Below are 113,808 nucleotides of genomic sequence, written 5' to 3' on the forward strand. Positions count from 1 at the left end.
GTCCACTGTATCCATGATCTCCTGCATTTCTCTGGAAAGCTCAGAGTAACTCTCCTTTAGCTCATCTTGTTGCTGCCTCAGGTCCACCGCTGCCTGCATCAGCTCAGTGGCCTGGTGGCTGCAGTGGCTCCGCAGCTGCTCCACGTCCGACAACAGCACCTCCATGCTTTTCATCAGCTGCTCCAGCCGGTCAGTAGTTACCTCAAACCCGGATGTGTCCGGAGTCCCGACCTGGGAGTTGTCTGGAGCCTGAGCCTCAGGCTCTGGGTCTGGCTTTGAGTCTGACTCCATTCTCCTATTGTAGCAGCTCTCTGATCCTCAGACTTCAGTAAAACAGATATCTGGAAGAAAGGGGAATCATTTAGCTGGTAGCCACTGATTATAAAAGGTCAAAGGGTAGAAAGAATGTAAATATTGAGAGGAAAGGCTGAAAATGTCAAAGATGCAGAGCCGCTCCAACACCTTTCGTCTCTCTCAGCTGGTAATGACTCTAAGCTCCTTGCAGGGGTTGAAAAATGCACTCCTGACTAATCTCCTCTGCTTGTGCACCTGCGTGTACAGCGTGTGTGTGTGTGTATGTGTGTCCAGGTGCCCTTTCACTGACATGTGCTGTCCTGTAATCCATTTAGAGCAGCTATCCTGAGCAATACCCTCCCCAGCCCAGACCATTGCTGGCTCGGGTTGAGCGGCAGGCGGGACATCAGATTACGTGGTTCTTCCCTCCTCCCAGCCTATTCACTGCCACGGCCGTCTGAGCAGACAGATTAACCCATCCTCGTGAACTCATACATGGGCCTTGACACTCACATGCTCACACTCATACGCATAATTTAATCTCTTTTCTGTCTCCCTTTCCCTCAGGTATTGATCTAATAATGCACTTCTCACTGTGTGTTTGGGCCAAACTCTTGTGAATGTGTTGAGGAGCTATTATGAGGACACAGCTGATGCATCACAAACCTACGTAGAGAAAAAATCAACCAAATCACCATTATTAAAGTTGTCACGTGTGTGTAGCTTTCATTCGACTATCTTCTATCAATAGCTTACACATGTAGTTTGAAGGTAAATTAAATAGTCCACTAAATCAAAAATGTAGCGCAGACAACGGTCATATACAATGCAGAATGAGTTTTAGATAGAAGATTGTGAGATGATGCCCTCTGATGGCTCATATGGTAAAATATGCTCCACCAGGAAAAAAAACTAGAGCTGCATATCATCAAGCAACATGTGGGAAGTTAAGCAGTATTTCAAGACAGAAATGTCCTCAGCTGTCAAACTAAAAAAGAAAAAGTAGTATTTGATAGAAAATGATGATTGATGAGTAGTTTATCCAACGATGTTTAGAAAATGTGTGAAATGTGTTAATTGAGATTTTATTTACAATAAAGTTAGTTTAAGTTTGTGAGTTCACAAGCAATCAAACTTACATATTACATAGTCAATTACACCTAGTTAGATATATTTTTACATTTGACGTTTTTGGATATGATATGTTTTACAATTACATACATACAGTATATATGTTATCCTGGCTAAGCTGCCTGAATTTGAGAAAACTATACTGCTGTTTATTAAGGAATATTGCTATAAATAACTGATGTTTGATTACTTTTTGTAGACGATGGAAATCATGACATTTCATATAAAGACACAGCATTAATGTACATATTCTCTAACATGTTTGACAACAGCATTTCATTTTCACAACACTTTTCCTTCAGTCACCTCATAGAATAACACAGTAAAATGAGAAAATACACCACAGTGATGGCATGTTTAAAGCATGTCAAAGAGCCAGCAGAAGCACCGACTCTTTAAATGGCAGCAAAGATAAGGAGTCGAAATGATGACCTCACCACCTTCAGTCTCTTATCAAAACTAACCAACTTGCTGTAGGGAGGCCAGCGTCAAGGGAAGACTGCACTCTTTCTGAGAACGTGGTGGTGTAAACATTAGCTGTATCAGAAGGGCAGTAAGGAGTTAGTTTTGGATCATTAACCATAAAACCTCCGAGAACAGATCATAAACATTATATTATTGTAAAAGAGAAAATATGTAGACCTGAGACACACAGCAGAGCTAAGTGCTAGTTCAAAAGACAATGCAAGAACAAGAATACAGCTGTTTTGTTGCACCTTAGATCAATACAAAGACACCATGGTAAGCAGAGGAGCTTATAACAATAACTTCAGCAACAAAAAATATGGCCAGGAATCTCTGATCTCTTGGGTATCAGCATCTAAGCTTTAGCTCTGCAAAACGGATTGAAATAACAATGAATGAGAATGGCAGGAGGATCAAAATCCAAAAGATACATTAAAGAAAAAAACGCAAATATTTGGATTTAGTAATGTTGTGTTAGACCTACTATTGAACAAAAACGCAGATTTTATATTCGAATATAATTACGTATAAGCATTAAGTGAGAAAATGAACTCTTACTTGTTTCTGTGGTTATTTACTGAGAGCATCCAGGATGTTTCAACACACATGCTGAAAATGAACTAGATTGTGTGTGCAGCATGCATCTGTCCAGAACACGGCAGCTCTGCCCACCTCATCATGACGATGGTCATGGTGCTGCTATTTTAGGCTGAACACTGAATGCTGCTTATCAGCAATTTATACTTTCTAGTTTTAGTAGTGGTTTAGTGGTGTGACGGGTGACATCTGTATAATTCCTGCAGCCCAAAGGCATCTTTAGACTTTCTGATGAACTTAATCCAACGAATAATGCTGTCACTATTTTCACTATTTTCTACATGTTTTTTGACAGGAGTTTGTAGAATTATTTCTGCGAAGACACAAAAAATGGATTGAATTGGATATTAAATACTCTTTTGTGTGATCACACCTCGCTCACTCATGGTGAAATAAACTTTGTTGTGTCTCTGCCAGGCGTTATAGCCTCTCATTGTGAAAGTCACGTTCAAACATTGGTAAAAAAAAAAAAAAGATCCTTTTGGTTTTATATTCTGCTGCTGATTTTGGAGTTTTTACAATGTTCGTCTCAGACATCAAACACACACTTTGACTAACCGGGGCCAGAGGCTGCAAATTAACTTCAGGTAGATGTCCTATATACATTACAGTTGTTTTTCTTATGTCTAACAGAACTGCCCTGGTCATATTGTTGGATTCAGATTTTATTTGATGTTTAATGTTTAATACCCCCCCCCCCTTTTTTTTTTTTTTTTTACCTTTTCTCAATTTTATCCTTAGTCTTGATTTGCAGTCTTGTATGTTTTATGTCTGTCCAACTATTGCCTTTGCTTTTATTGTCCTGTGTAGACAGGGCGCTCATGCAAAATAGAGTGAACTGCTCTAATTAACCATCCTGTTTGAATAAAGTTTGAATGGATGAATATAAAAAACAGGCACATTCGTGTCTTTTTCCTTGGATCGGTCTGTTTATTAGAACAGAAATTGTTGAATGAATTGGCTGTAGGTTGTAAAACTATTGTGTGACATAAACATCTATTGAAGCAAAAATGTCTTATGAAATAAATGTGTGGATTAAATCAAATTTCACACACGAGTCCTAAATATGAGTCAGTATTATATAGAGTGCCAACATGCTCTGTTAAGATGAACAGCGCTGGAAGTGTCTGGGACATCATGGCTACACCTAGATTCCTGTTGCTTTCTACATCCAAGCAGATAGATACAAAGATCTATTGTCATGTAAAAGACACATTACTAAAAGTTAGATTGTTTTAATGTTTTAACTTCAGATTGAACAATTCTATGTCCCCAACGGGATCAAAAGGACACTGATAAAGATTTTTACACCACTGTTTTGGTATTAATTAAGTGTGAAGTAGAAAATGCATGAAGCAAAACTTTTGTATCTCTTTAATGTCTCCACATGGGGGCAGTGTTGTAATTCTAAGTGTTCTTGAGGAGGATGTTTTCTTCCTACATGTATTATGTGTATTGTCTGCCTCCACTCTTGCATGTGTGTGTTTTATTTGCTCCTCTGTGTGAATGTGAGTATGTCATGCGTAGGTGTTTGCTAAAGCTTGGAGTTGCAGGTGTGTGCTTGGAAATTCTACAAGAAGTGAGACTTAACGTCTCAGTGAGCCCCAACACATGTGACCATTTAAGTGCCAACATGTGTATTCATGTGTGTGTTTCTATGTATGTGAGTGCTGTGTGGGGGTTCAGGCGTATGGATTATTTCGCCCTTGGTCGTATTCAGGGAAGCCAGCCAAGCGTGAGGCTGAGAGGAGAAAGGGGGCATTGTTGTGGTCCAGATGAGTGTCATAGGTGCCTCAGAAAATAGATTCACTCATGGGGGTTTAACAGAAACACACTTGCAACAACCGCCTGACCCCTCAGACTATGACCATGCCTGAACCCCTTTTACAATAATGAAGGGATTAAATGTATCAATTCTCATGGTCTGGGATCTGTATGTGGCTTATGTTGGACTGTAACTGATTGGCGGTACAGTACGGATTACCAAGGAAGTGTTGGTGGTGAATAGAAAAGAAAATGCATGAAAAGTGTATTTAGTCTGGTCTAAAATAAAACTACATGACTAAAAGGGGAAATTCCTGGAGGTTATTATTGTTGACTTGAAGCAGCAGGTGGTTGAGATTTATCAAATCAAGGTAGCACAGATAGTATCGGGCAGTCATCAGTTCAGGTTTCTAAACCACAGCACTTTCTGGCACTAATACCATCCTACTTTGTGGGGGAAAAACTCAGTTGTCTGGAATTGGTAAAAACAAACTATGAATTACTTATAAATAACTTTTGTCTCTGTCCCTGTCCTGTCTGTATCCTTATCTCTGTCTTTCTTTGTCTCACACACACAATCTCCCCCCAGACATCTGGTTTGTCTCTGCAGAACGCTTTCAGACAACCCACCATCATCACTGGTCAAAGCTAAAGAAAAAGTGCATGGCAGTGTTTCCCCTCTATGATTTACTCACAACTAAATGAGAGCATAAAAAGGCTCTCTGTCACTGAAAGAATGGGAGAATTATGGGCCAGTGGCTCTCATGCTGCCGAGGCCCTCTGGACCCTTGGGGGACCAGGGGCTTGCCACAATGTCTTTACCCTCAGAACTATTACACTATTTATGGACTCTCCTGGGTGTGCATGGGCCTGTGATTTATGGCCCTCCATCTGGTGCAGTGGGGGTATTGTTGTCGATACTTAGGACATGGAGTTAGAGATGGAGTCACTCTGCTGGGACGGTCAAGGGTGGAATCATGGGGATCGGCGTGTGGTTAAAGAGGGTAAATAATACAGTATGTGAGCGGTTTGACTGGGGATCGGGTGTTGGGTAATAAAGTGTGCATTTATGGATGTGAAGTGGTTGAAGCTGTGAAAAGTAAAAGCTGAAGACACAGAAATGCTTGAAAAGATATATAGGAACTCCATACGGAAGTGACCCCTTAAAGCCCTTAGAGGAAAAACATGTGATTTGAGATTTTGGGCCGTAAAAATAAAACTGACATGACTCTCCTTTGAAATACAGTATACATATCTTCACATGTCCATGTCAGACAAAGTGACAGAAGTGACAGAAGTTTGTTGCTTTTCTCACTTTTCTTACAAAAAGGCAATTCAAAGTGCTTTACATAATGCAGTAAAAACATTAAAGCTGCACTAATCTAAATGTTTGTATCATAATTGGATCTAATTACTATGTGCAATGTGAACAGGGTCACTCAGATAACCACAGACCCCTTCAGTTCTATGGAGCGTTTTAGCATCTTTCAGATCATTGCTTTGTTTTTTTTGTTTTGTTTTGTTTCACTGTCGTCTGTCTCATCAGCTTCGCTTTTGGATGTATCTAGCAGCTGTTTCAATTAAAACAGTGAACCCACTGTAGGTTACCTGCCCAGCACCAAACAGCAGTTAGCAACTAGCTGGTGAACATAGTGGAGCAGTTAGCAACTAAAGAGCCAGGATTTTCCCTCAGGAGTTGGTGGAGACCAAAACAGAGCTAAAAGGAGAGTGAATATAAATATTAGTTGCTTGAAACATAATTCCAAACAAAAGCTAATTTTGCTCTGTCTGCTGGATGTGTAAATGGGAAATAGTTTGCTAACGTGTTCGCTATATCAACTTTATATGTCAGTTTTGTGTTTACAGCCTGTTGTGCTGTCCCAAGTGGCCAAATAAATATATATTATTGCAGGTTTAAGTAAACAGATTGAACAGTAAAGTACAAAAGGGTCCTACCTATCCACGTTCCTGACAACACCATGACATGTTGTTTGTATGTGTAGGCCTTTACACACTATCTCATGTCTTGGATCAAGGACCAAGTCTTGCTGGTATTCTCTATCTATTTATATAATGATGAATATGCAATGTGAAGCAATGTGAGAAATGTTTTGTGGATGAAAGTGATGGAACAAAAACAAGTTGTCCTTCAGAAGGGGAAACTTTTTACCTTGGAGATTTGAGAGGTATTTCTATTCAAACTGTCATTTACAGTTTCTTTCAAATGTCAGTCCCTTGAATGGGAGTGACAGTTAAATCTGCCTTTTGAGAAAATGTTGAAAAGCATTGTAGAAAAGCAAGATTTAAAAACTGTGAAAGAAAAACAGCTAAGCTGCGCTCCACCCCAAGCCCCATCTGGATCAGTTTCCTTGAGACATTGCCTTTTTCTGGTAAATGGGTGGGATTTCTGATCCCGTCCCTCCAGGGGAGTACAAGTGCATGAATAGCTAATGTTCCAATGGGACCTCCCCCGCTTTCATTTGATGCCAGAGAATTTCTTCTCCACTGTCAGACAAACAGCAAATGTGAAGTCTACCAAGGTATGTTGGTTCAGAAACCAAATTCTTACAAAACTATTGCTGTCTGAGTCAGACGAGAAGTTAAAATACTTCCCTTCAGATTTATCTGGAAGAACAAGCCCAGATTGTGGAAAATGTGTGATTTATGTTCCTATTGGCACCAGGTGAAAGAAATAAAAAATGACTCATCTTGTTGGTATGGCATCGGTTGTATCGGTTGGATGCTTTAACATAAGTGAAGCCTATAAAACTGTCTCTCACCATGTGACCTCATCACTGTAAAATAATAGCGATCCTGACCGAAGACCTTGGACGATAAGCAGGAGTATCCTTTTCAAATTACAGGGATGTAATTTAAGGTGGAACGCATCAAGTTGACCTTTTCATGACTCGTGTCTATTATGAGTGTCTGATGTGTCCAGAGTGTCTGTCAAGTGAAGCGTTTGTCCCTGTTCGTGATAAGCGATACATATGACATTGATCTGCTCACCTGCCCAGAGCACTGTATTGTTGGGTCTCTGCTGCACCTGATGTGAGGTGCCTGCCAGCGCTGCACTCCCCTAACAGAGCTTTAATTGTTTTATATCCCTTCCACATTCTTGGGCTCGCAGTTTCACCTCAGCACACACACTCAAACACACATGTTCATACACACACAAACGCGCTCTGATTGAAGCAACACTCATCGGACATTATTTTTTCTTTCCGATGAAGTGCTACGCTTGGCTAGCAGTACTAACAAATACAAGCGTGTGGGAATGTGGCCTTCTCAGGAACGACTGGCCCTAAAGTGAAACCACATTTTATCCCGGCAGAGTTGAGGGCAGTATGACAGACACTTACTGTAAGTAAAATTAAAATCCCAGCTCACCTGAATCATACTATAATGCATAGCCTGTGGATGCATTTTATCTCAGATATTGTAACTAAACTGTAATATATTTTTAAATTGACCGTTTGCTCTTTTATTATAGCTGTTCAAAACATTTTTGACTTGTAAGTGAGTCAGTCATCTGGGGGTGTGGAGTTGGAAAGAAGTGAGCTCTGTAGTTTCTGCTTGAGGCAAATGACTTCAGGCTACATTAGCTGCTATTGGCACGACACACCTGAATCTCCAACTGAACTGTCTGCGGTTAAGTTGCATTGTGGGTAATGAAGGCGACAGGTTTTGATAAGAAAGAAGAATGTGTGGAATAAAAAAGACGATATCTCTGCTGCATTGATTTTTTTTGTCCATTGTGAGTCTGACAATGTTAAAGGAGTGCAATGCTAAATCGCTGGAGTACTTGACAAAACAAAGCAATGTCTACTTGCAACCCCTTGTCATCAGTTGCATATGAGTGAAAGGGCTGTGAACAGGTCAAACAGTGAGTGATCTTTTTTGTTGTTTTATTCAAATTATTTTCCCACATCTTAAATAGTCTAGCTAGAAAAAAAAGGTAGAATTACAGAAGAATTACAATGTCTATTCTCATTTCCCACAACTAAACCACACTTACATCAACTGTTTGATAAACCTGCATCAGAGTTGCCATGTTTTTCTTTTTTTTTCTTTTTGGATATTTCCTGCTGCTGCTGCCAGGACCTCATTTATTCTTATTCGGGGCTGGGAAACGGGTTTTAGACACTGGGGAAATCTGGTGGGCCTCTGCTCCTCTCACAGCTAATTAGTGTGTGAACTAATTGCATATCTAACTTTAGCAAAGCGACAGCCTAGTTCCATCTGTCCGCTATCTATATAGTAGGGAGATGGAGTGAAGCCTTCTGGTGACAACCTGGCTCCTTTTAGAATATTCTAGCAAGAACTTTTACCTTGGGACCCTGTCACCGGGTCCAGCCTGTTTTAAATGATCTTTTGTCAGTTGGGCAATACACTAAGGGAGACTGAGACCTTTTGCAATTGACCAGAATCACACATTTGATTTCGCTGAGACTCAACATCAAGTTTCCAAACATGGTGTTGGGTCTTGGAACATGGACAAACGAAATCCTTTGAAACACAAGTCCAGCTGCTCTGGGCATCCATCAGACTGTTATTTGCTCCCTCACCGACCCTTTAATGTAAAATAATTTCTTTGCTCAGAGGTACTGCAGTTCTCAGCTCTAAAATCAGTTGTGATGTTTTGTGCTACCTGCAGATACTCACAGCAATTGCCACTGACTACACTGCATTAGCAAATCTTCAGATTGAAAGATTTCACACACCTTCTCACTTTCGCAGCTTAATAATAATGGCCCTTGTTTAAAAGCTTTAAACAATGCTCCCTTTGTGGCAGACGAAACCAAAGTTTGTCTGAGGTGAGCCAGAGGCTCTTGGGGTTTGATGACCTAGACTTCCCCTGATCACTCTCTCAAGGTTGTGGCTGATGAAGAAAACAGACGCCCATTTCCAACAGACCCCCCACCTGCCACTCACCTTCCTGCGGTTGAGGTTAGGTGGGTGGATCGAGGTACTCCCCTCAGACACAAATATGATATGTAATGCAACCAATATGCAACAGACGACAGGAGAAAGAGAGATGAAGCAAGATTATGAGGAATGGATTTAAAGTCAAGGTTTGTAGGTAGCAGGGGATCAGGTTTCTGGGAAACTGAGCTGCGGGTTGTATGGGGGTGGCTACGGAGGAGATGGAGCACAGTGGGGCTTGACGTCTAACTTACTTGTTAAAGTGAACATGTAAAAGTATCAGTCACAAGATGTTGGTAAAGTGGCACCTGGTTTAGAAATGTGAAATGCTCGCGAAAGCTATAATGTGAGATCAGAGGTCAGGGTGTGGGCTGCTGCTGTAGAGAGTTAACATGTTAACTCTAATGTTCAGTTTGATCAAATGTGAAAGCCCAGCTTGTAGCAAAATAAAGGGTTAACATTATTGTCCCTAAATGTTGTGTTTGTTGTGAGAAAATGAGTCTTGGTCTTGGGCTACACAGATTTTCTCCACTGTTTCTGTGATATATCTACAGCTAAAACTAGTCTTACATAAGTACTCATCTGTCACTTCAAAGAACATTTGCATGAGCAACTTCCCGGGATCATCCTTTCATCATTCCCTTACTTTACCCAGATGACATAATCATCTCTGGACAACTTGACACCAGGTATTGATGTAACGAAAATTATGTTAGAAATAGGAGAAAAGGACCGGGACGCCAGACATGATGGATAGAAATGTTCTCTATTGAAGGTCAAACACTAATGGGATGTGTGGCTCCAGGTGTGTCTTTGCTCCTCTTACACTGATGTGTCTTACATAACAGCACTCGTCACATTTCTTCACAGGGACCTTAAATTTATCATCTAATCTTGTGCCATTATTGGCTGTATATGACGTACATTCAGGCAACATGGTCGTTTCTGACTTTTTTTTAATTACTGGCCCATGAGGAAGGGTGAGGTGTACATAATGGATTTATAAAACATGTTCTAAACGTTATCTGATCACCCTCCTGATACCATAACATTCATTTTGTCATGACATGCAGTTCATGCCGGCGCCTGCCAACCACCTGCTTGTCTGCCCAGCGTCATTATTTTGATCCTTTCACAACTGCTGAGCCAAAAAGAAAAGAGATGTATTGTTAATCAGTGAACTCAGTAGAATAACAACGTGTAAACTTGTGTTTCCCAATGATTTTGTATGAGCTCAATGACAGTGATGACAGACCCACGGTAGTTTCTTCCTGTGCTGATTAGATAGCAACTCTCTGGCTCTCTGTTTCACTGAGTGTGAAACACACACATAGGGGGTCACAGGCACCTGTGAGAACCTTTTTGTAACTCAGATGTTATAATTTACAAATAACGCAAAACAAATGCATACACAGAAGTTATATAATAAGTCCTGTCTGAATACAAATGTAATGCTACTATCTCTGAGGCTCTCATTTGGACAAAAGGACAAAGAGCTCTTTGAATAAGTGTTGTGGAGAGTAAACCAAAATTACAGTGCAAAAATCAAACATTTGTGTTTTAAAAGGATAGAGTAATATAATGCTGATGCATGCTCTTTCTTTTGTTTTTCATTTAACTTCAATTCTACAATATTAGACCCACATGTAAACAGTTACACATTCTTGCATACTGATAATTTACTTTGCTATATCTGTGCTAATGCTAATAAATACATAAGTGTTAATAAATGGATAAATTAATATAATAAGGTATACAGTCATTCATTTGTTGAAAATGTAATCGATGTATCTAATAAATCCTTCCCCATGAGTTTTGTGACTGTTCTCACTGGAAAACAGCAATGAAGCGATCACTTTGTCTAAAATATCGCAGATTTCTCAGTATATTTAACGTCTCACTTGTGGGGTAAACGTACAAAAGCCCCCACTACTTTCCCACCACATTGGCATACATAATGCCAGTGCCACATGGGCAGTGATCAGAGATAGCATTACACAGCCTCTTAGGCATTTCCTGTAGCGTTTCCTGCTTTCTTCATGACTTCATGTGCTAATGTCCATTAATCCTGTCAGACTCTCGACAGCTCTTTCTGTCTCAGGGTCTGATATCACAAAGGCTCTCTCTCTCTCTCTCTCTCTCTCTCTCTCGCTCTCTCTAACACACACAGACACACACACACACACACACACACACACAGTTGTTGCTCTGAACTGAAAGCAGCAGACTGAGGCTCTCAGTATTTCACAGCCGATGTTGGAGATAAGCTCTCTAATGTGTGTAGGTGTGCATGTAAGATCTGCGGTGTATACAGCTCAGCCCTAGGGGAAAAAACTGTCTGGGAAATTGTAAAACTGATGCAAAGCTGCACAAAATCTGTGTCAAAAATGTCTGTAAGAGGGTGCTAATCCAAACGGATGAACTAAGGTTAAAGACAGGGGGTCGTGAGCTAAGCAGTGTTTGAACCTGCAATGCATTTCGTCTGTCTTTTCAAAGGCAGCATTGTGTGTATGTGTCATCTAATCATAACTAGCATGCAAAGTCTCAGTCAAGTCTACAATGATATCTTATTATGGCTACCACCATCTTTCTTTCAGTTACAGCCTTTGTTTGTGAGCCTATTTTTGGCTTCTCATATTGCCCTTTGACACTATAAACACCAGACATCGTTCATCTCTGGCGTGACTCACTTCAACAGCAGTCCGTGCCATGTCTCCTCCTCAGTCTGTCATAGATAAGCTCGCCCTTAGCCACCTCGCCTTACAGTATTACACAAGTCAGCACATATAGTAATCGAAACACGCACACACACGTCTCTCTTTCAAGGTGAAACAGCAGTAGTTGATACTGGGTATGAACTGGGATTTAGATGTTGGTCCAGTTCCGTTTAAACAACATGTTGTGTGTGTTTCTGCATCTTCATCTTCAATAAAACATAACTAATATTCATAAGATCACAATTGGATGTACTCAAGCTTTACACTAATGCTTGCACATTCTTGTATTAGTGATAAAACCAAGGGCTCCTGCTCCAAATGTTTGGCTACTTCATTGCCCACCTGGCAAAATTTCGCACCAGTTTAGATATATGATGTAATGTGTGTTATCATCATACTTCCACTGATAACAACACGAGATGATGTTGATACATAATGCATTGTGACAACATGGAGTCTTGTTCAACAACACACAACATGTAAAGCAAAGCGATTCTCTTCTGCCTTTATGCATGTAGCTAAGAACACAAATAAAAGGTTTAGGACACTTGACACTATAAACAGCAGCTAGTTAGACCAAAGGTAGGCCTAGTTGTAAAAATAGATTTGTATAGTAATAAGGAAACTGGATACAAATGGGTGACTATGGCTGGAAATGATGTGAAAGTAAAAATAGCCCAACAGCTCATGTACGCACATTATCTGACGTGCATAAACATCGTTAAATGCAGGAAATATTTATCTGGAGGTCAGGAAGTCATTTTGTGTATCCCACAGCCCAAGTCATCTGAGATAAATGCCTGTTTTGAACGAGACACAATTTCCTGATTTTGCAGAGTGTCACATGACACAACGGGAAACAAATTTCAGGTATCATCACGTCAGCAAAACAGCAGATGAACCAGATTTATGTACTTTTTAAACTGATATCAACTTCATATATTGCAGTCAAGTCACCACCAGTATAGTGGCAACTGTTTTCAGGCTGCCTTAGGTTCATGACCGTAACCTTCTTACTTGAACTCAAAAGTATTTGGACTATGGGACTTGCCTCTACACGTACAGGGAAAAAACAGTTATTAGCCAACTATAATTTCTGTCCCTGAAAGACCAGACACTGACAAGTTGAGAGGACAGCAATGTTAACAGACAGCTTTTACGGTGTTTGTCTGTTCAGCTGCTACCTGAGGGGAAGTCCTTATCACTTTCAGTAGTTCAACAGTTTCAGTTGACAATGAAGTCATCTTGCTGTGAGAAAGACGATATTGTATGGAAAGGCTCCGAAGCCAAGCCCTATCCCCTGTGGGGCAATCATTTAGGTCTCGACCTGACTAGTGCCAAAGATATTACTCACCAGTCGGCAGAAAGTGCGAGACCTATAAATCACAATGTGCAGGAAGGGTCATTTTTATCAACAATACAGTCCAGGACAAAGTAATATGGTTCTCTTAGACGAAAACACAAGCTGCAAACTGTGGCTAACGTCCCCTTTATTTCAGTATTTCTCAAGAAAATAAGATTACAGCAAAGTGTGGAAGCAAAGTCAGGGATATGCAGAATAGGTATAGGACTGTGCTGCTCATTCCCCATGGGTTCCTCACAGCGACCCAGTTTCCATTCAGTGATCACAGACACGTCCTGCCCTGCACTGTGTTTTTGTGCCCTAATGATAGGTTATTAACACAGAGGAAGGGACTTGAGTTTGGTTTTCCTTTACATTCTGTTTGCATGCGAGGAGGTTGCTGGAATCAATTGCAGGCACAGTAAGTGTCAGTGAAACAAAAAAAGTATTAACAGTCGTCTAAGGTGTAACATTTAAAGCAACAAGATCTCTGCAGAGACACATGTTGAGATGCCTGATATATTAGTGACAACCCATGTTTTTACTATATTTTATCATGCAAGGGAGAGAATTAGCAAGTGCACTATTTCCCAGCAATACTCACAAAGTTACATGGGAGATGCATTATACTGACCCAAATAATTTGATGTGACTGGGGAAGAGGTCAGTAATATAAAACTAAGGAAACTACCTAGAAACAAAGGGGAAATAATGACATAAGCCTCCATTATTCTTTGAGTTTGTATCAAGAAATTACATAAACAGAAAGGAATGTTTCCTAAGAGGTAAAACATGAGAGCTGACATCAGCTAAAACAATGTAACCTCCTGCTACTGTCTGTAAGTCCTACAAGGACCTTCAGACTTCTAATTTCCACACAGGTTGCTGAGATCGCCTCGCGATCACCACCAAATTCATATAAACAGTTCAGCTTAACTCTTTGGGGATTGTTCAGAAAATTGAAGAAAATATGTCTTGCTTGTAGGCTACAGACGTGTTTGTGATTGGCATTTTTAAAGAGGGAATTCCGCTCATACCAGCAGCTTTTAGGGTTTGCAGCGTCATCTTTGTGTTTGGACTTGTTTTTCACTACAGACTAAAGGGTTCTGCTGTCTTTAAGTTAATAATGATGTATGTATGGTAAAATAACACTGTTGTAAAATATTGTACCCAATCAAATTCACCAGACAAAAGAAAATCATTTATATTATTCCATAGATTTAGGATTTTTATTGTATTTCATGTACGGAATATAAGGATAAATGGCAGAACACTACAGTCTCTGCCCCACATTAACAGACATACTGGAGTGAATATTAAATATTGAATATTAAAGACCTCATGATTTTAATCATTGTAATCTTTGTGTGCATTTTCCAGTTCTAGTTGTCATCAGTAGCTTGTCAGTCACCTTTCAAGCACTTTAAATTGCACCAACCTGGTAATGTCTGTAATGACCTAAAACTTGTATTTTTAGCAGTTGCTGCAACTCTGAGGGCAACTTTGGACCACTAGAGGTACCTGAAAGTCAGACTGCAGAATCTCACCTCTCATCAGGTGAGCCGCTGAGCAACGTCATTGACATTTTACCACCGGACAACCGGAGGCGCGGTGTTTGAGCTGGCAAACGTGCCAAGTGGGTCAACGTGACAGCAGTTTAGTGGAGTGTAAAGGAGAACTTTTCGCCGCTTTTAAAGAGGAAGGACCGAAGATTTGCTCATAAAGACGTCTGGAAAGAAAAGCAGTGAGTGGAAATTGTCTAATATCGAGCCCCTTCTCTGTGTGTAATGACTTGGCCCACAGGCATGGTAGAAACACGCGTCCTGGTGTTTTGAACGCGGTGCTGATCCCAGGCCCGCGCAGGTGTGCTCGCTGTGCTGCTCAGGTACGGCGCGTGTGAGCAGCCTGCAGGCCAGACTGCAGTCCTGGATAAAGAGAGATAAACGCTGACGGGTGGAAGATAATGGAGAGATTGATGGTGGAGCAGGTTACATAAGAGGGAGGAGTCATGCAGACCGTGGGTCAGTGAGAAGCACTCTTGATCATGAGATGGCGTGTGTTCAGGGGTGTGTGATGGACAGAAAGAACATGAAGTTCTGCTGTCAGAAGAGTTATGGTCCTGTGATGAGACATGATGAACTCTGGCGGTGACCCTTTTGACACTGATCTTGCTTAACTGCAGCATCATCTTACAAAAGAACTGTCAAGCCAAAGATGTTGTTCTCTGGATACACTAGTATTTCAAAATTGATAGCTTAAAATCAACCAGGATCTGTTTTTATTATTATTATTATTATTATTATACTTTTACTTGGACAGACTTCAGGCTATTATGCAACGGCAGCAGATGGAAGAAGGGGGTGAAACTTTCACACTGAGTCACTGTCGTCTTCATAAGTGATGATTCATGCTGAACATCGCCATAAACACCATGTTACCTTCAGCGTCTATGATTGACAAGGCCCTTTTTCCTCCATGACATCCGCTCCTTCTATTGCATGCTGAATTAAAGAAATAGTTTGACATTTTGGGAAATACATTTATACACTTCTTTGGCAAATATGAGGCGAAGCTGTGTGTGTTTGCTCTGCGTCATCCCTGATCCCAAAGAGGAAGTTAGTTGGCAATTTCCTTCCTCACCGTTGGAGGAGGATGGCAGGTGTTCTTCCCACTTCTAAATCTCGTGAGAATGTAATCTGAGATTGGACGACCTTTGCACCTTCACCCTTCAGAGAGTCACCATGTAACGTTAAACCCAGGACAGACCCTCTCCTCTCATGTCCTTTCAGTAGTTTGGTCAAGATGATTTAGTGTCTTCCGCTTGTCTTGTGGCCCTGGGTTTATATAGCAAGTGACTGTAGGGTTTTCTTTTTAACCACGCTAGCAGCATGGCTCTGGCAATGTTGAGAATTTTTACAGGTATTCACAGGTTTTTAGAGCGTTTTCTGCTGCAGCCGAAAACAACGTCATGAGAGCAGTGAGAGTGAACTAAAACCGTAAAGTTGCAGCCTTGACAGCTAAACAATGAGCTCAAACTGAAAGGTCTACTGTACTCATCTTTGTCACATGGAAACAAACCCGCAGTAGTGACGGCTGGTCAAGTTTATGATGAGCTGCAGCTGTCAAGTAGCTTTCTCACTGTGTCTCCTGATGGATGTTTTTACTGGAGGTCTTTCAGACGGATGGCTCCGCAGGATGTCTTTGGTCTCGCGCTGTATCACGTTTCTTTCCCTTGAAGGTTATCTTAAATCACTCCGCAACCGGCCCTACTTATATTGAGGTCCAGGTGGTGCGCGCGCAAGTGTACAGCACTTGTGTGTTTTATGGCAAAGGTTTACAGGAAAAACAGTAAAAGTGTGTATATTCTGTATGCCTGTGTTTAATGATGATATACCTGCCATCCCGATGTCCAGTGTGACCCAACACTTTTATCTCTGTTCCGCCTAAAGCACTTCCAGATAGCATGTGGAGTTCAAACGCACCGCAGGCAGAAGAGGCCCAGCTGTGCTTCCATAGGAGACATGATGCATATCTGCAGCATATTTGATGTCTGGAGCAGTTACAGTATTGTTTTTGGGAAACTGATACTACAATAACAGATTGAAATAATAGTATGAAATAATGAATGTTAAGTTTATTTTACAAGACAAACCAGAAACAACTTATTTTCTCTATTGTTTCCATATCAGCTGTTATGTTTCAGTTCATGGCAGCCTGAATTGTGGCAGCAATGTCAAGGCAGTTTGATGATGGTATTTGAGAATCTCCATTTTCTAGCGAGGGCTACCTTTTGTTAGTGTTTTGAAATCCTCCCTGATAAACTGTTGGCGTTGAGAGATGTGATATCCCCCTGTTTTCCTAATCTCTGCTCGAGGCTGGAGCTGCCTGCAGGAGGAGGGCAGTGAGTCTTTGTGTGGGGGGTCACGATCTTTCACCTGCTGCTGGCAGTCTTCCCTGCTGGGAGGTCACATGTAGGAGCTGAGGCGTGAAGGAGTCGACAAGAGAGGGGTTAGCAAAGGACGGGAAGAGAGGGGGGAGAGAGAAGAAGATGGCAGAGCAGTTATGTCTGTGCTGTTTTACCTTCAACACTTTGGGAACTTGAGCTGTTTAAGTTTTGCTGCACAAAACGTAAAGCAATGATGACTTTCTGCATATGCACCTGTGGACATACACTCACTGGTCACTTTATAAGACACGTCTGTACAATCTAATGCAATCCAATAGCTCTGCCATTAATACTACTTTTACAGAGCTTATACATTTTCAGCTTTTTTGACACCATCAGAAAATTCATAATTGTACTTTATGCTTATCATTGAGGTCATAGTGGGTGGTGGTGTTTCTAATATTTTGTCCACCCCATTTACATACATTAGGGGGAATAAATATTAGAAACACCTTTCAATATGACACAGTACAGCCCAGCACCACCCAACAACCTAAATAATAATTATAAAGTGAAATTTTCACCATTCTGACAAGCTTCTTAAAAGTTAAATTCTTGGCAGAGCTGTTGTATTGGATGCACTAGATTGTGCATGTGTACTTAATAAAGTGGCCAGTGAGTGTATGTAGGGTTCATAGGTATGAAGTGGAGGCAAAATTGACTGAATATCAACAATGCTGTAATACTAGTAAGACGAGTAGAAATGAGTTGGTCTTGCAGTCCGGAGAAGCCACCACATTATTGCACATCTATCGTCACCTAGTTTTGTCTCAATCAGACAACCATTGGCTTCAGCTGCACAGCTGAGTGACCTTTCCTGCTTGTCATACAGGAAAAGGACGTGAGCTGTTTTAACAAGCATCCAGCTTTAAATTTAGCTTCTTCATAGATACATATGTGTACATATACACTCACTTCACAAAGTCCCTGCATTGTGTGAGGCATGAAAGTTTGCTCTATAGAGGATGTTGTTAACCTTTAGTATGTCTTAAGCCTTAGCACCACCCTCCTATTAAAAGCTTTTCATCTAGAAGCCGTCCAGATAGAAATGTCAGTGTTAAGACAGGTACTGCCGCCTCCATCAGAGAATAAAACACCTGTCATTTCCTCACTACCTGCCGTGAGTGGAGATGCAAACAATACTGCCGATCTGGGCTGTCATGCAAAGCATGGCCTTTCACATGCAAAGCTGCGTGGCAGCCACACAAGGTACAGCCTGGCATCAGGTGAGGTCACGCAGTGTTTCAGCATCATTCTGGCTGCGAATATGTTTTAATGAAAATATTTTCTAGCTAAACACGCACATTTTTGGTCAGTATGCAAGGTGGTTTGTTTGGATAGGTTCTGATCATCTCTCCATGCTGATAAGTTTTAATAATACTTTCCTGTTGCCTTGATGGATGAGCTTGTTCTGCTGTGACTGCTGCATCCTGTTATAATTTCCAGATTTCACGGTTTGTCGTCACTTGTGTGTATGTCTGTGTGCGTGCATGTCAGAGGACAAAAGGTTGATGGATATCGCCATGTGTTTCCTGTTATACTTGGGATGTGTATGTGCATGCACGCACGTTTGTGGTTGCTCGTGTGTCTTTGGGTCCAGCCCATATTTCCGTGGCCCAGACTGGAGCGACAGACTGACATGCAGAGACCTGCTCCCTGCTGCACATGGATATTTTTGGACTGTTGTGTTAATGTGAGACACAGACTGTTGAACTTCCTCCACAAAACCAAATGATTATTTTCCAGGTTTTGGAGGCTGGATTGTCTATTTAGCACCAGGCTGCTAACTTTCTATTCATAGTGGATTACTATATATACAGTACCGCATTATATTAGTGCATGCTGACGGTGACAAAATAACCAGGTGGTTTAACCAACACCTGCAAGCAAATAGTTCACTGCAGTCTTGAGATCAGAGGATGAACGACTCTCCAGAAGTGAAAAAGTGTCAGGACTTGATCTAGATGCCAAACTGCCCCGACCTCCTTACCTTGGGGCTAAATACAGATAACCCATATACTGTGGGGAACCTTGACCTGATCTGTGCAGAGTCCAGACTCACATGTACACACACAGAGAATCATCAAATGAACTTGCATATCCTGAGGTGACCATCCAGAGGCAGGCAGAGGTTTAGTGTTGACAGAGTCAGAGTACTCATCTCTTCTGGATTATTAATTCATCATGAACTAAAGCAAAATGCAGAAGATCAGTGTGCATGTAGACTGAATGTTTTTCGAGGATTTCCATGTATTTCCCATCAGATTTAAGTGTCTTAAAGCATTTCCTGCAGTCGTCATCCTGTTTTGGGATTTTCTTTTTTTTAAAATTCTTTTTAAACTCTGTCTTTGCATCGTGAACCATGTTTTCAAACCTTGTTTCAACCCACTTGATGCTTGTGTTCTTTTTTTACTATGGTCAATATTATTTCTCTAAGTTACATTTTTTTTCAATTACTGTTAGATTTGTTACCGAATTTCCTCTGTAAGATGTGCTTTCATGCATGTACTTCCTGTTAGAGCGGACATAATTATTAATCTAGGCATGTTTATATATTGAAAATCTTTATATAGAAACCAAGACAGCTTTGTGCAGCTTGATGGTGCTTAAAGATGGTAGCATTTAAACTTGATGTCATTTTTTGGCTCAGTGCAAAAATGACTCAGGTCATCTCAGGTTTTTATGTCTGTGCTCGTGTGTGTCTCTGGTTTGAATCAGTGAAAATGGGACATTTGGATTACTGGAGGCACAATGGACCTGAGCTGTCAAAGGAGCCTGTATGAAACCTGCTGATTAGACACATGCCTGTTCCACACTTCATGCACCCTCTTCAGATATGAAATGAAGCGTGTGTGGGCATATTAGTGCAAATGTTCTGTATGTCACAACCCATTCTCTGCATCTGATAACACACTGCTGCCTGTATTCGTTCAGCGGGGAAAAAACATTCCAGCAGACATACCTATAGGCGGTGATTTAAGTGCATGTGTTCTCAAGCTTTTTCTATACTACTAACCACTACTTAAAGTACTTTAGAGATCTGCTGTAAAAACATGTTTCACCTAATTACAAGGTGTGTGAGGAGGAGAGGGAAAGTTTGGCCCACTGACTTGAACACTTGGTACAAATGGTAACCTTAGAAAATATTTTAATGCATGCTTTCAGAATAGCTTTTCATACCCACCTGGTTGAATAAGAGCTGTTCTTAAGAGAAGTAGATTAGTTTAAGTGCTGCTCTGCAAAGATTTATATTTGGATAAATTACAATGCCCAAAGGAAAGATACTGCTAACCACTCAAGCATGTAATACAGAATGTACAAAGCTTGTAATGTCTTTATAGTTGAGTTGTATTTGTGTGTTTTCCAGCATATTCCTCCAATTTTCAGGATTTTTAAAAAAATGTTTTAGCGTCCCAACACCTCTCCGTATTTTAGTATTCTGCCTTCAAAAGGGGAACTTGATGTTAAACGTCAAAATAGTTTTACAGGTCTTGGGGTGCTGAAGATGAGTTTGAAAATGGAAAACAAATCTGGTGTGGAGTTAGACAGAAGTGAACTTACCAGACCTCTGTGGCCCGCTCCTCATCTCTGCTTGAGGCTTGCAGCTTGAGGCTACATTAGCATAAAACATCTGCATCTCAGACCGAACTGTCGGCAGTTGAGTTGCATTGTGGGTAATGTAGGCGCCAAGGAAGACGACTGTGTGGAATAAAAAGACAATATCTCTGGTTCTGCTGCATCAAGTTTGTTTTTTAAACTGTCCATTGTGAGTCTGACAGTGTTATAGGGCTGTGATGCTAAATGGGTGGAGAACTCTTTTAACACCTATTTGTTATACTGAAAGCACATGGTGGTGAATCAGAAAATTTAGATAAAACTGGATGATGCAACGTTCTTAACCAACAGCAACAGCTTGCTTGTTGTATTCCCTGCACCAGCTTTGAACCTGTTCCCTGCAGGTTGTGGCCATGTAAACTAAAGGCTAAAAGGTCAGAGGTCAGGGGCAGGGTGAGACTGAAATACTCCTGCTCTGGAGGCAGCAGGCTAATTCCAGATAGTATGAGAGGAATCCTAATAGTAGTGGCTATATATTGGAGTGCAGGTTGGTCGACACACTCACTTATTGTACCGTGGCTGTAGACGCTCTCACTGCCCACTCTGGGCCTGTAAATGTTATGAAGGGCTGAATGTGGTGCCTTCTCGCCTGCTGTCAGAGCTCCATTGTGCACTCACAGTACAATGGAGAGTTAATTCTTTTTAATGAGGGCATGTAAACATACCTGCTTATCAAGTGGCTGAATGTGGCACTTTGTCCTTTGTGTGTGTGTGTGTGTGTGTGTGTGTGTGTGTACCTTTGTCTGCTTTACTCTGCTGATAGTTCAAGGTTCAATTTATTCATCCATAAACGCGTGGACATTACAGCGCTTCCATTCTAATCAACCAACAATGATTACAGAACATAACAGATAAAAGCCATAGATAAAAACAATATAAAACATATATATTCCACAACTATATACTCATAATATACTACGTGTGTGTTCTTTATATACTATATATTCTTCGGTATTTCATATTTCATATTTCTCCTTTTCATTTTCTGTGGGATGCGAGTGAATCATCTCTCAGTGCACTGTGGGATAGTGGGCGATACGGTACTGCTCAGCAATGTGGAAAAAAAAGGACGATTTTAACTTTATGCAAGTGAGAGTGAAATTGCCTAAAAATTGACGAAGAAAAAGTGATGCCGAGTGAGCCAGGAAGTTTAGTCTTCATCTGCTGTGGATGAATATCTGTGAAGAAGATCATTATTGCAGTTTCTGGGATTCCTCTACCTTCTGTATGTTCTTTGCCTCTGAGATTCTGATAGAATTTGTCTAAGTAAAGTCATTATAATACGATAGCTGTTCTTGTGTGATTCTTCAGCTTTAAGTTCCCAAGGTCCACATTGAGATCTGATCCGCATGGGGCTCATTTTACTCACTTCATCATGTCATCATAGTCCTGTAACGATGTATGATGTTTCCTACGGGGGGGGGGGGGGGGGCAAGAGGAAGAAGGAGAGTGCCAGGATGGGTCAGGGGGTCACCAGCTCACCATAGCCAGAGAAAGTTCCATGACAACGACTGACATTTTTATGCCAGTCTGGCGGATTCCTCGCTAAGTTTATCAGGTTGGTGAACTCTGAAGTGGGAAACTATGTGGACTTGAATGTTGTGGTGGAAAAGAATTTATTGTTTTACTTCATCTGACAATACATGTAGTACCCATTTTCTTCTTTTCAATGTCTTACTCTCACGATGTCATTTAAGCTCTTTCCATTATTCTGTGATTACTATTAAGTATGAAATAATTTATGAGTTCCCCTTGTGTTCCTGTCTTCTAGTGCGGGTCGGTCACTGGTTAATGTCAAACCTGAGATGTCATCAGGTATAAATAAGACAGATTAGAGTCTGATGACTGAAGATGAAACTATGGGAGCAGCAATGGGGATTTTGTTGGGAGATAATGCTTTCTGTTTCATTGACTCATAACTGACAAAAACCGCTGCCAGTGTTTGGTGGTATACAAGCCGCACTAATTATATTTCCCAATAACAAGTGACGCAACATCATTTGCAAAGAAATAACAAGAACATTGGATGCAGTTAGTTTTACCCGATCATTTATAGATGTAACTAAATGATCTTGATTTTCACTTATGGATTTTATGATGATGATTTTTGGAGTACAAGAGAAAAGTAATGTCATTACTTATCCTGGGGATCAATAAGTAATTATAATCATTTTGAAATAACAACACATTGCACTTTACCTTTACTAGTCAAGGAACTGCCATTAGTCATCTATCTGTTGTTTATGGAGCTACTCCTGATACAGTTTGTCATATTCTCTGCACCTTTTCAACAATTTGAATACCAGAATTGAATTCTTACTCCGAGTGGTGTTCCACTTAGGTCTACTGAATAATGAGGCCACCAGAAACTTGTAGGTTGAACCAGAATGTGAATATGTGCCATTGTTGGCCTCTGCGCCTCCCTCCTTCCTCCCAGTGTACTCCCCAAGGCCCCGTATATATGGCTGGCTTCTTTCCTCCCTGATTTTGTTATGTCTAACACCCCCCCACACACACGCACACACACACACACACACACACACACACACACACACACACACACATATATACACAGCACTATTCCTGGCATCCATTCATTTTTATGTACATGTTAAAGCTGCTGCCAAGTGAAAGAGGCGCAGGGCAAGAGAAGAAGAGTGAAAGAGCAGGCGGTCAGGCAGCCTGTTAAGTGCAAACAAAAATAAAAAGCCGTGGTGAGGATGTTGGTAACTAACAAACTTATTTTAGCTTCTGTATTAAAATAGAGACTAACCAGCTGGCCTTATGTCACCAAAAATATCCCAAATAAATTGTATTTTGGGCCTCCAGTTGCAAATCTGTTGCCAGTCTTTTTATTTGCTGACTGGTGTTTTAGAGCGGCAGCCTGTGACTGGTGTGAGCAGCTGTATTTGGATGTCGCCAAGAGCTGTACCAACTCAAACGTCAGACGTGTGACCTGCGGGTCAGACCAACTGTCCATGCAGGAGGGGTGTGTGAAGTGTGCCTTGCTGTGGTCCACCTAGCTCGCATACTTGTACTTCATTTAATTTGTTTCTTAGCAACAGTCAGGTAACCAACAACAGGTCGTCAGCCCCCCCCCCCGAACACAAACACTACTTATACGTTATATTAACATACATCACCCCTGTCCCCTAACGCACCCACCCCCTACTGGACACTTTACCTGGACACTTTACTTTATTCTGGTCACTGCACTATTGTTATTTATCTTATCTTATTTTTATTTTTATTCTTATTCTTATTTTAGCTTTTATATTCTACTTATTTGTTATCAAAACAATAGCACCTTCAGACCACAGCAAATTCCTTGTAATGTATGTTACTTGGCAATAAACAGTTTCTGATTCTGATTCTGATTCTGATAATTATAACCCCAATCTGCAGCTAACCTCAGCTGCTTTATTGCGAGTTTCAGCCCATTGTTGCAACTGCTTTTCAGCAAGAAATCTGTATAAACGGACCTGCTGGTGAACATAGTGGAGCATTTAGCAGCTGAAGAGCCAGAAATTTCCCTCAGGAGTTGGTAGAGACCAAAAACAGACCTAAAGGAGAGTGAATATTGGAATTACACCTGCCAGGTGGCCAGAAACATGACTTCAAATGAATGATAATGTTGCTCAGTAACTGCTGGACGTGTCAGTAGGCAACTGTTTGCTAACAAGTTGGCCATATCAGCTAAAAAGGTGATGATGTGACAATATATGACCAATTCTTTTTAATATTTTCAATAATTAATTAATTTTTATAGCCATGTTTGCTAGCTAGCAGTGCTCTTCTTTCCTGGCTTTTGCTGATGCATTGTTTTTTGGTGCATTTCCACCAGCAACTGTTGCTCATTTGAATTGCATGAAATCATCTGCAAGAACGTTCATTGTGTCGCCTTTCGTGCTCATGAACTTGCCAGCAGAGTGTAAGATGCAAACAAAACAGGGACCCGCTCATCAAAACACGGCTCCGCAGCACCACTGGTGGTCAAAAACTCCACAGGGTACCTGTTAATAATTGAATAAATGAAACCTGGATATAGAACAGAGGAAAATGTTAAGTCTGACCTGTAGAACCATGTCTCACACACACAAACACACACACACACACACACACCTGGCCAGCCTCCAGCTCTTGCCTTAACAGCAGCTCCTAGTTGTCATCTCCATCCCTGTGTTTAGCAGATCTGTCAGCACCCTGCAAGTTCGGCCATGGAGGGACACACTGGTTCTAATAAGGAGAATTCCTCAGAGACAGCGGGACAGGAGAACCCTGTAAAGCAGTTTGTACTGTTGGTGTGTGACTTTGTGCACATGTTAGGATGCCAGCAGGTCCGTGTGGTGATGCTTTTTGAGACATTTTTGCTGAACTTTCCACACTGAGATAGAACAGTACAGCTATAAGCTGTGTCATTGTGCGCTTGTCAATCTGTGTATGTCTAAAGAGACCACAGGGGGTGTACGAGGTGGAGGGGGGGTGTCCACACACTAACGATAGCATAGTCTGAACAGGTCGCAAACATAAAAGTAATTTATTTCACTGACAGAGAAAAGAGAGAACTCCCCCCTCCTTCCTCCAGCTTTCTTTTTCTTCCGTGCCCCCCCCCCAACCCCACTCTCCCACTCAGCAGCTGTTCCTCTCACTTTCCGCCCTCCCTCCACCCCACCCTGCACCCCTGCATGCTCACCCACCTCCCCCACCAGCCCCAGTGTGATGGCTTTGTTTTATTGTTGTGCAGCGTTTGGCAGGGAAACCCCCGTCTGGAGTGGGGCAGGGGTCCGACTCCCTCTAAACGCTGGGGTGTAGCAGTGTGGATGCCCAGATAAGCAGAGGATTAGGAGAGGCGGTTGGACGTTTGGTTTCTAAATGAGCTTTGTGATGTTTTTAAGCTATTAGTTTTGGATGCCCCCACCCACACCCATTTTTTAACCATTTTTCAGATGTGAAACTGGATTGAAAGCACATTTCTGTTGCAGATATAAAACATTTTCAACAATTCTGTGCTTGTATTAAAGTTATACTCCAAAACACTGTCAAAAAGTGTTTAGTGTTGACCTCTTTATTACCCAGACCAGTTTGTTCCTGTGTTAATAGGCTGAAATTGCACCCGTTGCAGCTGACTCGCTGAAGTGCAAGGTGTTGTTTTTCTTTTTCCGTAAATATCAGCTCCAACCCATATTTTTATGGTTTGCTTGGCTCAGAAAAACATGTATCACATGTCAGCTCCACACTCGAGTCCAGAATCTGTCATGTTGCTTCCAAATGGGCCGAAAAATCCCCAGTCAAGGACAGGAAACAAACAGCATTTATTTGCTGTGTTGACAAACGACTGTTTCCTGTGCAGAGGAGAAAATATGTAGAGGGAGCGAAGAATCAGCCAAAAAGTACAGCACCCTCATGAAAACACGAAGGATGTGTGTTTATCCTCTAACCACCAATCAGCATGAATATGGTCCTAACGCAGATAGGAAGAGCCCCGGGGTGTATTTCTGAGCCAGTGTGTTTATTGAGGAAATGTTATGTACACTGCAGTATAGATTATTCTCTCTTTAGACGCTCCGTTGCTCTATTTTTTGTTTCAGCTCATGTAGTAGTCAGTTGTAGGTTATTACTGACATAAAATGTCCTTTTCAGCAGGTCTTTTGCTGAGATTGACAAACTTGTATCTCTTTCTATTCAACGATTTTAGAAAAGCCTGTAAGTAAAGCCACATTTGCTCGCAGGTTAAGTAATGAAACTTGTAGAAGGTGTAAAGTACCTTTAAATAAGTGCTTTTACAACATGTTACTGTGTACCTGGATCTGATTTACGGATATCTGTGGTGGGATGGTTGGGTTTGTGGTTTGAAAATGAAACCACCCTGGTTTCCTGTACCCCTGGTCTGTCCCACCACTGTACTCCTGTGGCTTGCTGGTAGAGAATCGAGAAGATAATGATCTGAGCTGTTTACCCCGTAGGGGCCAGTTTGGGCAGCTCCCGTCCTCATAGGAAATAACTCAGAGTAAATGGCTAAAAGGGACGGCGACATTTTCAGAATTGAAGGCCATTGCATGTCTGTGTGTGTGTTTTTTTTATTAGGAGCTGAGTTGATCCTACAAGATTTATGCAGCATGTGTTGTTGTGTGTATATATGGCTGCATGTGGTCTTTAGCTGCTGTTGTGAGCCGACAGCCTCTGGGCCATGAAGGTTATGAGCTGTCCGGTGGCTTTTTAAAGCCCCCAACTGACTTCCTGTTGTATTAAAGCTGACATGAAACAGACGGGATGTAATGAGCTGTCATCTCCAGCACTTAGCCAAATGTCCAACTGTACCAATAGAACTAACACGCAGCATTTGTGCAAGTTTGCGTGCAGGCGCGTGCAAATTAATGCATGTTTGAATGTGCATCTGTGTGACTTTTTGTGTATGTGTGTGTGTGTGAGGGTGTGCATGAATGGGAATGCAAGAATGTCAGCCTGTGTAACAGGTGGTATCAACTTTTGGAGTTTGTCACTCGGACCCAGAACAAAAGCTGTAGATATCTCTGAATGCTGGCTTGTGCCTGGCTGCTGCCTTGGTCTTTGTGCTGCAGTGCCACACTGTGTGTGTGTGTGTGTGTGTGTGTATGTGTATGTGTATGTGTATGTGTATGTGTGCACGTACATGCATGTAGGCTTGTTGTGTGTGTGTGTGTGTGTGTGTGGTCAGCTATATGGACTGGCCATTGTGCCCATGGCCCTGAGCAGATGTGGTCTGAACAATGAGCTGGGTAAATAAAAGGAAGTGGTGTATAAATAGCCTCTTACGTCTGCATGAGTGGAGTTCTTGTGCTGTGTGTGTGTGTGTGTGTGTGTGTGTGTGATCCTGTTTGATGTGAATGAATTGTACTTTAGGAAGTTGCACTGTATTGAGCACTCCACAGGTGCAGTTTGCTAAACTATCAAACAGTCGTAAATTCCCAGCACAGCAATATTTTGTATGGCTTTGTCTTTGTAACTGGTGTCTCTTTTTTTCAAAGAATGTTTCTTTTGTTGTCAATTATTCTCAGTTGCTCCAAATCTATACTTTCAGATTTTTTATCTCCATCAGTCATTAGTGCGATGTAAAAACTTTACAGTCCTTCATAAGCACCACGGCAGGTCTTTATGAGCAGTGAAGCTCAGTTAGGAACTTCTCTCTAAATCACATCCTGGTGATAAGAGCGCAGGGGAACAATGCTAAAAATAAAGGAGCCTCCTCCCTCTCCCATCTAGCTCTCTCCTTGGCCCTCGTGTATCCAGGCCACATATAGACCAGAGCCATACATTCTCACCAGTGCACATCACACAAATGTACGTCATCTCACATCTCACACATATTTGTAAAACCTTTTGTTTTCTTGCTCGGTCACTTTTTATGACCGACACCGTACACAGCAGTTCCTCATGAAGGCCTGACTGGCCACAGTGTGTGAAAGGAGACATTTCATTTAATTATCACTGTATTGGTGTCAAAGCAATTCAAGTCAAGACAAGCTATATATGCATCCATTAGCGTTGAACTGATTAGTTAATTGACAGAAGATCAATAAACAGTGATTCTGGTAATTCATAGTTTTAAAGTAATCGAACGAGCAAAATTGCCAAATATTATGTGGTCCAGGCCTCTCTCTCATCCTAGATCCTGAGTTCTGTTACAGCTCCATGGGGACGTGTGTGTGTGTGTGTGTGTGTTTGTGTGTGTGTGTGTGTGTGTGTGTGTGTGTGTGTGTGTGTGTCCAAGCTGGGCTTCGAGCGGCTGGGTGTTGTCATTGAAGTCACTGATGGCCTATATTAGCAGCACACTCCAGCTGTAACATAATACAGGCGGTGAACACTGCAGTGAACCTAAAGACAGATAACAACAGAAAGAGAGGGAGGGAGATAAAGAGAGGTAGAGTTACAGTGGGATGAAAAAGATGTCAGCATCTCAGGCTTCATTTATAATTGTGTGGCGTGGGCCTGTGTGATCTTTTTCAAAGATCTTTTCATATGCTGAGTAATGATGCCCCTTAAATGGTTATTTGCAATTAATATAAAGTTCTGTGAAAGAACCAAAGAATCCCGCACACTGTCAATCACATGTACTCACTTTGTTTACAGTGTTTTAAAGGCTGAAATGTCTTAAATAAAGTGATCAACGGTAAGTGGTAACTGCTGACATACGTTCAGCTGTTTAAATGCAGAAAGCCCAACATGATATAGTTCTCCAAGAGTGTCCCAGTTACAGAGTTAAAATGCTCTAATATCTCTGTTCTGTTTACCTCGACATTTTCAACATTCTGGGTTGGAGACTGTGGATGCATTACATATGATCTTCTTTGTTTCTCTAGGGTGTAGAAAGTGCTGTGTCGGCGTGTCTGTGGGTGATGAAGTGTTTATGGGGCCCACCTTCCTCTTGGTCACATCTGGGTCGAGTTTAGACCTGTCACTAACATCTGTATTTACTGTAAACACGAGGGTAGGAACTTTTCCTAGTTCCAGAGCCTTTTAACAACTTTATGTAGATGGACTGAAGACGTATTTCTTGATGTCTAGCTGTTATTACAGCGACATGTGACACATGTAACGTAAGTAACTTAAAGCCTTCAGCTGGCCCACAGTTTGGACTACTGTTTATTCAGTAGCTTGCAATTGAGAGGCTGCAGCAAGACCTGGCCACTGTGTCTATCTATTAACAGATTCTTGAAAAAACAGGTCATGTTGCTAAGCAACTATTAAAAACCTGTTATGCTAATACCTGAAATGAATATCTGTCTGCAGTTTAATCTTTCTCTTTGTCTTCATCTGTAAGACATTTGCTTTAATGGAAACTAGGTGCACATACTCTATTGCCAGTATGCCCAGGCTTTAACGTATGTTATCAATTGTCGTCTGTCAACACAAATTTCCTTTGTAATATTGATTCATTAATAAAAATGTATTCCTCACAAACACTTCAAAGAGTGCCACTAAAAAGCAGGGCAGAGCAACATTTGCTTTAGTTTATACTGGATAAGGTAATGTAATGCATGCAACACCTGCATAGTAACTGTGTGGAAACTTTCAGAAGGAACAGATTACTTGTGAAGTTTGTAATCGGCCTCATCTCCCTCTGTCTTCGGTTTCGAAACGGGTTATTTGCCAGATTTGTGATGTATCATGTCTGCGTCTTTAGTTTGTGCTTAGTTTTAAGTACATGATTTTGTGTGCAAATATTAATTACCCTAAAGGAAGAATTGTACGGCTATTGTGTAAAGTTCACCAAGTGGAGTTTCTCCTCTCAGGGGGACTTTATGTGATCAGCATGGATATTCCTGCCTGTTTTGAATGGCTCAATGAAAATCGGCGAAGCCAAGGTTTAGGGCTTACTCCTAATTTTGGGCTTACTGGTTACAAAACCCACTATTTACTTTATTATGGTTGGGCGAGAGGGTTAGAAAGAGAGAGAGAGAGAGAGAGAGAGAGAGAGACATGATTGGAGGGAAGTGAAGCTTGAGAAAAGAGAAAAATGAAAGGAAGGGACTGGAAAAAGGCAAAATAGGGGAAGCATTACAAGGAGACAGACGGCTGACGCTTGGGTGGGGGGGGTGGCGGGGGGGTTACTGTTCGGGAGAAGAGCGATTTTCTTTTGGTACTGTAAATAATAGCCCCTGCTTGAGTTGGACGGCTTTCACGGCTCCTTTTGTGTGTAGTGACATCTTAGGTTCCCTAAAGAGAGGAGAGGGCCGGAGAGGGCTCGGCTTCCAGGGTTTTCACTGGCATGGGAAAGGCAGAGTATTAGCCCAATATGAATATGAGGGAAAATAAAGCCTCTACAGGTCAAAGGGAACCTGCCAACACGCACTCCTGGCTCTTTATCCCACTCAAACCCACATAAGCAGACATACAGGCCTACACACACACAGTTATACACAGAGCGTGGCGCCACACACACATCAGCACTTCACCCCTGCTTTATCTTAGTCTGAGCAATAATGTGTTTTGGCTCCTACTTCTGTCAACAGCAGCCCAGCGGTTGAGTTGTGGCCTCTTCTCTGTTTCTAACTATAATGTAAAGCTTTTAATCTTAATGCCAAACACATGCACTCACTGAGATGCCCCATTCATATTTATAGCAGTGGAGGTAGTATCGCTTACACTTTTTAAACCACACCAAGAAATATTATTTTAATCTATGTGTGTGTTTCAGAGCTGCCAACATGAAGTAGCGATGACTCATTCAAGAAGTCCCTTTAATGATGGTGATGATGGCAAGGCTTTTCTACATTGAGGACGCTCGTTTGTCAAATATACTGAATATGGTCCATGTTTTTAGATTGCAGTTTTATTGTAGAAAAGCTTAATACAACACGTCTTACATTTCCGGTTGGGAATAACAACCAAAAAAAAGGACTGTGATTGAGGTCTAATTTATCCAAGTCTCCCTCTTCCTCCTCTCCTAACATTGCAGGTGAGGGTGGAGGAAAACAGTCCTGTCAGAATCCGCAGCTGAGTATCTCACCACACCCTGAAACTTTTCGTATTCGCCAAGCCACGTTGGACCCTAACGAGGTATCAGAGAACCAAAGGTCACTTCGAGAGAATAAACGAGCAAGAAATAAATTGTGCTCATTAACATTTCCTGTGCTGTCATTCTGATGCCACCAGGAAATCCCTAGGCGGGGGAGATAAAAGCGTAATGTATGGTGACGCTGGAATGACAAAGCCATTGCACGAGCGTGATTCACCTGCCTGATGATGTCACATCTTGTTTGATTCCTCCCTATGTAAACAAGCAACTGAAGACAGGAAATGGTAGTGGGGAAAGGGTTTCTTCCTGTTGTTAGTTGGGAATGTCCCAAGCTGCTATCCAATTCCACTTTTATTCAGTCGTTTCTGTTTCCTGTTGGAAAAACATCTGTCTGTCAACACTTGATTGACCCCGTGGTATCCACCAGTCGCTATACAGACTAAAATATATCGACCTCTTTTTTTTCCCATTACATACAGCTATTTTATTCTGAATTTCAGGCATTTAAGGACAGGCAACTCCCGTTTATTTGGAACGGGATATGACTGGTTTCCTCTCAGTACTCACACATTTTATTGCAGCTTATGACATCAGAGCAGGCTGGACTTCACCCACTTTCTGTTCAGTTCACACCAAAGAAACCAAACACAAAATCCTCACATTTGAGAAGGATGACCCAGAAAATGTTTGACATTTTTGCTTGAGAAATGACTCAGTTGATTAATGATTAACACAATCAATGCGGATGAATTGTCTGTCGACCAACTGATTGATCGTCTCATCGTGTCAGCTTATATCACCTTAAATTGGCATTGGCATGAATAGCGTTCATATGAGGGTTTTTCATGGTGTCCACAGCTCTGCTAAACCCGTCTACATGCTGTTCCTCTATGGTCTGTAGCCTGACTGTGTATACGTAGATTATTCAGTCACAGAATAAACAAGATATTAAGGAATACCTCAGCCATAAAGTGTTATAACCATCAGATTTAAAGTATCAAACAATCACAGGAAACTGTCAAAAGTCAATTTAGTCGACTTTTCTGTGTTTGACGAGCTACCTGCCACTTCTAGTAAACTCCTCCCATCTTGCAGAATAAAAGCAATGTTAAGAGTGACCAGTTGGCAGCGGGCTAACTGCAGGCTTGTTTTTCCTCAGACATGGCGCTATCGTCTGTCATTGTCTCCCTGTGTTTTAAAGTGCAAGGTGTGGTGTTCGGTTACAAAGGCTCAGCACAATGTTTCTGGGTTTATCCAGGTTAGGATAATAGCGGCGAGTCGCTGACCCACATCGGCCCTGTTTGTATGGTCACTGGTCACTGCTACAGTAGGTCACAGACAGCGAGGCTAAAAATGTTCCTCAAGTTGATTGACATACGCTAAAAGTCACTGCATGCTCTATTGTGTGTGCACGAATCATGTATGCTTTTATGAAGATTTAGGTCATTTTTGTTTTAGAGTTAAGTGCATCTTATGTGGTTTCTTATCAAAGGTCAATGTTTGCCACCGTCTGAGATTGCACAGCACCACGTGCAGCTTTGTTTTCCCTGGAAAAACTTAAGAGCGGTGAAAACATGGAAGTGAGAAAGTGTGTGTGCTGACAGGGCCAGGAGCTGCTTTATCAATCCCAGGAAGCCTTGCTACCGGGAGGCAGGAACAACAGCCACTGGCTCGGAGAAAGGGGACTTTCCTCCATCCTGCTCTGTTAGGATGCAGAACAATGACCAAATTACTCACACACACACACACACACACACACACACACACACACACACACACGCACACAATGACCACTGGCTTGGATATTTTTCTGTGTGTGCTCATACAGACTTGCTCACAGCAGGTTGCACTTTAAGCTCTGAGCTTTGTGATCTCTGCTCCCTGGCTGTTTTTTTTGGGTAGTCTAACCCTTTTACCCTGACCCCGACCTCTTATATCCAAAAAGCTCTGATATAGAAAGTGACCCCGGGGAGTCAAGACCAAGAAAGTGGCATCAAAAAAAGAGAGGCTCTAAACTGCTGCTGTGTGTAATGTGACCCACTTGTCGTGTTTTTTGGGGTTAGACGAGACGGCTCGTCCTTGCGCTGCCCTCTTTTTTCTTTCCTCTTCTGCATCAGCTCATCACTCAGCCACCCACACCCCTCTTCCATTAATCACTATCACCTCACACTAATTCTTGATCACTGTCTCTCCCCTTCTCTGTGGTCTCTCGTCACAGTTTCAGTGACAGTTCCTCTCGCTTTTTCCCAGTATAATATCTGTCACTTGTGTCGCCTGCAGTGCTGGCCGGCCTCCAGTTCTTGTGGCGATCCCACACCGCAGAGTGAGAGAGGAGAGCGAGCAAGGACCCAGTTGGAAAGAGGGAGAGAGACTAGTCTTGCAGCAGTAATTGGTCAGGAAGTGGGCTGCTTGGATGTGCGAGCTCTTCTCTCCCTGTCTCTCCCCCTCCCCTCCCAGTGGGCAGTCAGTTCAGTTGCGTTTTGCTTCCATCTGTTCCCCCCTCTCTCTCTCTCTCTCTCGCTCTTTCCTCTCTCTTTCTCTCTGAACTGACCTCATAGAGGGGTGGACCACGGACCGGGCCGCCTTGACACGAGCCCTACGTACCTCTCTAAGTCAGTCAGCATTTCTAAGACTGTACGTGTGGTGTGAAACCTTTTCAAATGCCTGGACATGGATCTAACCTGTGACAGGATACTGGGATACCAGTGGCTGAGGAAAGGCTAATCGTGGGAATGGTCTCTCTGAGGTGAGTGACAGGTTGTCATTGTCTTTGTGTGGCCAGGACACAGAGCGTTGGCCTCAGTTTTTGATGTGCGAACTGGTTTAATTTACTGTAATTTACATGCTCAGATGTCACCGTGCAGAGTTGGTTTTCCTTCTTAAAAGCCCAGCTCTTTATTTAATCATAATTGCAGAGGTCGATTCCACCAAACCCAGTGTGACCTCCAATTACTCAGTCCAAGGTTTCAATTTAGCGTGGCTCTAATGGCACCTTTGCCCACAGGCACCATGACTACCAGTTTGGGCTGAAGCTTGGGAGTCAAAGGTGGACATGACAATAATAATGCTTTCACCTTTGTGCATCTGAGAGGATGATCAACATGGAGTTTGTAGAACTATTTGTTATGTCTTGTCTTTTGAAGACCCATCTATCCAGTTTTAAGAGATACTGATTTAGCAGTGTTTTCAGTGCAGTTTTAACATTACATTACAATTAGAAACATCCAAAGTCTGAGAAGTATCATGGCTTTAACAGATCTTCACAGGGAAAGTTTGATCACGAACATTGGATACAACAGAAATCAAATGTGTCAGCTTTAATCTGACATAGTTATTTTTTATAGTGAAATTTCAATACAACAACCTCACACTCTTACCTACATGTTTGGGGCGTGTGTGTGTGTGTGTGTGTGTGTATGTGCAGATACACATGTGTTCTCCTTTGTGGTGTGTCCTCATTCTTGGAGCTCTAACTGGAGCACCCAGCTTCTGAGGGACAGAATGGGATGGACTCATTTGTTGTCATGTGTGGCTTTAATCATGAAGATTTATGGCCTGATGGTTTCTGACACTTGTTTGTTGGTTATCTGACTTTAACGGTGGTCATGGTATCTTGTGTGTTGGTTGTATATTAGCTTAGACTTTGTATATTTCTAAGGAGGTCTTTTGTTCACCGTGAATCAGAGGGTTCCAGTATTTCTATGGTTTATGATGAAATCCTTATGATATATTCTTCATACATTCTGGGATAAACTTTCTCTGATATATATTTTAGCTGTTGTTATCCATCGCTGTGTAGTGTTTGGTAATATTTGGAAATATAAGTGTCAGATTTTAGAAATATGTGTGCTATTTTAAATATATTCCTGAATCACTTTTAAATCTATTCTTTTGGCCTCATAAAGACCTTGACAAAAGACCTCATATTTAACAAATTACTATGTATTTAAGAAATACATTATTTTCTCTTAGTATTGTAAATATAATATGAGTACTGTGTATATATTATTTTAGTATGTGTCGTGTTTCCCTAATGGGAGAAAAGTCCCAGGATCTGTTCTGCTGGTCTCCTTTCCTGGAGCTGGACCCTCGTCCTGCATTTTAATCAGAGGCCAAACACAGCTTCCTGCGTATATCCGCCACACATGCTCACATACTCACTCAACACACAATAATTGTGCATGCACACACACACACACACCCACACATACACAAATACATGACCATAAAGAAATGAAGCACAATACTCATCTCAGACCTACTGTATGCAACAGACAATGTGTAACACAAATATCTGTCTAGAATCCCCACACCCAAATAATATTCACTAAAAGGAAATGAAAGTTATGATTCCTGTAAACCACCTGTTTTTCTGCTCTTTGGCCTCCTCTCTCCCCCACCTGGCGATTGGCTTCTTATTGTTCATCTGCATCTGTTAATGTGAACACCAACTCACTGCATAGTTGAATACTGACATTATCTCCTGTCGTAAATACTTCTCCTGGGTTCTGCTATGGCCGTGGTGCCACCCTGCTCTATCATTAGCTGCGGCTGTTGACTTTGTTGTTGTTGACGTAGCAGCTGTAGTTATTTCTGTATCGCCGTTGTTTAGTCTGCCAGAATGGCAAAGACGCTCCTTGTTTTCCTGGATGCTCCCTCGGGCTCCTCCAGGCCAATTTTGAGGGATTCCTGCTCTTATATAAGCTGAAACCGGTGCTTCAGTCAGATTTCTGGCCGACGAGAGTCAGAAATTCCTGGACTTGTCCTGGCATTGGGAGTAGACTGCTGCAGCCGGGGGGAATACCATCCGTGAATCTGGAAACCTCGTCTGGGAAAGGGAAAATCAATACAGGATATTACAGAGTTAATCAGGATTGTAGATTTTTACACGGATGAAATTAGCCTCGGCACAGAGAATGTTAAAAGCTTCTTACTGGTTGTTATTGGTCAGAAATCTGTACTCTAATAAAACAGGGAAAAGTGCTGTAACAAGTGTGCTGCACTGCATCACATGTGGATTTTGTCATTTCATTTGGAGGAGAATAAATATGATACTGTCAGACAATGAGGAATGATTTTTTTTCCAACCTTAAAGTTACTTAAGGGGGAAAAGGTGTGTGTTAAGGGGTTAATGAAGAGCTCAGGCGACAAGAACAAAAGCTTTAAGAGTTGTGACACTTAAAGAATCTGTGTGTGTGTGTGTGAGAGAGAGAGAAAGAAAGTGTGTCTGCAGATGATCCATCTCACCAATGACAAAGACAGACAGGGTCACAGAGGGAGGGGGAAACTGTATATGAATGACCCCTCCACCCACAAACTCCCGTCATTAGTCACAGTCTCCCTCCGCCTGAATCCGTTTCCCTCTCCGTTTGCTCCTCCATGTGCTGTATACGTTACCACAGAAACGTCTTCACTCTAAACTGTGGACAGCTGAGAAAATGAAGAAGCTGTCAGGTTGTCTGAGCAAGAGATTGGACCTGATTTCACACACTCGCACACATGCTGCCCACTGCAATAACAACCATCAAATAGGTCCTCCGCCTCTCTCCACCTGCAGCCCTCCTCCCGCCAGGACATGCTTAAGTGGTCGGGGACAGTTTTTATTTCTGATTGCACACACACTAAAACACTTTCAAGAGGCTGTGGTCTTTTAAGTCGGAGTTTACAATGCTGTTGGAAAACAAGTGATTGTGTGTGTGTGTGTGTGCACCAGTAAAAGTTGAATAGTGTGTATGAACCCTGTGCCCCTGCTTCACTGTTTGCACTGCCCGAGTGTTATGAAGAATGGAGTGGTTTATTGACAATAAGCGTTTTCTTCCCTCTCTCCCTCCCTCTTTCTCTCTCTCTCTCTCTCTCTCACTGTCTTTCCACATGCCACTCTGCCTTGGAGATGAATGCCTCGCTGTCGTCATAGTGACCACAGCGGGCCATGATCATCTTGGCAAACCGACAAACTCTCAAACCATCAATTCTGACTCTGGGTGCATGGAGGTTTGAGAGGGAGTGTTTGTCTCTCCTGTAGGGTCTCACTGCCTTGTTATAGCTTGTTTGTTAGCCTTGAAGAGGAGGGAGGTCTGTTGGGAAATCTCTGAGTGGATAGGAATGACATAAGGAAGGGGAAAAGACATTGGAGCAGAGCCGTATGAGGGCGGTGGTGTTGAGAAGGAGTTAGGTGTGGAGCTTTGGCTGCGCTGCGTGGGGAAAAATCACATTATTGACTTGACCGCAAGTAATGCAGAAACTATTAAAACTATAAGTCGATTCAAATTTTGATTTACCCCCAGAAATTTAGCAACACACTTGTATATAGTCTGGGAACTTGTGAAGGACAGATGAAAAAAAGAGCAGTCGAAATTGATGCAGCAGAGGCCAAGATCCCTAATATGATTCAAGCTCCAAAAACATAGGATCCTGCATTTCCCATAATAAAACTCGGTAGCCCCTTTCGCTGCACCCTCCATGCCAGGTTAATGCCTATGTCTTTCAAACTCCTCCCCAATTGTTAATGCAGGCAAGAAATAGTGATTGTAAAATATGGTTATTATTGTCTTGCCAAGAGATAGGTGAGAAGATTGATACCACTCTCATGAGCATATGGTTAATAATGAAGCTATAGAGTCAGGAGGCGGTAAGCCTAAAGACTGGAAACAGGGAGAAACAGCTAGCCTCACTGTGTCCCATACTCTTAACAACACCTCTGAAGCTCACACATTTACTCAATGTATCTAATTAGTTTACTTAATGGTTACTATGTCTTGACGAACAACAGTTTATCAATTTGGCCAGCACTTTTGTGCAAATTGGTTTGTGAGCTATTTCCTCCTGTTTCCGGCCTTTATGCTAAGCTAGGCTAATTGCCTCCTGGCGCTGGCTTCATATTTAGGACATGGCAATGGTATCAATCTTCTGTGTGAGTCTTGGCAAGAGAGGGAATAAGCATGTTTCACAAAATGTGACAGTGTGTCTTTAAGACTCACACAAAACCAAGGAAGACGTCATCTTGATCTGTGGGAAATTATGATGGGCATTTTTCAAGATTTTCTGAGCTTTTACAGACTAAACAATTAATCAAATATAATCAACAGATTCATCAATATTGAAAATAATCATCGGACCACTAACCACAAGCTTCTTTCTTCGAGCAAAAGACAGTTTGCTGAAGGAAGTTTTCTTTCCCTGGATCAAATCTGCAGCCAAAACATCAAGCTAATCTTCGATTTTATCAAGAACTGCCTCTACATGTATAGCGATTGTCATATCCCATAAAGGAGGAACAATATTGTTTGTCTGGTCGATATCCTGCAGGGAGTGTTGTGGAGGCCGTTGGAGCATGCAGGGGGCATCAGATAAGCCGGACTGCTGCTGTAGGTTTCTGTCATCAACAGGTCGTGCTTGGCTGAACCGAGGAGTTTAGACGCTCCCTCTGTGTGTTTGCCAAGCTAGAGGTGCTCATTATGGATGGCCTGTGAGTGTGTGAGGGGTGGAGGTGGCAGGGGGAGGGGCGGGTGGACAGTATTTAGATTCGTTGTGGAGGTTTAGGGGCTTCGTGGGTCAACGGACCCTTAGACCATTAGAGAGAGGGGTCGTGCTTCTTGGGATCTGGTCTATGAGTGTGTGTGTGTGTGTGTGTGTGTGTGAGGATAGTCCAAGGGGTCTCTATTATTGTATTGGTGAGGAGAAGGGGGTGGTGTCAGCAGGACCCCATGCTGCTGGGACCAGTCCCTGTCTTTAAAGAGGGACGACAAATAGTCGACACATTTGCTTTAGTGCGTGAGACTGAAGGCCTATTGTCTCACGTGTGTCTTCCTCATGGGACACATGGCCTGTCCTGAACTATAACTGCTTTCTGAAATTATAATCCTTAGAGCTGCACTTCCCAACCTGGAGACCGCGACACCCATGAGGAGTCACAAGATGAACCTGAGGGGTCCTGAGATAAGACCAAAAAGGTCTTATTTCTGCTAGACAAAGTTATGTTTATTTTTCCAAACTTTCCTCTAATCTTTGCTTTCCTTCTTGTAAATTAGCTGGATAACTGGATTCAGTTCCTCGGGCCTCTAAAAAGTATTAAATTAAAACCAGAAAAACAAAAATCAGTCTTTGGTTGAGCTGGGCTCAACATAGTCATATGCAACCAGTGTCAAGGAGTTGCAAGTACTCCGTAGAACTGAGCACTGGAAACTGTCTTGTGTCGAAAGTTGGCATTGAATACTTCTTCAGTCTTTGCTCTAAAATGTCCTGTTGTAAATTATAATCTCTTGTTCAGCTGTTTGTGTGAAAGCACCGTTAAAGGATACTCCAGGGTATTTAGTATTGCACTACCATAAAGTTGGGGGGCATACAAGAGAGTATGAGTCAAGCTCCAAAAACCATCCTACAGTTACCACAATGCAACTCAGTAGTGTATTTTAATTAAACCATCCCCGGCTCTGAAATGCCCCTCACCTCTTCTATATAATGTCATTTTTTCAAACTTTGGAAAGCTCCCCCAGAGCCAAAGAAAGCAAAACTGTTGACTGTGATGAGTAAACTGAACTGAATTTGTAAAATTGGTGGAGTGTGCCTTTTAAAGAGGCGCACTGGCCTTACAAGTCATTTAAGGGATCACAATCCAAAATGGTTGGGAAGCACTGTCTTAGGTTGAAGTTCATCTGTCCCCATTTTCACTGATGTTCATGTACATCTTGAATTCCACTTCTGACATTTTGAGCACTAATTCTGTCCAGCCTCTCTCTGATCTGGGACACAATGAGCTGTGCAGTGTCTCGCAGTGGACGAGGAGCTTTTGTTTGAGCTGGCTCTCGGCCTATTGATCAGCCGTAACCCCCACCCCCCCCATAACCCCCCCCCACATCTTTCTTGTAAAGTGTGTGTACGTGTGTGATCTCTGGAGCTGTGCGCCAACAGCAGCAGTTCAGCTGCCTGCTGAGTGTGCTGCAGACGAACACACACAAAAGGTGTTGCCAGCCCTACAAGCGTTATGGGACCAGGCTAAAAAGTTTGATTTTGGGACAATAGATGAAGAGGTAAGAATGAAAGAGGGGGAAAAAGATAAAAGAAGGGAAAGAAAGAGAGGAAAAAGGAGAGGAGGCACTTAATGTGGAACTCCCAGCTCCTTGTAATTTGCTATGGGAGAGAGAGAGGAGGAGTCAGGGGGAGGGGAATACCCAGCAGGGAGGGAGCAGTAGAGAGCAGAGGCCATTCACTCTGACACACACACTCACATGCAAACACACACATGAACACTTTTAGACACACACACATGCAGGCAGTGGATGTGTTGCCACAGGAGAGAGGGAGGGAGCGAGGCATTCGGAGAGAGGAGCAGACAGAGGAGATCCTCAGCAAACTCAAGTGAGAGAAAAAGACAGAACACATCAGCCAGAGGAGTGTGTTGGTGTGTGTGTTCAGGGGAAAACACAACCTGAGAGTGTGTTGTTTTCCTGTGTACATTTTGGAGGAGCGGACTGCATGTTTGCTCCCAGGAGAAAGGATTCACAATGACTGGGAGAATTTGGGAAATCTAAGGGAGTCTTTCCAGGCTTTGCCGGGAATACTGTTTGGAATACTCTGGATATGTGACCTGCTCTGGAAATCCTGTTTTTTTTTTCTCCCTTTAAACCTGCACCTCACTTTAAAAAAAAAAACTCAGCCTCATTTACTCTCATTTCTGGTGAAGGGAAGCCAAGCCACAATGCCTACCGGTAAGCAGGAACTTTTTTTTCAAATATATTCAAAGATGTTTCCCAGCATGTTCAAATTATAGACACTCACGCTCAAGTTTTTTCCCTGTGATGTGGTGGGACTAGATTTTTCTGTCAAAGGTGTTGCATGTCTACAAACCTCATCAAACGGACTTAAATCATATTCATGTAGAATAATTTCCTGTTTTTAGATGTCTGATGAAATGAAGAGGCTATTGAGTCCTGCGCTGAATATTTGTTTGAGCGATTAGAATAAAATAATAAAAGTCTTTTCAAGTGGCATCTGGTCAAACTTCAGACAGCAACTTATAAATACAAGGTCTATTGACTAGTCATTGATGGTTTGGCTGTTTGTCTTAGTGGCTCTTTTGTGTGGTGTGTGTGATATTTTTTTCCTCAGCTGACAGCGCTGTGTGAAGTGCCTTTGCAGCGTCCGTCTCTCGGCAGTACAGTTACATGAACAGCATCTTCTGGTTGTTTTCACACCCCGGGTGTCGAATGGAGCATGTTTGCTTTCTCGCAGACGATGCGGGTTAAATTCCTAATGATGCTGGGATGATGGTGTGCACAGCTTTCTGCTATTCTTTCACGATCCTGGGGGTTATAGGTTTTGCTTTGTTGGTAGTTAGAGATGTAATTTAAATGCAGGCACTGCAGAAAACTAAAATAACAAATAAAATAGACTTCTGACTCTGTTCTGATTTTGTTTTCCATCACATATCTCTTAAGGCCAGCACATGTGCCAGTTCCCTCTTGCTGGGTGTAGGTTTGACTGAGTGTTGAGATGCCATTCTGCAGCCTGTGACCCAAATTAGAGCCTTGAGGGCAGCAGTTGGGGGGTGGCTACAAATGGGGATAGAGGAGAAGAGGAGGGGGGAATAATTACTGTTTAGAGCAAACTCTTTGGTTTAGAGGTGCCGGAGACAATGGACCCCTCCGTCCTCCTCCTCCCACCCTGCTAGCCCAGTCCTCTGGGAGGACATCTGCCCCCCATCCTGAGCACTCACGTGCAAGGAACTGCAGCCCTGCAGAGGGTAAAGCAGGGTGCAGCGTGGGGGGCAGGTCCCTTCGGAGTAATCTGTCTAATAAAGAAAACAAATCAATAGTTTTCCAATCTCATGTTTCACTGTCCACCCAAGTGTGTGTGCTTGACAGAGTAACTGACGTGAATGCAGAGAGTCCAGTGGCGAGCTTCTCCTCTGGGCATAAATCCAGAGAATGAGGCTAGTGTGTCAATCTCAGAGGGAGGGCAAGGGCGTGTGCAGCGAGGGTCGCATGGGTGTCCCAAGGGTGGGTGTGAGAGTGTGTCTGAAAATAGGGAGGTGTAAGTTTGCAAGTGGACATTTCTTTCCCACAGAGGCTGAACACCGGTGCTGTCAGCTAAAGCCACGCCGCACATTCCTCGCTGATGTCCGCAGCACCAATGACAAACAGTGAATCTCTACTAGAGTCTCGGCTTTAAGTCACATCTCATAAACACAACCTGAAGATAAGAAGATGTTAATCTGTAAAATAAATAAAATGTGTGAATGCGCCCGTGCATGGTGGATGTTTAGTTGTTTTACTTTGTAGTGAGAAAAAAGCCATTTGTTGCTAATTAGCCTCCCAGCTGTGTGTGTGTGTGTGTTTACTTTAACCATGTTTTGTGGGGCAATGAAAGCCACAGGAGTCTATTAAGTCACACATCAAGTTTAAACTTCTGTCTCTAACAGTCATGACATGTGTTGAGATGTTTGAATTACTGTCTTGGGATTGTTGGAGCTTGTGCAGCTCGTTCCACGCCAACACAGTAATGAAAGAATGTTTATTTTATTTTCTACTTCTTCTTTTCTTTCTCCATCCATCCTCCGAAACATCTGCATTATAATGTATGTCCCCGGCCTGCGCAGCTCTTTGTTGGTCCGGCGATAAGTCGCTCCGCCTCCTGTCTCAAATCCCATCCTTCGCCTCTCCCTGCCTCTCTCACCTCTGCCCTCTCTCTTCTTCTGCCTCTGCTCCTCCGCAGTCACTCGGCTGCGGTGTGAAATCCTGAGTGACACTTTCAGGTCCTTAGCGTCAGTTGAGATCAAGACTGCGTCTCTATCAGAAACAGAGACTGACCTTAAGTGGACATGGCGGAAGATGTGAGGCCGTAACTAAACAGACAGCGACGACTTAAAATGCTTCATTGTGCTGCCGTTTCTCTGCTCAGCCTGCAGGGAACAAAAACTCTCCGAAGTTTGAACTAAAAGATGAAGGTTTAAGTGCTGAGAGAATTTGGTACTTTTAAACTTTTAAGGGTTAAAGAACCACAAAAGGAGGGATTCAAAATGAGACAGAGTGAGTGGGAAATGGAAAAGAGAAAAAGCACAGGAGTGGGTGGTGTTTGACCTTTGCCCTTTCTTCTCTTCTCTTCTTCCTACTTTCATTCCTCTGGGTCCTCTCCTCCTCATTTCTCACTCTCTCACAGTCACACATGTCCTCTTCCCACCATGTTTCCCCATTATATTGTCTTTTTTATTTGCAGCTTAAAGTGTTAAAAAAGGGCCGGTCGAAGGACTGTGAAGTTAGCACAAGCTGCATGGCATTGAACTCGGTTGCCATCTGCTAGGCCTGTTGCAGCATAAACAAGAACACACACAGACAAACAAGGTTGATTAAAGGATCCATGAGCTGTACGAAGTGTGTGGTCAAGTCATGTCTGGGTTAACTCACTCCTCTCTGGGATAAAAACTCCAGTCTTTTAACTCAAATTTTGATCATTTCCAGATAAATAATACAGCTGTTTTACTTCTCTCAGTAGTAGTGCTTGTGATGTTGTCAGTTGTCTCGGACTGGCCGGTCAGTGGCCAACAGCTGAAGGCGGATTAAACTGGGTTCCTGTGAACGTTGTGTTGTTTAATTTGGACATTATCTGGCTTTGCTTTCTTTTTGTTTTAAATTTGCTCATTTTCCAGTGGATCTTCCATTTTAATTCAGCTTCTTATTTAGGATGTATGTTAGAATTTTCTTTTATTTTCAGGTAACAATTAAAAAGTTTAAAACTTAGTATTATGTATATGATCAAAAAGTCGCCCGTGGTGATATCCCCTTAGATGGTCCCTTCAGATGAGACTCAGTCATTTGAGTGTGAATAGGGAGTGTTATGAACACAACTGCTCCAAATGCAAATATGAGCCCTGGTGGTCTGTCGCCATATACACAGGCCGGTCAATGTGTATTTTTACATAGTAAAGTATATGCTTGGAGAGGGATGGTCTGAACCCATAGGAATGTCATGTGCAGCACATGTGCACACAGCTAAGTTGGAGTTACTTTATGACCTGCCAAACATATACTGAGTTTGAATGTATAATATGAAAAGGGAAGAAAAGAATGGCAGGAAGGGAAGAAGAAAATGGCGGCAATCAAGACGGTGGCTGAGAATTATTAATGAAAAAGGAGTGAGTGAAGTGAATGAGAGTGGAAAAGAGATGGAAAGGAGAAAGAAAGGGGACAGTGTTTCAGCTCACTGACATGCCCTGTTGTCCTGGTCTCTCCTCACTGATGTCATGTTGTAAACAATGATGTTGATGTGAATTTAATTTGTGCATCCTCACAAAATAAATGGTTTGGAGGCATAGTGACATGGTGACTACTTGTGATTGCGCAGTGGTCACCTTTGGTGTTGGTTAGTTTTGACAGTGACAAAATGGATGTGGAGAGGAAAGCTCCATTGGTACTGCTTCTCATTGGCCAGAGTAGAGTTAGATGGTGTAAAACAGCTTCCTTCATTTTGGACCCTGAGGTTTTTTCTATTTCCTCAATGTCATCAGTGTCAAGACAGTTAAAGGGGCAAATTCGCGTGTCAGAGATCACCAACGTTGACCTCAACATGAAGGCACCATTCAAATTCAGAAATTTAGTTGTAATAAAAGCTGGTGCAACTTACTTGTAGTTTTTGTTGTTGAAATCACATCTTGTTCTTGGTGATTTCATTAAAGGCTTAAAGGAAGTCCCAAGGAGTTAAAGCCGATATGTGCCACGAGGGTCCACATGTGTGATGTAAATTTTGTCGTGTATCTTTGTCCGCAAGGGTTAGTGCGTACCGTCTCAATGCAGCAATGCAATGACCGCATGGACCGTGCCTGCCGACACCCAAACGTAGACACACAATGTAGCGTAAGTAGAACAGCATCCGCGGCCTATGTGGTCCGTGTAGCCTAATCCACAGCGGAACTGCCCCTTTACTGGTCACTGTAATCATTCGTCCTCTCTCGCACGAGGCAGTCCACGCTCTGTGCAGCAATGCCTTCCAAAGTTCAGCCAAATCTAATGTGAGCCTTTTAGACCTAGCCAGACCAAGTGGGTATTTTCCAAAGTTAGAGTTTTTTCAGTGCGAAATCCCCTCTTTGATTTTCCGGGGGCTGTGTTTTATTGCTGAGGGATACTCCCTGGCAGTCGCGTGTAGGCTTTGTTGTTGGATCTGGCCTACTACACATTGTCAGTTTATTACGCTTGTTTTAAACCCAATGATTAGAGACACCACGCAACTTGAAATAAACACTGGGATTTTTTTTCTTGCAGCTGCTCTGTATTCAACATCTGCATATGACATAATATTTTGAACTTGTTTATGGTTTAAATGTCCACACATCCAGGATGTTCACACGCCCATTACAAAACACTCATAGAGCTGTTTGAGCTACTTGTGAGGATCATCAGGGCCGTAAAGAGACGAGGGTGCTCACAGCTGTTTGCTGACCACTCCAGAGTAAAGAGCACTTCAGGTGACCATAAAGTGTGCGGCTGAAGTGGACGGGTTAAGTGTAGCATGAGTCATTAAACCTGGCTGGACAGGTGGTGAGGCTCGCACTGTCGGACTGATGGCATCGATGGAGATAAGTTATCAGGGCTCAGTTGTAGCACTTTGTCATATACAGGCACCTGAACCTTTAATGTTTTGAATAGACACAGTGTCTCATCTTCATTAGCATTACTAATAATGCTTTTATTATTGAGGAAGTCAGTGAAGTAAGGTAAAATATATAACAACACGATTTTCCCCGCATTTGGCAAAACAATCTCTCCATTTAATGACTGTTCTTGAGCTTTTAATTTTATCACAGTAGATTGAAATTCAAACATCTGTGTTTCCATGACAACTCGGCAACCTCATCTGCTGAGGAAGACCGTGTGATATGATCAAAAGCTCCAGAACAGCTTACTAAATGGACCTTGTGGTGAGATTCTTTGGTCAAGTATTGTTTTAAAGGCTGAGACTTTCCAGTCTTTCACTTTCAGTGTTAACAGTTTTCACTCAGTTGTTTTGTTCCTCTGCATCCAATAAATGTTGTATTTCCTGTTGCAAGAAGATCACTGCATTTTACCGTAAATGGCGCTGTCTTGTGTTGTTTCCGGTAATCAAAAGTGAAGAGAAAAATGTCGATATAATCCAGATGTGCTGCTGAATATGTACCAGAGTCTGTATTTGTGTATTTGTACTTTAAATATCTAATTTCTACCCAGATTCTCGTAATATAATTTTTTATGTCAATATTTCACCCATTTCTTTAATAATCAAAATAAACAAATATACATTTACAGGTAGTTTTTCATCTAAAAGTGAATGAAGAGTGCTTACTTGTGATAACCACTACACTCATTCACTACACATGTGACTCTCAGTGTTTTGGACCCTCTGTGTACATAGTCTGCTCAGTCCTCAGTCTGCTTGTTCTCGCTGTTCCAGACAGACCCGATGTTCATATTAAATCATATTAAACATATTAAACTTGGCTGAATAGTAAAGCGCCCCAGCTCTTTGTCTTTTTCAAGTTAAATGAAAGCCAGAGATTGAAGCCAGGTTGTTCAGGCACTCACTGATCCACTCTCTCTCTAGTCTGGCAGGAAAAACAGCCCTCACACACTATCCTAATCCTCGCATGCACAGACATACAACACACACACACACACACACACACACACACAGAGGAGAAACAGTCCCAACCTGCATGCTTAGGACCATAATTAGAGATCATTTACAAGGATCAGGTTGAACATAATCTGGACAGGAGGTTACCAAAGCTTGGCCATCTCTCTCTGTGTCTCTCTGTCTCTCTCTCTCTCGCTCTCTCTCTCTGTCTCTCTCTCTCTGTCTCTCTCTCTCTCTGTGTGTGTGTACAAGAGCCAGTTCACCCAGGAAACGGCCAGGGTGTGCCCCAAACATGAAGCTGGAAGGTGGGAAGGAGGGGCTGGGCAAACACAAGATGGAGCAATCTCTCTCTGTGATGTTTGGGTTTCACTGCAGAACGGAAAGACATGGCTTCTCTGTATTTGCTCTCCTTGTATGTTTGTGTATGTGTGTGTGTGTGTGTGTGTGTGTGTCTGTGTGCTGGTCGCACGTGTGCACACTCTGCCCGCCTATATCTAGCCGCAATAGCTGGCATGAGGACCATTAAGTTATCAGCTCAGTTAGTGTTATCTTTGGAGTGATAAACTTAATGCATTTTGTGTGAAACAGGCACACACACACACACAGCATAGATTTACGTACACCACCTACTGTGATAAGGACGTATATGTATATCATATATCATAGATTTGTCAAAGGGTCAGTTACCTATTAATGTCATGGTATGTAATATAATATAACCCTTTGTGCATTGTGTACGGCAACTTGAAAGCAGTGTGTTTCTTATCGAAAAGCCAAGGCTGTTGGTTTATGTGTGTGTGTGTGTGTGTGTGTGTGTGTGTGTGTGTGTGTGTGTTGTTTTCACCCACCAGATTCCTTCTCCTTTCTGATCTGTAATTGTTAAAAAGTGGGTCAGGCTTGGGAGTGCAAACATTTGAATGGACACACATACGCACGGTGAATCAGTTCCAAACTTGTCAGAGGAAAATACAGTTTTCATGCCACTTCAGTTTTTGGACGCTCCAATTCCTTCCTGCGTTTCTTGGCACGGCAGCGGAGCAAAATTAAAAAGCGGTGATTCAGCACATCAGACTCTCCCTTCATTCTTGTTTTTGAGAGGTGGATTTCAAAACACTTCAGTGTCCTTCTGAGGAACAATGTAACCAGGGATTGACTTAATTTTATGTTCACATGAAAAACATGTACGTTATGGTTCAGTCAAATGGGACAGACTTGAGGGCCTGTACCTATCAAACGTGATTTTTGGACTTAAAGCTGCAATAATCAATATTCTTTACATGAACAATGTATTACTCATGTATTACTTGTAGTGACAAAGCCCATGACGAATTATCAAAGTTAGCGACTAGCGAGTGAAGAAGGTGGAGCGTTTATCAGCTAAAAAGCCAGATATTTCCCTCTGGAGTTGATGGAGACCAAAACAGAGCTAAAAGGAGAGTGAATATTATACTTGTCATTTTGGGAAATATGCTCATTCACTTTCCCATCGCGAGTTAGAGGAGAAGAAAGATAAGTGATTAGGTCAGTGGCTGGGTGATGTGCTTACCTTAGCTTAGAAGTTCAAAAATGCGCTTATCAGCACCACCACCTGAAGCTCAATAAATAGTTTCAGCACATAACTCCTTGTACAACCATAGCCTGTCGTTTTTACAGTAGCGCGGTCAGAGCAGGTTCAGTTTCTTAACTTGGTATCAGTACAGTAGTGGTTGCCAGAATCAAACCTGTGATCTTTCCATTACAGACCAGTCTAACAAGCACGTCTGCTGCTAAAGTGCTCTCAAAAGAGGTGTGACCATAGCAAAAAGACCTCCAAGGTACCTATTTGAAAGGTGAGAGAGTGGGTATGTACCGGGATTCTTTGTGCTTGTTCTTAGTTTCACGTTTCATGTTTTTGAACCTGAGTCTGTGATCTTCGATGCTTTGAAGTGAGACGGGTTTAGGCTGAGCTGGTACTGCTGGCAGCGAGAGACAGCGACACTGTCCTATAGGTCATTGGATCTCAGTGTTGCCACAACACCGGAGCTGCCCGGGTCACTGGTGTATGGAGCTTTGATGATAGAGACTGGTGGTGTCAAACTACCACCGAGCTGGTATGAGGTTCTCTCATGTTGTCCTTCCCTTGCTTATTCGCTGTGTTTATTTGCTCCCTGCTCTTCCCTCGTCAAAGCTGGCCTTTCTACGAAGCAAAACCTCGGAAAACGTTGAGGGAAACTTGGAAGGCTTCGGTCTGATACGCTGCATGTGTGGTTTCACTTCACTTCTGGCCTGACTGTGGGGGCCTTGGGAGTCAGTAATCACATCTCTCCACAGACACAAGGTTGTGAGCCAGTTTGGCACCGGCTTGACGCCAGATAGACTCCTGTAGTTGCACACACACAAACTTGTCTCTCTTCCTTGGTAATAGGGTTTTCATTCATTGTGTGGAGTGTTCTCAGCATTACACTGTTAATCTTGTTAAACTCAATCTCTTGTGCAAAAATGCTCACACTCTCATACATTTACCACTCGCACAAATCAATTAGAAATGAAAAGGTTTATGTTTCTCACTGTGTGGTGGTTATTGCCAGCTCCATGTATGTGAAATGCTCCTTTGGGTGGAACTGAGGACAAATCTGGGAGGGCTAGTAGTCCTCATATGGCGGGTGGTCAGTCAGACTGTGGTCAGCTGGAATGTCAGGAATTGGGACGCTTAACAGATAGAGACTGTAAGAATATGAAAGTGGGATTGTAAGTGTTTAGAAGTTCCATACAGTGAGCCCTTTTAGCACTGAGAGAGGTAAATACAGGGTCAGTGCCTGTCGAAAGGTGTGAATTTCATTTTAACCGCTCTGTGTGTGACTTTCCAGCATCAGTAAATCATTAGACATTAATTTTCATAGAGTCATAAACTTTCTGTACATAAAAAAGTTTATGTACTTTCATTAGCCCTCCATGTTCTGTCTGCTCTGATTTATGGCACCTATAGCTTGTCTGTCCATCAACACAACAACGCAATGGGGCTACATTGGTGTGGGCGTGTTGCTACAGGTTAAGCAATGTTTGTCTCTGGCATCTCAATGCTTGCATAGTAACCAGTAAATTGGACCATTAGTATAAGGTAATTGCTACAAGACATTGCTCTGTAGCACAACTTGAGCCATGAACAACTTTTTTGCTAGACTCAATATTTTGCTGGAGCCCCCTGCAGTCTCATGGTTTCATTGAAATAAATGAGGAAGCTCGCGTGTGTATGTGTTTATGCCGTTGAAAAGTTAAAAATCAAGAAGCAGAATTGTAATTTAAACATTGAAATAAAATTGATTAATGAGAATCTCTTCTGTTCTTTCATTTTCCTCTCTAGACGATTATAACTACCTGCCTGATGTGTTGCCCCCTCTTCCTGAAGTCCCGGACTCCGGCTCAGTCCTGAGCTCCGTTGACATACCGGCCCGCTGCCTCCGCAACCCGGCCTTCCGCCACGCCTCCTCGCGCTACTGCTCCGCCCTCAGCATGGACTCCTCTCCCGACAGCGCAGAAAGGCCGATCAGCTACAGCTCCACCTCTTCCTCTGCTTCCTCCCGGGACAGTCACTGCTCGCTGGGCAGCCGCTCCACGCTTGTCCCTGCCCCTCACTGCAACCCGGTGACCTCAGACCGGGACTCCGGGGCGATCCGGTTGGAACTGGTCCCAGCCCGGCAGCTGGGATGCCGGGAGGAGGATGAGAGAAATGATGGAGGGATGGACACAGGGAGGGGACAAGGGAGACAGGGCAGTGGACAGACTCTGACAGAACATTCAGAGCCTGAGACGGGCCCAGATGGAGGAGAGCGGACAGGTCAGGTGCAGGGACCCAGGACGTATGTGGACCGGGTGGTGCAGGAGATACTGGACACAGAGAGAACCTACGTCCAGGACCTGCGTAGCATTGTAGAGGTAAGGAACACTCAACCACAATGATACGTTAAAACACAACCTGTGTAAGAAATTAGAAGCAGAAGGATCCCAATTGGCAGGACTTCAAAGGAATATTAGCACATTTGGCAGGACATCAAATGTAGAGTGAGGTCTTGAACAAATTTGTGCTTTTGCAGATTATATCAGCTCCAAATGTGACTCCTCAGCTTTCAGTCTCTCGGGATGTATGTGTGAATTGTTTCCTGAAGAATCCATTTTGTTTACTTTAAATAGGTGGTGGAAGAAGTAAAAGTACCAATACAACAATAAAATATTAGCCAAGACTCACTCTGCAGAAAAAATGGCACCTATTATTAGATTATTAATACTGATGCATCAATGTTTTAGCAGCATTTTACTGTTGTAGCTGCACAAGGTGGCGCTTTATACAGTGTTCGGTAGTTTAGTCACAAGCTAAATCTGAGGGGTCTTTTTCTGTTACCCATTTCTGTTCCTCATCTGTCGACTCCGAAGACGACTCTTGCGACGCCCAGGTACCACTGTTCTAATTCAGCGAATAGAGGAGCATAACGTTTTAAAGGTCCCATCTTTCTCAAGTGGGAAAAAATAAAAGGTTGAACTGAAATGTTTCCCATCTGACCCAGTTGAGGCCCAAGCAGCAAAGGGACGTCATAAATGTGTTTCAGTGCAGCGCCTGCTTGACCTTGGTCTTTTTAGGAATAATACGGGGCTTTAAATCACCAGATAACACACATCCTTTAGGTCTTTGTGGTTTTCCTCGCACACGTGACTCACACAGCTCGTTGCCTGCTGGGAACCTCCAATACAATAAGCTCACCTGCGCTTGCAGGCGGGGTTTTTGGCCGAGTTACACGACACCAGTGCCTTTGTGCTGCAGGCACAGGCACACATTCAAAACTTTAGGCACACACAATATTGTATGCACACACTCTTATAAATACACTCTTTTTGCAAGGTTGGCTTTGAACTGCAAGGATACACATTGCCTCAAGTCAGAGCCTTAGTGGCTTTGTTAAGGTTGGGTGTAGTGGTTTGTATCAAACCTTTCTCTGTTCCTCCTCTTTCTTCCTCTATTCGGCTCTTTTGTGGTTCTTTATGAAAGCCAAGATTCATACTGCCTCTACTCAAAAGTGGTGCACATATGTGATGTGTGTTTTGCATTTAATTTGATGGTGGTGGAAAATGACAAAAATGTTTGCGTGGAAGTTATTTTGCATGTGTGCAGGAGCGTGCATGTGCTGACAATTTGCCCACCTTTTCCCATATCCTCTCTCTTAACAGTGCTTCCTCCCCCCACTCGAGGCTGTGGGTTCATGGGCCAGTGTGTGTGTGTGTGCGTGTATGTGTCTGTATGTGGGGTTAAAAAGGTTCATACAGGGAGTAGCTGTTCCCAAGAGATGGGGTAAGTAGAGGGAGTGAGGTCTAGGTTTTGTGGTTTTGGCCTGTCACCCCTGATCGGTGTCTCACCCTCTCCTGCTCCTCCTTCCTTTCCTCCCCTCTTCAGGACGTGTAGGTGAGAAAAGGGGGAGAGAGAGAGTGGAAGGTAGATAGAGGGATTTAGCTCTGAGATAACAATGTCCAAAGTAGGTTAGGAAAACACTGAACAGAGCTTAGGAGCTGTACTTAATAACCCTCTACTGGCTCTACTCTGCAGACCATCTATTGCCATTAGTGAAGCAGACCACCCAGCCCTGGAAGACCACACTTACATGGCAGGACAGCTAATTCTTCACCAGTACTTTGTAAAAAGACACATGCATTTAGCCTTTCTTCACCCCTTTAATGACAGTTCCAGTGGGTGCACAGAGGATGGATTGCACTGATTGTATCTGTGTGAATAGAGCTTTTGATGTGACAATTTACCTGCTGGACAGCACAAGTACAGCATCCACCCCTCTATTATCAGCACTGTCATATGTGAGCCGTTCAAATAATTCCTTTCCCATGCTGCTTCCTGCAAAGGGAAGAGGGTGTGACAGCCTGAACACAAATATTTACCCAGACTCCCCTGGGCTCACCTGTGTTTCATCTGTCAGCGGCGGTGCTGTGGTCCACACACACTCATACTCTGCCTGCCTGTGTGTGAACTGTATGTGTGGGTTTAGATTACTCACAGTGTGTAAGTATCACAGGGTTTGTCGGTTGGTGCAAGAATGAATAAGAACTATGGTGGCCCTGAAAGCTCAACTTACTGCAACTTACACATAACATACATGCAAATAAAGAAAATATTTGCAAGAAAATATAGTTAATCCACTCTCTCCCTCCACGGCTTTATTATATGTACCCTTGCTTTCTTTACAACTTGTGGACTAAAAGGAGTTATTATATACCAGTGCCTGTACGTCATACTATAATAGCTACATACGATAGTAGCCGTATAGCACAGCAGCCTCTCGTTATTGAGTGCGAGGGCAGGGTTTTGAGGGAAAGCGTTGCTAAATCTGAATGTGAAATCAATAAGTCATGCTCTCAAATTGAGAGACCCCGCTCTTGACTAAAGATATATATCTTTCCCCCTTTTTTCCACTTTGAGACCAGGAGTTTGGAAATAAACTGGGATCTTCACATGCAGCCTGCAGAAACATTCAAAGCAACGAGACTCGGATGTTTTCACTCATCATTGTCCAGAGAAGTGACTTCCTACTGTGGTGCAGAGTGAGGGATGTTTTGGTGCGTAGGAAAAGAGTGTGTACTCGAGGAGGTTAATGGTTAACACGGGAAAGTATCAAGTTTGTACATGTTAGGCCTGATGCTGATGATGAGGGAGTGCACCTTAAGGTGTGTGTGTGGATCTGAACACGGCCCATTGTTGAGCTCAGTCAGGCTTTGGCTGAGGATGATGAGTGAATGGGTCAGGCCAGGTCAGATCCGTGACCCTGTGGCTAATAAAGCATCACATTACACATTACCTCCGATAGTCAACAAAATCTAAACATGACCCATGACCCCCGACATAACCTCCAACCTGCCCGTTAGTCTTAACTGTGGGTAACTCAAATCCCCCAAAACAAGATCTTGGTCTAAAGCTCTTGTATAACCTTTAAACCCTAAACATCCAAGACGGCTGTCATTCACTCCACAGATTGCACGAACTCTCCGGTCTTTGTTTTAGCTGAGATTATTTGGCCTCTTTTTACATGCCCCCCCCCCCTTCTCCTAACCAAACAGAATTTAATGGAGTGCTCAGGCTCAGCTATTATGATAATAATAGTAATGATGGCTAAATACATAAAACATTACCAGGAACAGAAACCACCACAGCAGACTGGGAATGAGGCAAACAGACTAAAGGGAGTGAGCAGGGAGAGTCTCTCTCTCCTCTTTGGTTTCTTTAAAGTGTTGTGTGTGCTGAAATGATCAGTGGGTGTGTGTTTGTGCATGTCCAGGCCAGCCTGGTACTTAGTGTTGTAATGTCTGTCCTGCCCAGTTGCAGGTTGTGATCCAGTTTGAAAACCGTTAGTCTGCTGCCACCGGGATGCTCCCTCCTCCGTAATCCCTATCCATACCTGCTCCTGGTTTAAAGTCCAAATACAGCTGCATTGGTAGTTGAGGTCATTTGTGTGCGTGTGTGTGTGCACTGATGTTTCCTGTGTGACTGTGGGTTTTGGGACTCAGGTTGGCAACTGTCAGAGCTTAAGACTCTTTGTAGGAAGCAGCAGTAGATGAAATAGTCTAGTTTTACTGCTCAGTAGTGCTGCAGAATACTGTGTCTCTGCTACTGTCTACTGGTCTATCTGTCTTTCTCTCTCCACCCTTCACTTTCTTCCTGCAGGGCAGACTGAGACCCGAGGCTGGCGTTTAATCACCCAGAGTTGTAGCAGCACTCCTCACTAACGGCAGTGACGGAGGCAGTGATAAGAGCCAGAGAGTAAAATCCCCTTGAACAGACTTTTTCAAAAAGGAGCCATGTTAAACCTGTGTTTCCCAGCATTCGTCTGACTCTGGGATTCATTCACTCGAAACCAGATGACCTGTGATATTTCCTTATCAAGCTGTTTACACAAAACAACAATGCAGGCAGTGCGTTACACAAATGGGCTGTTGTTATCTACATTGCACCTGGCTTTGACAGTTGCACCAAATTATTGTTTTGTCTCTCCCACTTTAAATCTAATTAACACTCAAATCATATGTAACAACAGTGTTTTAGTTGGTGTTTTTGTTTTTATTTCTATAACAATTCCTGCTGTATGTTTCTGGTTAATGTAATACAAAGTCATATTAGGCACAAATGATGAGTGAAAGTAAGTGTTTACAAGGAAAGTAAAAATGGTTAAACCACAACATGTTTCCCCCTTCAGCAGCTGTGTTTCTTACAGCTGGAGGATTAAGTTTTAAGTTTGTAGTGTTGTTGATTAAATGATTGACATTGACAAGTGCACATTATTATGTGGCTGGGACCGGGACACACTGAAGAATGATATGAAGAATGATATTAACAGTTCTACCACAGAAATCTTCAAAAAACACCTTGAAGCCTTAAATCATTAACACTAAAGCTTTATTGCTGTGAGTCTTAAACAAAAGAAATGTTACTTAAGCAGTTCTAAAAATGTGACTATTCATACATTAGCATGCAGAGCACTCACAGAGCATAATTATGGAAGAATATGAGTCTCCGTCACAAGGCTATCAGTGGTACAAAGTAGAGTCAAGTGGGCTTTGAAAGCAGTAGCAGTCACAGTGTGAGTGTTCTGTCAAAATCTAGTGTGTGTGTGTGTGTGTCAAGGCTGGGGCCTATCAAAATGTCAGCCATATGGCTCTAACATGACTGCTTTCTCTCTTTTTTGCAGGACTACTTGGAGTGTATCAGTAACCAGGCTCGGCTGGCCCTGAGCTCTGAGGATAAAGGCTCTCTGTTCGGCAACATCCGGGACATCTACCACTTTAACAGGTACAACACACACACAGAGCCGGAGACGTGAGACGTGTCCGACTTAATGCAGCGTCCACGTCATACCGGTGATGGTAGAGATCGGAAACATTCTCCTGTTTACAACTTGCAAGCGTTCACATCACGGGAAGATAGTTGTGTGATCCCAGCGTTGGTTAAAAATACTGTGCATTGACAATAAAACACTATAGCCATTAATATAATGATTAATAATATAATGATATAATCTGTATTTTGGTTTAATGGTTTAATCACCTTTTAATAAAGGACATTGGCTCATTTTTACGACTTGGAGGTTGATGTGTACGCTATTTTCAACATATATATTCAAGATGTTCAACATGTCATGTCAGTAAATGCTCTAAACTTACACATGTTTAGTGAAAAACATAGATCTTGACTTTCAGTTTCCTAATGAAGAATGGAGACTCAACTTTGCCTTGACCCAAAAGGTCTAAAAACAACTCTGGCTACACATAAATTACGCCGACAGACCAGAGTCTGGTCTGCCTCAGGCTCAACAAACAATGTCCTGCTAATAGTGAAACTGGGCTGAGCCACCTGTTGATTTCTGGGAAGGGCGTTGTTGTGGCAGTCAGGTGTGTCTCTGTGTGTGTGTGTGTGTGTGTGTGTGTGTGTGTGTGTGTGTGTGTGTGTGTGTGTGTGTGTGTGTGTGTGTTTGTGCGTGTGTGTTTGTGAGTGTGTGCAGTAAGTCACCGTCTGCATATTTGTCTCCTCCGGCACCGCTCTAAACTATGTGTTTGTGTGTGTGTGTGTGTGTGTGTTCAGATGAGATGGCTAGTTGAGCATCAGCCATGGTGGCCCACAGACACAAACATGCTCGCTCTTTCTCCCACCTATTCATTTCTCAGACGACCTGGCCACTAAAAGGAAGCATAAAAGCAGTTTAAAGTGGTCACAGTGACCTCATGCTTCAGCCATGAAACAATAACTCCCAACAGTGGCCTTTTTTTTCTCCACATTGTGCACTTAAACACACATACACACGGATGCTGCCTGTTTGAATTCATGGAAGTTTCTCGTTTGTTCAGAGCCAAGTGCACTAAGACCTAATTTCTTGCTCCTGAAACTCACCGTTTGGAACAATGAATCGTGGGAGAGTTCGTTTTTATTCATGTGTCTGGGGAAGAGGAGAAAGAGCGTATGCATGTGAGATGAAGACATGGTGAATCATGGGTGGACGTTTCCACATCAAATACTGATTTCTTTGAGCACTGTGTTTGTTTCAGGGACCTTCTTCATGATCTTGAGAAGTGCAATGCTGACCCTGTGGCCATCGCAGAGTGCTTCGTATCCAAGGTAAAGATGGACGCCTCCCTGAACTTATTACTTATTAACTTACCTATACATTGCTGCATCAGTATTAAATGTATCAGTATCGGTATTCTGCATAGTGAATACTTTTACTTTTGATACTTTAAGTACATTTTTCTAATAATACGTTTGTACTCTTACTTAAGTAGCATTTTGAATGTAGGATGTATTTTTATGTATTTTTACATAGTTGTATTGGTACTTTTACTTAACTAAAGGCTCTGAGTACTTCTACCACTGTCTGTCTCTCTGCCTACACGCGCACTCCTCTGCTTGTTGAAACTAGTCCAAACAGCTGGTTCAGACACACATACACAGGACAGAAAATGAGAAACAGGCAATGCTCTATTATTAGAGATAAGTTAACAAAAATCAGGTGAAGACGTCAGTTCAGTTTATTGAGACTCGTAGGATTATTTTGCTGGTTGGAATGTCAGTTTTAAGTGCGACAGGAGGGCAGGGGAGGAAGGAGAACTCCAGAGGAATTTTAAGGACCGTCCAAATATATAATCACCATTTTACTGGAGGGGGATAATAGCAGTGCTTCATCAAGAAAAACTGGACTCAGCAACTCTGGTCAAAGTATCACCGGACCCCCCCTTTGTCTGTGTGTTTCAGCTTTTACTCCACTCGTGCTCCTCGCCCATCCCTGCCTTAAAAAATAAAGAAAGATTGCATGATCATGTCCCATGACAATGTGCTGCATTCCAGCACTTCCTCTAAAACACTTTACATTCCCTCCCTACCCTACTGCAATCACACCCAATACCACAGAGCAACTGTCTGACCATGTATGAAAAAAAACAAGTCACAGTCAGCGTCCAGACTCCCTAAATACAGCAGCTGTTGTTGAGACGAACCCATTTTATAGCAGCCCACAGCACCACTCTGCATAATTAACCGGGATCCATAAACAAACCAGCATGATGACACCTTGTAACTGACTGACTAACGTTACAGTTACAGAAGTCTCAACTGGAAACAAGGCTGTTTTGTGCCTTACTGCTCTGAGATAATCCCCCTAATCTGAAATACAGACAACCTATTGTTGATTTCTACTCTGTAGAAAGACAGTATTTATCATAAAAACAGCATAAAATCCTTACAGTATTCACTGTGTGGTTTAGTCAGGGGTTAAACTGGGTCGAAGCCTGCTGAAAGCAAAGCCACCTCTTGAAGTCCAGATCACATCCTGCCTGCAGCCTCCTGCCTCTGATAACTTCTCGTAGTAGTCTCTCATGAGACTGGTACTCATACTGCAGATGTCCATTAAATCCATGAAAAGTATTCCTCATTTTTTACTGGAAGAGCTCTTGACTTGCTGCTCAAGGTCCTATCCAACACACACACACACACACACACACACACACACATATGTTAATATGCATAAATACAGTTTAGCTGCAGTACAGTAGGTTTAATCTGGTGCAGACAAGACATGATGGCCATGATTTCACCCAAAAATAGTCCTAAATTAGATTCTTTAGTCGATTTATCTGGTCAAATTTAGCCTAAAACAGGCGTTTATTACGGTCTCATGAAAACATAATGTTCATTCTTGATCTTGGAAATAGCAGTTTGCAAAATAATCTCAAAGCTGTTCTGGAGCAAACAATGGCAGTGTTTCAGATGTTCTGAGCACTTTAAACACTTGTCATCCATGTTGAATTAAAATTTGAGCTTGAAAGTGCATTTCTGACCTTGCAAATAGCATAAGAAGTCTTTTAAATGCTCAGAAAAAACGGGAATCTAAACAATCACACTACAACTGGGCAAACTTCCTCTGCTGAGTAAGATCGTCTGATATGATCTAAAACTCAAGAGCAGATGTTGCCATGTTTAGATAAGCAAAATAAGTGATTCAGTTCCTTTATATATTCATATTAGAAGTAGTTGAGATGAACATCTAGTAGCTGTTGATGGTGAAAGCGGTCTTGTGATTTTTGTGTGTCTTGTGTGTATGGCTGTATGTGTGTGTGTGTATTCACATGTGTGTTTTAAGAGTTAGTGTCTTTAGGCGTCTGTAGATTTGTCAGCCAGACCACCGCCTGGAAATATTTAGTCACCACTGACCATTACGCCCCCTTTACATTGAGACATCCGAGGACTAACATCCGTGTGTGTGTGTGTGTGTGTGTGTGTGTGTGTGTGTGTGTGTGTGTGTGTGTGTGTGTGTGTGTTGCTTCATCGTGTGGCTGACTTCTGGTAAAAGTGTTGTAACCAGAATAGTAACCAGATTCCTTTTGTATTGCTGAAGGTTAGTCACAGTTGCTAAGATCTCTCTTTCACTATCTGCTGTGAAATACACAACACACACTTGCGCGCGCACACACACACACACACACACACACACACTCCCAGCTAATACCCCTCTAGTCTGAGCAGCCAAGAATCACAACCCAACACAGAGTTTGAAGAAGAGACAGATCTAGTTGTAAATCTCTTCCTCTCCCTCAGATAATTGGCTATCTATCCTCATGTTCCTCTCAGTTCCACTGAATCCTAACTGTGCTATGTGTTGAGTAAGCCTTTAAAGCGTTTTATGGGTTGCTACATGCTGACTGAAGCACAGAGGGCACAATTACAACAAGACGTTAAGCTCTTTTTTTCCACCTCTACTGATCTGTGGTGGTCAGTGCTTACCTGATGACTCACTGTGACCAGTCCAGTCTCGACAGTGCAACAGCAAAAAACTGCTGATTTATAATTATCAGAGGGTGCTGATACAACCCGACCTTTATGTGTTGTCATTAGCAGCCACAGCTCAAAAAAGTAAAAATCTTTCTATGTAATTTGTATCCTGATCCTCTGGAAAGGGATATTTTTGATTGTCGTCATGTATAGGAGCCAAAACTCTCACATGCAGCATTTGGATTTGATGATTATATGATTAAGCTTGTATATGTTTCTAAAAGGGAAGTACATTATAGATCTGAGCTATTTCAGGCTCTGTTTCTCAGGTTCAAAGAGTGTGTGCAGACTTGCACAAATTTGTACTCCATAGAAGCATTTATGTATCTTGTGGTCTTGTGTTCACGGTCCAGAGGGATATTAAGAGTGTGTATTAGGAGTGTGTGTTAGTGTGTGTTGTCAGAAATCGGTGGTGGCACATCTGGTTGTGTTTAGGCCTGGTCTGTGGCAGCAGACTGCTGGAGACGAGGAGGAGAGCTCTGCTCTTCAATTTAGGACGGTTCCCACGGATCACCTCAGGCAAACAAATGATGAGAGTCTGTCGGTGTGCATTTGTGTGTGTGTTCTTATGTTCAGTATATTCTGGTGGGATGCACTGTTCGTGTAAGTAGCTTGAATTGTTTTCTGTGGCCTGAATAGGAATGTATTTTTACCTACAGCAAGAAACAAAACATTGACACACACATCCTAGTCTATGCATAGGTTTACTATGAATCGCGTATTGGAAAATGTGTGTGATTGTCCACATTGCTGTGTGTGTGTGTGTGTGTGTGTGTGTGTGTGTGTGTGTGTGTGTGTTTGTGTGTGTGTGTGTGTGTGTGTGTGTGTGTGCATTATGAACCAGGACAGACTTCTGTCATCTGCCCTGTGTGTTTATGGTGTCGCTTCCTGATCGCTGTCCGCATCCTGCGACCCCCGAGTGTTTATGGACACAAATAGAGTTCAATTAGACTCGCACGTTACGCAACGGTCAGGGGTTCATCTTCAGGCCTCCAAGAGAGCGCGATGAACAGAAAAAGTTTCAAGAAAAGAGGAGGGACGAAGATTATGGAAGCAAAGAAAATGATCCATATATCCATAAAAGATCGATGAAGAGATGACATGGAAAATGTGTTATAGAAGTAGAAATCAGGGGAAAGGGTGTGGAGATGGAGAGCAGAGAGAAGAGAGGTTCAGTTGAGCTTTGATAAGTCATGGTGTCCCTGATGTCTTTGATGATCAGAGAGGCATGCAAGGTGAGAAAAGACTCAATTAAAGGGGCGGCGATGAAGTATGAGGGGATATTTAATCCGAGCGCTCAGGGCTGTTGGGTTCAACAGAGACTTGAAGGCCAGGACGCAGGCTAATCATAAGGGTTTGCTTTCAATTAGCAGCGGTGAACAGAGGAGAGAGGATGCCTTGTCTGTGGGCTCGGAGTGTGTGGAGCCGTAAACATGAAATAACCGGCCAGCCATGAAGAGACGAAAACGGACCATAAATCTTGAGCTTAAAAAGAGATCTGAAAGTAACAGTGGTTTTGTGTGTTTTAGTCCATTTATTACAAGGCACATATACTTTATATTGCAGCAAATCATTTTGCAAACTGTGCTGCTGTGTTTCAGAGATTTAAACATATTTCTTCTCTCCCAGGCGTCCATTGTGTTCAAATCATTTTCGTATGCTGGTAACAGTTATTAGCAGATTCTTGACACTTGCTTTGGTTGTGTAATCCAGTTTTGTGCACATCAAGTCTGCTTTAAGTTTTGTCAAAGGAATATTATTGTTATGAGGAAACAAAGCAGTCAATTAAACTGCATTGACAAACATTAATGTAGACCTGATGTTCACTGTGATGTAATCAGTCGTGAGTCTATCTAGCTATCTAGAATGGGGAGGGGGAAAAAATGAAAATTAAGCTTTATAGCATGTATCATCAGCAAAAATAATCATAATGATAATAGTATAAAGTTTATGCATAAAGCACTTTGACCAGAAATTACAAATGTTTTATAAGGAAATAATAAATCATAAAAGATTTGATCAGTTCACACAAACAAACATGTTAAATATACGACTGCAATAAAATTACTTTTTACTGATTTTGAAATACATGATTTGTTGTTTACACTCTTCATGGGCCTTCAGTTAGTGTTAGTGTAATTTATACTGAGCCAAAAACCACCAAAGCTCACAAAATGGTAAATGTGTCCCAATGATGGTGAACATGGTAAACATTATATCTGCTAAACATCTGCATGTTAGCGTTGTCTCTGTTCAGCTTTAGGGTGTTTATCCCTCAGCACACACCTGCATGCACCAGCTAACACAAACATCACACGAGATCACTACATCGCTTCAGTTAGTCCCGTTTCCTGTTTACTTAAACGCATCAACTAATGTGTCCTTGTGTTTTTACAGAGTGAAGAATTCCACATTTATACTCAGTACTGCACCAACTATCCACGGTAAGACGGCAACAAAACTGTGTGTGTGTTTGTGAGACGGTGCTTATCCAGTCTGCTGTACAAAGCCCATCTTCGCGTTGTCATTGTCATCCTATCTTGATATCACCTCCACACATACTTCCCAGCGTCTCACATGGCTCCATTGTGTATGTCGATCAATGCATTACCTTTTCTTCCCTCCCTCACAAGCTGACACTCTCCATAGAAGCCACCTCAGCAGGAGTCAAAGTGTCTACCTTCAGTTGTGCCTCAGGGTCTCCCTCCCTCCCTCCCTCCCTCCCTCCCTTCTTCATGCTCCATTTCTTTCTTCCATTCTTTTATTCGCCGCCTATTGACAGAGTTACAGCTCACACACTGACAGATGGGGTATTATAGTTGTCACCTTATCATATCTAACGCTGTTAATGTTTTATTAAGCTTTGTGTGAGTGTGGTCCTATGGGACACCTGTGTGGATAACTTGGGAGGAATTACGTGGACGGGCTTTTTGTGTCAGTGTGTGTGGTTAAATAGGCTGAAACGTGAGGCTAGACACACTGCACCTACCAAACACACCTTCTCCTCTGGCTACCTTTTTTCTTTCACAGCGTATGATAATATGATAACAAAGCCACGTGGGGGAAGAAACAATTTACAAGCTAATTGTGGCTAATTTGATGCTGATTGTGTGTGTGTATGTGTGTGTGTGTGTGTGTGTGTGTGTGTGTGTGTGTGTGTGAAGGGGCTATTGTCAGCTGTTTGACATAGACCTTCTCCCCCATCCACACAACAGCTGGTGACCCCAACCAAGGTCACACACGACAGACACACACAAATACACACGCACACACAGAGTCTGCAGATGTATCATGGTCATGCTGAGCTCTAAGGTCGGGTTTCCTCCAGAACAATGTGAGGCCTGTGTGGAGCTTCACTGGAATTTAGGCATGCAGACATGCACATGCATGCACACACACACACACACACACACACACACACACACATACACACAAAGACACAGAAGAAAGGCAAGTTTTGGGCAACTCACAACTGTCTTTCTCTTGTCTTTTTCCGCTATGCATGTGTATGCACCACACATACACACACATACACAAACAGCCTACACTTGTTCGTCAAAAAGGCTCTTTCTTCCCCAGTGCGTCACGCAGCAAACTAGCTCCAGTGACCAGTAAATTCAGATCTTACTGGTGTGCAGTGCTGCTGTTTTAGTGGAAGATGTATCAACAATCAATTCATGCTGTTGAGGAAAACAATAAAAGCATCAAATGCAATTTGAGATAGAGATCTGAGGCTGAACGATAATCTGCTATTACCATTTATAGACCGTCAGTGGAATAAAACAAATTACAACCAAATTGTAATTAAAAAGGAATCAAATAAAGCATGAAAGGATGGGCTCACTGGACACTGAAACAGGTGTTGCTTGTTGTCATTCCTCCTGTTCATATACTGACCATTAAAAGAAATGTAAGGATCACTTACATCAGAAGCTTGTTTAGGTTTCAATGACCAGTACGAAACAGGAGAAAAGAAATTACAGCAAGCAAGACTTTAACAAATATGAACCTACAGTGTCCGTTATTGTAAATATTCATGTGATTTTGCATGCATTTGAAATATAGGGAGACTATATGGACATGCACAGAGTAATGCATGGGTGCTAGAGCATCACAGCTGGTACATCACAGCTGAACAGTCTTGTATATAGAATATTATTGAATGTATTATTTCTGTAATAATGTGATATTCATTTGAACAAAATGTAGATTGATAGATGAAGATCTTCACAATGTTCACACACCATCAAAATCGCTTTGTGTCCCTTTCAGATGTGTTTTGTTTTTTTTGTGATTTCTGTCCAGTCCGGGGGGCGGTTTCCTTTTTTTAGTAATGTCTGTCAGGACGTACATTACAACTCTTGCTTGTCATCACTGTCAAATTACGGTTTACTACACATCCCTGATATCTTTTTCGCTGTGTTTTGTCTCCACAGGTCGGTGGCTGTGCTAACAGAGTGCATGAGGAACAAGGCGTTGGCCAAGTTTTTCCGCGAGCGCCAGGAATCTCTGAGGCACTCCTTGCCCCTGGGCTCCTACCTGCTCAAGCCAGTGCAGAGGATCCTCAAGTACCACCTACTGCTGCATGTACGTCTGTCTGTCATCTGTCTCTCTCACACACACACACACACAATTACTTTACTTACCAACAGACATGCAAGCACAGGCACACACTTGTAAGTGCACAGGACACTAATGTTTTTTATCTATACCAAAACAAATGGATGTGTACGGTTATCTAACAGCATTTCTGACTCAGCTCCCAATTATAATCTCCATTGGAGAAGCCAAATGTTCAAACATATGGTGCTCAGTGTGTATGTTCCTGTGTATGTACTCCTTGTATGTGCTTGCATTAGAGGGCATGCATGAGTGTGTGTTTATGTGCAGAAACACACACGTGGGTGTCTGTATTATGTGTGTGTCCACTTGCATGTGTCTTCGCGAAACATGCTTGTGTGACGCGCGCGAGGGTACATGCATACAGCATGTGCAAGTGCTGACTCCCAGCGTTGTGTGTGTCGCCTGTGCAGGAGATAGCCAACCACATGGAGAAGGACACCGAGACCTACGAGGTTGTGCATGAAGCCATAGACACCATGCAGAGAGTGGCCTGGCACATCAACGACATGAAGAGGAAGCATGAGCACGCCGTTAGGTTGCAGGTACGACAAGTGCAAAAAACACAAAATAAGACGGATGCATGATCGTACAAAGGAAATGTCAGTCTGTTTGGGGCTGTTGGAGTACAAACAGTAGCTCAAAACCTTTAATCCATTAAATGTTAAGCGTGTGACCTCCTCCGTGATGTATCCTGCACACTTTCCATGTCTGTCATTATTCCTATAACTAAAACACACGTGGTATTTTCGAGCCTTTCAAGGAGCCAGTTCTTTTATTGTTCTGCAGAACAGTTATGTGAACTCTAGGTTTGAATCGGCCAAGGCTCTGATCCTCCCCACGTCTTACGCAAGTCACTGCGTTTTCCACTGGGCTAATGATGGCCTTGCATAAGGAGGACACATAAAAGAGAAGCTTGTTTCTTTTATCAGCTGGGAGCCAGAAGGGTCAGATGAATGCAGGAATGTGTGTGGAAGCGTTTAATCTCTGGAGAAACGATTGGCTCGATAGAAAATTTCAGTTTTTCCTGTTTTGTCCTTTTCATTATCATTTTTCTTGCTTACCCTTATGCCTTTCTTCATTTACTTTTCCTTAACCTTTTTGTTTTTACTGTCTGTAGTCTGTTTCTCCCTCCATCCAGTGGCACAACAGACATCCTCTATCTTCAAAAACCCTTTTTGAAATAGCTTTTCAGTGATTCATTTATAATTTTATTGTTTTAACTTTCAGCTGTTCATGTTGTTCTCGTATAAGTACTTTGTAATTGTGCTATACAAATTAGATTTATTATTATTACACTTTGAAGACTTGTGCATGAACACCCTCGCGCACTATTTCACTGCCTTCTTTCATACTTTTTCTTTTTTGCTAAACCAGTTCAGTTTTATTTTTATGCGTGGTAGGTCAAATGTTTTCTGCAATGTGTTTTTAAAATCTCCTAATTCTTTTGCTATTGCACCATTGTTTTCCCCATTCTATGTGAAAATAAATAAAATTATTTGACTCCCCTCACCCTCTGTTTTTTTTTCTCTGTGCTTTCTGCAGGAAATCCAGAGCCTGCTCACCAACTGGAAGGGCCCTGATCTGATCGGCTATGGAGAGCTGGTTCTGGAAGGAACGTTTCGTCTGCAGCGAGCCAAAAACGAGAGAACTCTCTTCCTGTTTGACAAGCTTCTGCTCATTACCAAGAAACGAGAAGAAACCTACACGTACAAGGCTCACATACTGGTCAGTCATGCATGACATGTCCCAAAGAGACACAAAAATATGCAAACATTTCTGCTCAGTAACAGCATTTTTAACACAACTTTCTACCTGTGTTTTGCAGTGCTGTAACCTGATGCTGGTGGAAGTTATTCCTAAAGAACCACTGAGTTTCAGTGTGTTTCACTACAAGAATCCCAAACTTCAGCACACAGTGCAGGTATAAGAGAGTACACAAAACAGAACACAGAATCCATGTCTTTGTGAATGTAATTACATGTTTTGTTTGAACTGTGCAAACTACCTGCAGCATTGAGCAAGAGTGTAATCAGAAAGTGTGAGGATTATTTGCAGGTGCCTGATTGTTTAGTCCAGGTTCGCCTCGGCGAGTTGCTCAGACATGTTGAGTGTTTAGAGGCTAATGCGGCCATTGTTGTCACCTAAACACTGTGTTTTGGACAAGCGCTGATAATTTGTGTGACGTGAGAAAGCCATGTTCCACACTTTTAAGGGTTTATCCCAACCCTTTCAGTCGCCTTTTAAAGTGCATGTCTGATATTACCTTCTCTGTGATGTTTTGCGCTCTGCCTTCAGGCCAAATCACAGCAAGACAAGCGCATGTGGATCTTACACCTCAAGAGACTCATACTTGAAAACCATCCTGCCAAAATCCCTGCCAAGGTAAGAGCAGCTTGTCTCCTGACAGCTCCCTCTCTGTTCACTGATGGCGTAGACACAGACTTTGAGTGGGATGTACTGGAAATGTCACTCCCTCTCGCCCACTTCCTTTCTCCTTCATCTCTATCTTTCTTTCCCCCTGCTTTTTCTCCTCATTTCCCTTTCATGCTCTCTGATTTCTTCCACTCATTTATTTTCATTCAACCACAATCACTTTTCTGTCTCTTCATCTGCGTTTGGTCATGTACAAGTGGAAACTTTCTCTCCAGGGGTGAAGGTCACTGAGAAGGTTCACTGTGATTACATAGAGGGGCTGCTTGTTAAGTGTCAAACCTGAGCAAGATTGTTGAGCCAGGATTGTAATGTGGCACCACCTAGTGTCTAAATTTATGCTCACCCATAATAACTTCGCTCTCCTTTTATTACTTGAATTCTAGGCTAAGCAAGCAATTTTGGAGATGGATGCAATGCGTAAGTGCCAATATAATTTATCAAAATCAAATTCTACTATATGTTTTAATGTTATATTCATGTCACAGGTTTAACCATATGCATGTATTTAAACCATCATGTATTTGTTGTGTGACATCTTTTCTGTCATTTCTCCAGATCATCCCGGGTTTCATTACAGTCCTGATGGAGACAAGAAGGATTCCCCTCAGACCAAGGAGGGTCCTACCCCTCGTAGAGGACGCAGGAAAGGTAAGCAATTAAACACATTTACTGTATTAACAAATTACAGAACTTGCAAGGCTAAACTCATCAATAATTCATTTGTTTGACTTCCCAGAACCTCTATCCAAATTATTGAAGAATGCCAAGCAAAATGCTGCCAACACAGAGGGCGAAAAGGTGAGTGATAACCAGAAATGATGAACAGTTTTAGGTTGAGTAGAATGACACACTCGCAGAGACATTGTTTAACCAAATTCTTGAAAATTTGCTCCTCTCCAGCGAACAAGTCTGGGTGCCACCCTGCTCTCACCAGTGTCCCAGCTGGCTTTGGGCACTATCGGTCGCAGCCGCAGCCTCATAAACCAATCACAGGAGTCCCTGGACCCTGGCGATCACTATGACCACAGTGACAGAGAAGAGGAGCCACATCAGCAAGATGCTGATGATGAAGATGACAGTGGCCTGGTGAGTTTAAAGCTGCCCAACGAGTGATATTCATTACATTTACACTTCAATGTACGATTCCACCTTCATCTCTAGTCCTTCCAACATGTTTTTAATACTTAACTAACTGCACACAGGGAGGTGGAAAGCGGCTGCGAGTCCCTGGCAAGAGCAGCAGGAAGAGGCTAAACCCTCAGGCATCCGTTGATAGTATAGAACAGTGGAAAGCCTTCAACATGAGCCATTCAGATCTACAGGTATTAATCACAAATAGTAATTTAATATACTTCTCTCATGATGTTTTTAGACTATGTGTGAAACAATAACTTCTGCTTTACTTTCCCACAGAGAGCCAGAGAAACCCTAGTGAGGGAAGGAAGTCACCACCCGCCACTTCTCAGGACACCTCACGTGACAGAGGAACCTCCAGACCCCCCCATTCCCTCTGTAATAGTCACAGAAAGTGATCATTCTGTGAGGAACATCTGGGCAGACCACCGTGCTCGCAGGGCCATGTTCCCCACCCGCCAGAGAACCATGCAGCCTGATGACGAGGACGAGGACATCTACCAGATGTTTGTCCCCACAGAGCCAAGCGGACCAGAACCAGAGGTGCCCTCGGAGAGGTCAGAGGCCACCTCGTCGCCCAAGACAGCTCGGCCCTGCAGCTGGCATGTCGAAAAGGTGCCCACTGTGCAGATTGACCCTCCATCCAATGGGAGCAGAGTCCTGCGGAGAGCGAGCAGCGCAGGAGAGAAGGCTACGGAGGCTCAACAGAGTCCTGATGATGAGCAGTCCAATCACAGCAACTTAGAAGTGATCCACACTGAATCATCCAGCAATGACATATCTGGATCATCCTCAGCCGAGCAGCTGACAATAGACGATATTGAAAATGTGTATGACAACATCAGCTATGAGGACCTCAAGAACATGGGTCTTGTCAGAAGAGACCCTGAGGAAAGCCAGTCACGGAAAGAAACCTCCACGGATGCACAGGGTTCCCAGTGCCAGGCAGCAAGGGTACCAAATGCTCCAGAGGTTCCTGGGGTCACAGAGCCTATGATTAAACCAGAGAGTTCCTCGGATAGCAACAGGTCCTCCACACAGGAGGGGAGGCCATTTGGAACATGTGAGCTCAAGATAGTAGAGGAGAACATCTATGACACCATCTGTTTCAGGGAGCCCCCATCAACAGAGGTTAAAGCACTGAATGAAGGCAACAAACTAAAACAAGAGAGGGACAGTTTGCTGGCCTCTGAACAAGACCTGACTGAAAGCCTTAGAGGGTTTGTATCCGAGGAGAGTCTCCACTTTGGGGAGGATGAAGGACCAGACACCACCCACCTGGTCCCATGTACCTCTGAGCCAGATTATTCCTCCTCATCGGCCTCTGAGACTTTCTCTCAGCGCCCACAGAAAGGGGATAAGATGTCAGAGCAGGTTGATGAGATATGGAACGACCTGGAAAACTACATCAAGAGCAATGAGAAGAAAGCTGATAGACTCCCTGCTGCCTTCCCTGTTAGTGCCAGTGAGTCGCCTAAGAAGGCTTCCTCAGTCAAAAACAGTCCTACAAAGAGCCCCCTTGTAATTAGTCCTCAAGTAGCCAGCCCAACCAAGAGTCTCCCAACACATCAGGCTAAATCCCCACCTGCCACCTCCACACCGTCATTCACCATCCCAGTCATCAACCTCCCTGACCTTCCAAGTGAAGGCACTACAACAGAAGAAAACCATGATCCTGCTCCTACACCACGCCCCCTTCCTGTCACCCCAGAGCCTCTTCCAGGCACAGTGAAGAACATTCGTAAAAGATTGGCTCGCCTCAGCAGTGGCAGCTTCCGCCTAGAGGACGACGACCTGGTGGAGCTTCCTCAACGAAACACCCCTAGGGATAATCCCCTCCAGGATATTCATAGCTTGTTCCCGGGTGAGCTGGCAGGTCTGGACTCACCCCTGGCCTCCTCCTCTCTCCTGCTGGGTGAGTCTGTGGACTTCCCCCTGGACCTCATGGATAAATCAAAGAGCAGGGTGTTCCTGATGGCAAGGCAGTATAGCCAGAAGATAAAGAAAGCCAACCAGCTGCTGCGCATGAGGAGCATGGACCCCGGAGATTCTTGTAGTCGGGCCAGAGCTGAGAAGAAGCAGAAAGACCTGGCAGCCATCTTAGAAGAGAAGAAACAAGGGGGCGCTGCCATAGGTAACAAAACAAAACATTTAGCACTCAGAACAAACTCTAGTATTGTTGATAGTCGCAACTAGGAATGCACTGATCTGGCTAACCTTAACCCTGATCCTCTTTCCGAATACCAAAACTCAAAGCATCTGCCCATAATGAGTACCGATCTGATAGTGCTCTGTCTTTCCCCAAATTTAAAATCTGTATACTTCACTTCATGGGACTAATTGGGATCATTATTTTGTAAGCTTTACATCACAGCTTAACTATAAGTGGAGACACTCATACAGCATTTTTGTCATCAACATTATTTAAACTTTTGCCAGAACTGGACCTGACCTTAGTGCAGACAAAACATGTTTTATAATTACATTAACAAAGAAACTTTAATTAATGTCTCCTCTGGCCGATACCCAAATCGCTTAATAGGATATCCCTAGACATGACTATATTTGGTTTCATGTTTTTAAGACTAAACTGGTTTTCTTTTAATATTTCCAGCGGTTATAATCAGTATCTTTATAATCACAATGGACCAAATGATTTATGTGTAACATGAAAGGGGTCAGTTGTAGTGACAAACTCTGCAGTTTCCCTCAGCTCTGTGGAGCTTTATAGCGTCTTTCAACTCATTGTTTTGGTTTTCTGGCCCGGCCCAAAACTTTACTGTTTTGGTTCACTCTCACAGCTCTCACCACAAGCATTTTAGCGACAACGGGTAGCTCTGATAAACCCAATGTGTACTTCCGGCCCAACATACCCTACTCACAACTTATTTATATCCTCTGTGTCCTCTCTTCAGGTGCAAGGATAGCAGAGTACACCCACCTCTATGACCAGGTAATGTTTAAGGATCCTCCTGGTCCGGCTAGTCAGACCTCCGCTACCCCACATCACTCCCATCCAGGGCTACCATCTTCTCCATCCATGCCTGAGACATCCCTGGAGGAGTACTGGCTCCACTCCACTTACAGCAATGGAGAGCTGGCCAGCTTCGTCTCCTCGTGTAGCGAGGTGGTGGATGCTCGAGCGTCCTCTACTCCACATCGCAGACTGACCTCTTCCTGCTCCATCCCTTCTCTCCAGACCCTCCCTCCCTCTCCGACCAGCCCGCCGTCCCAGAGATGGAGCTCGTGTATGTCAGCGCCAAGCGAAAAAGAGGAGCACGTGTACAGTTCCATAAAGAGACATCCTTCCTTTAACGCTCCGTCTTTGCCCTCCCCAAAGTCCTCCCCATCTAGTCACTTTCAGTCAGTCAGCTCTCTGGGCAGTCAGCAGCAGGAGAAGAACCAGTCTGGACTCAAATGTAATGGACCCACTGTAGATCGATCCACAGACAGACTTCATGGCCCCAGTCTGGGTCGTGCTGGTCGGCAGAGTAGCCTCCCTGAGCGCTCTACCCAGGGACAGTCAGACCTCACTTTACACGACGGTCAACAGGTGGTGGTCCTAAACCGGGCTTCTGCACTGAGCATACTCAACGCCACCCAGAACTACCTGGCTAATTTTAAGGACAATGGGGAAGATGACGATGACTATGTAGAGATCCGCTCAGAGGACGAGAGCGAGCAGGAGCAGGACAGGTTGGCACAGCGAAATGGCAGCTCGACAGTCCTTTCCAGTCAGAACCGGGGCCTTGTCCACTCCCAGAGTCTGCCGTCCACACCGGTGCGCTCCTGCGATCCGCTGAGGTCTCTGGACCGTGAGCAGTTGGAGAAGTACCTGTGGAGTGAGCCACAGCAGAGCCAACCCAAAATCGTCCAGTCTCTGAGGGAGAAGTTTCAGTGTCTGAGCTCCAGTAGCTTTGCCTGAGTCTCTATGACAACTAAAAGCCAAATATATATATATATAAATATACAGCATATAGCAACAAACGGGATACTGCTGCTTTGCCTTGAATGCCCTACATCATTCAACATCATAATCCACAGACAAAAACAAATATTACACAAACATCACACATCTCTCAACATAGATCAGAAGCAATTTCTTTGATTGCAGTCATATTTCTAACAACTTATGTGAACACCTAAACGCTCGGTTACAGTTCTTCAATGTACAATACATGATAGTTTACTATTAAGAGTCAAAATGCCACATCAAAGCCTGCATGTGAGCTGCCTTAGCACTTCAACAGACAAACAGTCTTCTCGTGTATGTTTCAAAGAGATCTGGTGGGGAAAAGTTAGCAATAAAGGCATTCAGCGTGACTGAATGGGGTGAATTTCAAACTCCTCTATTGCTTTATGTGTGAGCCTTGTAGAGATAATTGCAGTCATATAAATTGATTCTGCTAGAGGGTTTGTGCCAATAAACTATTGTAGAGATACAGTAGTTCAGGATTTGTCTCACTGATTGTAATAAATAGAATCTCTTCTGTGCCCAACATCTCAGACCGAAGTGCAAGCATCTCTGATGATCTTTGGTGGATCTTGACTCAACATGTCAGGAGTACCTCTTCAAGCTCTGTCTTTTAATTTGCTGTTAAGGTTATTTAAACTGCATTTTTCAGCACTAGTTAATCTTAACCTGTATAGGAGCGGTTAACCACAGTGGTGGCTAGTGTTTTTAATTGTGCTTACACTATCAAACAGTTCTGAACAAGCAGCAGTTCAAAGTTTGCAATCTTCAGATTTGCTACTCAGGCTAGACTGTCACTTTTAACAGCTTTTTAGAGATAATTATAACAAAAAGGATGCAACTGTAAAGAAAACATATTGGCTATAACAACATCCAATAGGTTAAGTATAACTAGACTTAGACCTGTAAGTCTATTTGAAGTTACTGTATTTCACTCTACCTACCACCTTTGTCATCAATAGGGTATCACGCTTTAAAATCAAGAGAAGATGCTGATATTTTAGATATTCTATAAGAAACCGTAGGACTTCATATTTATTTTGAATCTGTGAGTAAATCAGAGATGTTTTTACATGTTATGGTCTTGGGGCATCCATCATGTGGAATGAAACAAGTGATGATGTTTATTCTTTTTTCTAAATCATACTCATTTTAACCTTTTATTTTTAAGAGGGAACACGAAGGAGAGCATTAAGGAGAGATGGTTAAAAAGGCTCCAGTACTGTATTTGGTGTATATTTTTTCAAATGGATAGTTTGTTTACTTTGTTTACGTTATGGGACACTGTCACACTACTGATATTGCATCCACAGTCACAGAAAGAAGTTAGATAGTTGTCAGTTACTAAATAAAGTTCATTCAACACAACAGTTTTCTCTACCCATGAAGCATACCCAGTATTCACCACACACTTGTTGAAACTGTCTTCACAAAATATCACTAAATGTGTCCTATTTATTTGACAGCATCCCTGTTATTTTGGCCCTCATCACTTATCACTCCAAGCCACGGACAAGTTGTAAAATAAAGTAAAATGTATTTATTAAAAGATGGTTTTATTCAGATTCAGGGGCGCAGACAAAATTTGAATCAAATACTGTGAATATTTTCAGAAGTGGGTTTTCCATCACGCACTGCTTAATACAAGTTCCAAATCACGTGAAAAGTTAAAAAGCACAATATCCCGGCCCACTGTTCATATCAGGACATGTGCATCAGAAGCAAGTTAGGAATATGAAGTATGTTGTTTGTTTGTTTTCCATTGTACATTTTTGTCCTCTGTTTCACTGGTGGGGATCGTCATTCTTCATTGACTCTGTTTTGCACTTTTCTGTCTTTTTTACGTCTTATTTGTAAACACTTTGTAAAGATGTACATTTTAGGAAAGTTATTCTTGTATGCCATAGGTATGCTTTATAATGCTTTAATGTTTAAGTTAAGTGTACTGTATTTTTTTAACTGCCTAGTTGTCATTGCTCAACAAAACATTGTATTGGAGGTAATAAATTCCGATTAAACTCATCTCTGTGTTTTTGTGGTCATCATTGAATACATATGTCACCACATTAAATATGGTATACAACAGCAGCCGATTACCATTCAGAGATTATGTTCATCAGTATGCAGTATTGATTACTTTTCCTTTCAAGGAGAATTGTGAGACACCCAATACAAGCAAGCAGAGCAGCCTGAAAATATGACAACATTCAAGTATGATAATCATAATTTAGTCATATTCATTTTATATAAGAATATGCGCAGTTGGGGATGAAAAAGAATTAATTCCAAGCTTATTTTATAGCATGTAGATGTATTTGTTCTTATCACATAATAGTGATATCAGTTTATATTCTGATGCATAATATAATATGGATAGCATCACACTTCCCTGAGGTTTCAACATAATGCTTGGTGACCAATTGGTTATTACATTTAGATAATAGGAATATTAAAAAATTATGCCCACAAAGGAACAATAATTTTCCTAAATCAGATATTTAGTGATGAGGCATATAGCCCGCCCAACAATAGATTTTTGAGGCCAAAACCAATATCTAAATTTGTGACTTTGCAAAAATCTGAAACAATAAATATACTAATATTCTTTTTTAATGTAAAACAATCATTTTGATGAGGGTCCCATACATTTGTTTTTTTTTTTGTTTTGTTTTTTTAAGAATTGTGGCCAAGAGATTTACTGAGGTGGACCTTTCATGGCTGAAAAATAAACTCGTCAACACTCTTCTGGGCAAACTTTTTCATGGTGACACCGTTTCCAAATGACCTCAAACATATCTTCTGACATTTCTGTACTCCTTATACTGCTAAGTGAGGAGATAAAATCGGACGATATTAGATCAGCCAATTAATCAGGAGATGAATAAAACACAGCTCAGTACAGCAATTCCTCCACAAAGAAAACGAAGACTAATACCTACCAATACGAGAAGGAGAAAGAAATAAAGGAAGGAGGAAAAAATACATAAACTTGTAAGAAAGGAAGACAAAGAATATTTTGGCTTACACATCTACATATTGAAAAAAGAAGAGAGAAGATAGTTTCACAGCCGGTACACTGTGAAACATGAATTTTGCCAAATAAATTTCAGTATTGTCAAACCAAAATCAACAGCAGAGGGCGCACTGGCAGCCCACCATAAACCAGCATGCTGGGAAATGTAGTTTATAAGAAATAACGTATCAAAACGTTATTTTATAATTTGTTAATTGAAGTGGTTGGCGTGAAACTTCATTAGACATTTAAAGTTGAGATATTTTATATAATTAAAAGCCCTCACTCGGGATTTTTGATAAATTTTTCTTCTCGAACCTTCTGCTTAATGCCGGTTTACCCATAGTGCACTGCGCCATTTCCTTTCTTCTTGGTTGTGTGGTGGTCCAAAATGTCGCTATTAGATGGTCCATTAAATGTGCTCGGCCAGAGAACAACTGGCGACTCTGTTCGTACTCAAAATGGTGAGTTATGGTGCAGCTTTACTTTGTGTTTCATGTACTCTTCGTATATTTTCTGTGTGTCACGAGTGGTTGACAGGAGAACTGATTTTATTTACTGCATGTAACACACGTGTGGCTAATGCTAACGCTGGCTAACTTTTATGTTAACTTTAAGACTGCTGCGAAATTCTGCAAAGCACAGCCAAGTCTGCTGTTTTTACACAATGGACACCTTACGTCAACCACATTAATTATGAAGTCGTAATCCCATTTCAGTACCTTCCACTCGCATCACCATGAATGGATGGCTATGCTAATGGGATAGAAAAACACTGTCATTGTCTGAGGGTGTGGCTAACTTACTGTGTACCTCACTAAATAAAATGACAGAATATGTCAGTGTCAGAGATATTGTTAAAGGTTAAGTCCAACATGTTTGAGGATGTATCAACTGTCTTTAACTGGAAAGAAAGGGGCGTTTAGTACATATTAGCTAGTAGCAGCTTCCCTCTTGTCTTTGCAGTCATGGCCGCAGCATCCATCGCCAACATCGTCAAGAGCTCCCTCGGACCCGTTGGCCTCGACAAGATGTTGGTGGACGACATTGGGGTATGCGTTACATTCAAAAATATCGATTCCTTTTATATGTCTGTTTGCCTGATAACAAATAATGTCGCCTGAGTTGCTCATCTGTCTCATGGACCTGTTGACAGGATGTGACCATCACCAACGATGGAGCAACCATCCTGAAGCTGCTGGAAGTGGAGCACCCAGCTGCCAAGGTCTTGTGTGAACTGGCTGACCTGCAGGACAAGGAGGTCGGAGATGGGACCACGTCTGTGGTGAGTAGGATCAACAGCTGCTCCAATATGGTGTCAGTTTAGGAGTAGAGTGCTTCTAGCTCTTTATTTTCACAGAGAATTAACTTGTAAACATGACTGGTCTTTTCTGGCTGTACGCAGTTCAGTTTATTGGGGGGGAGGGGGAGGGGGGGGGTAAAATAAGTGAACTGTAATATCCTGTTTTAGTACCATGCACCTGCATTTCATTATGGATGTGTGGCTATGCTAACAGGAGAGAGAAACTGTCCCTCAGTGTCTGAAGGGGTTGAGCGGCCTCATTTCTGCCACCCCTAATGAAACGATGGCACAATATGAAACTCAGAACTTGTGTTTTCTGTTGGAATATGAAGCCTGTCTAAGGTTTTACATATACTTTATATAATGTGGCTTTCTTTTAGGTAATTCTTGCCGCAGAGTTTCTAAAGAGTGCAGATGAGCTGGTTAAGCAGAAGATTCACCCCACGTCAGTCATCAGTGGATATCGTCTGGCTTGCAAGTAAGATGCTAACATTAAAACAACTCTTTATTCTGTTCATAAGTGTTTATAAATACACACTGATTATCCCTGGGTGCTTTAGATCTGTCCAGTTTTTTTGACACGCAAACTATCTTTTTCATCTTCCAGGGAGGCAGTTCGCTACATTAATGAGAATCTCACTATCGGGACAGATGACCTGGGCAGAGAGTGTTTAATCAATGCAGCCAAGACCTCCATGTCCTCCAAAATCATTGGGGTGTATTCTTTTTTCTGTCCAGTGCATTAAATGTTTTGTTTAGCTCCAACCCATAAAATCACAGGCTTTTGTATGCCTGAAATTTGCAGGCAGTGAGCACAATTTGTAATTGTTTACATTTTATGTATGTGAGTATCTGCCTTAACCCTAAGCCCTCAGTGATGCAGACTTCTTTGCTAACATGGTGGTGGATGCTGCCATGGCTGTGAAGTTTGTGGACAGCAAAGGGGTGGCCAAATATCCCATCAACTCTGTCAATGTGCTGAAAGCCCATGGTCGCAGCCAGAAAGAGAGCTTCTTGGTCAACGGATATGCAGTGAACTGCACAGTTGGCTCACAAGGTATGTTGGTTACAAAGCCTGAAATTCCCAAATTTCAAATGTATTTCAAAAGGATTTATTTAGCCACATTGTGTAACGCCTCATACACTACCATTTCCAGCAGGGTGGACTATTGTAACCATCTCGTTTCTGGTTAGACAAGTTCAGCTCATTCAGAATGCTGCTCCCAGAGTTCTAACGAGAACCAAGAGAACTGAGCACATCACTCCTGTTCTCACATCTTCACACTGGCTTCCACTTACTTGTAGAATAGATTTGAAAGTGCTGCTAATAAATCCAAAATACATTTCTGATCTCCTTGAAGAATATAAACCCAGAAGGGTTTTTAGAATTTCAGAATTAAACAGGGTGAAGCTGCTTTTAGATATTTCTTTTATATTCCATTTGTTTTATTTAATTTAGACTATTTTAATTGATATTAGATGTTTGTTCTGGTTTGCATTGCTTATTGTTTTTTGAATGTCATTTTAATTATTTTCTTTGCTAATGTAAAGCACTGTCAATAGCCAAAATCCCATTTAAATTTGCTGCTATGTCTCATCTGGTGGCGTAAGCAGTGATACGCGTGGGAGACAGTATACTGGCTTTGAAAGGAATGTAGACACAGTAGTTTGTAAACTGTGGCACCACTTTTCTAGCCAGACAATGGAATAATAGCCCAAAGTAAAATGATGTTTGAATATCTTTATTTTGTCATACTGTCAAGTGGTAAGGTATAGTCAATCTTTGGATATTTCCCCTGTTGAACATGCTGTTTTGTGTATCAAAGGCATGGTAAAGCGTGTCGTCAACGCCAAGATTGCTTGCCTGGACTTCAGCCTGCAGAAGACCAAGATGAAGATGGGAGTCCAAGTCATCATCAACGACCCAGAGAAGCTTGACCAGATCAGACAAAGGTAGATAATATTTTTCTCCTTCTTGCACTGCCACCAACATCCTTAAGAATTATCCCATTTAAATTTGCTGTGATGCTGAATCAATAGTTTGCACAGTGATACGCGTGGGAGAAAATATAAGCAGCCCGAGTCAAGGCAGCAGCTTCTCTCTCAGCTGTTGTACCAGTACTGTGGGCTGGACAATTCTTAATTATATAGTATTTTGCATTGTAGTAAAAAATATTACTTTTGAAACTGAATCAATATTGGATTTTGTTGCTCCAGGGAATCTGATATCACCAAGGAGAGGATCCAAAAGATTTTGGCATCAGGTGCCAATGTTATCCTGACCACCGGTGGCATTGATGACATGTGTCTTAAGTACTTTGTGGATGTAGGAGCCATGGCAGTGAGAAGGGTTCTCAAGAAGGACCTCAAACGCATCGCCAAAGCAACAGGAGGTAGGGTGGAAGGGTGCTGAAGTTTGTGCTGATTGGCTTTTGTGTTACTTGTCTTTACATCAAGCCCTAATATTCAGTGATTTAAACAAATTAATATCATGGTGACGTTAGTTATGTCTGTCCATTCTCAGCCACCATGTGCCCTTCTCTGACCAATCTGGAGGGAGAGGAGACGTTTGAGGCCACTATGCTTGGCCAGGCTGAAGAGGTCGTGCAGGAACGCATCTGTGATGACGAGCTCATCCTTGTCAAGAAGTAAGAACTGCAACTATATATAGCAATGCTATATACTTGATACTGTACTATAAAATACTCCTGACACAATGCTGAGCCATATTGTTTGTCAGTACAACTGTAGGGTGAGGATATTTCAGTGCATGCAATTGTTCTGGCAGGAGTTGTGAACTGAGTGTGAAAAATTTGTTCTGTTGAGGTCAGAAGTCCGTCTAATGTTTGCATACATGTAAAGGTTCTACAGTCTGACACATGTTAACTGTACTGGTTCTGTTTTCTCCTAACTCTGAAAACGCTCAGTACCAAAGCTCGCACATCAGCATCCATCATATTGCGCGGGGCCAACGACTTCATGTGTGACGAGATGGAGCGTTCGCTGCATGATGCCCTCTGTGTGGTCAAAAGGGTGCTGGAGTCAAAGTCTTTAGTTCCAGGAGGAGGCGCTGTTGAGGCAGCTCTGTCAATCTACCTTGAGAATTATGCTACCAGCATGGTGAGCCACATATAAAAACACCTATGAAAAATGTGTTTGTCGAGCATGCAGCTGTTTGGTATCTGCGGTTGGGTGCCTCTTTTTTTTAAGAGATGATTTTCATTGAGTGTAGTGTTGATTGTAACCCAATTTTGCCAATGCTTAAATGTTACTCATCACCTGGGTTTCTTCAGGGTTCCCGAGAGCAGCTGGCTATTGCGGAGTTTGCCCGGTCTCTCCTCGTCATCCCCAAGACGCTGGCTGTGAACGCAGCACAGGACTCCACTGATCTAGTGGCCAAGCTTCGGGCCTTCCACAATGAGGCTCAGGTTAATCCTGAACGCAAGAACCTCAAGTGGTGAGTCTTTCCTTAATGCACCAGTCATTAAACTGTAATATGCTTACAAATTGCCCTAGGTATTCCCGTTTAGTGAAGTGGCACTATAGATTTTATAGATTTTCTGAAGGTGGAGTTGATGCTCACTTTTTTTAGTCTTGCTCCCTCTATCAAATAAATAAATAAATAAACACAATTAGTTGCAGCCAGAACATCAACCACCTTTTGCTGCAGAGATGCAGGATTTTGTAGGATTGTACAAATTTGATACAAAACTTCTGGGATCAACTTGGCAGTCATTTTCTTAAGTTAACTTTTGTCTCTGGTGCCATGAACGTATTGTGTTGTGTAGAACATACAGTATTTAAATACTTGTTTTGTCTTGTAGGATCGGTCTGGACCTGGTGAACGGCAAGCCTAGAGACAACCGTCAGGCTGGCGTGTACGAGCCCACCATGGTTAAAACAAAGAGCCTCAAGTTTGCCACAGAGGCTGCCATCACCATCCTCCGTATCGACGACCTCATCAAACTGTTCCCTGAGCCGAAGGAGGGCGGGCAGTCGTACCAGGATGCCGTGCAATCGGGATCTCTGCAGGGTTAAAAGGCTGTGATTGGTCCAGATAGGTTAATCGTCTGTATTTATACATAAGAGCTCTTCATGGCTGTTGCTCTAGTGTAGGCCGTGCACTTTGCCTGGTTACTGTTCTCCCACTCCCTCGGGGCTCTCGCTTCCAGAGGAACTGTAAGTGATATGTTTTTTTGGACACTTAATAAAGCTCCAATGGTTGTAAATGGCCGTTGATTTGTTAATTCAGATTGCCTAACTGTGGTTATTGTGCTGGCTTTGAGAAATGAGTTTCAAAGACGTTTTTGACTGTATGGCTTATGATTCTTTATTGATATGTAGAACAGCTAGATTACAGGAAACATTTTCAAACATCAGGCTATGTACAGGAAGCACGAGGTTAGAGAAGGCTAGCGGGCTTAACCTTATGGCACTTTGCTGTGTTTCAAGGCTGCTGTCTGCACAATTGATTTGAGAAAGTGGAATGTTGATTAGTATCCATTTGTACCTTAATCTATTGAATTATCAAATAAATTACACCATAACTTAATGCTCTACAGAAAGGTAGCATGTTTTCCAAAGCCTGTCCATACTGGGCACTAATAAAGCCTTGTCATTGCAATTTTAGTGTTTCACTTTTTTTCAGTTACACAAAAAAAACGACCAATCTTTGATTGCTTGCTAACAACTACTGACTGCAGTATGGTGCCTATTTAGCACATTGTTATGTTTAAGATGTCAGCATACAATAGATTTATATAATGTAGACCTTAAATCCTCTAACATTAAAACTACACAACTAGAACCTGAGGAAGGGTAAATTTAAGTGAAGTTCACAGTGAAAATGGCATACTATTGTTGGACAAGAGGCAACAATCACAACACACATTCTCACTTTTGCGTACAGTGATCGGAACCATTTTATCATGCCCTGCAGTGTAAACAATGAGTTTCAGTATCCCTTATCCATTAAAGAGGAGATCTAGTGCAAAGCAGCATTAGGTTTTCATCTCAAACCCTCTCCACACACATGGCGATGCCCATTCCTCCTCCAATACAGAGAGATACCACACCCTTGTGGCCTCCAGTCCTCTGAAGCGCGTGCAACAAGGTCACCAGCACTCTGCAGCCAGACATACCAATGGGATGGCCCAGAGAAATAGCACCACCACTCACATTCACCTGAGGAGAGGAGGACATAAAGGATAAAATAACAGTGTTAACATGCTGTATATATTTTATGTGAATCTATGAATGAACTTGACACAGGATGGAAAACTGAACATGTAAACCTGCTAAATGACTGCTGGCATCAACGTTAACCTAGTCTGTACCTTGTCTGCATTCAGGCCAAGCTCTTTAACCACAGCGATAGATTGGGCAGCAAATGCTTCATTGATCTCAAATAAGTCGACCTGGTCCAGCTGCCAGCCTGCTTTCTCAACCTATCAAAGAAGAACAAGACAATAAGCACAGAGAAGCATTTTCTCAGTTGTTACATTTAGATGCTTCTGATTTCTCACCGCTTTCCTGATGGCTGGTATTGGTCCAGTTCCCATGATAGACGGGTCAAGGCCAGCTTGAGCCCACGATACAATTCTGGCCATGGGTTTTACGCCACGCTTCACAGCCTCTGACTGGCTCATTAGGACAGTTGCTGCTGCTCCATCATTAATACCTAGAGTTAAAAAAACAAAACAGATGTATACAAAAAGCAAGCACTAAAAGGTACTAGTAGTGGCTGACATCCGTTTGGTGTCTGTGGCATCGTCTCTATTTGTCAAAAAATGATGGAGCACCAACTCCAACCTGAGGCATTTCCAGCGGTGACGGTGCCACTGCTGCCCTTGATGAAGCAGGGTTTGAGTTTGGTCATGCTCTCCATGTTGCTGCCGTGGCGAGGAAACTCATCCACCTTCACCTCCACCGGACCTGATGATGACAGACAAATGTTACGATGCATGCGCACCAAGGTCAGATGAGACGACTTCTCTGAAATAGAAGGATAAATAAGACAATAAATCACTGGACAACTCCTTGCCTTTTCTGGATGACACCGTGACTGGGACAATCTCTTGATCAAAGTGTCCTGCTTTCTGTGCAGCCTCGGTTTTGTTCTGGGACTGTACAGCAAACAGGTCCTGCTCCTCTCGACTGACTTTCCACTGCGTCGCCACATTCTCGGCTGATAAAATATGTATAAAAGATGTAATCAATAAATAAATACTCATTTACATGTGTGTCAATCAGGCGTGTGCCTATGTATGTTCTATTCATGCACACCTGTGATGCCCATATGGTAGCTATGGAAGGCATCAGTAAGGCCGTCTGCCACCATGGAGTCCTGCAGGGAGGCGTCGCCCATCTTCACACCTGCTCTCATTTGCAGTGTGTGAGGAGCCTTTAGTTGAACCAGGAAACAAACATTTAAGACGTCTTATCCTCGAGGCAATATCACTCTTTTCATCCTTTGACTGCTGGAAAACATTGGGGTTATGCAAGAACATAATGATGCAAGAGAGGATGAAACTAAATCTTAAATGTTGTATGAACACAGCCAAATTTTAGTTAAGTAAAAAAGTCTATTATTTCTTAAAGAGGATACTTATATTCCTCTCTGACACTCCTTGTGTCATAACCTACCCTGCTCATACTCTCCATGCCCCCTGCCACCACCACAGTGGACTCTCCAGTCTGGATGGACTGAGCTCCCAGACACACAGCCTTCAGCCCAGAGCCGCACACCATCTGGCAGCTCCAGGACGGGACCGGGTAGGGGATACCTGCCCCAACACTGGCCTGACGTGCCGGGTTCTGCCCGTGACCTTAAGGACGAAAGGGTAAAATATACCACCAATGAGACAAAGTCAAATCAGACTGATATTGCCCAACAACTGTTAACATGACACATGAAGATGGAACCTCTGCCACACTCTGTAATTTCCTGAGCTTTCACCTGCTGTTAGCACGTGTCCCATGATAACCTCAGAGACCTCTTCTGGCTTCACCCCAGCCCGCTTCAGGACGTCCTTAATCACCACTGAACACAGGTCATGCAGAGGCACCGTGGACAGAGCACCGTTCAAGGACCCTATGTATAAATGGGGATATATTGTAGCACATAATCAGGGACATAGTGAGGGTCAACCCACTGGAACACCGTTTATCCACCATTTGTGTTTGTGGCTCCTAACCTTTGAAACCATCTCTGTGATCTGTGGACACCATTAAGATTAGCTTGCCTTTTGGCTCCATTTCATTTATTTTAACTTTTGTTATGAAGCACTTTGGACCTCTGACATAAACAGGTGCTACACAAATAAGCATTACTTACTATAAAGTTGCTATTTTCCTGAACACACAGTGGCCTTGCTGCCAAATTAAATGTCTCACGTGTATCACATCTTGGAGAGGAAACACGCCCAACCTGCTCTTGGCATAGTGAGTAACCAATGATAGCAAGCTTGTGCTCCGTGGCACTATGACCAGCCAGCCAATCACTGGTCACAGGATACTCCGAACACATGCGCGAACCAATCAGAGCGCTGCAAGACTCGGCGTATTTAATTGTATGACATCAACCACTTTGCCAAATTAAATAAGACAAATGACAATACAGCAGCTCGTGATACTATAAGTATACACAGAGAAACACGATAGCTACAGTAGTAATTGATTTCCAGTTAAGTACAGCTAACAGTTAAGTTGACCACAGCGACAACGAGAAACAATGTTAGCAACATTGAAGTAACGTTAACAATGTTAGCGCTGCAAACGGTTTCAAATGAATGTGTATGCTTCTAGGGAGATATTAAACCTTACCAATTGGTGTCCGAGCAGCAGAGACGATGACAACAGGCTCGGTGTTCATTTTGATAGATGGCTGGTTGGAGTTGCAGTCCTTGCTTCAAAGTGTTGTTCCTGTCTATCCACTCCGCTCTGCAGTGTGCTGCCCTGTTGATACTGCCTGCCTGTCAGGTCTGCACTGAATAGGATGTGTGCGAGAGTAACTGATACTGCACCACAGCGACACCGTGTGTTTTGGAGGAGGAGTGTTCATTTTTTACTCTCACAAACTTCTGACTTTCACTAACTTAAATTTGAATTAAGGTAAAGGTTCACAGCCACACATTTAGTCCAGACTAACACTATATATTGTTCATTTCATATATATTCTGCATCTACTAAGCCACTTTGATCTGGATGATCAAGAACTGCACTGTTGCACATACATTTATGCACTTTTAGGCACTTCATACAGCTTTCTAGTTTTTATTCATCTGTACATATATGCATGCTTTCTACCTCTTCAGTCATCTTCATGTGTTAGTGTAATGCTTAATTTCCCTCCTGGTATTAACAAAGTTTAATTTTACTGCACGTCACCCAAATTATGTTCATCAAAATCCATTATTTTTAATACATTCATCCTCTCTTTATAGTGACTTTAAAATGAAAAATGTGCATACTTTTATTTTGTTAAAACACACTCAAGGAGCTGTCTTTCAGACCCAGTGGGGTAGACTACATGAGGCTTTTAAAATATTAATGCTTCAGCTGAGCCAATAGGTCATATAAATAAGTTTCCATACTACTGTATTGATGGTAATAATGGGTTTCACTCTGTAGTATTAAAAATCTTTATTGGTATTTGGTCAGTACATGAAAAGGACTGAAGTCAGAATAATTTGAACATCGCATATAAACTACTAACAATTGAACAGAATCTTCTGAACAGAATTTTTTGTCAATGAAAAATTAAAATTGCATTAAAAAAAAAGAAAAAACACAGGCCAACATCTAAAAATGACCTTCTTGAATCTTGAATATTGCGAAGCTACTGTAATTCAGTGATTTTACTGACTTTTGACGATGAGTTACAACACCAGATGGCTGATTTCAGTGTCAAGAGCTCAAACAAAAACAGCATAGACGTGCTCAAATAAACAGCAGAATGAAACGTACTAGTTTTAAATCATACATCCACTCAATTCAAATCTAACATTAACCCATACCTGTTATATCCCTGTTTAGCAACACAAATGTGACAGAGGCATCACGATAGGCAAGGGCGGGGTGAAAACAAAATGTCTTGGACAGCAGTGCTGTGTTACAGACTATGCATTTGTTGCCTTGTTTGTATATTGTATAAAAAAAGAAAGAAAAAGACAGTACATGTCAAAGTACATTACAAAACCGCACTGTCACTCGTGCTGGAGTCTAGGCCGTTCTGAGTGTGCCGTGACCCTGCAGTCCTGGTGCCCTTGGTCACCAGGGCAGCCTTGTCCTCGTGGGGGTCGGTGGTGGAGTCCGTGTCATTCGAGTGCTGAGTCAATGATGTCTCGCTGCCCGTCGGAGAGTCCACGCTCTCGTACCCTGCACTCAGCTGGCTCCCGAAACCCACAGGTCCTCCTGCTCTCCCAGCAGCAGTCTGACTCCCTGACGCCTCCTCAGAGTGGTTGGACAGTTTGGTTTCAGCTTCACCGGGGCTGGAGACCATGGGGGACATGGGAAAGTCTTCCTCTGTGCTGCTGACCTCCCGGTACAGGCTAGGTGTAGTGGTCTCGCTCCTCTGGGATGAGTTGCCATTGCTTGGTCCATTGGAGATCCTCCCGTAGTCTTTGCCCATTGGTTCAGAGGGTGCGCTGGTCTGCTCAGGCTGGGTGGACGGTTCAGCGGACGAGCTGGAAGCAGTGGGTGAAGTCCTGCTGGGTCCTGCTCCGGGCAATGCCCCCTGAGTTTGAGTTAGCTGCTGACGAGACTCCTTCAACTGCTGCTGCAGGACGAGGATGGTGCTTTGCATCCCCTCCACCTCCTCATCTAGCTGGATAATAAAGTCATTCAGCTCTGGAAGAGACGGAGATCAGGAATAGACAAAGAACAAAGTCAAGTCTAAAATCTAATCAACAGTAGTTTAAAGATGTACATTTGACTGGCAGTCAAACTTGGTAAAGTAAAAATAGCAGGCTCATGTTCTCACCGTCCTGACTGGTCTTGAGCTCCTCACTGTACTTCTTCTGCAGGGCCAACTCAGCCTCCAGCTGGGCGATGCGTCCCTGGGACAGCTGCCTACCCAACTCCTGGTTTTCCTGAATCAGCATTCGACACTTGGCCATCAGTTTCTTCCCCGTTTGGCTGTAAGGGAAACAAGTCTCACATCACACAGTGAACCAGGAGGCAAACACAACTGGCAAAGAGACGCCACTGATCCAACTGCCTGATCCACAAGCTAAGGGTCAACAGAAACTCTCCGACCTTGCCTTCCCTAAATGACTCTCCAGTCACAACAGCATTTTCATCATATCCATTAGATTCTAATGCAATATAAAATTATCATCAGGAACCCACTGACACAAATCTGTTCTGTGCAAATAAATGTAAATGACTTAAAAGTACAAACTCACATTTTTTTTAAAATCTCTAACTAAATTAAAAGTTAAATTATGAGTACGTGTTAAAAATCTAAAAAAGGTCCACACTGTGGCTGAAACCTAAAACAAGCTACCTTGACCCACATTTCTATGGAACTAATGCAACCATTCTTACACTGTAACTTAATGTTGCATATTGAAGACGAGTGAGCACTTAATAGTAGCTAGTCTGCCCCTACCAAATCCTCGCATGTACTCGCTACATCACAGAGTGTGAAGAAATAGCAGAATAAAAAATGTGACAGTTATAGAATGACACGCTACAATATAAATGTCAACCCTTAACTATGAGTAGCAAACAAGGGAATGTGCACTGCAGAACCAGGCACTGGTGTCGTGTAGTCATCACTGTAAATATACAGGAGCATGTGTTTCAACAGTAAAATCAAATAGTTCAAGGAGCTGTTTTCTCAACTTCACAACAGGTTAAGGAATACTCCATCAGTCCAGCACACCTGTTATTTTTACATTAGCAGTTAATGTGGTTATGCTTTACAAAATCCCTAATCAAGAAGCCAAATTTGCAAACAATTGAAAGGCACACACGTTATTTAAAACCATAAAAAACTGCCATCTATATAGTCTATAAATGCCTATGGAAGTCATCTATGAAATATTAACAGTAATGGCAAATAACTCAGCAACTGTACCCTATAAAAGCAGCAGTCATTTACGTGGTAACAACTCAGAAAACCATGTATGTTCTTACTTTTTGGCATCAAAAAAAATTAAGCACTGAACATTATATAGTTAATTGGATTTACTGCACCTCTTCTCAGTAGTAAGTAGTTATCATAACCATTCATTTCTCTGAAGGACTGGGAGGACATATGCTTTTAGCTCTCAAAAGGCTGCGTACACACTGCCAGCTCAAATCTCACTGTCTCACTTAAGTGTGAGAGACCAGAGTATGAAATATTATTTTTAAAGACAGGAAAGGACATAACAGATTCCACGTGTGTTTCATTCTGAAAACAGTGGCTAAAGAGAAAGAAAAGTCTAATCAGCTATTAGCGTAAATGGCTGAGGGAGAGATTGTGAGGTCAATAACAAAAATACACAGAAATACAATAAATACATTCTCATCAACTCATAACATGACTTGTTGAAGACATTTGCATTCACAACTTGAAAACAGGACTCAGTGCACCTACAGCAGTGTGTTTCAGTATTAATCTGAAGAATTAAACTTAATTCATCATAAAAGTGCAAATGTTTATACAAGTGTAAACAATCAAAGCCAATCATGCTTCTTGGTTCACACACACTGCAGTAAGTGTTCGTTTGAGAGAAACAAGAGAAAGATCAAATGAAATGCCAATAAAAAGAAACAAGTCACAAAATAAAACATGTAAATACACTCTACCGTGAGTGGGCCCATGTTCAAAGACACAGGCGACTGGACCCTCATGCCTGAACCACAGTCCTCTGTGGACCGAGGATCTGGCTCCGCTCACAGTCTTAGCATCATTTCTAGTGGCTCTTCCCACCCAAAGTCTTACTTTTAAATCCTAGAAACTTTCCTCATGTTACTGCAATGTATCTAGGCTGTCCAAAAAAGTCTTTATGTTTCTCAAGCAGACTAGAGGGGTATGTGTGTGGTGTAATCCAGTTAAATGTCTTTATAAACCAAGTATGGGAATTGTCTGTAAAATGTTCAATTGCTGTTTTAGGCTAGGGATGCTCCCTGCCTGACTCACCCTCCACCATAACCCCCCTATTTAATATGTCAACTGTCTGGTTTGGGCTGAGGGTGCGGGGAGGGCATATCCGTGTCGGGAAGTGAGTGACCACCTCTTCAGGAACAGTCCGGACTCCTTCAGGCCCTTGGACGGTGAGGGGATACGAGGGGAGAGAGCTGAAACACAAGTGTCACCTGACCATACTGTCTTTTCACTTTAGGTTATGTGATATGTAGCTGGCACAGTGCAAGAGAACAAAAACAGTTTTGTTTTGCAGTGACTGGCTTTCTGTAAAGTCTGAGTCTCGTGGTGAGTACAGCATTTGTCAGCCTCCCCCCCACCATTGTTCCTGCATGCCTGCAGTGAGAGTGAGGGTGGGGGGCATGAGGAAGTCTTGACTTTTTTGGGGGGGAGGGGGGTTATTTTGATTGTCTTTACCTATCAGGTGTAAATTTCCAGGCACTCAGTTCATTTTGGGCCTGCTCCAGTTTGTCTTTAGTCTGTTCTAGTTCAGCCTTCATTTTGAGGAAAAACAAGTTGATGGCTGGGTCCACCATGGATGACCGCAGTTGGGCCGCACTCGGCTGCTGGACTTGCTTGAGGTACTGGATCTGGGTCTGCAGGATGAAACAAAGAGGTGTTACTGACTGGTAAAATGTAGTATCTCTCTTCTACTAATTTCTAAGAACTTCTGATTATGAGTACAAGTCCTTTAGCTTGTCCAATCTCCAGTCCATGGAGCCCCCTTAGTTGTTGTTATTATTATTATTATCATTATAACTAAAGATGAGGACTAGAGCAGTCTGCATGTTGCCTTTTCAAGCAGTACCATCAATCAGTTTTGAACAATGTCTAGATTTTTGATAACTACAAAATAAAAATACTTAGTTGGATGATTAGTCATTGCTATTAAGATGAATCTTGTATTACATGAAAATCCATTTGAATTTAGCAATAAAAACTACAGTTAGATATGAGCCACTTTCCTGGACACACCAAGCAGGAGCATTTTCATTCAAGGAAACACAGACAAGTTCAGAACAAACAAAAACCCACCTGTCACAATTATGATGACCTCAAACTTATTTGAATATATTTACATGTGTAGGTGCAACCACTGTGCCTCAAAACACAACAGCCAGCTAAGAATTTAGCCATTTCAGTCAAAAATGGTCTCCTATCCTTTACAGCTCTGTGTTTAAAGAGGACAACACGGTTACTGGGTTTAAAACCTTTTTAACATCTACCTGGCTGTGAGTGTTGTGTTTACCTCAGCTGCCCTATAAGAATGGCATGTGCTGCCATAAAGCCACTGGGTGATCCACTGAGCTGTCAATCTGATAAGAGCAAAGGATGCCTTCCTCGACACTATTTACCTTTAACCTACATACCGTGATAGTGAATGAATGCAAAGTATAATTTATAGTGTAGTGCTGACATAACGTAAATTACTACAATAGTCGACAGAAGGAAAATTAGAGGAATTATATATTTTACATTTTCAAGAATATATATATTGTTGCATACAGTGTACTTAGTGTTTTTTTTTTGCAAACTGATTGGACCAAGCAAGCAAGTTTAAGACATAGCAACTTTTGAGGAGCCTTTATCTATTAATAAATTTTGTCCACAATTTATCAATAGTGGACATTTACCCATGGTCAATTTATTTTGTGGACATCCATGTACCTCCCAGCAGACTCCAGAAAGTAGTATGAACAGAACTACTATGCGCCTGTGGTGTCTGCAGCTGTCCGCATATGTTTGGGAGTATAAACCAGGCTTAAGAGGTGCTGGGTGCATCAACAATTCTGTTAGAAGCAGTCAACAATCAAGTCAACGTCAATTTAAGGAGTGCATCCTTTAAAGACAACTAAAGTAATCCCATAATCATATCAAAAGCATTAAGAAAGTGGAGGAATAGAATACATACTGTGCACTCTTGCATTTCCTGCTCCTTGGTGGCAAGTCGCATGACCAAGATGTTCTCCCTGCGTGCAGACTCCTGCTGCTGCTGCTTGAGCTTCTCCTCCGACTCCTTCAGCCCTGTTACATCATTGGCTAAGACGGTGAAGAGAGGAAGGAAAGAAAAGTGCATCTGAAGAAGCATCCCTTTCACAAGCAGCCAAAAATAGTGTGTAACACATAGCGATTATTGCTGGCAGGAGAAATCATGTCCATGTTGTATTGGATTGCATTTACGTAACAGCAGATGTACTTACAACATAGCTCTGTATATTTTGCCTCCAGGACCTGGACATATGCTTCATGCTGTTTCCACCTGAGAGGAGCAGAAGATGTGTAAACATAAACTCAACCTGAATAGATCAAGTTTCCCCACAACATAATTAATCTCCAATTGTAGAGCTGTCACCTACCTTGTACACAACTCCTCTCTGGTCAGGGTCTTCATGTCAGATTCACTGAGGCGAACCTGTAGAAAAGGAAACCAAGGACTGGTTAGATAAATAAATCTATTAAGCTCATATTTAGACATGAAGGGGCTCATGACTCACGATAAACATAACAACTTAACTAGAAAAGTCACTCACCTTCTTGGGTAGAGGCTCTTCGTTGGTCATTGTGAACTCTAGAAGTAAATATAAAAAGGAATCATCATTAATCACATCTTGGTGTGTTGAAGCGGCTGCATCATCTTTAGCTGTAACGCGCTGGCTTGTCCACACGCAGTTAAATGAATGTATGACAACTTTGCTAAATTGCTGCAAATGCTGTGGTTTATGACTATCGAATTAAGCTACGGGTGTGCGGCGACCAAGTTAAGTTAACTATCTGGCCGACCTAATAAAAGTTAACGTTAACGTTACCCGTTAATAAGAGCTGCCGAGCCTAATGTTAGCTGGTGTGGCAGGCAACAACGATGGATAGCAAGGAAAAGAAATAAGCTAACCAAGGTTAACTCTTGGGTGCTAATAACATTTAGCATCCGCGAGCAAAATAAATAGAGGCTATAAAACTACAGTGTTAAGCCACATAAATTGTCTTTAAGTTCCGCCCGGCAGCATGTAATTCTTGGATCTGTTTTCGGCTCCTTGTTATCACAAAATGGCGGTGAAGGAAATGACTCCCTCCCTTGCGCTCCTTTTCCTGAAACTAGCGGGCTCTTGGCTGCAGATATCAGGCCTTCAGTCATCAAAAAACACTTACCAGACCCGTTTCTTTCGAGGTTTATGGGACCTCTCGGCTTCACGGATTCTTTACAAGGCGCAAAATTGCGACTACGTTATTTTTGTTCTGTGAATTTATGTGTAGCTAGTTGACTCGCTTCGGCGTGATCACCATCATCTTCGTCACTGAGGGCAGAACAGAATGGCTCTGGCAGTTGCTGCACTCGGGTTGCTGCAGAGTACACCCAGAGACAGGGGAGACAAAGCAGACCTCTCACTCCCACGCGATTTCTGGATCCTAAACGTGGCCGAGACGTACAGGAGAATCTGGGAAACATGCTCTTCGTCAATTAATTTTGTTAATTGTTTCAGCTCAAACATTGTACTTTTTACTCCACTACATTTATTTGATAACTTTAGTTATCAGTTACTTTGCCGTTTCAGATTAATATTACAAAATGTAATCTACAAATATATTATGACGTATTATTATAGATAAAGATAAAACTTTATTGTTGGTGAAATTCACAAGCTACTCGGCAGTATATACAACGCAGTACACATATTTTTTACTTAAGTAAAAGATAGGAAATATTTAGAGCTGAAGCTATTAGTTGATCAATAAAAAAAATACAATTTTGATAATCAATTGATCATTATTCATTTTATCAATCAATTAATTGATAGTTGCCAAAACCAGTTTCTCAATGGTAATTATTTGCTGGTTCCCTCAGTCTCCTATAATAATAAATGTATTTTTAATTTGGAGAGTTGGTTGGATGAAACAAGCAATTTGAAGACATCACCTTTGGCATTTTGTAAAGCAAATGATTAATTAAGGAAATAATCTGCAAATCCATAATGATAATCATTAGTTGCAGTTGCATTAGTGTAGTTTATGTTGGCAGTGGTTGAAGTGCAGTGTTGTAACCCTAACAGAGCTTTTGCCCTGTTATCCAACTTAAACTATACAATGCATCAATAGGCACATCATCAGTTGTGAATTGCGGCTTCTAATTCCCTGGTGTTCACTGATTTATGATGGAAATTGTGTTAGCGTGAGAAACGTCTTGAATGAGATGTGGGAAAGTCTGGGAACCCTGGTTTATTTTAGTGATTTGTTTGTTGGCCTTCAAACAGGCCAGCATAAAATTGCAGAGTGACAACATTTACTTCCATAACACCATAACATTAAAGTCTGTAGTCCAGATGAGTTGCTAGGTTACTTATGCATTCTTTGTGGTCGGGAAAATTGTGAACCCACAGAGAATAGCACCTTCTATTGCAATCTGAAATTTGGTGTTTTATCGCAAATACTGAAGTCTCGTTGGTTTTATTCCTTAGTGATTCATTTTCCTTAAAATAGACGATCTCTGGCATTGCCTCCGATGTGGAGATGTTCACGTGATTCTTTACACTTTGCTGTTAGTTTTCATAATTATGCAAAATTGTACAGCCTACTTGTACAAATTATTGACATTTATTATGGCTATATTACATTTGATTATGTATTATTAATTTACCCTAAAATCTTATGTTTAAAAATGGAAATAGAATAGAATTTATAAGACAATTATACAATTACAATTTATAGACAGGAACACATTATTTATATAACAAAATATGCAAAGACACTTCACCTGCACTCCTATTGACGTTTATTAAGGCCACGAAAAAACAGCCATAGGGGTGAGTTGAAAAATGTTATGGAAGAGGGAGGGGTAAAATGCGGAATCTAATATTTTTCAATATATATCAATATATCACGTTTTCACCACATATGTCATTATATAATATCTACCAATATTTCTGAAAGGAGTATTGGCTTCAGTCGCAGTTGAGGTTTATCTAATTCCTGTAAACTCTTGTCAACACCCCCACATGACAATAATGGTACGGTCGCCTGCGCTGTCAAGTTGAAACTGCACATTTCAAGGGCAGTTACCAGTGTTCATCTTCTCTGTCCCGGCTACCTTGTGGGCACTATAACGAACATGCTTTGCAGAGTTGGTCAGATACGCAGGTAAAACTGATATCAACTTGCCATTTAGTGCCATTACCCTGTTCAAAGTGCACAAGGAATTAGGACGACTGACTTTTAGCTGCTAGCGCGATTGCTCATGAACTTGAGACAGTTGTTTATTCAGAGCTAACAGTTAGCTAGCCAGTATGCTAACTTACTTTAGCAGCTCAGCAAGGTTAGCTTGTGGCGCACCACATGAAGGATTTCTTTTTGTTGAATTTGTCTCACTGTCCCGCACTCACTCTTCCTTGTGAATTGTTAATTTAATGTTGTTATGTTCGGACACACTTGTTCATACCTAACTAACATTGCTAACTCGGTGCCACCAGCTCATTCAGCTTATATCTAACCACCCTAACTGTATGTTAATCCACAATCACCATCGGAAATGTAGGTCACTTCAAGCCAGTTGCTCAAGGCTTATCAAGCTGTTTTAACTTAAACTGATAAAACCTACCTGTGCCAGGCTAGCTCGAGCACAGGCATCACTGGTAGCTGAGTTGTTTTTGTCTCTCCATACATTTTGAAACCAAAAATGTTACTTATGGTTGGTATGGTGGTTTTCCTTTGCTTTGTTTCAGGTGTGCAGCCAGCCTCAGCCAAACTATAAACCAGGTAGCTGCATCACGGCAGAAGCACACGCTCCCTGACCTGACCTATGACTATGGAGCCCTGGAGCCCCATATCAATGCAGAGATAATGCAGCTGCACCACAGCAAGCACCACGCCACATATGTCAACAACCTTAACATCACAGAGGAGAAATATCAGGAGGCACTAGTAAAGGGTACAAACACAAACTTGAATTGCTTCTGTGTATGGACATGTAAAGATGGATTCATTAATATTAAAGAATTAACTACATTGAGTTGTAATCTAAATGTTGACTGTCAGGATACATTTTTTAACATTTATGACACGACATCAATATATTCTAAACTGTTCATTGTGTTGTATTCATGTGTCTCACACATCAACAGTCACATTTTTCTGACAAATCTGATGTCTTTGTATTCACCTGCATGTATTTTCTATTTCTTCTACTTGTATTTTAGGTGATGTGACAGCACAGGTTGCCCTCCAGCCTGCTCTGAAGTTCAATGGAGGAGGCCACATTAACCACACTATCTTCTGGACAAACCTCTCTCCAAATGGTGGAGGCGAGCCACAGGGTAAGGCAGAATTGCATCCTAAACTTTTAACGTTATTTTTCCTACACTGCTTTGTTTTGTAGTTAACTTAAACCTACATTAGGCAACACATGACTCTGTTTTGTAAAAGGGAAGTTAGTAATGTTAGACCTGCTGTGAGTGACCTGTCAACTCTGCAGCTCTGTGCTGCTTTCGGCTTTCAGTTTTTGGGTTATTATTGGCTGTATTTTTGAGTCTCACCACCCTTTCCAGCCATCAATATAAAACATAGCCATTCCCAGTGATCACGTTCAGACAAGCTGACCCTCCCAACACAAAACAGTAGAAAGTAAAGTAAATGAGTGGCTTGCGAAGCATCCGGTGAGCTAAAGTCCAAGATGTTTTTGTGAGGATTTTGCCAAACCAAACCAGAGTCAAAAAGGGAGTTAATAATGGACTTATATTCATCAGGTGGGCAGAAACATGACTCCAGTGTTTATGGAGTTAGTGCCTTTTTAAACTGGTGGTATCTCAACATTGTGTTACACAAAGGTTGTTTTCTTTTATCATTCTGCCCTCTAGTGGTTGGAGATGCTGCCTTAACGGATTATATGCATTATAATACATTTTCCTTTTTTATTATTTATTGCAAAAGGATTAGGAGAAATTATTTTCAGTTGGTATGGCAGCTTTCTTCAAGATGATGCACAAAATATAAACTAGTAAATACACAAATTAAGTTCATTGAAAATGCTTTCTGATTTTGTTTCTTGCTTTTAACGTCTAGTACAGTGACGTAGCCCCGGTCTGTGTCACTTCTTGTAGGGGAGCTGATGGAGGCCATTAAGCGGGACTTTGGCTCCTTCCAAAAGATGAAGGAGAAGATGTCTGCTGCCACAGTGGCAGTGCAGGGCTCAGGCTGGGGCTGGCTTGGCTTCGACAAGGAGAGTGGAAGACTTCGTATTGTTGCTTGTGCTAACCAGGATCCCCTGCAGGGATCCACAGGTCAGTTGAAAACAGCTTTCAAGTAGATTTAAGACTTTCTACAGTATGTTATTTACATTTTCCTACTGTCATTTTGTCAAATGCCACGTATGACACAGAGCCATCAGGGTAATTGTTTCCTGTCTCTGACACTCAGGTCTCATCCCCCTCCTTGGTATCGATGTATGGGAGCATGCCTACTACCTTCAGTACAAAAATGTGCGGCCGGACTACGTTAAGGCTATCTGGAATGTCGTCAACTGGGAGAATGTGAGCGAGCGCCTCCAGACTGCCAAAAAGTAGAATCTAATCCTCAAATACCCTCAAAACCCCTTTCACCCTGACCTGGATCAAACAGTAGTTGCAAATAATGATCAGTTTTACGTGGCATGGAGTTTTCAGATGATCAGCTGCATCACAGTTGATTAAGTTATCTTTAAAATACTTCCTATTTTGTTGCAAATGACATTGTCTTTGTGGCAAACACACCGCCCTGCACACACAGGTTGAAGCAAACTTTCAACAAATTATTTGCAAGTGCTTTTTATCTAAGGTCTGCTCCCAACCTCCAGACCTTTTTCAAGCGCACAAATTGGCCTCCTTTCACATGAAGGCTGGCGTCTGTTAATCACACCCAAATATTGGCTGCCATACCTGTGAACAGTGAGCTTTGTCTTTGTCAGAATAACTCACACTAAAATCTGACAATATTATTGCAATTTTTGATGTATTATAATAAAATTATAGGATTTCAATTGTAAAAGCTTGATGATTGGTGCTTCGTTCTTCTCTTTCTATGTGCTGGGATCGATATCCCCTAAGATGCCTTTTAAAGCTATTGTTAGAGAGTTATTTATGTCAGAGAAGGGCAACAGAGAAAATAAAAACATGTTTGTAGTCACAGTGGTGACCAGCACAGAGGCTACATTTCAAACTTTTCTAGTTCAGTTCAGGTCTTTATGCTCCCACCAGAGGGCAATAAAGAAGTTATTGGGTGTCTAACACAGGTCAGGGAATTTCTAAAAAGGAAAAAAAAGGTTTTGAGGTATGTTCAAGTTGAGCAAAGTAAGCATTTCTTTTTTACCAAATTTGGCGAGGCGTGTAAGATATTAAGAATTCAAGGAACCAGTCTACTTCAAAGAGCTCTCCTTGGCTGCAATTCTCAGCTTTCATCTCATATTGCACTACATGATGGCTATCAACATTTGTTTTTCTTTTTCAAAAGCACATCCAAGTTGGCTTCAGTCCAATCCAAAGATTTCAATCTTAGTTGAAAAACAGTGCTTTCTGAGAAACCACAGCCTTGCTGTTAAAAGTCAACTCTAGTTAATGAGATGTGTTTGGAGGACATTAGATACTATCTAAGGCATATACTGAATGTCCAGTACTGTAAACTAGATGGCTTAAACCCCATGAGCCTGTCTGAGTTGACTTTCACTGTATGATCTGCTCTGCTTCTTCACAGTTTTACCAAAAGAGGGCAGTGTTTCCCAATGTTTCCTGCTGTAGATGCTCTTGGGTCTTGAGTTGTGTGCACATGATTGTCTTAGATAAAAACGATTATTATCAAGTGCATTTAAATGGTGAATGTGTTGGTGTTATATATTCACATATATATACAGTTAATTCACCTCTTCATTCTTATAACCCACAGTAGATTTTAAAGGACTTTAGCAGTACACTGTGTGTGACTTAAAAATTAGTTTTATGTTCAGAAAAGGAGGTTTCCTCCAAAATAATATCAAGGACAAGTGTACTTGAACTGTACAAATGGCTTCCAGCTGGTTAATCTTCTGTCATCCAAGTGCCTCCGCTCTTCCTGTCAGTGATTAGGACTGACCAGTTTGCCAGTAGGAATATCACATTCCAGAGATCTCTCCCTTTTCCTGGAGGTGGTGTCGGGATGTAGAGGTGAACTGGTTTTCAGTGGACACAGAGTTCAAGCACATGGTGACCAGACTCCAATGGTGAGACTGGAATCAGCACCCCTTTTGTTTGTATTAAATAATTTCTGTTAGGATTGGCTAACTGAAGGAAGTTACTGAATGAATCAATCAAATCAAATCATCAAAGTTTGATTCCATTGTGAAATGGATAAATCTGACCTACAGGCCTTCTGGGACTTAAACATATCAAAATACTACTGATGTGGCAGAAACCTGCTGCAGCAGGAAGCCTGTGGGAACAGACAAACTAATGACCACTGACTTCAGACTGCTTTTGGAATGAACGACAAAGAACTGCTTCAGATTTATCAGAGCCATAAATACGAGCTCACAAACGTAAGTAGTTTCATTTAGGACACATTGCCAATGTTTAAAAACAGAAGTCTCCCCATTTATAAGATGATGGGTTGTCTAAATGTGGTCTGCCCAGAGGAAAGTTCAAAATAAGATCTCTTATTTGTCCAGCCCATTTCTCCTAGACTTTACTGAGCTCAATTGAACACCAATATGAGATTTTGATCATTTTCTTAAGGAGAAACAGGTCAGAATTCAGTAATCTCCAAATAAGATGATTTATTTTTGAAGAGACAAAGAAAAGACTATTGTGAACAGCAAACTTTTCCTCTGGGTACTTCTGCTTTGTAAAAGTTTGGGTGTGCCAAAAATGATTTCCCTCTTCCACAACTCGTAAAAAAAGATTGAACTTACGCAAGATAGAGTTTCTTTAACCTCTGGAAGAGAACAAAGGAAAATATTGGGGAAATGTCATTGAGTTTAACTCCTCTGAAATGTGTCTTTCTTCTTTCTTCCCTCTCCCTGTTTCCCCCTGTAGTGCCATTTCCTAAAAACTGTCAATAAAACCTCTTTTTTCCGCTAAAATCTGAAAGTGAAACATACACACTCTCAACTTTGTGGCTTACCCATTTTCAGTCTCCGTCAGGCACTTAAGGAATGCCCATCCAGTAGTACCCTTGGGACATATGCAGACAACCAAGCTGATGTTTTAACAAATGTTGAAAGAACTTACAGTTGCAACAAAGAAGACAGTTTTGTTTAGCTTTCTTCAAACACACACACACAGATACACACACTTTGGGAAATACGAGCTCCGCCGTTGGTGCGGTTTCTCAGTGGGCGCACACAAGCATGCAATGAGACTCGCATGTGGCTTTGTTTCATATCCTTATTTTCATTGTCAGGGCAGAAGTGGTGGAAGTGCATGCCCATCCACATACTGTATTATTTACTGATTAAAATTATATCCTGCATTACCACATACGGAGGTTTTTATTTCTCTTGCATAACACTTAATGTTGTCCAACATTTCAAAGGTAAGTGTTCGGTGGCCAAGTGAGAGAAAACCATACAAACCTTCAAAAATAAAACCGTGTCACTGTGCTGACAGATGTATAGATGGTTGGGTGGATGTAGTAACTCTACAGCAGATTACCAGCCAGGGTAACTTGTGATTTTATTATAAAATGTGTACCTGAACACTACATGATGCGATTGAGAGTGCTCGAAAACGAAGCGAGCAGAGAAGTCTAAACAGTAAGCTAAAAGTAATGGCTAAATGTTGAAAAGGTGGACATGTTTGAACTAGTTAGCTAAAGGTAATGCATATAGCCTACAGTTTAAATAATTAGCTAAAAGTCATGGATAAATGGTTGAAATAGTTAGCTTAGCGATGGATCAGTGATTGAACCGTCTAGCTTGTGTAACCTAAATATTGACAGTTCAACTGATTGAAAAGTTACTGTAACAAATCCACTTTTGTGTAATCAATAGTTTAAAATGACATCTAATTTAAAATCAAATTCAAATGAACTCATGCGGGACATGATGGGTGAGGGCAATGAGGGTACTTGAGTTCATCTGACAGGATCTGTGGGCTGTGAACCACAGGCCCTACAACACTGACACTTGCAGTGAAAGATCAAAACGTGTCATTTACCTCCAAGCAAATCTGATATCCAAGCTATGCATGACTCATTCCTGAATGGAGGTCAACATCTTCAATCTCTTCTCTGTCTCCCTCAACCCTCACAGCTTCGTCATCACATTTCTAGGCTCCAGACTACCCTCCGCCCTGCAAAGCTGTCCCACATTGTTCCCTGATGTGGGTAGCTAGTGCTGTTTGCCCTACACAAGCTGTCATTGTCCCATTTGGACTGGAAAGCCATTAGAAAAAGTGAAGTGTCAACATTAAGGAGGTAAAACTTTCCAGCATTCGCCGTCCGTTGTTCCTGGCAGAGAGGGTGATGGAGCTAAATTCAGGGCACCCGTTTGGGTCTGAGCCCGAATCTCAGTGCTTTGGAGAAGGAGCTCTCCTCCAGGCGCTGAGAGCCAGGAACCAGACATTTCAGTGGGTCTGAGGCAGCAGGGTTTTGTGGGAAGCTTTGGTACCTCAGCCTGACAGGGTGATTGATTCATCATGGCTGCTGAAAAGACCAGGCAGACAGAAACGCATCCTCAAAAGCATTGAATAAAGTATAGGTGTATACAGTATATTTCATCAGCTCCCCATGACTTGGTCTCTTCTGCCTCTGTTAGTGTTTCATCTGAGCATTAACATTTCTTCACCTGGGAATCTCTCTCTGAGAGAGTCTGTGCTTTAAAGAAAAGAGAGGAAAAGATTGTTTTAGCAAGAGGGCGTGACTGTCTGGTTAATTCTTCTCGGTTATGTAACAGTCACTTGCACCAGTGAGTCTAAAGGCTTGTGGACATCGTTTAGGCAGCAGAGGGTGATAAATCACACAGGCCTGGGGTCATTTCGGTTTATGTGGGATTGATCCAAGCTTGACAAATCCACATGGATATTACTGGCTTTTCTTTTTTTTTTTAAAAATGCAATGCTCTCCTCACTGCCAAATGTAGCTCATACAAGGACAAAAACTGAGACCTAAGATCCTTGTATCCATAAAATGAGCGATAATTGCTCATATTTATACTTATAAAGCCGAACCTCTGCATTGTTTCATGGATCATTTTACAGGCTTACAAATCAGTCATACTGGAGTTTATAACACCAACACCTTGTTTAAAAGTTGTTTGGAAATTATTTCCTTTTCCTGTTTTTTCTCTTTCCACATTCATCATTTCTGAAGCTGCCGTATCCATTTCTGTATTTTTCATCTTGGCAATTAAGCCTGTTGGATTTTGATTCAATAATTCAAAAAGTTTTTCTGTCAAAATCTGGCCATCGTCTCTTATCCTTTGCTGAGAGTCAGCACTCTTCAGGTCCTCTTTGGCCGGGCACTCAGGATGTCAGAGGGGAAAAGACTAAAAAGACATGAAGAGTATCTGGAGGATGCCCAAAGACTGAGTATTATAATGCAATAAGGGCCCTTCATGTGCAGCAGACTTGACTTCCTGTCTGGGATGGAGCCGAGCCTGCTCCACAGTGTTTCCACTGGGTGAAAAAACTGAAAAAACAAGTCGTCCTATTTAAAATCATATCAGTCTCTCCAGGTGGCCTCTTACAACAAAGAACCTCCATAAACACACGAAAACATCTTTCCGCCTTCATTTCCAGGTATCCGCAAACATGGCTGAAGTGCCTGAAGGATTTACTGCTGATTTACTGAACTATGAACACAATTTAAACTTGAGGTCATTGTTAAATGGGAGGTACGTGTCCCCATACAAATTGTGGGACATCATCTGAATTAGAGACATATCTGTTTGGACAGACCTGGTTAGCTATAGAATAGAGTATATTTAAAGACAGAATTGAGTTTATTGTTTCATGTACCTCACTGCAGTGAGTACATCTGCTTCAGCGTGACTATGTATAGAGCAATCCTGACGTGGTTTTGGCTGCAAAAGTTTTGACCTCAAAGAAATGTTATTAGTTTATAGAGTCTTTGGTACCACTTCAGTGAGTGAAGAGTGAAGCATGCAAGATCAAAGAACAAAAGACCTCATCTAATCAGTAACACTGTCTTTACAAGGTGGTTGTGTAACACATTTCACAATGACTTGACTGAGCGTAAGCCTAAATGTGTGGAGTGTGGATAAAGAGTGGTGTAATGTCACTTTTAACTTTAAACACTGTCTTAAATTCATGCCCTGAAGAACGTGCAATAAAATGGTTTATTTAAGCTGACAATGCTTTACCAATTACTTGCTTTGGAGGGGTTTATTATTATCGTCACTCCCCAGTCTCTGCCATGCTGCTATGTTTGGTCTATCCTAGCGCGGGGTGACGTCAGAGTCTATAAGTCTAAGTCCTGTAAATATTCTGTGTTGAGATAAAAGCCGGCCAGATACAGGATTTTTGATGCCAATATCGACATTTGAGAGTTTAGAAAATCGGATTATATATCAGCCATTATACACTGTTCTTTTATATAGACTAAATGCATACATAAAAATCTGTAATAAGGATCAAGATGTGTACTGAGCTGAACACAAAAGCTCTAAAGCTCTCTTTCTAGCTCTCTAAACTACCTCAAAAATGTCTTTGACCTTTCTGTACTGCAATTTCTTGTTATTTATCAGATGACACGTGTAAAAATGTAATAGCCAACATGTCACCTCAGTTGATATATCAGCCTAGCTCTAATTCATAAATATCATTAATAATTATTCAAAGACATTCAGAGAATATAAATGTAAAAATGTATTACTGTAAATGTGAGCTTATTTGTGACATTCTTTGTAACATTTGTAAAATATGCACATGCTGTTTTGATCACATCCAAATCCAAGAAAATGTTTACATCCTGCAGCTGTTAACGTCAAACAACACAACAAAGCAACTTGTTCTGGTCCGGCAGGCCTGTGACTTCAACCAGTGGAAAAAACAAAGAGCTATGAACCCGACCAATGGTGTCCAGATCAAGGCTGCATGTTCATGAGTGCAAAGGAGGTTGAACAAGACATAAATTCTATTAGCAGTTCAATATATGCCAACGCATTTACCAGTGTCTGCAATGTTTCCCTCTGAACCTTTACCAATACACAGTGGAAAGCTGGCTGTGTTAGCAGCAGCGCCATCAGACTTTTTTATTTCCTGGTGAGGTGGAACGAAGGAGAATCTTCTTATAACACATTGGCTGGAAAACAGGGCCAGATGTGAATGCACGAGAAACAAGAATATAAAGTGAGTTGAGTTGTCCTTATGATGCATGCGTGATTGTTCATTACATTAGTCAATATTTCCTCTTTCAAGTGCTAAATACGGTATTATTTCCAGCTGGATACTGGTGAGCTTTCCTAAAAAACATCCACACCTTCATACCTGAAATAAGATACAACAGCCTTGCGTTGTTTTAACACAGGGCTTTCTGAACGTCCACTAAGTGTGCTTCAAATGAATGGTTGCGTGTGAAACGCCCTCCTCCAACACCTTTCCTGCATTGGAATTGACCATTTTTAACTTTCTGAAACACACAATCCAACAATGGCCAGGTGTGCAGAGAAAATTGGCAGGCTTCGAACTGTGAACCTCTTTTTCATTCCTCACACAACTTCCATTACTTTTTGTATGAACAACCACTTGCATTCACCGCAAATGTCTTCAAGAAGAAACAACAGTGTGCGCCTTTATCCCCATTTGTACAATTCATCGCGTCTTGTCCCTGTTCATGACGGCAAGCTTTTCATCTCGCCGCTTGTGGCCACTCTGAGCGGGGACAAACACGTCATACAAACATTTGTTTTAAGGATAACATTTAAAGGTGTGAATCGTTGTCAAGTTGCCTGGAAAGTGATGTTAAATTGTAAATAAAAAAAGTCTTCATCTTCATGAAGAACATCTTCAAGATCAAAGTTTGACACCAAGTTCTGGATGACTGAGAATCTCCATAGAAAACTAATCATTCTCTTGTCATTATTTGATGTATGGTGGGAGCTATTTTAATCTGAAAACTGCTCTCAGCTGACTTCATATGTCATGTGTAATGAGATCATGCTTGACAGAAGGGACTGTGTCTGTATTTTTGCGAGAATCCATTCATCATGCTGGTCTGTTATATTTCATTGTCTGTCTAAACACATCTCCACATGGAAAAGTAGGAGCAGAAACCAGCATGGAAAAAATGACACAACAGAAGGTATTTTGAAAAGAAAAGACTTGAGGTCAAAAGCTACCTCAAATGTCGCAATGGTAGATTTTTCACCTCCTGTCCAGAGAGTTTGAAAAAAGAATAGAAAAGATAACTTTCCCATAAACGCATCTACAGGAGTTTTCAGTATAAGGGGAGACTTTTGGGGGCTTAACTCATTTCCTCCTCTCGTCTTGTTTCACCTGCCATAGGCCCTCACGCATCTGAACCCTGTTTGAAATGGTGAATACATAACAGAGAAAAGTGTCCAATATTAGATGAGAAGTCTAGACTGCAGCTCCGTAACAAGAACCAGCCTTTGGTTGTCGATCAATTTAAAACCCTCCAATGTGGCATGAAGTGTTGGCTCGTGGGTGAAGAAGGAGAAAGGCCAGAGAGGATGTGGTGGGAGATGAGGTCTGGATAAAATAAAATGGCACGATGGGGCAAGCCATCGGAGGGCCAAAGGTCAAAGTTAGTCAGTTGTATAAAAGATCAAAATGTAGATACGGTGAGGGTAGAGCCACAGGTTTAATGTTTGTGTGCATGTATTTGTGTGTCAATGTGTGTGTGATGGAGATTCTCCGTGCCAGGGGATTTTCCATAGTCACTGCTGTATTCAGAAACAGATGCAATATTGGCAGTCAGACCAGTAGTCGGGTAGAAAGTCTTAGAAAAATAAGCCCTCAAAGAATTCTTCCCGCTGTCCCAGCTAATTTCACACTCACCCACTTTCTCACTGCCGTTCCTTCTTTGACTAAACTGATTTCTCCTGTTCATTTTACTCCCACCGCACAATTTTACTCCAAGTCTGAGCCTGTTTCTCCTCTCTTTATTTCACTTTTTTTCTTTAATGATTCTGGATTAAGCTTCTTCCACACACACCAGCTCGTTTTTTCCCCGCACAGCATTCATTTCCTGGGAGCTGAAATCCTCCAATTTGATGACAATCTTTAATTGTGGCAAAGCAAGTAATTAATTCTCTCGCCTGTGTGCTGTCTGGTTCTCTCACTATACGTCTCCCCTCCTCCCTTCTGCTGCTCTCTGTCCATGTGAGGTGATTCAGCATCAGTGTAAGTCTTTAAGGCAGCACGTGAGTGACCTCATCCTCACACATCTGCAGCAGTGTTTTACCAACCAGGGCACCATGAAGGGCCTCAGCACTCTGCAGGGGTTATGATCAACACATGCACACATACACACACACATGCAAACACGTATTCTTGATGACCGAATTAACATGTTGTACACATATTCATCCATTCAGACACAAGAACACTGCACATTTGAATGCAGACTCATGCACAAGTAATTACTTTTAGATTTACATTGGATTTCCAAGGAAGTTCCTTATAAACAGAACTGCTTGTTGTCAACATTATATCAGCTTTTTTAATGTCTAATTAGCAGCACAAGACTTTGCTATGGAGGGCCTAATTTCAGCACTATAGATAAACAGGTCTAAGAGCCAAGCTAGCCTCTCTGTGTGAGGCTGTAATACTCTCACAACCTGCAAGTGGCACTACAGGAAAAATCTGATCAACAAAGTCCTTTGGATTCATCCTCTGGGGATCATGAATTTTTCTACCAACATGTGTGTCAATCCATCTTGTACAAGTAGAGATATTTCACTGGTTAAGGGAAAGATTTGACCAAAAACGTAAAACCAAAACAATGAGACTGACAGTACAGCATGAGCCTTGTCACTGTAAAGTTGCACCCACAACCTCCATAAACATCCTATGTTGTGCTTCTTTTGTCCCTCCCATGTGCTTCTGTTTGTTGGCTGTCGTCTAGCCCCAGACAGCCAGCCAGCCAGCCAGCCAGCCAGTCGGCCAGCCAGCCAGCCAGCCAGCTCCTGTTGTGATGTGACTTTTCCATCCAGAGCTGTGGGACTCAGCCACTCAGCCTGAGAAGCTCTTTCACAACATCTCCTGGCTCCCCCATCACGGATGTTTTTTTTTAATGCAGAGTGATTAATAATACATTAAGTAAAATATTTTCTTGGAAGGCTCTTTGGGAAACTGCATTCAAAATTTTCCATGTATGACTTCCCTTTGGTATGAAATGGCTTTTCAAGATGTGATGTTTTTCTTTGTCTTTTTTTTTTTTTAAATCCAGATTTAGTGGTGTGATATATTTGCCAAGAAGGGAGGAGAGCAATGCATATCTTCAATCCCCGGTTTCCGATTTATAAGACATTGGACGACTATGATGGATCAAGCATCACTTTCATTTATTGAGTCAAGTGTGATCATGTTTGTATGTGCTAATGTTTCTGTATTGTTTGTGCTTCATGTGTTTGCAGGCGTATGGTCAGCATATGACTGCACACACGGAAGTACTTGTGTTTCTGTTTATTCCACATCTGTTAGGGTCCCTCTGCGCATAAATAAATCTTGTCCCTGAAGTGCTTTCCAATGGCAGTTAAATGATAAGTAATAGTGTCTATCCTGTGCACAAGGACCAGACGTCCAAAGCTGCCTGTAAATCCAGATTGTTTCTCTGTGTTGTTGCGCTCTCTGTCTGTATGTCTGTTTCCTCAGCCACTGGCAGATGGGTGTAACATTTACAACCCCAGGAGGGTGGGAGTGAGTGTAAAAGACTAATGAAAATGGAGGCGAGTCTCAGAGAAAAAGGAGACCAAAATGTAAAATTCACCAAGGCCAAGGCAAGAGACTTGGGCCAACTAGAATTTGCAAAACAATTCTTCACATTTGTTTTAATTTGCGTGGAGCACCAGATGAGTTTTGACATGTAGGACAATACAATGTGCCATGAGTAAGTCAGTTTCGCGTGCCTTTTGGTAATTGACTTACCCGACACCATCTGAGCTGTCCTGGTCTACCTGTGTGGTGCTCTAGCAGGATTAAACAAACACTGACAATTATTTGCAACAACTGCCCCCCCCCCCAATGTCTGGCCAAGGCTGATTGACTTTGAGGGATCACAGCAGCTGAGAAACTCTATTGAATAGCCCAGAGACATATGGGGATAAATTCCAACAGAGTAACGCACATATTCCACCTTCATCTAACACATGGCAAAGAGGAATAAGTCAACTTGTCAGATTTTCTCAGGTCTATAAATGAGCTGAGAGAGAGACATAATAAACCAAAACAGTTTCCATACCATGCACACAGGCATAGACATGTCTGCTTTATGTTATCTAACTGCTAGCCGTGCCTTATTTTATTGTGTGTTTACAATTTAACCTATTCTGTTGACTTCACGTCTCACTGTATGCACGATACTTGATGTAACATCCCATCAAATTACCTAATGTGATAAAAGTTTTAGCACCAATTTTAATAGTGAATTACAGTCCTTGGCTTAGACATGAGTCATTACAGCTGCGTCAAAAAAAAAAGGCACCCTCCTCATTCAATTCAATGACACCACTGTGCTGGTGGGGTGGGGTGTACCAGAGAGGTAAAAGAGCAGGCTGTTTGACCAGAAAAGTTTTACTGTCCCCTTAATTCTAATGTCTCCAGATGGAAGAGAAAATGATAACTGCCTTGATAACTTTCCAGAACAGCAAAACACTGCTTCAAAGAAGCACAGACCCAGCTGTGCAGTGTCCTGGCGTCTGATCAGTGAGCTGATTTTCCTGGTTTGTATTTTATCATCTCATTGGCACCTGTAGCAACACACCAGCAGAGCCGCTTGTGTTCTTTTTTGATGTATTGTTGTTTTTGATCAGCCTAACACCTGAAGTGTTGGCTTCCACAGAGACAGTGGAGTTTTCTGAACAAAGGTTCAAACAGTATAGAAAGGGAGAGCTCCTTGTGATCGTGTCTCATCTCCTTCGTCTGAAAAGGAACAAGGAAAGCAAATAATAACTGGCTGTTTGAACCATTGACTTCTGATTTATTTTACATAATGGGGAATTAACAATAAGATAGATGAGCATTTTGTTCAGCCCAGTGGTGACCAATATGTTCCCGAGACCAGCTGTAGTAAAGTAAATATCTCCTGAGTGCTTTTGATGCTTAGGGCCAGTAACATAATATTTTAGTAAAGGAATAGTTTGACATTTTGGGAAAAATACTTATTTGCTTTCTTGCTGAGAGTTACAGAAGATCGATACCACTATCATGTCTGTGTGTTAAGTATGGAGCTGGAGCAAGGAGGCTATTAGCTTAGCTTAACTTAGCTTAACTTAGCAGAGAGAAGCTGACAGAGCCAGGCTAACTGTTTTCCTCTGCTTCCAGACTGTTAAGCTAAGCTAAGCTAAGCTAAGCTAACTGTCTTCTGGCTCTAGCTTCATACTTAGCAAAACTTTTGGCAAGAAAGGGAATAAGCATATTTCCCAAAATGCTGAACCATTGCTTTAATGCTGAACATCTCCCCAGAGTGAAAGAGTAAATGAGAACCATTGCTGAGAAGTTGAGAAACACACTGAGAGGAGCAAATTAAGTTCAGCAACAATAGATTTCACTGGCATATTTGCACTTGCTTGTATGGCACTTTTTGCACACAATCATAATGGGATGTTGAAGTGTTTTGGAGTGATAAAGTCATATTAGGGCAGAGTAAATATTAAACTACCCTTGCTAATTATGATGAAATCATGTTTTTGAACTCAACAATAGGGGCCACCATGTTGGAAAGTTAACATGGAGAAAAATAACTTCCAAAACAATAAACTTGTCAAAGGTAGACACCCCTGCCAACGTTATGTTTTGATTATCAAGAAAAGCCGCTCCTGGCCTTGGCTTCCACTGGCATGGACTTTTCCGATGACGTATTTGTATCTGCGGCAGCGGTGGAGGATAATAATGAAGTAATAGAACATTTGAGCAACTTGGCATTTAACAAGAGCAGTGGAGGTGATTTAATGAGCCTTAATCCAAAGATTTGTAAGTATGCCCAAGGTCTGGAACACAGTGTCAGATGAGTTCATTATCAGATAGGTGGGTATATTTTCATGTTGGCTCAGCAGTCACGCACAAAAAGCAAAAAAAAACACTAAATACTTCTTTACCCTTCAGGGTAACACTTTACTGTAAGTCCCCCGGTTTAGTATTTATAAGCACTATACAAATATTTAATAAATGGTTTATAACAGACTATAATGTGGTTGTAAGCAGATATAAGGACATTTTAAGTGTTTATTAATGTACAACTTCTCCTATGAAGACATATTTCATATTATTACAACTGTGTTTTTTATATTATTCATTTTTTGTTATACAAAAGCGTCAACTTATGGGTGCCCACAGGATGAGTTATAGTTGTTGACAAATACATTAATAGATATTACAATATTAAAACGACACAAGTGCAGTATAAACCATTTATTCAATATTTGTATACTGCTTATAAATACTAAATATGGGGACTTAAAGTAAAGTGTTGACCTTTTGAGCCCTCATTTACTTGACCTAACATCTAGGTCATCTATTTGTAGCAGTGTAGTGTCCTGATTAGTTTTATTATTTATTCCAAGGTAAAGTTGCAAGCACACATTTTTCAAAAAACCTCAGTAAGACAATCACAGTTTTATCAAGTTGTAAACAAGCTAGTTTATAATGGGATATACCTTTCACGAAACTGAAATGTTCCTGCTATTCTGTCTTTATTTATTGTTAGTGTCACTAAGGTATGAATATGGAGTTCAGATGTGGCATATTTTGTCTAGAGTGTCAAGCAATCAAACTTCATGTTGCCTCTCACAAAGAGTTTGTGTATTAGTAACTTAATTTTCCTTACTTTTCCCATTCCACCCTTCTTTTAATTACCCTCCTCCTCAGTCCTCAGTCCTCAGCCGCTCAAAGAAAAGGAACATATCCTGTGGATAAAATGCATAACTCTTCTGTAGCTGTGACAGAACTGGATTTTCAAAGACTTCAAGACAGAAGAACCTTCATAGAAACTACAGCATCTAAAGTGCCTCCCTGTCCTGGCAGTCGGGAGGTTCGGAGCCTCATTAATCGATCATAGTGTCTAAAATTGACTTCATTATGGCTTTAACAGGGACCGTAAAGATACCACAACTCAGTCAAGCTCTTTCACTGCCTCTTTATCAGATCTATATAAGCCGACCGTGTAAGATAGGATGACATAGTGGTTTAGTTAGCCAACAAACCAAAGCCATGGGAACAATTACCCATAATCCTAAACCCCATCTTTGCAGTTTATGGGCCAATAAAAGAGAATATTATCTGGAAGCTGCAGGATGAGGAAGGACTTGCTCATATAATCGAGTAAGTGTCATGAAGGTATGCTATGTATTGACACAAGTGCAGTTGTTTATGAGCGGCATGCATGTGTCTGTATGTGACGTTGACTTGTGGGAGATGTTAAATGCACCTCAGACCTCACACACAGTCACAGAGGAAGGTCAGTAGCTATCAACGTCAGTGCCTAAGCGTAAGGAAATACCCTGCTCTCCCCGAGTTAACAATGTTTAAAATCTTCTCTGTTTTTCCAGGTTTGTTTCCATCACATGGAGTAATTTTAGACATCCGTGTAGTTTAACTGTTGACAGAATTGGGATACGCTGCAGCACATTCTCTCAGCCTGACCTGATTACCTGGAAATTCATTTGCCTTAAAAAATATATCCTTATTTTACTGGCTTTTGGATGGTGGCATGCTTTGTGTGTGTGTGTGTGTGTGTGTGTGTGTGTGTGTGTGTGTGTGTGTGTGTGTGTGTGTGCCCGAAAACAACAGGCCTTTCACAATAGAGTGTGTTTACTTTTTTAAAGGCAAGTTGAATGAATGTTGGCAACATTTCCTGGGGAACAGGAGCTGAGTTTTAAAGACTTCCACAGCATTTCATGACATGAATAGTACGTTACGCCGCTAATTTCTAAACTCCCTGTCAACGTGTTGTGTCTGCTTTTTTTTTTTTTCCTCCTCCTGCATCTCTCGCAAGGGGAAATGAGACACTGGGACAATGAAGTTCAAATTTCACATTTCAGACTTAACCTTAACCTTTAAAGTCTGACTGCTGATAATCTGAGAAGATAATTATGATTTTTGACTCCTTTAGACTGACCTCTTAATTCCCCCTGCAGATTTTCTTAGGTTTATGCGTGATCTCTCCGTGAGCCAAAAGAATGATATAATTGCAAGGCTCAGCAGGCTGAGTTCATAACTGACTTTTACAATGAGCTCAGCGTAGTGAACAAAAAAAAAAGACCAAACCCCATTAAAAGAACAGTGAGCTGAGAGCAAAACAACAGAGTCTCTGTCACTGCAGCCTGCCTGTTACGTCATCTTGGAGTTTGGTAAATATTATGTCTCTGAGCAATTGAGACTACCCAGATCTTTTATTTTCATGAGACCTTTTTTCATGAAGAGCTTGTTCAATGGGAGGGGACACTTTCTATGTCTCTCTGTTGTTTATGGCTCCTGTTTGTGCAACATGGTCCTGTCGTTCCAACTGATACTGCCGAGGATACACAATATTCCCCTGGACTCTGTACATGTCCTCTCTACTGCCAATATGGTTTCTCTTCCAATACATGTAACATTTTTTATATATCCTTACAGAGCTGAAACCTTAGAGCTGTATTTTCTAAGGACCTTACAACCTCCTTGTCCATCATGAGTAGTATTTGTTTAACAGCAACAGAAAGTGACAGAATCTGTTTCGTACTAAACAAAACAGCTGAAGTTTAGAAACAGAAATATTTGAACTCTTTAACAGAAAGTGATCGTTTTACCCAAACTTAATGTTGCTATTACTAAATAATTACACTGCATATGAGTGATTATTCACATGTTGGAACACAGTTCGAATTAATAAAACAGGCCATTGATGATTTCTTCTTCTGGTGCTGTTTTTGTTCAGAGAAAAGTACTGTAGCTCTCATGGCTTTACTTAAAGTATATTTGCTGAGTCTGCTCTCTTGAACTGGAGTGTGTCCAGTTGGGCTGTGCAGGAATGGGTCCTGTGACCAAACTTAACAACTAAACAGTAAATAATGTAGTTAAATCAGATATCTTGGACAAACGAAAGCCTTTTTAATTCACAAAAAGGGAAACGTCAACAGTAAAAAAAAATAATAATAAAATTTAATTCAGCTGTGCTCTTAATCCCACAGAAAACTATCCAAATGCAAGGAATGTAATGTCCCGCAATTTTTCCAGGGCAGTTTTAAACATAAGAATTAGTATTTTAAAGCTGCTCTAATCAATGTTTTTATTTTAACGAAGGATGAACGTATAATGTGAGAGGAGTCACTAGTAGTTCAAAAGTTCCCCTGTCTCTGCAGTTCCCCTCATCTCTACAGAGCATTTTTCTGCTTGTTTTGGTTTCACAGCACACACCTTACTGTTTTGGTTCACTCTCAGCAGGCTGTATGCATTCGCACCCCCAATAGGAACGCTGAAGTGATGTAAGCCATCCAGCTGTTGGTTTAGCAAAGTCACTTCTGTCGGCCCATTTGTCCATGTTTTTATCCGTTTTTCACTGTTATGGGCTGCTGTTTTTAAAGATGGCGGATACCAGTGCTGGTAGTGCATTGGCTCAACGTACACTTACGTCACTCAAGGTTGAGTGTGAAATACAACATTCACTTCAACATCCTTTTTAAAGATGCCTTCACTTGTTCTCAATTAGAAAAGGTAATTTTCTTTTGCTCTGTCCTCCTACATGCAGTATATACAGCACACAAAAGCCTCTTTTGTGAAAAGTGGGGAGAAATTGATGAAGCACAATGAAGGAAAATGGATACAACAAAAAGACAACACTGTCACAATCTATCAAGTATCGCTTGCCTAAATATTTCTGTACACAAATAACTGAAATAAAACATGGCATTGCTTGTAAGATTCTTGATTTTGAGCATCTGTTTCTCACCCTCTTTTCCCCTCTTTTGCTTTTCTCTCTTCAACCTTCTTGCGATGATTTCAGCTCTCTAGAATGAAGTCTAACTTTTTCCAGCCCAAATAGCGTGACCCACTTCTATCGAAAAGAAACAAAAAAAGCAGCATGTGGAAAACAGTTAGAAGACCTGCATTCTTTCACAACCACACATTTTTTTCTCATGAGATTTTAATGTTCCTGCAATTAAGCAATTTTTTGCAATATTCAAATGCATGGAAATGAGCTTTCTCTAAATTAATAACTCTGGGAGTAGCTTACTGGCATTGTTGTATTGGGGAGCCGGTTTAAAAAGTAGCTGAATTCATAATGTAAGATCCACGTGTGGAGAGTCAGCTGGGCCTGGACTCAATCAAGCAAGCGTGGCCTTTTGCCCCTTTTTTATATAAAGGATCTGCAGTTTGCTCTGTGCACAGACCTTGACTGAAAACTATTACAGAGGATCTGACACACACTGGAAAATAGCTGACATGTGATGTTTCAGTGCCGTGTCATCATGAATAGATGTCATAGTGTTAGCTTGGCTGAAAATACGTGAAATTTCAACATCTTTGGATAAATTTAAAAGGCAGCGTTCGTGTGTGTTTTTGTGTTATGTGATCATGGGGTTGATGTTGATGCTGTCACCATTTCATCCTCCTTGATCAAAGTAGATGTAACAAATCAGAATCCAAATCTCAATCCAAAATTTGATGCTGAAGAAGTAAATTCTTACTGAGAAGAGAAAATGACCACCTCAGTGATCCTACTCGAAGCTAAACTGTATATTCCACTGGTGTGTGGAGTACAGTTTTTCCTGAGGACCACCAAACCGCCTAGATGAACACACCTAAAAGATTGCATACCTATGTAAATATGGTCTAGACATTTACGTGTACATCTTTACGTAATTCCTGCCTCAACGTAACATATCTGAGTGTTGTTTCAGTGGCATTTATCACTGCACTTCTACTGGCATAAAGTTATTCCACTTAACTGACAGTCAAGACTCAACTGACATGTTACTTAACTAAAATGGACAGATATCAGTTCTAGGCAGCTGTGGACAGTTTTTACAGCAGACATTTTGACTTGTCACAGCAGGAAAAGCTCAGGTGTTATTAATAACATTAAGTGATGGCGAATGCATTCACTTTAGTAGGTGCTCCAGTTTCAGAGCTTCGCTATGATGCATGCTTTCTTAGTGTTCAAGTGTAATGCTAACAGGCCAATGATAATGGTATTGTGGGTATGATTTGGCTAGCTATTTTTTTTAGCTGATCTTTTTTCTATTTTGTGTATATTCATTTTTATATTTGTATGAGGGTTTTATTAGCATGCTGTGTTGAATGATTCCTTAGCTACCAACGCCCTTAAATTTGCAGGCAAGACAGTTTTCTTGACTTTAG

The 113,808-nt window shown here is 41.9% G+C and overlaps 5 protein-coding genes and 1 non-coding gene across 6 annotated transcripts; 4 read left to right on the forward strand and 2 right to left on the reverse strand.

The window, feature by feature from the left end:
* Window positions 1-40,986: 40,986 nt before the first annotated feature.
* LOC139302275 (pleckstrin homology domain-containing family G member 1) lies at window positions 40,987-73,912 on the forward strand. Its single transcript, XM_070925929.1, has 17 exons — window positions 40,987-40,996; window positions 50,230-50,801; window positions 55,601-55,701; window positions 56,952-57,021; window positions 62,125-62,171; window positions 64,164-64,314; window positions 64,761-64,892; window positions 65,893-66,075; window positions 66,176-66,271; window positions 66,646-66,732; window positions 67,167-67,200; window positions 67,339-67,431; window positions 67,520-67,581; window positions 67,684-67,869; window positions 67,986-68,105; window positions 68,197-70,051; window positions 70,833-73,912. The coding sequence occupies exons 1-17, from the start codon at window positions 40,987-40,989 to the stop codon at window positions 71,840-71,842; spliced, it is 4,809 nt and encodes a 1,602-aa protein (XP_070782030.1). The 3' UTR covers window positions 71,843-73,912.
* A 1,355-nt stretch (window positions 73,913-75,267) lies between these two features.
* tcp1 (t-complex 1) lies at window positions 75,268-80,457 on the forward strand. Its single transcript, XM_070925522.1, has 12 exons — window positions 75,268-75,367; window positions 75,870-75,955; window positions 76,060-76,188; window positions 76,587-76,684; window positions 76,814-76,924; window positions 77,082-77,263; window positions 78,033-78,159; window positions 78,424-78,599; window positions 78,731-78,854; window positions 79,134-79,326; window positions 79,500-79,663; window positions 80,031-80,457. Exons 1-12 carry the CDS (start codon window positions 75,295-75,297, stop codon window positions 80,242-80,244), a joined length of 1,677 nt encoding a protein of 558 aa, XP_070781623.1. The 5' UTR covers window positions 75,268-75,294; the 3' UTR covers window positions 80,245-80,457.
* On the forward strand, window positions 75,610-75,747 carry LOC139302746 (small nucleolar RNA SNORA29). Its single transcript, XR_011598920.1, has one exon. It is a non-coding gene; the product is annotated as a small nucleolar RNA SNORA29 (small nucleolar RNA).
* A 53-nt stretch (window positions 80,458-80,510) lies between the features above and the next one.
* On the reverse strand, window positions 80,511-84,139 carry acat2 (acetyl-CoA acetyltransferase 2). The gene is made up of 9 exons (XM_070925523.1): window positions 84,031-84,139; window positions 83,165-83,299; window positions 82,852-83,033; window positions 82,492-82,609; window positions 82,250-82,393; window positions 82,018-82,140; window positions 81,732-81,886; window positions 81,543-81,653; window positions 80,511-81,390 (listed from the first exon to the last, which is right to left on the reverse strand). The coding sequence occupies exons 1-9, from the start codon at window positions 84,077-84,079 to the stop codon at window positions 81,220-81,222; spliced, it is 1,188 nt and encodes a 395-aa protein (XP_070781624.1). The 5' UTR covers window positions 84,080-84,139; the 3' UTR covers window positions 80,511-81,219.
* A 354-nt stretch (window positions 84,140-84,493) lies between these two features.
* On the reverse strand, window positions 84,494-91,626 carry wtap (WT1 associated protein). The gene is made up of 8 exons (XM_070925624.1): window positions 91,490-91,626; window positions 90,874-90,911; window positions 90,700-90,755; window positions 90,544-90,602; window positions 90,255-90,382; window positions 88,760-88,938; window positions 86,189-86,343; window positions 84,494-86,055 (listed from the first exon to the last, which is right to left on the reverse strand). The coding sequence occupies exons 2-8, from the start codon at window positions 90,901-90,903 to the stop codon at window positions 85,397-85,399; spliced, it is 1,266 nt and encodes a 421-aa protein (XP_070781725.1). The 5' UTR covers window positions 90,904-90,911; window positions 91,490-91,626; the 3' UTR covers window positions 84,494-85,396.
* Window positions 91,627-93,384: 1,758 nt separating this feature from the next.
* Window positions 93,385-96,351, forward strand: sod2 (superoxide dismutase 2, mitochondrial). The gene is made up of 5 exons (XM_070925376.1): window positions 93,385-93,472; window positions 94,054-94,259; window positions 94,528-94,644; window positions 95,428-95,607; window positions 95,744-96,351. The coding sequence occupies exons 1-5, from the start codon at window positions 93,444-93,446 to the stop codon at window positions 95,887-95,889; spliced, it is 678 nt and encodes a 225-aa protein (XP_070781477.1). The 5' UTR covers window positions 93,385-93,443; the 3' UTR covers window positions 95,890-96,351.
* The last annotated feature ends 17,457 nt before the right edge of the window (window positions 96,352-113,808 follow it).

Source organism: Enoplosus armatus, chromosome 19, assembly GCF_043641665.1.
Source record: "Enoplosus armatus isolate fEnoArm2 chromosome 19, fEnoArm2.hap1, whole genome shotgun sequence".
In the NCBI taxonomy this organism is placed as follows: Eukaryota; Metazoa; Chordata; class Actinopteri; order Centrarchiformes; family Enoplosidae; genus Enoplosus; species Enoplosus armatus.

What these genes read in the sequence shown, in the direction of transcription:
- sod2 (XM_070925376.1), top strand. Translation starts at nt 93,444, where the DNA reads ATGCTTTGCAGAGTTGGTCAGATACGCAG. An exon ending in TGGTGGAGGCGAGCCACAGG is followed by an intron (nt 94,645 to 95,427) that starts GTAAGGCAGAAT and finishes CACTTCTTGTAG; the next exon opens with GGGAGCTGATGGAGGCCATT. An exon ending in TCCCCTGCAGGGATCCACAG is followed by an intron (nt 95,608 to 95,743) that starts GTCAGTTGAAAA and finishes TCTGACACTCAG; the next exon opens with GTCTCATCCCCCTCCTTGGT.
- tcp1 (XM_070925522.1), top strand. Translation starts at nt 75,295, where the DNA reads ATGTCGCTATTAGATGGTCCATTAAATGTGCTCGGCCAGAGAACAACT. An exon ending in GGATATCGTCTGGCTTGCAA is followed by an intron (nt 76,685 to 76,813) that starts GTAAGATGCTAA and finishes TTCATCTTCCAG; the next exon opens with GGAGGCAGTTCGCTACATTA. An exon ending in CTGCACAGTTGGCTCACAAG is followed by an intron (nt 77,264 to 78,032) that starts GTATGTTGGTTA and finishes TGTGTATCAAAG; the next exon opens with GCATGGTAAAGCGTGTCGTC.
- LOC139302275 (XM_070925929.1), top strand. An exon ending in TCGTAGAGGACGCAGGAAAG is followed by an intron (nt 67,432 to 67,519) that starts GTAAGCAATTAA and finishes TTGACTTCCCAG; the next exon opens with AACCTCTATCCAAATTATTG. An exon ending in ATGAAGATGACAGTGGCCTG is followed by an intron (nt 67,870 to 67,985) that starts GTGAGTTTAAAG and finishes AACTGCACACAG; the next exon opens with GGAGGTGGAAAGCGGCTGCG.
- wtap (XM_070925624.1), bottom strand. Translation starts at nt 90,903, where the DNA reads ATGACCAACGAAGAGCCTCTACCCAAGAAG. An exon ending in AAAATATACAGAGCTATGTT is followed by an intron (nt 90,383 to 90,543) that starts GTAAGTACATCT and finishes TCACCGTCTTAG; the next exon opens with CCAATGATGTAACAGGGCTG. An exon ending in AGGAAATGCAAGAGTGCACA is followed by an intron (nt 88,939 to 90,254) that starts GTATGTATTCTA and finishes TTCATCCTGCAG; the next exon opens with ACCCAGATCCAGTACCTCAA.
- acat2 (XM_070925523.1), bottom strand. Translation starts at nt 84,079, where the DNA reads ATGAACACCGAGCCTGTTGTCATCGTCTCTGCTGCTCGGACACCAATT. An exon ending in GCATGGAGAGTATGAGCAGG is followed by an intron (nt 82,610 to 82,851) that starts GTAGGTTATGAC and finishes GTTCAACTAAAG; the next exon opens with GCTCCTCACACACTGCAAAT. An exon ending in CTACCATATGGGCATCACAG is followed by an intron (nt 82,394 to 82,491) that starts GTGTGCATGAAT and finishes ATATTTTATCAG; the next exon opens with CCGAGAATGTGGCGACGCAG.